The sequence below is a fragment of the Rhinoderma darwinii genome, chromosome 2, assembly GCF_050947455.1.
Source record: "Rhinoderma darwinii isolate aRhiDar2 chromosome 2, aRhiDar2.hap1, whole genome shotgun sequence".
In the NCBI taxonomy this organism is placed as follows: Eukaryota; Metazoa; Chordata; class Amphibia; order Anura; family Rhinodermatidae; genus Rhinoderma; species Rhinoderma darwinii.
The window spans coordinates 27,620,520-27,764,594 of NC_134688.1; the positions used below are offsets into that span (position 1 = coordinate 27,620,520).

The 144,075-nt window shown below is 43.9% G+C and overlaps 3 protein-coding genes across 9 annotated transcripts; 1 reads left to right on the forward strand and 2 right to left on the reverse strand.

Annotated features, from left to right (window-relative positions):
• Positions 1–39,252: 39,252 nt before the first annotated feature.
• On the reverse strand, positions 39,253–60,578 carry FAM76B (family with sequence similarity 76 member B). Of its 3 annotated transcripts, none has more exons than XM_075851505.1 (10): positions 60,048–60,578; positions 57,420–57,484; positions 56,376–56,430; positions 55,022–55,177; positions 54,707–54,891; positions 51,681–51,728; positions 50,219–50,296; positions 48,442–48,520; positions 42,543–42,644; positions 39,253–40,197 (listed from the first exon to the last, which is right to left on the reverse strand). In XM_075851505.1, the coding sequence occupies exons 1-10, from the start codon at positions 60,129–60,131 to the stop codon at positions 40,108–40,110; spliced, it is 942 nt and encodes a 313-aa protein (XP_075707620.1). In that variant the 5' UTR covers positions 60,132–60,578; the 3' UTR covers positions 39,253–40,107. The 3 variants fall into 3 exon arrangements, with proteins under 3 accessions (XP_075707620.1, XP_075707618.1, XP_075707619.1); XM_075851503.1 differs by having other exon boundaries at positions 48,442–48,592; XM_075851504.1 differs by having other exon boundaries at positions 48,442–48,577; positions 60,048–60,577.
• CEP57 (centrosomal protein 57) lies at positions 59,920–79,071 on the forward strand. 3 transcript variants are annotated; one of them, XM_075851502.1, is made up of 11 exons: positions 59,920–61,072; positions 61,400–61,439; positions 63,490–63,669; positions 64,403–64,524; positions 67,177–67,293; positions 69,145–69,222; positions 70,859–70,957; positions 72,571–72,651; positions 73,274–73,500; positions 73,614–73,758; positions 78,014–79,071. In XM_075851502.1, the coding sequence occupies exons 1-11, from the start codon at positions 61,043–61,045 to the stop codon at positions 78,221–78,223; spliced, it is 1,329 nt and encodes a 442-aa protein (XP_075707617.1). In that variant the 5' UTR covers positions 59,920–61,042; the 3' UTR covers positions 78,224–79,071. The 3 variants fall into 3 exon arrangements, with proteins under 3 accessions (XP_075707617.1, XP_075707615.1, XP_075707616.1); XM_075851500.1 differs by having other exon boundaries at positions 59,921–61,072; positions 61,400–61,562; XM_075851501.1 differs by lacking the exons at positions 59,920–61,072; positions 61,400–61,439 and adding exons at positions 61,473–61,562; positions 63,252–63,395.
• Positions 79,072–83,800: 4,729 nt separating this feature from the next.
• MTMR2 (myotubularin related protein 2) lies at positions 83,801–115,041 on the reverse strand. Of its 3 annotated transcripts, none has more exons than XM_075851507.1 (15): positions 114,969–115,034; positions 112,419–112,634; positions 104,248–104,313; positions 103,192–103,286; positions 101,941–102,051; positions 101,755–101,856; positions 100,505–100,588; positions 100,196–100,345; positions 97,768–97,956; positions 96,168–96,353; positions 93,922–94,128; positions 93,447–93,539; positions 91,970–92,083; positions 91,338–91,514; positions 83,801–88,699 (listed from the first exon to the last, which is right to left on the reverse strand). In XM_075851507.1, exons 3-15 carry the CDS (start codon positions 104,303–104,305, stop codon positions 88,550–88,552), a joined length of 1,716 nt encoding a protein of 571 aa, XP_075707622.1. In that variant the 5' UTR covers positions 104,306–104,313; positions 112,419–112,634; positions 114,969–115,034; the 3' UTR covers positions 83,801–88,549. The 3 variants fall into 3 exon arrangements, with proteins under 3 accessions (XP_075707622.1, XP_075707621.1, XP_075707623.1); XM_075851506.1 differs by having other exon boundaries at positions 112,419–112,539; positions 114,969–115,018; XM_075851508.1 differs by lacking the exon at positions 112,419–112,634 and having other exon boundaries at positions 114,969–115,041.
• Between the last annotated feature and the right edge of the window lie 29,034 nt (positions 115,042–144,075).

Genomic DNA, 144,075 nt, shown 5'->3' on the forward strand with positions numbered 1-144,075 from the left:
TGAAAACATTGGTGAAGAGCCATAGAGATTACTCTAATCCATTTCCTACAATAAACAAGCACTTTAGTAACTATTCATCCATCTATTTGTTAATGTCCAAAATTCTGCGCTGATTAATTTCCTAATATATATTTATAGCAATTGAAACGTGTTTTTGTGATACAGTGCTCCAAAATTTCCTACATAGAAGCAGAGTTGAATTATTTAATTCTGGTTGCCAGCAGCCACCACTAGAGGGAGCTTAGGAGTTTACTGCATGCTATTTTATTATTGAGTTCAATGTATAAACAGTATGCAGTAAGCTCCCTCTAGTGGTGACTGCAGGTATTCAGAATTTTTTTATTTCACTTACTATTTCCAAGGGATTTGGAGCTAAAAAAATAAATAAGATATTATTATAAAGTTGTTGAAAAATTCTTCAGTGTAAACATTTTTTCAGGTGGAAAATTGCTTCTGATTTCCAATACAGACCTTCGCAGTAAATTATCACTTTGTTTTTGATTGAACATAGTGACAAATTGACAGCCGGTCAAAAAGATAATTCAAAAGTGACAAAGCCGGTCCTAGGCGAAACGCGCGTCGAGGTGCTCTGTCCCTGTGCCACATCTCATCACGTCTTGCTGTTCTACCATGTCTTTAGGTATGCTCTGAACTTCTATGATTAGATTTTGCCGCTACGGCTGTCATTGTGTCCATTTACCTTATTCATTATTGCTTTATACACATAATGCAGCTTTTATAGTGGTCTTTTTGTTTTGGCATTTCCTATTTGCACATACAATTTATACTGTGTATGTGGTATTATCATATACAGGACGCTATATTTTGAGATGGGTTAGGTCTGTTAACCCTTTGGTATATCCAATGATATACCTTTTTGCTGCTGTTCTCCATGTGACTATATGTATTCTTTACATTTAATGTGATACTGTGTATTGTTTATTAATAAAGATTTATATTCTTTTACAATACGTGGCTGTTATTTGTGCTACATTATCTTTTGGGGTGTTCTGTCCCCTTGCTTTTGTGCTTTTAGGTTGTTTCTACCAGTTTTTGGGGATCCCCTGTTTCTTTCCCTTTTGAGGCTGCTTTGTAGGTTTACTACAAAAGTGACAATATGGCTGCACTTCCTTTTGCAAAAATAGCCTTCACGAAAAAAAACTATGAAAACTGTCAATGTATATAAAACATAAAAAACAACTTTAAAGTTGACATAAAGTCAATTTTTTTTTTCAGAAATCAATAATATATGCAAAGATAATAAACATTCTAATATATATTGTTAAGGAAAAATGCCTCGTTCCCGCTGTATCCGTCTATTGCTATGTCTGTTCACACTGAGTTTTTTGCAGGCAGAAAAAATCTGCCTCAGAATTCCTTCAGGAATTTAGAGGCAGATTTTGACCTTCCTGCAGTTTCTTGGCGCGCCATAGAGCACCGCGTGCGAAAAACGCTTTCTCTGCGTTTTCAGAGACAGAAACGCAGGAAGGTGCATGACGCTTGTTTTTCCAGCGAGTGTTTTCTCCACTCTCGGGAATCAATGGGAGGCGATTTCAGCCGCTTTTTGGCGTTGCTTCCGACGCGGTTTCTGAATAAAAAACAGCGCAAAAAAAACTCTGTGTGAACTAGCCCTAACTGTTCAGAAAGTATGTGGGGAGGGGGGCCTGCAGACATATGTACTGTACACATTGAGACTGACTTCTGCTGAACAGACCATTTCTAGTATTAGGCTATGTTCACATGCGTATATGTTGCAGATTTTCCATCCAGATTTGTGGGTGGAAAATCGTCATCTCATTCACACATTGCTGAAAAATGACGCAAAGAACATGTGCATAGATTCACCTGCGGTGCAGATTATAAATCCACAACATGTCAATTTATGCTGTGAATTCGCTGCACATTTGTTGCAGAATTTCCATATTGAGTTCAATGCGGAAGTTAAATTCTGTAAAAATGAAATTTTTGCTTAATTTGTTACGATTATTCTGCAAATTCGCAGCAAATTCCACAGGTAAAAACACAAAATATATAAAGCCTATACTGGCCTCTCGCGCTTCCACAGCCTCGCGCCCCTGCTTTTCCGGATGCTCTGTGTAGCTTCACATGTGAGTACTGCAGCCAATCACAGGCATCTACCTGGACACAGAGCAGCTAGAAGAGCAGGGAGGAGTTGCCATGGCAATGCCCGGAGAGGTAAGTATAGGCTTCTTTTTTTTTTGGCGGACGTTTTCCGCAGCGAAAAATCTGGCCGAATATATGCACCAATTTAAAGCAACATTTGGTACGAAGATTTGTTTGCGAGCGGTTTGCGTTTGAAAGACGGTCTATTGCTAGAGTTTCGCTATGGTCATTACTGCGATCGTTGCTCGTTCGTCCATGCAGCAATTACACACAATGATTAGTGAGCACGTAGGTGGAGTGCCAAGGACTGATCTGCTAATGACTAGAAGATTTCTAATAAGACGAGGGGATGTGGCAGCGACAAACGATAATCTGTCACCAAGGTAGATGCGGCCGATCCACGGAAACCCAACGATTTATTGTTCGTCGTTTGATCGCTGCACGCTATTACACATGGTGATTAGCTCTTACATTTAAACGATTATATGAATATTTGTACGATAAATGTGCCATCCAATAGGGCCTCAATATGGTCAAATATTCTTTCTGCTGATGCGGTGGGCAAGCCCAAAGTGTGTTCCAATGCAAGTGACCATAAATAGGGGTGTCTATGCCCTATACACTTACATCTAGGGCTGGGCAATTAAACTAAAAATATTCAAATTCTAAATTCAGCGCAATTAGTCGACGTCATCTGGCGAATTTTGGTTTTATCAGTTATTTTTTTCTTCCGGTTTAAACTGTATCTACATCTTCCAGACGCAGACACAGTTGAATCCAATTGTAGAGCAGGGAGCCGTAAGGTCCCTGCTCTATCATTCACTATGTATCGCTGGATGCCAGGCAGTGACATCATCGCGCCTCTCTGCGCCGTGCCGCACAGACCTGAGGAGCAGAGGGATCTCCTCCACTCGTCACTGGAAGGGGGTGAGAATGTATATTATTATCAGGCACTATTGAGGCAGTGTGGGGGCAGCTATGGGGGCATTATACTGTGTGGGGGCATCTATGGGGGCATTATACTGTGTGGGGAGCACTATGGGGCAATATAATCTGTGGGGGCAGTGTCAGGGGGTATATTATATATAGTAGTATACAGCAGGCTCAGGGGATAAATATTAACCCCTTCCCGCCACAGCCCTTTTTCAGATTTTCATTTTCGTTTTTTCCTCCCCACCTTCCAAAAGCCATAACGTCTTTATTTTTCCGTCTATATAGTACTATGAGGGCTTGATTTTTGCGGGACGAGTTGTAGCTTTTCGTAGCACCCTTTACTTTGCCATATAATGTACTAGGAAACGGGAAAAAATTATTTGTGGGGTAGAAAACGAAAAAAACAGCGATTCCTCCATTGTTTTTTTGCGTGTCTTTTTTACGGAATTCACTGTGCAATTAAAACAACATGTTAACTTTATTCTGTGGGTCAATACGATTACAGCGATACCAAAGATATATAGTTTTTTCTATATTTTACTACTTTTACAAGTAAAAACCTAAGTGTAAAAAAGAAAATTTATTTTGTGTCGCCAAATTCTGAGAGCCGTAACTTTTTAATTTTTCCGTCGATCAAGCGGTATGAGGGATTATTTTTTGCGGGATAAGCTGTAGTTTTTAATAATACCATTTTGGGGTACATGCCACGTTTTGATCACTTTTTATTTCATTTTTTGTAGGAGACGAGGTGACCAAAAAATAGAGATTCTGATTGGACCAGGTTCACTCCTTGAGCCCGTTTCATACTTCCCCATACCCGACTTTGGCGTATGGATACGTCAAATGTCGGGAAGGGGTTAATTCAATGGCGTAGCATGCAAATAATCTAAATAATCATTCAATAATCGTAATCGAGGTTACATGTTCAAGTATTTGTGATTTCGGTCATAATTGCCCAGCCTTACATCAGTGGTTTACAACCTCTTCCAGCCCCATAATTTCAAAAAAGTTGCAGTCATGATATGCTGCGATTTGTAGTTCCCCAATAGCTGGTAAAAAGGAATAGAAAGGAAAACATAAACAGCTAAATACATAAGTGTTTGCACTCTATGTCCCTGTTGTATATGTTTATTAATGCAAAACTGTTGTTTTGGGCTTTTTCAAAAAATTGCTTCAGAACGGAGTATTTTTTGTGGACTTTTTTGCTATGTGACAAACATTTTGCAAATGTTACTCAATTTATAATTTATAAGGACATCTTATGCGTCTGTATTGATACGTGTTCACTGCTGTATAATCGTCCAGTAAAATCTTTATCAGCACATTTTGGCCGTAACAACGAGCACCGATCAACGAGACAGCTCATTCATTGACGCTCGTTTGCTCCTTGCTCAAGGAGCTAGTATGGTGATGAAGGTTCATTATTACGATCGCTCGTCCCCATATATTTCTATCATGCCGGCAGCGCGTCTCCCTGTTTACACACAGAGATGTACTGACGACAACAATAATATTTTATGCTGCAGAAATGATACGATCAGCCGATGAATAAGCGTTTGCTCGTTCATCAGCTGATCGTTGTCCCGTTTACACAGGACAATAATCGGGAATAAGCGTTCTGTGAACGCTCGTATAACCGATAATTGGCCCGTGTAAAAGGGCCCTTAAATTGAGGAGGAAAGCAAGATTACTACCTCTGTTGCTGCCCAACTCAGAACATGATTCAGCTAAAAGTCTTGAAATATCTACGTAGACAGGAGATTAAAAATCACATGAGGAAGCTTAAATCAGAAAGATTTATAATGTTAACATGATGACGACGACGACAATGTGAACTGGGAGAAAAAATCTAGATAACGGACAACCAAATTTAGCATTTTTTTTTATTTTTTTTTAACATAATTAAAGGGGAACGACAGTAGAAAAAAAAACCTCTGTATTAAATTTCTTGATGTGCTATATTTACTTGGCAGTGCCTAAATTTTTTTTAAAGTGTACCTTACTTTATATGTGTCTTTTCCGAATAAACTGTCATATGTGTGTACATGAGGAATAACACTATTTCTGGCAATTGTATGACTTGGCTCTATTTCTAATACTCAGTTGTCTCTGAGCTACTGGGTGAAGCCTAACGGCTATCATGTCTTCTATATCCTGCACTCATAAGAAGAGACTCCTGCTCTCCTATCTCTAGCTATCACATATATAGAAGCTGCAGCAGCATGGAGATTATACAGCAGTAATGAGCTGTGTAGCTGTGAATCCTGCAGTATGGTGACAGAAATCTTACCAGCAGCTGCAGCATTTCTGTGTGTTTCTGTGTCTCTCACTCTGCTTCCGCTCCCCCTCCCCTCTCCAAAGCCTTCTATTGACAGGCTGCGGACGGACTTTGCTTGACAACAGGGGGTGGACAGCAGATTATAGGAAGGGAGACAGCCAGTGGCAGTAACTTCAAACAGAATTTGCATGGACAAAACAACAAATTTTGATCAGTAAGTAAATTACAAAGTTAATATATATCAGGTATACTATTAGATTAGCATAAGTTGTTTGAAAAGTGTCCATTTAAGCGGTCAACTAGAAACAGTTGCATCCTGTAGCAGGTGACGACCCTGGATCTCTTCACTTCTGTAGTGCCCAGAGTAGTCACCCTCTGCACAATCCTCAATTCCTCCCCCAGGATTTATGGAAAATGGCAGTAGGTCGCCAGAGCTCAACAGGGCAATAGATATCTTCTTTTTTCGATCGATTGTGGTGTAAGTATATGATTTTCAGCTCGGCTGACAATGAGGATATTCATAGCAGGCAAAGTGCACCCAATATATGAAATTAAATAAATAAAGTGTCTTAAATATAATGTACATGAAATATATCGTATAATAAATATTTTATGTGAAATGTCAGTATCCTAGACGTAGAGTGCCCAGATAAACACAACGCAGCACCCAGATAATCAGTGATTGAAAGCGGGGAAGCACCATGTTCCTTCAATGTTTACCAAGGGTCAGCGCTATACGTTTGGTTAAGGGTATGTTCACACGGCCTATTTCCGTTTTTTTGCAGAACCCCTACAAAAATCTGCCCATTGATTTCAATGGGAAAACGCCGTTCTGTTCCGATGGGCCGTTTTTTTACGCGGCCGTTTTGAAAAATGGCGGTGTAAAAAAACAGCTGCGAAAAAGAAGTGCAGGTCACTTCTTGGGATGTTTTTGGAGACGTTTTTCATCAAAAAAACGTCGCGAAAATCGCATGTGACTTAAAAAACTTCTGAAAATCAGGAGCTGTTTTCCCTTGAAAACAGCTCCGTATTTTCAGACGTTTTTGAATTTGCGTGTGAACATAGCCTAAGATGTTGTGAACTGCAGTCCAGGCAGGGGACATTGTGCTCGCTGGTGTCTGTAGCTTCTGCATTCAGCTGAACAGCAGGGGTTCCGGGAGTCGAACCTCCACCGATCAGATATTGCTGGCCTGTCCTGAGGATAGGCCATCAATATTACAGTCCTGGAAAAGGAAGGGGATTAATACCCTGGTGTGCATTGAAGGAGAGGGGGAGTTAATATAAATTACTCTGGTGGCTTAGGCTAATGACATCACTACGTCAGCACAGTGACATCATTGTAAGTGCACCAAGCAGCCAATCAGAGTAAGAGAACTGTCACAGCAGCACCCCTGTTACATTTGAATACAGTCTGCTGCCAGTGGCCCTCAATGGCAGCTATTAGGCCGGGTTCCCAGGTAGCGTAAACGCTGCAGAATTTCTGCAGCATTTACAGTAGCAACAAAGTGGATGAGATTTAGAAAATCTTATGCCCATGCTGCAGAAAAAAACCGCAACGTGAATGTTAATAAATTGACCTGCGGTGCGGAATTTATTTCCGCTGCATTAAAATTTTTGCTGCGTTTTTGTTGATTTTCTGTTGCAGGTTTTTTCCCATTTAATTCAATAGGGATGTAAAACCCACAACAGAAAGCCAAGTGTTGCAACTTTTGCAGCGATTATGCCACAAAAATCGCAACTCCGGAAAAAATGGGAAAAAAAAATGATCATACTTACCTAAAACGCCCTCCTTCTTCCTGCAGCCCGGCCTCCTGGGATGATGTTTCATCCCATGTAACCGCTGCAGCCAATCACATGGCCTGCAATGTCATCCCAGGAGGCCGGACTACGTGCAGAGAAGAGGGATGAGGTAAGTATTGATTTTTGTTTTTTTTCAAGTGGTGCTTTCCACAACGGAAATTCCGTCTGAAAAACCGCACCATGGTGCGATTTTTCGGACGGAAGGTGCTGTGGATTCCAGGTCGGATACGATGCAGTTTTTATGCAGCGTATTTGACCCGTGGGAACCCGGCCTAAAAGAACTGTCACAGCAGCACCAACGCTACATATTAACGCTGTCTGCCGCCAGTGGCCCTCAATGGAAGCTATTACTGTTTTTAGGGTGGTTTGAATCTTAGTTTTTCACCTCTCCTAAACAAATATATTAGCGGAGAGGTGTGTACACTTACACAATTAATTTTCGATCACATTTTGATTGGTTGCTGTGGAAACACAGGAAACATGCAACGATGAGTTATTTTTATTTTAGGTTTGATATCACAAAAATGTGCATTTTCAAACAGGGTGTGTAAACTTTTTCCATTTTTCCATACTGGTTTGTATAGTGTAAATACCTTACATTTATGTTATGTTAGCAGCATCTAGTGGTTAAAGCTAAAATTGCAATGTGTACATTATTGATATACACTTTTCAGCCGTAACATTAAAACCACCGACAGGTGAAGAGAATAACATTGATTATCTGGTTAGAATGGCGCCTGACGAAGCTGCAAGCCGGCGAAACGGGCGTCAAGGTATTATGTGACATGGCCTCTCATCATGTCCAAAGGTAATTCCTTGTTCCGATGTCCTCTTCTGGCTATTTGTCACTCTTCCCTATATATCAGATAGGTTTCTATTAATAGCCAATACTCCTATATTCATTTTTTTTTATCCCTTAGGCCCCATGCACACCTCCGTGCCCGTAATCACGAGGCACGATGGCCACATTTTCGTGCCGTGCTCCCATACAAAATATGGGAGCACGGCCTGTAAATAACGAAAAGTAGGACACGCTCCATAATTCCTGGCACGGTTGTACGGCACGGACACCTATCCGTAGCGGTACAGAAAGGTGTCCGTGGCCAATAGAACTTGGCGGGTCCGTATATATTGTTCTGTGGTTATTCCTGCTCTCCTTTTGGTGTTATTGTATAGGTTATGTGAATTTCACGCTTTGACTTATGGGTATAATATAGGTTATGTATGATAGAAATATATCAGAACATGCAGAGCATCGCAGCTTGCTGCCTTTGGGGCTGCGTAGCCGCAGACCGGTTTGAGTGTCCAAGTTGACCCCCGTCCACCACTGAAAGCACGTGCACATCAGAACTGGACCAAGGAGAAATGGAAGAAGGCGGCCTGGTCTTAATACCCAAGTTTTCTTTTACATAATGTGGACGGTCGGGCGCGTGTACGCAGCTTAGTTGGGGAAGAGATGGCACCAGGATGAGCTATGGGAAGAAGAGAAGAAGCCAGAGGCAGTGAGATGCTCTGGACAATGTTCTGCTGGGAAACCTTGGGTCCTGGCATTCATGTGGATGTTACTTTGAAACCTACCACCTACCTAAACATTGTTGCAGACCATGTGCACCCCTTCATGGGACTGGTATTCCCTAATGGCAACGGCCTTTCAATGTGCTCAGCCACCATGCAAAAATTGTTCAGGAATGGTTTGAAGAGCATGACAAAGAGTTTAAGGTGTTGACTCGTCTCCAAATTCCCCAGATCTCAATGCGATCGAGCGTCTGTGGGACGTGCTGGGGAAAAAAAAAGAGAAATGGATCCATGGAGGCCGCATCTCAACTTACAGGATCTGCTATTAACGTCTTGGTGCCAAATACCACAGGACACCTTCAGAGGTCTTGTTCAATCCATGTCAGAGCTGTTTTGGCGGCTTTGTTTTAATGTTATGACTGAATGGTGTCTACACATACTCATTAGATTTCGGATGCACCGCCATCTGTGGAAGAAAGTTGGTCTGCTCGAGAAAATGATTTCTTGATCAGGAACCTCAGGCTTCCATCCAGGGCTCTTGGCATTTAGTGAAGAGACTCATGCTGCTGCTGCCTGTATTCTGTGTATGATGCAGCAAACCGTGGCTCATATTCTGCTGATGGTCCTGCAGGGCATCGGTGGTGAATTTAATTTCCCTGCCAAGGTCCTGCTCTATTCGGAGATGGGAACAGTGGTGTAGAGTCTGGGCAGACAACGGTTTGGTCGGCTACTGCCATGGAGCTAGTAGTTTACAAGGGAAAATTAAACCCAGGGTGGCTGATGCTTACCTTAACATCCAACAATTTGATTTGAGAACTTTTTTTTTAATTTTTTAAAGGTCCCACAACACCAAAGTTTCAGCCTGCTAGAAGAAACAGATTTGGGGCTGAGACTCGGAAGAGCTCCTGGACCTATAGCAACAAAACAGCCACAAAGCATCAATGATCCACCACCATATGTGACATTGGGTATCAGGTGATTTTCTTCAGACGGTCCATACATGACGATGGTGTGCATGACCGACATATTATATATTTCACTCATCTGAGCACATGACACGATGCCATTTGTATTTCCATTGACATGTTGCACCGTTCAGGAGCTGCAATTTGTGGATTGATAGTAGAAGAGGCTTTGTTCGTGGAACTCTTCCAAAAAGGTTGGTCTTGTGGAGGTGAAAAGTGACAGCAGATTGTAAAATATGAAATTCCCACGAATTAAGTAATTTTAAGTTCTGACCCTTATCTTTGAATTGGTCTGTGCATCTCTTCCCACCCCATCTATCTATCTATCTATCTATCTATCTATCTATCTATCTATCTATCTATCTATCTATCTATCTATCTATCTATCTATTTATCTATCTATCGTCTGTGACTTATGAGCTTGCACATCTATTGAACATATGTCGCAACCATCTACAAGCACTTTATCTACTCCACCAAATATGTCTGCCTATATGGAGGACGACGTTAACCGGATTTTACATTGCCTGGAGGGAGATGCCACCTTCCTCAGTACACCATCTATCGCGGATTTGAAAAGAAGGTACGAACTAGAATCCAAATATACGGGGCCGGACTGGCCATCGGGCAGTTCTGGCAAATGCCAGATGGGCCGCTGAACAGTGGGCCACCTGCTGGCCGTCCAAACAATCAGTGTCGGGTCAGGCAGCAGGGTACAGCATTTGTAAGGAGGCGACCTGCACAGCAGCTAAGAACTTCCGTCTGACTGTAATAGCAGCCGTGGTCTGTGCTGCTATTACTAAATCTCCCTGTGCTGCTTTAAAATCTCCCCCTCCAGCCCCCTTCCCTGCTCTTCACACAACCTCTCCTCCTCCTCCTGCTGCTGCTTTTACCAGTCGGGATGTGAGGGAGGGGGAGGGGAGACTGTCTGCGCGCTCTGTGTCGGGCTGTGAGCAGGACAAGTGCTGGAGAGAAGACCATCATCCCATCAACCTGCTGAACTCCCTCTACAAATATCCTACATAAAAGTAAGTGCATGTGTGTTTATAATGTGTACTTTATATGTGTATAATGTGTGCATGTAATGTGCATATTTGTGTGTCTGTGATGTGTGTGTGTGTGTGTGTGTGTGTGTTGTAGCGTCGGGTTCACACACCTCCCGACGCCCGCAGCCATGGATCTGTGAGCGCTGGTCCCCATCTCCTTCCTAGGAGACGCCAGCGCTCACTTTCGCTCCAGTCCGCTGTGTCCCGTAGTGTGCACACTCGTGCCCGCTCTTAAAGGGCCAGCGCGCGCACATGAAAATCATCATCATCATCATCAACCCTCATGATTTCCTGGTCTATAAGAAGGCCCCAGCCCTTCTGATCTTTGGAAGAAGAGAAGATAGGATCCAGCGAAGTATAATAGATAAAAGGAAATCAATGTTTCCACTTTATTGAAATGAACAATCAAATGTTAAAATACGGGAGGGAGAACGCAGTATAAAGTGGCCTCAGATGGCAAAATAAAGAAGCCTACGCGTTTCGAACACAGTCAGTGTTCTTATTCATGGCTGATGTTAGTGTGCAAATGCGACTCTTAGTAAATATACCAGAAAACTAAATGGAGGGCGATACTGACCATAAATTACGCCCATAACCCTAAGTAATGCAGGTGGGAAGGTAACCCCCGCTGCACCAGCAGAAACTGGAAATTGCAGAAAAACGTTATAGGTATAAAAGATAAGCTAGAAGGGGAAGATCTCTGGCTATCAACCACAGCAGTATACAATGGAATGTAGAGAAACATAGGAATAGAATATTTTAGTTAATTGAGGTGATACCATTCCATAATACAGTATAGAAACTAGAGGTAGCTCGCAAAGCATCACTGGTAAATAACAATAAAAAATTACAAAAACAAAAGAAGTGCTGGTAATAATGTGACAAGATAAATGTAACAAGTGTGAATATGTCACTGTAAAGAAAAGGAAATTTTTTTATGATACAGAGTAACAGTATCTAATAGTAACAAACATGAAGAATAAGGAGGCAAAAGAAGAATTTCTTGTCTGTAATATAAAAACAATAAGATAAATATATATAGAATAGTAAAGGGAATAAGCTTTTGGCGGTTCAAATAATGACAATAAGTGCGTTATTTTGCAACTAAGTAATACAAATATGGGAAACCACAACAAAGCAGCAGCAAGTATGAATAGGACCTAACAAACAAATCCGATTTAACCTCTTAACGCCGAAGGACGGATATATCCGTCCTCAGCAGCTGCTAGTTCGCGCAGGAGGACGGATATATCCGTCCTGTGATGGCGCGGGTACTGTCACTGTACCCACGCGATCAGCGGCAGGAGCACGGCTGTTATACACAGCCTGGCTCCTGCTGCAACTGCCGGAATCGAAGCGCGCTCCGATTCCGGCAGTTTAACCCATTAAATGCCGCTGTCAATAGTGACAGCGGCATCTAATGTGTTTGACAGAGGGAGGGAGCTCCCTCTGTCACCCCATCGGCGCCCCCGCAAACAAATCGCGGGTCGCCGTCGGGTTTCCATGACAGCCGGGGGTCTAACAAAGACCCCCAGGTCTGTCTTCCGCAACTGCCTGTTAGACGATGCCGTAGGCATGACCTAACAGATTGCCTGTCAGTTTTACACTGACAGGCAATAATGCTTCGGTATACTAAGCATACCAAAGCATTATATATGCGATCGGCACATCGCATAGTGAAGTCCCCTGGTGGGACTAAAAAAAAATATGTCAATCAGTTAAATAAAGTTTGTGAAAAAAAATAAAAATAAATTACAGTGAAAATCAAATAAAACTACTTTTTTTTGCCCAAAAAGTGGTTTTATTTAGTAAAAGTGTCAAAACAAATCACACATACACATATATGGTATCCCCGCGATCGTAACAACTTGACCAATAAAATGAACACATTAATTAAACCGCCGGATGAACGGCGTCCAAAAAAAATGTAAAAAACAAAAGCAAAATTCTCTCTTTTCTCCCATTCCCCCCATAAAAAATTAAATAAAAATTAATCTATAAGTCCTATGTACCCCAAAATAGTACTAATGAAAACTACACATTTTCCCGCAAAAATCAAGCCACATACGGCCACATCGATGGAAAAATAAAAACGTTACGGCTCTTGGAACGCGGCGATGCAAAAACAAGTCATTTTTTTCTAAAAGGGTTTTTATTGTGCAAACGTAGGAAAACATATAAAACCTTTACATATTTGGTATCCCCGTAATCGTGCCGACCCATAGAATAAAGTGAACTTGTTATTTACGCTGCATAGTAAACGGCGTAAATTTATAACGTGGAAATCAATGCTGGAATAGCTGCTTATTTTCAATACTCTCCTAAAATAAAGTTAATAAAAGTTAATCAATATATTATAAGCATCTAAAAATGGTACAATTACAAAATACAACTCGTCCCGCAAAAAACAAGCCCTTATACGGCTATGTCGACGGAATAAAAAAAAAGTTATGACTCTTGGAATGCGACCGTGAAAAAACAAAAAATAATCCTTGGTCATTAACGTGCAAAATGGCCCGGTCATTAAGGGGTTAATGTCAGCGGAGAGGTGTTTAGAAACAACTCGTCCTTGGCAATACTGGCATGCATGGAAACCCGTGCAATGCTGATAATGTGGCGATGTAAGGGACAAGCGCGATGTATAATCATTTTAGCTTAAAGGAACAGTGTCACCAAAAAAATATTTTTTATATCAGTTTGATGTTAGTGTTTTATTAAAAACGTTTGTATTAATTTGTGTGTTTTTTATTTTTACACTTTTTCTTCCCTATGGGGGCTGCCATTTTTTTTTCCATTTCTGTATGTGTCGATTAACGACACATACAGACATGGAATACGGCAGCCACAGTCCCATAGGGAATGCGAACGGGGCCCATTCCATCCACTATGGTGTACGCCGTCTGTGTGGGAACGGCGCATGCGCCGCTCCCACACAGTCCAATTTGAAATGCGCGCCATCCAGCGCCATTTTCCTGTGGACCGGAAGTCGCGGCCGGACAGTAAGATTACTACTTCCGGTCGCGGCTTCCGGACTTGTGCACATGGAGCAGCGGCAGCAGACGGAGCGGACGGACCGGAGGGAGCGGCGGCGGCAGGAGCAGGTAAGTGATTTCTGTGTATGTACGTGTTTTAGTGTGTGATTACTACTGTATGTTAACCTACTACACTGTGTGTTAGCTCAAAAAATGGCGACACACAGTGTAGGAGGTTTGACCGTTCAATCCCCTCGTTTCTCCCGGCACTAGCCAGGAAAAAGGAGGGGGGGATTCTGAGAGCTCACTAGAGCGAGGGATTTTTTCCCAATTTTGCAGCATAAAGCAATGTGGTTGCTTTACCACATGCAATGCTGCAATTTTGGGAATTGCTCCATCTAGTGACCAGTGCTGGGAAATATTATAAATTGGAATCCAATTGAATCCAATTTATAATATTTCCTGACTCGTGAAAAAAATAAAAAAAATTAGAACAATGTTTAATCACCTACACACTAATTGTTTAACTAAAAAAATAAATAAATTTTTTACTAACAACACATTCCCTTTAAATTGCTACAGAAATGTGTAGCATGTAATGTGAGTGTAGATGAACGCGCACATATATAATACATAAGCACGAGCAACTTTTTTTTTAAACTCGTTTTATTGAAGAATTGAAGTACAAATGCAATCATACTACTCACATATTACAGAAAAAAAAGGCAGATAAAGTGTGAGACAGTACACATCAATGTTTCAAATAAAAGGGAAATGCATACATGTAATCAAACAAGTATCCCATACATAATATCAACCAACCGTGTAGCATCAATTGTGTGTCAATGACCGACGGAGGTCATTATACCGGTGTGGGGTATATTGAGTCACCGCAGAGGTACACCACGCTTCCCAAATTTTATGGAATTTATCAGGGCATCCCCTTTTCTTGTACAGTATCCTTTCAAACGAGATAATAGAATTCACGAGTGATTTCCATTTAGACGCTGTAGGAGGACGTGAGTCTATCCAGCATAAAGCTATAGTTTTCCTTGCCATAAACAGTATCTCTCTGTGGAATATAAGTAATATCAAGTAATGGGGCCAGTGTTCAACCTGTACAATTCCAAACAAACAGATTTGTGGACTAACCGGAACCGGTATATGCACGATTCCAGTAGTTACCCCTACTAGGTCAACCCAAAAAGAGGAAATAAATGGACACGCCCAGATCATGTGCCAAAAGTCTGACCTCGGATGCCGGCACCTGTGGCATTCCGTACTCGGGTATCTACCCATTTTGTGTAATCTAACTGGAGTAAGGTAACTTTGATGTACTATGGATAATTGTATCATCCTATTATTAGCAGCTGGAGACACAAATAGCTCCTCCCAATCCCCCTCCGTAAGGTCTGGAATCTGTGTAGTCCATTTGTCTTTTACCTGCAGGGGTGTACTAGCTAATTTGGCCAATATGAGAGACGTGTATATGGCTGATATCAAGCCTCTGGGACCCTGGGATTTAAAAATGCCTATCAGCGGAAATTGTGAGAATGTCGTGTCAGGGGAAGGATATTGGGCTTTTAGAGCATGGCGTAATTGTAGGTATCTATAAAAGGCACTCCTAGGTATCGCAAAGTCAGCCTGCATTTGTGTAAAATGATTTAAGAGTGTTGTCCTCGTACATATCCATAATAGTACACACCCCGTGTTGAATCCAGAATGTGGGATCCAAAGCATCTGAGATATGTGAGAGTAGTGGGTTGAACCATAATGGCATATCAGCTGGTACATCGGAGTACCCATAAATACTTTTCGCTGCCAGCCACACCTGGGACGCCACCCTATGAATGGGCAACACGTTTTTAATTGCCGACAGGGGCCCCTCTAATACTGGCCATAGAGTGTTCGATTGCATATGAAACGCCAAATGATGTTCCCTATTTGGCAATGACATGTTGTCGACCCATACCTTCAAATATCTTAATTGTCCCGCCAAATAATAAAGAAATATGTCTGGCAAAGCTGCACCTCCCAAGGCTTTCGGGCGCTGAAGAGTAGTTAGACTGAGCTTAGAGCGGTTGGAACCCAAAATAAATGCTGGGAATAAGACTTGGATCTGCTTGAAAAAGGTTTCAAACACCGGTGTCGCTGCGTGTTCAAGTACATAAAGACATTTGGGGAGAATGACCATTTTAATTAAATTTATTCTGCCAGTCACTGCCAGGGGGAGAGTGCCCCAGATCCTAAATTTAGCCTTGACATATTCTAGTAGCGGTAATATATTAGCGTTATAATCGTTCCTATGGTCCCGATTGATAATGATACCTAGGTATTTAAATGAGACCACCCGCAAGCCATGTATGGCGTCCGACCATCCGGCCCCCTGTAAGGGCATAAAAAAGGACTTAGTCCAATTAATATGGAGTCCAGAGAACCCTCCAAAGATCTCCAGAGTAGTGATCGCTAGAGGTAAGGTCTCATTTGGCTGGGACATAAATAGAACCATGTCGTCTGCGTATAGGCCAATTCTATCCTCCCTACCCCCAAAACAAATTCCTCTGTAGTCAGGGTGTTGTCGTATACAGATAGCTAATTGTTCAATTGCAAGGGCAAAGAGCAGCGGGGATAGGGGACAGCCCTGTCTAGTACCTCTCTGCAAACGGAAATATGGGGATAATTCACCATTCACCAGAATTTGTGCCCTCGGCGCCTTATAGAAAATCGAAATCCACCTAAGGAACAGTGGACTGAACTCAAACCTTGTCAAAGTCTCAACCAGATATATCCATCCATTCTATGGAGTCAAAGGCTTTCGCGGCGTCCAATGACGCCATAGCCCAATCAGCCTTCAGGGCTCCCCCAATCTGGGTGAGGACCCACACCCTCCGAGTATTATTTGAAGTGGACTTCCCAGGCATAAATCCGGACTAGTCATCATGAATTACCTGGGAAATAACTTTATTGAGCCGAATTGACAAAATTTTAGTAAGTATTTTATAGTCATTATTTAACAACGATATCGGGCGGTAGGAGCTACATTCCAGTGGGTCTTTGTCGGGTTTTAGCAGGACAATAATAGTGGCATCATACATGCTATCTGGTAACCGACCCGCCCGAAGGGCATAGGAAAACATTGTGCAAAGTGAGGGGATGAGGTGGTCTAAGTATTTGTGATATACAGTGAAGGAAATAAGTATTTGATCCCTTGCTGATTTTGTAAGTTTGCCCACTGTCAAAGTCATGAACAGTCTAGAATTTTTAGGCTAGGTTAATTTTACCAGTGAGAGATAGATTATATAAAAAGAAAACAGAAAATCACATTGTCAAAATTATATATATTTATTTGCATTGTGCACAGAGAAATAAGTATTTGATCCCCTACCAACCATTAAGAGTTCAGCCTCCTCCAGACCACTTACACGCTCCAAATCAACTTGGTGCCTGCATTATAGACAGCTCTTACATGGTCACCTGTATAAAAGACTCCTGTCCACAGACTCAATGAATCAGTCTGACTCTAACCTCTACAACATGGGCAAGACCAAAGAGCTTTCTAAGGATGTCAGGGACAAGATCATAGACCTGCACAAGGCTGGAATGGGCTACAAAACCATAAGTAAGACGCTGGGTGAGAAGGAGACAACTGTTGGTGCAATAGTAAGAAAATGGAAGACATACAAAATGACCCAAAGAACACCGTCCCCACTGTCAAGCATGGAGGTGGAAACATTATGTTTTGTGGGTGTTTCTCTGCTAAGGGCACAGGACTACTTCACCGCATCAATGGGAGAATGGATGGAGCCATGTACCGTCAAATCCTGAGTGACAACCTCCTTCCCTCCACCAGGACATTAAAAATGGCTCGTGGCTGGGTCTTCCAGCACGACAATTACCCGAAACATACAGCCAAGGCAACAAAGGAGTGGCTCAAAAAGAAGCACATTAAGGTCATGGAGTGGCCTAGCCAGTCTCCAGACCTTAATCCCATCGAAAACTTATGGAGGGAGCTGAAGATCTGAGATGCCAAGCGACAGCCTCGAAATCTTAATGATTTACAGATGATCTGCAAAGAGGAGTGGGCCAAAATTCCATCTAACGTGTGCAAACCTCATCATCAACTACTAAAAATGTCTGACTGCTGGGCTTGCCAACAAGGGTTTTGCCACCAAGTATTAAGTCTTGTTTGCCAAAGGGATCAAATACTTATTTCTCTGTGCACAATGCAAATAAATATATATAATTTTGACAATGTTATTTATTTTTATTTTTTTTTAGATAATCTATCTCTCACTGGTAAAATTAACCTAGCCTAAAAATTCTAGACTGTTCATGTCTTTGACAGTGGGCAAACTTACAAAATCAGCAAGGGATCAAATACTTATTTCCTCCACTGTACCTCTATAGGGATCCCATCAGGACCCGATGCCTTCCCCTTTGACATTGCTTTCAAGGCTTCCCTTATCTCATCTTCCGTCACCTCAGCTTCCAAGCCTTCTACACTCAATGTTGGGAACAGGAGACCGTCCATATAGGACAAAAGCTCCGACATGTCATAATTTGCTTGAGAGGAATATAGCTCCCTGTAGAACTGCACAAATGTCGCCGCTATTCCCTTTGAGTCCGTCAAACAATCACCAGATTTATTGTGGATTTTGAGAATAGCCAGACTTTTAGAGTTCTGATGAATTAAATGGGCCAGAAGTTTACTGGACTGGTTGCCCAGCTCAAAATATGATTGCTTTGCAAAAAATATCTTTCTATTTTCCTTTTCTTGTAGCATCAATAAATATTTCCTCCCCATTTGATACCAGAGATCTTTATTCGTGTTGGTGGGGTCAGCAATGTATTTACCCTCCAGGACCGTGCATTGCGTCTCCAACTCTGACTCAACTCTGGAAGAATCCTTTTTTAAATAGGAGATAGTGGGCCGAAGACACCCTCTAAGATAGGCCTTCAGAGTATCCCATGCAATGCCAGACTTATCAAACGTGCTATTTGCCAAGTTAAATACCTCCAGTTGGTCAGGAACCCTATCCCGAGGGCCGATCAGGGTCAGCCAAAAGGGGTGTATTTTCCAGCTCTAAGGTAAGGAAGGGCCAGGGAGCTGAAAGCTGATCACCACGGGGGAGTGGTCAGACTCCACTCTAGATTTGCAAGAGACAGATTCCACCAAAGGCACAATGAGTGAGTTACCCACCATATAATCTATGCGGGATAGAGTTTATGCCTAGAGAGTGACAGGAATACACTTTAGTTGTCTGGTATTTATAGCGGTAAAGATCCGTCCACCCCAGCTCATCCAGCAATAAGCCCAGTACAGATATCGCAGGTGGTACGCTGTCCCGTTCCGAAGAGGCACTAAACCTATCCAGGCTGCAGTCTACCACCATATTAAAATCTCCCATGCCCAACACTTTAGCTGTCGGATATGTTGCAGCAAAGGTGGCCGCCATCTGTAAAACCTGTAGAGATGCTGGTGGGGGAATGTACATACCCAATAAAACATAAGGAACATTTTCAATGAGAGCATACACAAATACATATCTGCCCTCACTATCAGTTTTAGTATGAATTGCTTCCCATCTCACAGACTTGTGAACCAAAATGGACACACCCCTCGAGTACGATGTGTGATATGAGTGGCTAGACCACTGGACCCAGGGCCTAAGAGCAGTTTTCCTTTTAGCAGGTGTTAAATGAGTCTGCTGGAGGCACAATATATGAGGATTGACTTTACGAATGTATCCGTACAATACTACTCTCTTCCGCGGGTTGCCCATACCCCTCACATTCCACGACATGACAGTTAAAGAAGACATTTATTCAATATACCTGCCACCATAATGCCTTAAAAATATCAACAATCCCGCCTGTCTCAGAAGCGTCTGAGAAGTATACAATGCTACCCATATGCGTTTACATTTGTACAATAGTGGAATATTAACTGCCCTCCTCCAAGGCACATTCCAACAGAGATCCATGAATAACATATTATAAATAATATAACAATACCGGCAATGCATGGAGATGCATGTTACATTGCCGGAGCATGCCCAAAAACGTGGCATTCAAGTATACGGGTGTAATACCCGCGCTAAACAACAACTTGTCAAGCTTTCGCCAACGAAGGGACATACGGCAGCCCCCTCAGGTATAGCGCCCCACAGATCAAAAATCATGGAGATTCGTACTGTCCAGGAAGTAGGTCTATCCGAACTCTGTCGGGCTCAGTCCAAATCACCATCAGGAAGTACCATATCCAATATCCTATGAGCCGTCACGGAAGGTCGGTGATCCAGAATAGTCCAACATCGTCAGTCAGCCAAATAGGAGACGCCGTTTGCATTGTCAGGCGCATTTAATTCCGTCGAGGTGAGCGCCTACTTCTCACCCAATCATCAGCATCCTGTGGGGAGTTCAAAAAACTGATCTTTCTCCATCCACAATTCGCAACCTTGCCTGGTAGGACATGGAGTAGGGAAGACCCAGGTCTCGTAGGCGCCTCGTCACTGAAAGAAATGTCGCACGTCTCTTCTGCAGGTCAGCCGAAAAATCAGGGAATATCGAGACTTTTGCCCCATTGTAGGTAATCTCCGGAAGCCGGCGTGCGAGACGCAAAAGTCGTTGCAATTTAGCATGCGGGCCAGCAGTGGTCTGGGAGTTGCCCCAGGTGGCGGCAGTCTCCCCGGCACTCTATGAGCTCTTTCAACCGCCAAGGCCTGTGAAAATGGCGCATCTGGGAGCAGATCCTTAATCCATTTCAGAACAAAGTCACCAGGGTACTGATCTTCGACCCTTTCCGGCAGACCGATTATACACAGGTTATTACGGCGGAGCCTGTTCTCCAGATCATCGGACTTCTATCTCCAAAATTCAGCCGCCGATTCCAAATCAGCAATGGCGCCCAGCAAGGACGCTGTCCTATCCTCCATCCCGGATACTCTGTCCTCCACGTGAGTCAAGCGCTCCCTCATAGCTTGCATGTCCTGTCGCATAAGGCCAATATCTATCTTTACTTCCTCTAGCTTACCAGTAAGCGAGGTCTTGCAGACTGCAATAGCTGTCAGCAGCTGAGATGTCATCTCAGACAGTGTGGGCTCTGGAGTTTACTCTGCTGCTGTTACCAGGCTGCCTGAGGGGTCCCCTCCTTTATTACGCTGTGGCAGAGGAGTGCGGCCGCCATCTTGCCCCTCACCGCGTGCAAAGCTTTGCAGCTTCTCCGCGGCCGACTGACCTCTGGTGGGGCTCATCCTAGCTCCGGTAGTCACCCTCGACCGTCTGGATCTTCTGGACGGTATGTTGGCCAGCTGTAGGATGTCTGCAGGATAATGTTAGCGCGGGTTTACTGCGGAGCTCCTACTCCCGCTGCACGCTAAGCCACGCCCCAAGTGCGAGCAACTTTAAGCCCGAACTATGATAGAAATGTATTGTTTATACAGGTATTGTATGAAATATCAAATTAGAGTTACAATAAGAGAAAGGCTAGCAGAAACAAGAAAAAATATAAAAAAATACATATATGAAAAAACTAGCATGTTGAAAATGCCTTCATAGAGGAGGTGAAACGTTGTGGTTCCATGTTGGATGAATAAATTCACTTTATTTGAGTGCTGCTTCACGTTCTCTTTTTTGGATATCTAACACATAAGGAGAGGTCACTCCTTTATTTTTGAAGCTTTGCACCAGCCTAGTCAGGCATTTGTTCACAGTGCTGCTCCAATGCTCTGCTTTTTTCTATATATATATGTGGAGAGCGCTATAGCTGTTGTATGTATTTCACTCATAGTTTAAATACTGCAGATTTTACCATTGGATTTCGTTGTGGTAAGGGCTCGTCCACACGCTCCTGAATTGCTGCGTTTTTTCTGCCCGGAAATTTGGCTGGAAAAAAACGCAGCAGAATACAGTAGCAGCAGAGTGGATGACATTTAACAAATCTCATCCACACGCTGCGTAAAATTTTCAAGCCGAAATTGACCTGCGGTGCGTAATTTACAGACCGCAGCATGTCAATTCCTACTATGGAAAGTGTCCAGAATTGCTGCGTTTTTCATAGGAGACGTCTCCATCTCATAACATTGAGAAAAACACAGCAATTTACGCACCATTTTCTGTCGCAAACACCGCAGGAAATGGTGTGTTTTTGCCACAGCGGAAAGCCTTTGACTTTCAAACGGAATTGCTGCAGAAATTTTCTGCAGCAATTCCGTTGTGTGTGTATAAGCCCTAAATCCGCAGCATAAGGGCTTCTCCACACGTATTGGAATTGCTGCAGAAAATGGAGCGGATTTTGCTGCGTTCCTCAATGTTGGGGGATGGTGACATCTCCTGTGAAAAACGCAGCGATTCAGTCCATTTTCCGCAGCAGGAAGCGACATGTAGTGAAGTGACACCGCAGGTAAACTTCTTGTCAGAAATTTTACGCAGCATGTGGATAGGATTTGATAAGTATCACCCACTTTGCTGCTACTGTATTCACTTCGCAATTCCGGATGGAAAATACGCAGCAATTCCGTTACGTGTGGACAAACCCTAATACAGTAGCAGCAGAGTGGGTGAGATTTGAATAAATTTCACCCACACGATGAACGGAAAAAAGGCTCAGAAATTGACCTGCGGTCTGTTTTTTTAATCCGCAGCATGTCAATTGTATGTGCCTAAACGCTGCTTATTTGTTTCAAGTTTTCCCCATTTCATTCAATGGGAGGTAAAACCTGCAACAAATAGCAGATGTTGTGTTTTTTTGCGGCGGAAATGCAGCGATTCCGATGCAAAAAATCGCAACTCAGGAAAAATGTAAATCTTCTACTTACCCAGATTTCAGTTTTTTTTGTCCGGGCCGGCCTCCTGGACAAATCTTTTTACTTTTTGAGATACAGCTGCTCAGTATCCTGTATACAGATTAGCTGTATCTTACGCTGAATCCCGAACACGTCAGGTGCGTGAGACTGACGGGTTCAGTGTCAGCGTGTCCTGTGTGTCTCTGACACGCAGGATCCACCTATAATAGATCACATCTAAGTTACTTAAATGTGGTAGATTACAGGTGGGTACAGTCGACTACTCTATTGATTCCGCCCAAAAAAACGGAAACCTTGCGAAACGGAGACAAACGGAAACCATTAGCAATGGAAGCCTTACCATTTAAATCAATGGTAATGGTAACGGAAAGCTATGGTTTCTGTTTGGTTTCCGTTCGTGGGTTCTCCTGACGGAAAGGTCTGGCGGAACCCATGCACGGAACCCAGACGCAGGTGAGAATGAAGCCTAACTATTACTGTATGATCTGTACAGATGATGGAGGGTACTATTTTTTGGGGTATAAGCAACTCCCAGTATATCATTACCGTTGTTCAGGTCATACTGGAAGCTGCTAACCTGACTTTGCAAATGATCTCTGTACTGAAATGTATTTGTACTGAGCTTGGATTTTGTGCTGTATATATGTACTGAGGTTGGTTCTGGTGCTGTATATATGTACTGAGGTTTGTTCTGGTGCTGTATATACGTAATGAGCTTTGTTCTGGTGTTGTATATATGTACTGAGCTTGGTTCTGGAGCTGTATATATTTACTTAGCTTGGTTTTGGTGCTGTATAGATGTACTGAGCTTTGTTATGGTGTTGTATATATGTACTGAGCTTGGTTCTGGAGCTATATATATGTACTGAGCTTTGTTCTGGTACTGTATACATATACTAAGCTTTGTTCTGGTGCTGTATATATGTACTGAGCTTGGTTCTGATGTTGTATATATGTACTGAGCTTGGTTCTGGTGTTGTATATATGTACTGAGCTTGGTTCTGGTGTAGAGCAGATAGCATTGTTGCAATTCATTGTATGTTTAATCAGAACCTGTTTTGTTGTTTTAACCCCTTGAACCGCCACAATGCAGCAATACATGACCTGACAATATTTCCAAACATTCCCCTGTATGTTTGTTTGATGCAAATATCCACAAATATATGCTAATTACTATATAAAGGGTCATGGGTCGGTGACGCTATCCTGTAGAGTCACACAGTCCTAACTGCAAGTCCACTTTTCCATGCTTGGTTGACATCTCCCTGGCTGTTCTACAACATTACCAGTCTCCTCAAACTTTCTTGGATGCACCATTGCCTTGTACTCCATGAAAACGCACCGTTCAGGGAGTTGTACTCTGCCCGGCTTCATCACTGCACCGCGCATGCCAGAGGAGTACAAGGCAAAGGAGAAGGCTGGTAGTAATGTAGAACAGTCAGGGGGATGCCAATCAAGATCTGGGGGGCGCCATTTAAATTTTTGCCTCAGGCAGCAGAAAAGCTCGCATTTACCCTATGCAGTGGCGCCACTGAAACCAGCTGCCGCTACCCCCTCATGCACTAATTGTATCTGCCTTACAATGACGCTAATTGGCAGGGCAGAAAGACTTGCCCCGCCAATCAGCGCCTTTCAACCGCTTCTGTTGTTGAAAGGCGCTGATTGACGGGGCAAGTCATTCTGCCCTGCCAATCAGCGCCGTCGTTCAGCCCAAGCAGACCTGCTCAGAAGAGAGCAGGCCTGCATTGACATAGGATGACGTGGGAACGGGATCGAGGTGAGTATATAAAGTTGTTGTTTTTGGTCTTTTTTTTCCACCTAAAAGTGTGAGCAGCATTATCTACGGAAGGCAGCTATATGTGGTGCACTATATACAGGCGAGCTATATGTGGGCCACAATCTACAGGAGAAGCTAAATGTGAGGCACTATCTACATGGGGGGCCATGTTTGGGACACCATTACAGGGGGGGGGCTATATGTTGGGCACTATATACAAAAAAAATCTTCTAGAATAACGAGCATGTACATTATTCTCGTGGAAAAGCAGCAAAAGCCGGGTATATAAAAAGACCCAAGCAAACAGGATTGCAAAATCAACAAGAGCATCGAGATCAAAAGGCAAGACTGGTTTCTTTTTTAGAGACATTAGATGGCATGGTGGATGCCGAAGAAAACCCACAAGACGTGGTATTTAAACTAGGGCTGAGGAGGGAGGTCAATGTAGAAAAAAAAGGGGTAGCCAGGTTAGAGAGGGGTCAGACTATATTGGTGGGGGGAGAAACAGAATGTGGGGAGAGGACTAGACAACAAGATAAGGAGATCCTTTCGTTACAAAACATCAGTGTAAATAAAAAGCCCCGATTAATGTCAAATCACATTTCTGATAATAAAAGTGAAAAACTGACAGGCAAGTTAAAGTGTATGTTCACAAATGCCAGAAGTCTAGCAAGCAAAATGGGGGAGCTGGAGGCCTTGATACTGGAAGAAAATATAGATATAATTGGTGTTGCTGAAACATGGCTGGACTCTTCACATGACTGGGCTGTAAATCTACAGGGTTTTACACTTTTTCGGAAAGACAGGACAAATAGGAAAGGTGGTGGTGTATGTCTGTATGTGAGAAGTGATATGAAGGCGAGTGTGAAAGAGACAATAGTGGGTGAATACTGTGAGGAGGTTGAAACCTTGTGGGTGGAACTAGAAAGGGAGGTAAACACTGAAAAAATTACTTTTGGTGTAATCTATAGACCCCCCAATATAACTGAGGAGATGGAAGGTCAAATATATAAACAGATGGAGCGGGCTGCACAGGCGGGTACTGTAGTGATAATGGGAGATTTTAATTTCCGGGAAATTAATTAGTGTCATGGTTCTGCTTCAACTGCAAAGGGGAGACAGTTCCTCAACCTGTTGCAGGAAAATTTTATGGGCCAGTTTGTGGAAGACCCGACTAGAGGTGAAGCTCTGTTGGATCTGGTCATTTCTAATAATGCAGATCTTGTTGGGAATGTCAATGTTCGTGAAAACCTCGGTAACAGTGATCATAATATAGTTACATTTTACCTATACTGTAAAAAACAAACGCAGGCTGGGAGGGCAAAAACATTTAATTTTAAGAAAGCCAATTTCCCCAGGATGAGGGCTGCAATTCAGGATATAGACTGGGAAGAACTAATGTCAAATAATGGAACAAATGATAAATGGGAGATTTTCAAATCTACTTTGAGTTATTATAGTGCAAAATGTATTCCTATAGGTAACAAGTATAAACGACTCAAATTAAACCCCACATGGCTTACACCTTCTGTGAAAGGGGCAATACATGACAAAAAAAGGGCATTTAAAAAATACTAATCTGAGGGTACAGCTGTAGCCTTTGTAAAATATAAAGAGCTTAATAAAATCTGTAAAAATGTAATAAAATTAGCAAAAATACAAAATGAAAGGCAGGTGGCCAAGGATAGTAAAACAAATCCCAAAAAATTCTTCAAGTATATAAATGCTAAAAAGCCAAGGTCTGAACATGTAGGACCCCTAGATAATGGTAATGGGGAGTTGATCACAGGGGATCAAGAGAAGGCAGAGTTACTAAATGGGTTCTTTAGCTCTGTATATACAACTGAAGAAAGAGCAGCTGATGTAGCCGCTGCCAGTGCTGTTAATATATCAGTTGATATACTGAATTGGATGAATGTAGAGATGGTCCAAGCTAAATTAAATAAAATAAATGTGCACAAGGCCTCGGGACCAGATGGGTTACACCCTAGAATTCTTAAAGAGCTTAGTTCAGTTATTTCTGTCCCCCTTTTCATAATATTCAGAGAATCTCTAGTGACTGGTATAGTGCCAAGGGACTGGCGCAGGCCAAATGTGGTGCCTATTTTCAAAAAGGGCTCTAGGTCTTCCCCAGGTAATTATAGACCAGTAAGCTTAACATCCATTGTGGGTAAAATGTTTGAGGGGCTATTGAGGGACTATATACAGGATTATGTGACAATAAATAGCATTATAAGTGACAGCCAGCACGGTTTTACTAAGGACAGAAGTTGTCAAACTAACCTAATCTGTTTTTATGAAGAGGTAAACAGAAGTCTAGACAGAGGGGCCGCTGTGGATTTAGTGTTTTTGGACTTTGCAAAGGCATTTGACACTGTCCCTCATAGACGCCTAATGGGTAAATTAAGGACTATAGGTTTAGAAAGTATAGTTTGTAATTGGATTGAGAATTGGCTCAAGGACCGTATCCAGAGAGTTGTGGTCAATGATTCCTACTCTGAATGGTCCCCAGTTATAAGTGGTGTACCCCAGGGTTCAGTGCTGGGACCACTATTATTCAACTTATTTATTAATGATATAGAGGATGGGATTAATAGCACTATTTCTATTTTTGCAGATGACACCAAGCTATGTAATATAGTTCAGACTATGGAAGATGTTCATGAATTACAGGCAGATTTAAACAAACTAAGTGTTTGGGCGTCCACTTGGCAGATGAAGTTTAATGTAGATAAATGTAAAGTTATGCACCTGGGTACCAACAACCTGCATGCATCATATGTCCTAGGGGGAGCTACACTGGCGGATTCACTTGTTGAGAAGGATCTGGGTGTACTTGTAAATCATAAACTCAATAACAGCATGCAGTGTCAATCAGCTGCTTCAAAGGCCAGCAGGATATTGTCGTGTAATAAAAGAGGCATGGACTCGCGGGACAGGGATGTAATCTTACCACTTTACAAAGCATTAGTGAGGCCTCATCTAGAATATGCAGTTCAGTTCTGGGCTCCAGTTCATAGAAAGGATGCCCTGGAGTTGGAAAAAATACAAAGAAGAGCAACGAAGCTAATTAGGGGCATGGAGAATTTAAGTTATGAGGAAAGATTGAAAGAATTAAACCTATTTAGCCTTGAGAAAAGACGACTAAGGGGGGACATGATTAACTTATATAAATATATTAATGGCACATACAAAAAATATGGTGAAATCCTGTTCCTTGTAAAACCCCCTCAAAAAACAAGGGGGCACTCCCTCCGTCTGGAGAAAAAAAGGTTCAAGCTGCAGAGGCGACAAGGCTTCTTTACAGTGAGAACTGTGAATCTATGGAATAGCCTACCGCAGGAGCTGGTCACAGCAGGGACAGTAGATGCTGCAAAAAAGGGTTAGATAATTTCCTAGAACAAAAAAATATAAGATCCTATGTGTAGAAATTTTTCCTTCCCTTTTCCCTTCCCTTGGTTGAACTTGATGGACATGTGTCTTTTTTCAGCCGTACTAACTATGTAACTATGTGGTGGAAGGAGACCTGGCCGACGACATAAAATCCAAGAGCATGGGAACCAAACACAACGTCAACAAAATCCAGAATCTGAGGAGCAGACAGAACATAGTGGTAAATATCTCCTCTAAACCACTCACCATATCACAAATGACTCTGTTAAATAAGGGACTTTCATTCTGCCCAAGTACGAGAACCAATTGCTTCGATATAGAAACAGATCTGTATAGCTTTTTTCGGTCCATTAAACTTAAAACGTGGTTTTCAGGTCAGGAGTTCCACAGTGGGCATAGCCATACCAGTGAAGGTGCCTGTACTGACTTGACACTTAAACATTTCGGTTTGTATAACAAGAGTAATTTTTTACCTCCCACTAATCTCCCCGCCATTGAAACATTTATGACAATTGTGAAACGTGAGATACCGTATTTTTTGTACCATAAGACACACCCAGGTTTTAGACAACAGAAAATAGGAAATTTTTTTATATTTTACTACTTTTACAAAGAAAAAACAATTTGTTAAAAATAATTTGTTCTGTTTCACCACATTCTGAGAGCCATAACTTTTTTATATTTTTTCATTGATTGAGCGGTGTGAGGGCTTATATTTCGCGGGACGAGCTGTTGTTGTCAATGGCACCATTTTTTGGTACATACGATTTTTTTTTTTTTTTTAGCGCTATGGTGAACAAAAAAAACAACGATTCTGGGGCTTAACATTTATTCTTTTACGCCATTCATCGTGCGAGTCAAATAATGCTAATGTAATAGATCAGACTTTTACAGACGCAGCGATACCAATTTTTTTATTTTTACATTGTGCTTGGGGAAAAATGGGAAAAGGTTTTTGTTTTTGTTTTTTAACTTTTAATATTTTTTTACACTCCTGAAAATGTATGTAACTTTTTTTATTTTTTACACATTTTATTAGTTCCCCGAGGGGACTTGAACCAGCAATCGTTAGATCACTGGTACAATACACTGCAATACATGGATGAGTTACGGAAACAGCGTAACTCGCTGAGCTACGCTGTTTCTGTAACTCCCATAGTAGTGAATGGCAGTTACAGATGCAGGGTAGCATGCGAGTTACGCTGTTTCCGTAACTACTGTTCAGTTCTATGGGAGTTCCAGAAACAGGGTAGCTCAGTGGGTTACGCTATTTCCGTAACTCGACCATGTACGCTGTTTTCTTAGCTACCGAGTTCCGGGAACAGTGTAGCTCGCGGTGCTACGCTGTTTCCGTAACTCCCATTCACTTCTATGGGAGTTACGGAAACAGCATAGCTCAGAGAGCACTCGGCTGTTTCCGTAACTCCCGACCACCTAACCAGGAAGTGGCCGGGAGACAGCGGAGTCGTGTAAGATAGAAGGGGGTTTAGGGGGCCCTGTTCTAGAGATAGATTCGGGTCCCAGAGGTGGGACCCGAATCTATCTGACATTTATGAAATATCCTGTGGATATGTCATAAACGTTTCTCATGGAAAAACCCCAATAAATGCTGCGGTCGCTATTATAGCGACATTTAACTTTGTGACGGCCAGGAACAGCGTGATCGTTGTTCCTGACCGTTAGAGCAGCGTTTCAGCTGTAAAAAACAGCTGACACCTGCAGTGTATGGAGTGGGCTCAATGCGTGAGCCCGGTCCAAACATCACCCGCCCCCCCCCCCTCCGCTCCATGATGTGCCAGCAGATCATGGGTTGGGAAGGGGTTAAGAAGGGAAGCGGTCAGGGGGCCCGGCGCAGCCGGGTCCCTTGACTGCCGACTATAAGATGCAAGGACTTTTTAGCAAGATTTATTCTTGCTAAAAACTGCCTCATAGTCTGAAAAATACGGTAAATGATTTAAAAGAGAGTTATGATTTCAGCAGGTTTAAACATCCTAACATGAAATAGGATGAGGTTTGGGCACTGACGGATTTGATCCATGACCATATTATCAAACCTGCCGACAAGGGGGGTGCGGTCGTCATCCTGGACAGGAGTATGTATGTGTCTGAAATACGTCACCAGTTGGGAGATACAATTGTATATAGAAAGATACCACATGACCCCAAATTTGAGATTGCACAAAAAATTTAATTTATTTTGGATGAGGCTAAGGCCACAAACTTAATAGATAATGAGTTATATAGGTATTTGACGGTTGAACATCCTGTTACCCCGGTCATATATATTCTCCCCAAGGTGCACAACCCCCCTGGACGTCCAATTGTATCAGGGTGTGACTCTATTTTGAGAATATTCTACAGACAGTTGTGAATTTATAATGAACCTGTTGCAGATCGTACTTTCATGTAACTACTTCTTATTTGAGGATGACTTCTTTTTACAGATGTGGGGCACCGCAATGGGTGCAAATGCTGCACCCACTTACACCAACATTTTTATGGGTATGTTGGAAGAAGAGTGCGTCTATATATCTCACCACTTCAGATAGGTTCAGAAGTAGTGGGGATACATAGATGACATATTCCTGATTTGGCGGGGAGATCTGGTGGAATTGAGGGCTTTTCATGATTTTCTGAATGACATGGATCCAGATATATCTTTTACAGTAGTTCACACCAGGGAGAAAATACATTTTTTAGATGTGGAGATTAGTTTATTTTACCATACACTTTCTACTAATCTGTTTGTAAAACCAACAGGCAAGAATAACTTGTTGAGTGGTCATCCGCGCTCGGTGGTTAAGTCCCTTCCCTACAGTAAGTTCATTAAGGTTAAAATAATTGACAGTGAGGAGTTGTTGTATGATAAACTAGATATTCTTGCACATAAATTTAGGGATAGGGTAGACCCTGCCACATTAATTCAAGATCATCGTAAAGTTGAGGATGTCAAACGTGTGGACCTTCTTCAGGGTACACAAAAGGGTAAAAAGAAAGAAAAAAAAAATAGGATCCCCTTTGTGTCCACCTATAGTGTTCTAAGTCAGCCTATTGCCTCTATCATCCGCAAGCATTGGCCGATATTTGGGGGATATTTGCATAATGTATCAGAGTTTATAAGTTCCACCCCTGTATTCATACCAACGACCATGTAATTTGGGCGACATATTGGTTAGATCGGATCTAGGTACCAATAAAAAGGTTACACAGACACTTCCGGCACCTACCAAAAAGGGATGGTTCCCACGTATAAACTGCACTCATGATCAAGGGTAATACATTCTTACATGCCATTACCAATGAGATTTATAGGATTAACCATTATTTGAGGTGTTACAGACTTTGCGATATATTTATTAGTGCCCGTGTAATATGTTATACATAGGTGAAACTACACTTGACTTAAAGAGGCTCTGTCACCAGATTTTGCAACCCCTATCTGCTATTGCAGCAGATCGGCGCTGCAATGTAGATTACAGTAACGTTTTTATTTTTAAAGTTATGACCATTTTTGTATTTATGCAAATGAGGCTTGCAAAAGTACAACTGGGCGTTTTGAAAAGTAAAAGTACAACTGGGCGTGTATTGTGTGTGTACATCGGGCGTGTTTACTACTTTTACTAGCTGGGCGCTCTGAAGAGAAGTATCATCCACTTCTCTTCACAACGCCCAGCTTCTGGCAGTGCAGACACAGCCGTGTTCTCGAGAGATCACGCTGTGTCGTCACTCACAGGTCCTGCATCGTGTCAGACGAGCGAGGACACATCGGCACCAGAGGCTACAGATGATTCTGCAGCAGCATCGGCGTTTGCAGGTAAATCGATGTAGCTACTTACCTGCAAATGCTGATGCTGCTGCAGAATCAACTGTAGCCTCTGGTGCCGACACGATGCAGGACCTGTGAGTGACGTCACAGCGTGATCTCTCGAGAACACGCTGTGTCTGCACTGCCAGAAGCTGGGCGTTCTGAAGAGAAGTGGATGATACTTCTCATCAGAGCGCCCAGCTAGTAAAAGTAGTAAACACGCCCCGATGTACGCACATAATACACGCCCACTTGGACTTTTACTTTAAACATGCCCAGTTGGACTTTTGCAAGCCTCATTTGCATAAATACAAAAATGGTCATAACTTGGCCAAAAATGCTCGTTTTTTAAAAATAAAAACGTTACTGTAATCTACATTGCAGTGCCGATCTGCTGCAATAGCAGATAGGGGTTGCAAAATCTGGTGACAGAGCCTCTTTAAGAAATAGGATTACATTACTATACAATTCGTTTCAAACGCTTGGACTAACCGGTTTCCAAGCATTTTTCTGAGGTGTCATTGATGCTGTCGCCGCCCCCCCCCCCTCCCCCTGAGGCGAGGTGGGGAACAGAATTTGCTTACTTAAAAAGAATTAGAATGGATTTCTTTGGTGAAATACTTTAACCCCTTCCTGACATCCTCTGTATATATACGGTGCTGTTGGGCAGGGCTTCCCGCAAAGCGCTGTACCATTACGTTGCACCCTGATGTAACAGCCAGGACCGGGTCCGACCGATTAGCCGAAGCTGTGGCCAGGGACTTCTCCTGGAACGGTCCCTTTCAGGAAGGTGTGTGGGGGGGGGGGGGGGGGGTGCCATCTATGGGGGTGGCTATGTACAAGGGGGCAGTGTGTGGCAGAAAATTTACAAATGAAGTTCATCCGTTTTTAAAACAGACAGGGGGAAAAAAAATCTGCTGCAAAACGGGTCAAAATTGCCGTTACAAACGGACCAAAACGGCTGTTTTTATTTGCCGACACTTGGACCCGGTCATGTGAATAGAGCCTTACATAGGACTGCAGGTAACATCTACATTAGGCCTTATTCACACGAACATGTAGTACGCGCGTGGAAATCACGCACGTTGCACGGACTTATGTCAATGGGGCCGTTCTGACAGGTCGTGAGTTTCACGCAGCATATGTCCGCTGCGTAAAACTCACGACATGTGCCATACTTGCCCGTGTTTCGGACACGGCCCGCACCCATTGAAGTCAAAGAGTGCGTGCAAATCGCGCACGGAAGCACTTCCAGGTGACGCGCGTGATTCACGCTACAGTTGGTAAAGAAGTGAAGGGAACTGTAAAAGCCCCTCATTCTTTACTATGTCGTAACATAAAAACAGTGTCATAATGATGCCGGCTGCACGAAAATCACGCAGCTACGCACCATATACAGATGCCACACTGAACTTTTGCGCGCAAAAAACACGGCATTTTTTTGCGAGCGCAAAACTGACACGTTCGTGTGAATAAGGCCTTATCTGTACTCCGAGTCATCACTGTGTTATCTGTGGGGTTACATAGGACTGCAGGTAATATCCACTACATTATCCTGGGTGAATAATCTATTATTCAAACGCTTCCGCATTTTTCTTAGGTTTCAAATTTTGGTAATTTGGTTTTAAAAAGCACTTATTTTTTTTTACAAATACTTATTCCTTTTGCTAGCAAACCCGTGTAACGGGTTTTCTATTTTAGTATGATATTTAAACCCGGCGATGCAAATTGTCTTCACTGCTTGAGGAAGGCCCATGCTGGGCCTGAAACGTTGCACTTGCACTTTGGCATATGGGTGAATAAAAAAAAAAAAAAAAAATAATTCTTTTAAATTTGAGATGTGGAGTGCTGCCTATTGTTTTGGATGCCTATCTTTTTAGAGCCTGCCTAATTTTTGTATCCGGTTTTAACGGTCAACTTAAAAAAAATAATAATATGTCAAGCTTTTCCAGGCATATACGCCAAAAAACATGAAGTGAATGGGGACTAGTAGCTGCAAAAAAAAACAAAGTAACATTTTTTTAAGGAGGATTTGGATAATTTGATTTGAATTTTCTTGCCCCTTTTGAGGTAGTGACAATAAGTCTGGTGTGAACTATAGAACGATAAAATAAAAAAATAAAAATAAAATATTGTACCAATATTTTTATTGTGAAATTTTTGATTTAGAAAAAAAAAAAATATATGTACAAAACGGCAACAGTAAGATGTGCAAGTAAGTACAGTATTCAGATAATCTATACAGATGAAGTACGCCGACTCAAGCCGAGACTGCATCTTTGGGACAGATATACATGATGCAAATTAAAATGATGCGTATTCACAAGCATCTAATGCGCACACAGGAAAATATAAAAGCAGCTCTCACTGGGTAATAGCACGAAACATTTGAAAATATTCTGAACGAGCACAATATAGTACATCTTATCAAATCCACATGAAATAAACTTCCATTCATTTCGCACAAACCTAAGATCAAGAATAGAAATCAAATATATATTTTTTTTATACAAATTTAATTTGACAATACAATTTAAAAGTAAAAAAGAGATCAAGATATAGGAACATTTAAAGTGGACTTAATACTGTGAAGCCCCTAAAAAAAAAAAAATAAAAAAAAAAAATATATCGAAGTAAAAGGTAGGTTAGCAGTTCATAACCTATTGACTGGAGGAGGAAGAGAAGAAATACTCAAACACCCCCCCCCCCCAAAAAAAAATAAAATAAATAAAACCTTTATAATGTATTCAATTATTTATTTATTTTTTATCTTTTTTTTTAAATATGCTAAATATAATTCAGACAAATCCAGTTATATCATTAAGTTTAATAAAGACAAATGGCGATTTCATTACAATGTAGGGTTCTAAATATACAGATTCCAGCCGGACTAGAATAAAAAAATAAGTTACATGAAAGCCCTTCCCCCATAGCAGTCGAATATTTGTAACATATTGAGGAGTGTTATAGCCATACAAATCTGTATAAAGACAAACCCCAAGGACAAACACGGTCTAAAATTCAAAGTCCACTATGGAGCCGCTTCTACATCACATTTGGGACATGGATAACCTTGATCTGTCATGAACGGGCAGGGGTTATAAAGGGGGTACAGCTGGAACGCAACGTGCCATTCAGAGGGAGAGACACTCTTGGTAGCATCTCTTTACTCTGGTCAATAGAGGGGAGTACCGAGCAGGTGAACCGCCACTATTATATCCATATGGCTAAAGCAGATCACCGCTTTAAAAAAAGGTAGATGCCTCAAAAAACAATCCCTTAAAAAGGAACACTTTAGAAAATGTATTATTTTTGCCAAGTGTTGGTCCTGAGGGGGCGGAGCATGACAGATTCTCTTTGAATCCCTGTCATGCCCCACCCCCTCAGGCCCTGCACTAGACACAACACATTTTTGCCCAAAGTGTTTCTGAATTTGATCTCCCTGCCACACATCTGCTATATAACCAAAATTCTTAAACGGGAGTTATACATATAAAGACTGATCAGAATAAGAGATTAGGATACAGTTTGCTTTTTATTTTCCTTCCTCGAAAACAGCGCCACTCTTGTCCCTGGGCTGTGTCAGATATTGCAGTTTTGCTCCATTCATTTGAACCTGCAATACTAGACACTGCCTATCGAGCGGCACCGTTTGTATATATTAACTTTTTTTGGGCCGTTCTGGGAATACCAATGTAAGCAATTCTGGGTCATGTCACTAGCGAGGTTTATAGGTAGTTCTGAAGCACCAAGTGGATCTGAAAATTTTCTAAATTGGCTTCATACCAACACTAAGTAGGCTTTGTATATGTAAGGCCAACCGTCTGATACGCTCGGGTGAGCACTGTGCCGCTTCATTTCTGATCGGCCTTCCTCGGAGCGGTGTATGGAGTTATAGCTTTTCTATTGAGCAGGTACACCGCTCCGAGGAAAGCCCAATCAGAAACAAAGCAGCATGGCGCACACCAGAGTGCCTCGGCCACTTCGTTTTAGTGATCAGAGGGGGGTCTCAGTACTTGGACCCCAACCGATCAAAACTTCTGACCTATCACTATGACATGTCAACAGTTTTTTAGAAGTTACCCTTTAATGCACTGCTCACTACCACGCAATATAAATAAAAAACACAATAGATGTGCAGTTCTGAAGAAAAACTGTGCCCTTCTAAAAGGTGAAATGCCGGGGGTATCCTTTGCGGATTCTGCACCAAAAATCTGGTGATTTGTAGGGTGGTTTAGGGCTATGTTCACACGGGGTATTTTGCCGAGTTTTTTGACGCGGAAACCGCGTCGCAAAACTCGGCAAAAACGGCCCGAGAACGCCTCCCATTGATTTCAATGGGAGGAGTCGGCGTCTTTTTCCCCGCGAGCAGTAAAACTGCCTCGCGAGAAAAAGAAGCGACATGCCCTATCTTCGGGCGCTTCCGCCTCTGACCTCCCATTGACTTCAATGGGGGGCAGAGAAAGCGTATTTCGCGCTGTTTTATGCCCGCGGCACTCAATGGCCGCGGGCGTAAAACGGCGCGAAAATCGGCGCGCAGGGAGAGGAATATCTGCCTCAAACTTCCAAACGGAATTTTGAGGCAGATATTCCTCCTGCAAAATACCCCGTGTGAACATAGCCTAAAAGTGTAATATTTATGCTGTGTGAACCTGGCCTAATAATGACTCTGTTATACGCATGCAGTACGCCTGGAAACCAGCAGAGCTGGCCAAAGACACAACAATATGGTGATCCGACCGATGATCAGCACTCACACCGAGACCCGGTACATCCATGGTGGCAATTGGTTTGTTTTCATAAAATGGAAATGTGACGGACAACATCTTCACAGTCACAAACCGAAGCCTTTAGTTCTCCCTTAATGGAGGCTCAAGTGTTTCTAGGGCATATTACAGCCGTAATGATTATAAATGAGAACACTCCATCGTACTCAAACAGCTCCTTGGGGGGGGGCTGTAAAATAACTTGTCCCATTAAACCCCCCCCCCCTCAGTGAACCTTTACACACTTGTAAAGACCCGACTAAAACAGGAAAGGTCCGTTTCTCAGAAGAAATGAAAGACTGAGGTCCTCTCATTGATACTTCAGGATCTTTTACCGTGGAGCCTTGGCCTTACTTTCCACAACTTTAGGCCCCATGCACACGACCATGTCCGTACAGCTGTCCATTATAAAGTATGGGAGCACGGTCCCTAAAATAAATAGGACACGTCCTATTTTTTACGGACGGTTTCTACAGCACGGACACCTTCCCGTAAATATACAGAACGGTGTCAGTCGGCCGTAGAAATGAATGGGTCCGTAATTACGGACGAAACCTACTGTCACGTGCATGGGGCCTCAGGGCTTCAATAGAGGGGAAAAAAGTTTCCAGCGACTTTTTAAAGATTCCTTACAACTTTTCACCATAGGGGAACATTAAAATTGCCAATGAGCAGTAATGCAGGGAATCACAAGAGACGCCAATGCACAGAACTTCTGTATAAATAATACACTGATCGCAGCTTGTGCCTATGGCCCGCTCTATCCTCCTCCGTCTTTACAGTCTTCCCATCTACAGTACTTGCAACTAATTGGATAGAAAAGAGGGCGGGGGGGGGGGGGCAGGGGGTCCAGTAATAATATGGCCGCTTCATGCACCAAGCTGAATATGAGCATTATAGTAAGTTACCTGAACATTAACACACCACAAGTTGTCATGCTGCAATTTAATTTCTTTTTTTTTTTAACATAATAGTCTTGCATTGTTCCAAAAACAACATGATAGAAAACAAGAATAAAATAAAATAATGCCACGATCATTTCATCCCAAACAAAAGCCACACGTGCAAATACAAACCCCTAAGAGGTCTCCATTACAGATCGGCCAAATAACTCAGTAATCCTGAACAGTGGGAAATAGCACTTCATGACTAGGTCTATTATCAGGAGTCTGGGAAAGATGGGTAACAACCCCCGTAAGAGCCATAAAGGCCACCAGATTGATTGTAGCCCAGATTTCTCAGACTCGGATATTGCCATGATATTAAAAGTTGACACACAAAATGGGCTATTATTCACAGCCTATTTTTATTTTCTTAGGCCCCATACACATGACTGTAGTTTGCATCCCATTCATTTCTATTGGCCATGGACACCTTCCCTCATAGGTGTCCGGGCCGTAGGAATGATCAGCAAAACATAGACCATGTCCTATTCTTGTCCACAAATCTGGCACGGACTCGCCCATAGGAGTCTATGGGAGCTTCGGCAATTGCGGACGGCTACAGATGTGTATCCGTAGCAGTCTGATCTATACTGGCAGACTGTAAAAACCCCCTACAGTTGTGTGCGTGAGGCCTCAGGGTCTAATGCTCTGTAAGGCTGGTGTCACATGGCCGCAGTTTAGCATCTGCATCACTAACAACCACCAGACGCCCCGCAGTTACACTGAACTAAACTTTGATCATTAGAGGGTCCTATAGTGTTTTAAGCTTGGTTGAGGGGGGTCTGTTAAAATGCCTCCGTATTACAGCAGTGCGTGGCCGGCCTTAAGAGTCAAGAGGGGGGGGGGGGGGGGGAAGACTAGGAACACACTAGATGGGTTACCCAGTTCAGGCTACAGGGAGGTCAGTCCATTAGCTAGGCCTGATCACATTCACTTATGAGAAGGCCTACAACGTCTGTACGGGGCAATGCTTTCCCTGGCCTTTTGGCACAAGAGAGGTTAAAATAACACCTGATAGATATTATTTCTACTTAAAAGTTTTCTGTACAAAACCGAACAGTAATTCATTACAGACAAAGATGTACATGACTCCCCCAACTCTGATAAATTAAAAGGTACACCAAAGGCACTTGCAAGTAAAAATCCACAATAGATCTCACAAAAGCACACACTTTACTCCCTGGTGGGCGACGTACAAGAGAAAGGACAAGAAAATGATGGATCTCAGTCACCAACTCGGCATTTTCCTCAATGTGAACGTCCAGACTTGATCATTTTGTTTTATAAAATAATTATTAGGTTCAATATTCTGCGCAAATTTCCTAATGTATCTTTATAGCAGTTGAAACTCTATGTTGCTGATACAAAGCTCCAAATCTACTGCTGAAGCCCCTGCACACGACCGTAGTTTTTACCCATAATTACAGATAATCCACAGACCCATTCACTTCTAGAGTTCATGGACATCTTTCCGTATATTTACGGGTGTGTATCTGGGCCGTAGATCTGATCTGCAAAATATAGAACATGTCCTATTCCTGTCTGCAAATGCATGACAGACTCCTATAGACTTCTGTGGGTGCGTGCAAAATTGCAGACGGCTACGGATGTCCATCCATAACAGCGGAAGCGTTGCTATGCAACAGCGGGGTGTGGGGGGGGTTCCCCAAGAAAATGGTGCCTGAGAATTCATGTGACCTTTTCAAGGGGTTGGGACATGTTGGTGACATTAGGTGTAGCCTCCCGTTATTTTGCAGATCCGTAGATACAAATTCACAATGGACTGTATTCACAGATAGTGTGCCAGATAGGCGGATGACCTGAGGACCATAGTCCCGTATTTGCGGACAGTAAAAAACAAAACAAAAAAAAAAAAAAAAACACTACGGTCAAGTGCATGAGGACCCAGCAAATTTTAATCAATAAAAAAAATAAAAAGATTTCTTGCAGCTGCCACAAAGGGGGCCTTGGTGCATACGGTTTCGTTATTGGGCTCAATGCATAGAGAGTATGAAGTGCCTAAGCTCCCCCTAGTGGTGACTGCTGGCATCTAGAATTTTAATCATTAAACTCTAAGCTGGGAATACGGAGCTCTGTATCAGAACTTTAAGAATTAATCAACACAGAATGTTAAAAGGTAGACATTTAATAAATACAAGTCCTTGAATGACCCTCTTCAGTCAAGTGTTTTTTAACAATTTATTCCATAGACGGCCTGTTTCTGGGAAAGCTGGGTGACAACCATAATTGAAGCTCTCGCAGGACTGGTTGTTCGTCTTTCCCGATGTAATGCAGTAATAAATTATCTGCCGCCATATCGCTAGCCAACTAGGCGGATAGTCAAGTGTCTGATAAACCTGGCCCTAGCCCGGTGGAAGCTGGAAATGTCGACATTAGTAGTTGCCCTCCAGCTTATCCTGAAACAGATACAACTTGATAAAAAGGACAGATCAATGACATTAAAATGGTGATTTTTTTTTTTCTTCATTTAAGTGGAAACGCATTTTATACACAAAACTGGTACGGCAAAAATGTTCATCTTGCCAACAGTAGGGAGGTCTGAGCACCAGCAATAATCCTGCCATAATACTGTGAGACAAAACAAAAAAATCTGATTCACAAAACACAAATACGGAGGTTCTGTATTTGTCAGAGCAGACGTAAAGCGCCCACCACAAATGTAGTAGAAGAGCGGCCGCTGATACAGAGTTTCTCTTACGTTTTATTGCCGTATGCAGTTATTGTGGTGATGTGTGTTATCGTCCTTGCAGAAACGAGCAGGAGTCTTCAAGCCAGTTGAAGTTTTGTTTTTTTTTGTGTCTTTTAAAAGTGATTAATAAGTCCGGTCAATAACTATAAAACAGATTAAAAGAATTCCCTTGTTACTGGATCATTTTTAAGGGCTTCACAGAATATATATATAGATCACAGAGAAAAAAAATAAAATTAAAAATAAAAACGCTGTCCACCAAGCTACACGGATTTTCAAGGAGAGGTCAGGATGCTGCCACTTTTGTCGAATTTTTTACCCTTCGATAAAGCTGCGACCTGCTTCAGTAATTCTCTGTTTTTGCCCTAAACAGATGAAACAAGAAATAAAACCAAGTTAAAACACAGAGAGAAAGACGGCCGAGTCTGGTTTATTAAGTGTATAACAGTCCATTGTTCTTGCAGCATGGCTGTCTATACACCGGCAAAGACCCTTGCCAGTCCTCAGGCCTTGTAGGAGCAGATGGCACATACGGGTCCAGAACGGTGAGCAAAGAAAACCAGTTTGTGAATTCCTCTGTCTTGTGAAATTCCCCATTATATGGTTAACAGGAGTTTTACTGCAACTTCTAGACCTTCAAAGAACAAAAAGAACGCCACCTTCAGCCTCAGCTTCCATACCACGAACCTCTGATTATTCCCTGAAATCTCAGCAGCTCCATTCTATAGATAGGTCTGATCCATAAGCACTTGTCTCAAGCGCCTAATAGGGTCAATATGTCCCATATACAGGTGCACACAGATTATATGGCCTAGTGGTAAAATTGGCTGCTGGTATTTTAAATCAGTAAAATGTAAGTGTCTGTGGGCAGCTTTACCCCCTTACGGACTAAGCCATTTTTTTATTTTTCATTTTCGTTTTTCACGACCTGCATTCCAAGAGCCATAGCGTTTTTATTTTTCCGTCAATAGAGCGGTGTGAAGAATTATTTTTTTGCGGGAGGAGTTGTAGTTTCTATTGGCACTATTTAAAGTACCATATAATGTACTGGGAAACAAAGAAAATTCTTTGTGGGCTGAAATTGGAAAAAGATGGATTCCTCCATTGTACCGCACGGTTAAAACGTCAACTTAAATTTGTTATCGCTGTAATCGTATTGAGCCACAGAATACAGTTATATATATATTTTACAAAAGGGAAAAACTATGTTTAAAAAAAAAAAAAAAATCGTATTGTTTTACCACATTCGAGAGCCGTAACTTTTTATTTTTTCATAGGTTGAGCGGTGCGAGAGCTTGTTTTTTGCGGGACGAGCTGTATTTTTTTTATTGGTACCATTTTCTAGGACATACAACTTTTTGATCACTTTTTAGTAGAACATTTTTCAGAGCTTAGGTGACCAAAAAAAGATTTTTCACGTCTTCATTTCTTTACGGCGTTCACCGTTCTAGTTAGGTATATTGTAATAGTTCGGAGTTTTGCGGACGCAATGATACCATACGGTGGCTCAGTGGTTAGCACTGTTGCCTTGCAGCGCTGGGGTCCTGGGTTCAAATCCAACCAAGGACATCTGCATGGAGTTTGTATGCTCTCCCTGTGTTTGTGTGGGTTTCCTCCGGGTACTTCGGTTTTCTCCCATACCTCGAAAACATACCAATAGGGAATTTAGATTGTGAGCCCCAATGGATACCGTAAAAGAGGACCTCTGTACACCGCTGCGTAATATGTTGGTGCTATATGAGTAACTGAAATAAATGCCAATGTTTTTCATTTTAATTTTTCACGTTACTTTAGAGGGAAAAAAAAAGGAAAATGTTTTCTCACTACTAAACTTTTTTTTAAGGAGACCTGAACCAGCGATCATTGGACCGCTGGTACAATACACTGCAATACTAATGTATTGCAGTATACTGTCATTTTTACAGGCTTCTGTTAGCAGACGCAGTGTGAAGGCAGTCCTGCGGGCCATCATTGGCTGCCATGACAACCATCGGCACCCTGCGATCTAATCACGAGGGGTGGCCCCAATGAGATGTCAGAGGGGGCTGCCCCCCCTTTTCAATGCCTCAGATGCTGCAGTTGCAATAGACCGCAGCATTTGAGGGGTTAAATAACCAGAAAAAGCGCGGTGGCTGTTCCTGGCCATTAGTCCCAAGTGTCAGCTGTAATACACAGCTGACACCCGCTGAGTATGGAGCACGCTCAGCCCATGAGCGCCCTCCATACGTCCCTTTATCGCTTATCAATGCATCAAGGGGTTAAGTGCAACCATTCAGGACAACCCATGTCTATATGTGTTAGAGAATGGATGTTAGATTGGTGCCTCCCTCACATGTTAACCATTTATTAGCCAGAGTGGAAAGCCACCAGCGAGATGCTCACGCTCTGGAAAGTTTTGTGCGACCAAACATTATATGGTTCCGATTTCAATAGGTGCTGCAGAATACGTTTGTCCTGCAGAAATGTGTAGGTGGCAACAGCCTGATAAAGCGTCATCAACTGTCTACCTTTGGAAAGGGGATTATCCTCATTGGACCAGCTGTAAGTTGGTATACGACCGGAGGATCAGAGCTTCATAGAAGCGGAACACAATCAGCTTCTATTCACATACTCGTCCGTTACAGAAAATCACCACTAAATTATTGTAATCCAACATAGAATTGCAGGTAATATGTTTGTTCTATAAGTAAAACAATGGGACTGATCGTACCTGAAGTTGCTCCACTGAGTCTTTGTGACCCTTTTCCATGCCATTCATCTTTGTCCTCAAATTATTCTCTTGGTACTGGAAGTCTGCTTTCAGTTCTGTAAGCTGAGGAAAGAAAAATTTAAAATGTTCACACACTACTAAAAAAAATCTTGCCGAGTCTACTCAAGACATCTGTGCATCATTGAACAGGGATGTGTCTTTATAATGTGGTGTTCTGGATAATACTACAATGTCAACACAGTGGATGACATGAATAAATACATTGGTGTAGCCCAGATAGACCAAATTATAGGAAAAAAAAATTGCGGTGGTGGAGGGTTTAGAAGCTGGGTTGGAAAAGCAGTGATGACGGATTGACTCTTGAGAAGGACGACTGCTTCACTTTCCAGACCTTTCTATGGAAATGAACGCCACATTTCAGGAGTTGAAATAGGTGGTTGTTTGTAATGGTGGAACACATGACCCCCTAACTGGAAAACATGAGCGTTGGTGCAAAGTTGGTTTCCTGCTAATGGGAAGTACGATATTACACAAACAATTCAACGATATTCCTCAAACTAAAAGAAATGATGTAATATAAGGTGCGGTTTCACAAGTGAAAAGTTTTGCTTCCACATAAGGATAATGAGAATGTCCATCAAGAGCCGACAAAATAAATTCCATAGAATCTGATCAGTTCCCATTGTATTTATCCATAAAAGCCTTTGACTCCATAAGGAAGGCCATACATTTTTGATTACTTTCAGATGACCGCTATTCCTCCATACACAGTTGGATCGGTCGGACATGCATGTGATCCCAAGGAGAAAGCCGCAGCCAGACTTCTCTGGCAGCGGCTTATCTAAAACAAAAAAATGGGGAATGCTGAAATTCAACATACCCAACCCTTCTCTCCCCTGACATCGGGTATCAGGTGAAAGTCGGGACACCGTCACACACAGATGCTCGGTTGGTTGCATCTATAACAGCGGGCTTGGCAGACATCTAATGTGTGTGGCCAGCATAAAGGGGTTGTCCGAGATTGAATGACTGTTAATGCTTGTAAGTTATAAATGTAAATACACTTGTAATATACTTACATTTTCCAAAGTGGCCCCGTTTCCAGATACTGCCGTGGGGAACTTGACGGTGACGTCATTCTCGGCTCTGCCGCTTTGTTGATCTTGAATTATTTTCCGGGTCTACAACACGTTACTTGTGACGTGGTGTATATCGGCTTGTTCTGTTGTAATGCGCATGCGCGCCCCCTGCTGTTATCTCGAGAACAGCAGGGACCGGGAAAACAGCAGTGACAGCACATGCGCGTTATGGGCTGTGAAACAGAACAAGCCGATATACACCACGTCACAAGCGACGTGTCGTATACCCGGAAAAGAATTAAAGAACAACAAAGCGGCCAGAGCAGAGAGTGACGTCACCCGTCAAGTTCCCCACGACAGGATCTGGAAACGGGGCCACTTTGGAAAATGTAAGTATATTACAAGTGTATTTACATTTATAAATTACAAGCATTAACCCCTTCAAGACACAGCCTGTTTTGGCCTTCAGGACACAGCCAATTTTTTCAAATCTGACATGTTTCACTTTATGTGGTAATAACTCCGAAATGCTTTTACCTATCCAAGCGATTCTGAGATTGTTTTCTCGTGACACATTGGACTTTATGTTACTGGCAAAATTTGCTCGATCCATGAAGTATTTAATTGTGAAAAACACCAAAATTTAGCGAAAAATTTGCATTTTTCTAAATTTATATGTATCAGCTTGTAAGACCGATAGTAATACCACACAAAATTGTTGCTAATTAACATCACCCACATGTCTACTTTAGATTGGCATCGTTTTTTGAACAGCCTTTTATTTTTCTAGGATGTTACAAGGCTTTGAACTTTAGCAGCAATTTCTCACATTTTCAAGAAAATTTCAAAAGGCTATTTTTACAGGGACCAGTTCAGTTGTGAAGTGGATTTTAGGGCCTTATATATTAGAAACCCCCAAAAAGTCACCCCATTTTAAAAACTTCACCCCTCAAAGTATTCAAAACAGCATTTAGAAAGTTTAACCCTTTAGAGGTTTCACAGGAATTAAGGCAAAGTAGATGTGAAATGTTCAAATTTCTTTTTTTTTTTTTGCAGAAATTCATTTCATCTATTTTTTTTGTAACACAGAAAGTTTTACCGGAGAAACGCAACTCAATATCTATTGCCCAGATACTGCAGTTTTTAGAAATATCCGACATGTGGCCCTAGTGCACTTATTGACTGAAGCACCGGCCTCAGAAGCAAAGGAACACCTAGAGGATTTTGGGGCCTCCTTTTTATTAGAAAATATTTTAGGCTCCATGTCAGGTTTGAAAGGCTCTTGCGGCACCAAAACAGTGGAAATCCCCCAAAAGTGACCCCATTTTGGAAACTATACCCCTTGAGGAAATCTAGGGGTATAGTTAGCATTTTGACGCCGCAGGTTTTTTGCAGAAATTATTGGAAGTAGGCCGTGAAAATGAAAATCTACATTCTTTCAAAGAAAATGTAGGTTTAGCTAATTTTTTCTAATTTCCACAAGGACTAAAAAGAGAAAATGCACCACTACTTTTGTAAAGCAATTTGTCCCGAGTAAAACAATACCCCGCGTTTGGTCATAAACGGCTGTTTGGACACACAGCGGAGCTTAGAAGGGAAAGAGCGCCATTTGGCTTTTGGAGCCCAAATTTAGCAGGAATAGTTTGCGGAGACCACGTCGCATTTGCAAAGCCCCTAAGGGACCAAAACAGTGAAAACACCAAAAAAGTGACTCCATTTAGGAAACTACACCCCTTGAAGAATCCATCTAGGGGTGTAGTGAGCATTTTGAACCCACAGGGGTTTCATAGATTTTATTAGAATTGGGCAGTGAAGATAAAAAAAATCCTTTTATTCCAATAAGACGTAGCTTTAGGTCAACATTTTTCATTTTCTCAACAAATAAAGGAATAAAAGCACCCCAACCTTTGTAAAGCAACTTCTCTGGAGTACGGCAATACCCCATTTGTGGTCATAAACTGCTGTGTGGGCACACGGCAGGGCTCAGAAGAGAAGGAGTGCCGTTTGGCTTTTGGAGCACAGATTTTGCTGGATTGGTTTCTTGACACCATGTCACATTTGTAAAGCTCCTAAGGTACCAGTACAGTGGAAACTCCCCAAAAGTGACTTGATTCACAAAACTACACCCCTTGAGGAATTCATCTAGGGGTGTAGTGAGCATTTTGACCCCACAGGTGTTTCATAGATTTTATTAGAATTGGGCAGTGAAAATAAAAAAAAAATCTTTTCTTCAATAAGACGTAGTTTTAGCTGAAAATGTTTCATATTCTCAACAAATAAATGAAAAAGAGCACCCAACACTTGTAAAGCAACTTCTCCTGTGTACGGCAATACCACATATGTGGTCATAAACTGCTGTTTGGGCACACTGTAGGGTTCAGAAAGGAGGTAGCGCCATTTGGCTTTTGGAGCGTGGATTTTGCTTGTAGTAGTTTTGTTTGGAGTCTTACTGGTGTTTCCGTTTATAATGTGGGGTACATGTAAGGCGGGCGGAGTATATAAGCGGCATAGTCAGGTGGTATAGTGGGGTAAAAAAAAACAATAAAATAATCCATAGATGTGTGCTACGCTGTGACACAATCCTTTCTGCACAGGCCGGTGTCGCACTAATACATGGTCTTTACTTATCCCCCTTTTGGCCCACACTCTGCACCTTTGAAGTTTGGGGAATTTTGCTGAGAAGTGTTGTCCTGGTATAATACGGGCACCCTCGCTTCCAGCAGATATGTTTGGGCCCTCCCCTTCCTGGTTCCCTCATTTTAGGGGCCTTGATAATTCGCCACTTGAAACAGAAGAAACGTTCCCCTCGGGCCGGCACAACTGCATATTTTTATTTCCTGGCTTATTGGTGCCTTGACTAATTTTATTTTTTCATAGACGTAGTGGTATGAGGGCTGTTTTTTTTTTGTGTGACGAGCTGTAGTTTTTATTGGTACCATTATAGGGTAAATGCGACTTTTTGATCACTTGTTATCCTTTTTTTTTATTTTGGGAGGCAAGGTGACCAAAAAACAGAAATTCTGGCATATTTTTTAAATTCTTTTTATACAGCGTTCACCATGCGTTATAAACTACATGTTACCTTTATTCTGCGGGTCAGTCCGATTCCGGTGATACCAAATTTATAGAACTTTTTATGTTTTACAACTTTTTGCACAATAAAATAACTTTTGTAAATAGAATGGATTTTTTCTGTCGCCAAGTTGTGAGAGCCATAACGGTTTTACATTTTTCGTCGACGGAGCTGTATGAGGGCTTGTTTTTAGCGAGACGAGTTAGATAGTTTTTATAGGTACCATTTTTAGGTACATGCGACTTTTTGATCACTTTTTATTTCAATTTTTGGAAGACAAAGTGACCAAAAAATAGCAATTATGTCAGTATTTTTTAGTTTTTTTTTTACGGCGTTCACTGTGCGGAATAAATAACATAATATTTTTATAGTTAAGGTCGCAGCGATACCAAATATGTATGGTTTTATTATTTTTTTTCAATAATAAATGACTTGATAAGGGAAAAAGGGCGATTGTGTTTTGTGTTATTATTTTAAACTTTTATTGTATTTTTAACAACTTTTATTTTTACTTTTTTTACACTTTTCTTTAGTACCTCTAGGGGACTTGAAGGTCCAACTGTTTGTTTGATGTTCTAATACACTGCACTACCTATGTAGTGCAATGTATTGGAACGGTCAGTTGTTCACTGACAGCAAGCCGATCAGGCTCCGCCTCCGGGCGGGGCCTAATCGGCTAACGTAATGGCAGATAGGAAGCCATTGTTAGGCATCCTGTTGCCATAGTAGCAGTTGCCAGCCTTGCCATCGCATGGCAAGGCTGCCGATTGCATACAAACCACTTTGATGCAGCGATTGCATTGAATCGCTGCATTGAAGGGGTTAATGCCAGGAATCGGAGCTAGCTCCAGTTCCTGCCGATAGATCGGGGTGTCCGCTGTAACATACAGCGGACACCCACTGCTGATGACGCCGGCTCAGCTTCTGAGCCGGCGCCATCTTGCCGATGGTACCGGAAGCCTCCTGGGCCCCGCCGACGACGGGGCATAGGATTCCGTTACTGGCGGACCGGGAGGTAAGTATTAGCCCTCCGATCACCTTTGCAGCCACCGGCAACCCAGCGATCACGTTGCTGGGGTGCCGATGGCTATAAACTCCTCACATGCTGCGATCTCTATTGAACGCAGCATGTGAGGCGTTAATCAGTCGGATCGGAGGCTAGCTCCGGTACTGGCCGATACCTCAGGGTGCCAGCTGTAACATACAGCTGTCACCCGGCAGTGATGTCGCTGGCTCAGCTCCTGAGCCAGCTTCATCTCCATCACGTACAGTTACGTGGAGATGCGGGAAAAGGCCATCTCCCATCACGTAACTGTAGGTAAAATGGCGGGAAGGGGTTAACACAAAGTCATTAAATCTCAGACAACCCCTTTAAGGAACATTAGTGGGACGACTAAGGCACCATGATACACAGTATGTAAATATATGACATTTGTGCAGAGGTGTCGGATATGGAGGTGTGGGGCAATACCACTTTTACAGTAAAACCCTCATGTCTTTACATGCAGTCTTGCTGCGGTGTAGCTATGGTTCGGCTGAATGTACCCCAAATTCTTTGGCTGCACCGATTGTTAAGCAGCTTGAATTTGCCATAAAACTTCTGCTTAGCAGTATTTGTCTTGGATTGTGCGGGTAGCGAGGTGCGGGTAGCGAGGTGCGGGTAGCGAGGTGCGGGTGCACTTGGTCTCCCTGTCAGTTGTTCTTTAACTATATGACGGCTGGACCTCTTGAGCGGCAGGTCACTTACCTTCTTATCTTTTTCCAGGATTGTCTGATCTCTCTGCTGCAACATCCGTTTCAGCGACATTACTTCCTCTTTCAATTGACTGATAAGAACAAAGTTGTCTGTACCACCACTGTCCGTTGACTGATTGATTGAACTACTAAAATAATACATGCTGGAATTTGAATATTTATTGTAATATCAACCAAAGATGATTTTTGTAAAATGAGCAGATTTTACAAGCGGTGGAAAAAAAATATATATCTCACAGTACATATATAAAAAGTTTTAGGCCTCATGCACACGAACGTGCTTTTGCGGCCGCAATTCCCCTGAAAATCCACGGGAGAATTGCGGCCCCATTCATTCCTATGGGGATATGCACACGACTGGTTTCCACGGTCCTTGCATGGCCCCTGAGCCCGGTCCGCAGAAAGAACGGGCAAGCCTTATTATATCTGGGCTCATTGAAAATAATGGCCGCGGCCATGTGACCAGCCGGACGGGCTAGCGGCTGACACACCGTGGCTGGCCGACGTGAAAATCACGGCAATGCACTTGGCTACGGTCGTGTGCATGAGGCCTTACAAATAGTAATTACTAGTCTAGCTGGTAGTGGATGCACCTGTATCCATTAAAGGTTTATTCCCATCTCCCAATTTTGTTCCGCTGATATAACAGATGATCCAAGTTAAACCTAGTGTATGCCTGTACAAATACACCTACCCCATTTCTTCATTATCTACTGCTGCTTCTCTGCTCCCCGGCACATATACATTTGTGGGCGGTACAAAGTCCATCCGTGCCAATGGGAAAGCAGAGCTAGCTGCGCGCATGCTCCTGATGTCGTCATACAGTATTAGCAGAATTGGGAGCTTCAAACATTTTCCCTGTTCCTGCAGTGTCCTGCTCTATCTCCTAAGCAAAGCACTGTAGGGTCCGTACTGTAGTCTGCTCATAAATCAGCAGTATGAGACAGAGTCTGCTCGGTCTCCTAGGCTCCTGTCTGCAGTATAGGACACAGCACTAATACAGTGCTGGGTTCCTTACAGCAGATTGGTTCCCAAGAAACAGAGCGTCCTGCTGATTTATGTACAGAGAGCAGAGCGTTTGCGCTGCGGTTTAACATATCTAACAAATAACACTGACAGTTCTGATAAAGGTTCTGCTATACTCGGCCCTACAGTGATTTGCAAAGCACAGCTGTTTTGCATAGCTGTAGGAATACTGCATAGGTGGAGGAGCCGTCCTATTTAGCATCATGCACTATGAGCTGGCCGGGCCGGGAGATAATGCGCATGCTCCAACAATTCACACTCCTAAAACCTTGGCTTGGATAATAGAAATGAACACAGCTGCAAGTGCAGCCACTAAAGCAGGACCACAGAGGTGGCCATAACCAATACAAATAAAGAACAGCCAGTTGGTAGGAATATATGGAGAACAGGGCAAAATATAAAGGGAATTACAAATATTCATATCTTGGCATCAGAGGGTAAATAGGATACTTGAAATGACTATTACCCCTGTAAACAGCAAAGATCAGCGACAGAAAGATTCCCCATGCAAATGACAGCACACAAGTGCGCTCAGTTCTTATTGGCCGATGACTGCTCATAAGGGGGCTCTTTCAACCTGCCTAAATACTAAGAAGTGCAAATTGCCCCCTTGGAAGACTAGGAGGTTTACTGGGTGGGGGTACACCCATCGGGCTATGAATATAGATGCAAAAACTGAAAACTATACAATGAAAGTACAAGAGGAATCATGAAACAAAAAAAGCCTAACTTAATACACATACCTGTCTCCATTAGATGGCTTGGATTCCAATTTGGGCTTTTTCTTTGGAGTTTCATTCTGAATTGCTGTAGATTTATGACTGCAATAAGAAGAGCACATATAACCAACCGACCTACATGAGGTATATCAGACATTTACAGACAAAGCAGATCTGTCATCATACTATGCTACTCTGTTGAAGGGCACAGGACACTCAGTATTAGCCAAAATGGCACAAATCTTTATTTTAAATATGGCTAATAGCAGCTAGAGAAGAATACAGCTGACACAAAGCTGTTCATAAGGAGAGTGCTTCACCCCCCCCCCCCCCCCATCAGCAGTACTAGCAGTAACTGTTGGCAGCCTGTTCGTCACAACTGAGGGGGGCGGGAGGAGGCGCTAGGAGTCCCCTGTAATCCAACTAGGAGTTTAGGGTCATTTTTTTATGCTTTTTTCTTATTTTTTTGTGTCGTTTGACCAAATAGTGCAGTAAACCCAGGCAGCATAGAATGAGGACAGGAACGCGGTCAACAGGACAAAACTTCTCAAATTAAGCGGAAAAAGTGCTGATCGCTCTGACCTGGCTAATGAAACCCCTGGTCAGCAGATCATATGGTCGGAGGGGCAGTCGCAAATATTGCAGCAAGGGAAATGTAGTATCGTATGGCTCCCATTAAAATGAATGAACCAACATGTAAGGCCCACACATGTTTATGCCTTCTGTCGTAGGTTTACATCTGGAGGACTCCCGACATATACCTCCAGCAGTAGGCTGCAATGTATCCCACTGTATAGGCACACAGTGGGATTCCTCCCCCCCCCCCCCCCAAAGCGGGCAGAGCGCTACACAGTATACTTTTTTTGTGGGATCCCTCAGGATGGAATAGTCTTTTACAATATACCCTCCTTAAAAAAAAAAAACTCTTTTGGTCTCAGTCGGGCTAATGGAACCCTCCAGACGATAAATGTAGGGGACAAGTGTGATGTGAAGGGGCCTTAATACTTGGTGATTTGGACAGGAGTTGTCGTCCAATGGAAACAACCCCTAAAAGCAGAAAGGGTTCTGGAGAACATAAAAAAATAGAACTACACAGCAACAAAGCGGAAGTAAGGGTATGTGCACACACACTAATTACGTCCGTAATTGACGGACGTATTTCGGCCGCAAGTCCCGGACCGAACACAGTGCAGGGAGCCGGGCTCCTAGCATCATACTTATGTACGATGCTAGGAGTCCCTGCCTCTCCGTGGAACTACTGTCCTGTACTGAAAACATGATTACAGTACGGGACAGTTGTCCTGCAGCGAGGCAGGGACTCCTAGCATCGTACATAACTATGATGCTAGGAGCCCGGCTCCCTGCACTGTGTTCGGTCCACTACTTGCGGCCGAAATACGTCCATCAATTACGGACGTAATTAGTGTGTGTGCACATACCCTAATGCATCTCAAGTGGAGGGTCAGTATTGTAACAAGGCACGTACCTTTGCTTCCAGATTCCCTGGTCTCCTTCGGGGCTTAAACTACTTATTCTAAAAAGGAAACAAAATACAGATTTTGAAAGTGAAAAATAAAACAAAAAATTATGCAGATAGTTTTATATAAATGTTGTTAATAAACTTAAAATCGGTCAACAACCAAGAAATACAGTACTGAAAGTCCGGAATACAGTGGTCCAGAGGAAAAAGCGGCAGTGATAGCAAGACACGTTACTAGTGTGGTTTAGAAAATAAAGTTGTACTGGGAGTTGTAAATACTTTATGGGCAACAAAGCCACTTTCACCGAGGTAGCAATGATTTCAACACAGATTTTCAACATTTTACAGGAATGGTTGCCAACCCGTGGCTCTATAACTGTTGCAAAGCTACAGCCCCCGGTATGCCCTTCAGGTGTTGTTAGGGTATGCAGAGTTGTAGGAGCCACAGGCAGGAGACCACGGATCTACTGCAATGTTTGACCCCAGAAAGTTTAATAAAGGAAGTGTTCACTATCAACTTTAACTCCAAAAACCCATCAGCAGACTACTACATTCTGCAGTCTGCCAATGGACCATGGGCCGCAGTAAAGCAGCCTGCGGTCTAGAAGCAGAAATCTTCTAAACCGCTGCAGATTATCAGGTCAGTCCTACAACCAAGTTAATCATATAATATAGAAGGGTTGCATGATGCATCGAAATTTCGATACCGCACACCCTCAAACGGTTCAATACCATTAATTCATGTATTTCGATACTAAGCTGTGCAGTCGCACAGCTAAGTATAGTAACACATGAATGTTAGAGCGGGGCTGCAGCTGTGTAATACAGGCGTTGGCCCGCTCCTGAATCCTAACAAGTGTGCGCACGCGGTCAGCATGATATGCAACAAGAGCTGCACTATTGACTGCCGGCACTGAAGACAGAACATGGCAGGCGCACTACAAAACACCCCCATGTTCTCCATCTTCAGTGCCTGCGCCGCCGCTTATTAGTGCAGCACTGGCCACACCACCTCATGGCGATCGCACGCTACTATTGTCAGGAGCAGGGAAATGGCTGTATTGGGGTATGTTCACAGGGTTTATTTTTAGCCGTTTTTTGGCCCCAAAAAACAGCTGAAAGTACAGGGGCTGAACGCCTCCAAACATCTGCCCATTGGATTCAATGGGGGGGGGGGGGGGGGAACAAAAAAACAAAAAAACAAAAAAAAAGAAAAAATAAAACTTTAGTTCTTGGTAAAAACAGCACGTAAAAAAAAACAAAAACACCACGTAAAGAAGTGCATGTCACTTCTGGAGTCGTTTTTCATTGTCTCAATAGAAAAACAGCTCCAAAAACGGCCATAAAAAAAACGGGTGAAAATCAGAGGCCGTTTTCCCTTGAAAACAGCTCCGTATATTACAGACATTTTTTGTTTACCGTGTGAACATAGCCTTACACAGCCGCAGCCCCGCTCTAATGGCGGAGATCAGAGAACCCTCATCTCTGCCGCTATCCCCTTGAATGCTGCGATCAAAGCTGAATCGCAGCATTCAAGAGGAAAATAAGAAAGGGGGGTAGGGATGCCCTTTGGATCGCAACGTACCATATACGGGCAGACAGCCCAGGGTCCATTAAAGAGAACCTTTCACCTCCCCAAACATGTACAGAGTGCAGAATGTAATAGTAAAGGCTTCACAAACCCTGTCTCACGTAAAATTATTTTTCTAACTCCCTCCGTTATTTACATATCGGTGCCGTTATATTTGGCGCCCGATATGTAAATAAGCCCCTGACCAGTCAATGGAGCGTTTCAAACTAACTAAAAGGCAAGGGGGTGTGATGTCTTCGCTCTGACACTGTCCAATCAGCTGTGGACAGTGTCAGGGCGGCTTTCACTGTGGTCCCTCCCATGAGAACACACACAGACTTGGTGTTTGTGCTGCAGATAGCGCGCCCTCACGCATGCACACACGGCCATTCACTCGCACATCGACGTCACCACTCACACCGCCACGGAACGAGAAGATCTACTTACATCCATCGATGTGCGCGCGAACGGCCGTGCGCGCCCGCGCTATCTGCAGCACAACCACCAAGTCTGTGTGTGTTCTCGTGGGAGGGACCACAGTGAAAGCCGCCCTGACACTGTCCGCAGCTGATTGGACAGTGTCAGAGCAAAGACATCACGCCGCCTTGCCTTTTAGTTCGTTCAAAACGCTCCATTGACTGTTCAGGGGCTTATTTACATATCGGGCGCCAAATAGAACAGTACCGATATGTAAATAACGGAGGGAGTTAGAAAAATAATTTTACGTGAGACAGGTTTGTGAAGCCTTTACTATAACATTCTGCACTCAGCTGCACATGATTGGGGAGGTGAAAGGTTCTCTGCCCATATTTCCTGTTAGGGCACACTGAGGTATGCCCTAACAACTGCCTGTGTACTATCAGTATATAGATATATGCCAGTACATTAAAGTTTAAAAAAAAAAAAAAAAAAAAAAAAAAGGAATCTAAAAAACAACAAACATTAAAATAAGTAGATACATAAAATATACACATTTGCTATAGTCGAGACCGTAATAACAAATTCATAGCGTCATTTAGGAGGTTATAAAATAAAAACGTCTTTCTTTCTTTCACTCAACGTGACGCACGAGGTATTATGAATTTAGCACCTCCATGTGCCTCACATTATTAGTAATTAATCCCATCATGTACCTCACACATTAACCCAATGTGGTCTATTATGACTGAGGAACATGATGGGGTTAATTACTATTAATGTGAGGCACATGGAGGTTCAAAAGTCATCACACCTCGTGCCTCATGTCAGAAAACGGAAGAACCTTTTTGTTTTATTATTCTTGGCAAATAATCGTTTTGGTATCGAGAATCGCAGTACTACCTACAGTATCCGCATCGAAGCCCAAATTCTGGTATCGTGACAACCCTATAATATAGAGAAACCTCTCCGAAAGAATACCTCTTTGAGAAGACCACCCCTGAAGAAAGATCTATAACCCATTGTGAAGAGAAGCGACACTTACTTGTGGTGGCTGCCGCCATGCCGGTGGTGGTGATTGTGTTTAGAATGATGCTGGTCTTTCTCAGTAAGAGAGGAAGATGAAGAATTAGAGTGGGTGGAGCCCAAACTTTTCCGCTGCTCCTTAGTCTTTTGGAGAACCCTCTTGTAGGAGAGAGTGCAGAGCCAACACAGCAGCTTCCCATCAACCTGCACATAGAAGCAAAATAAGTGGACTGATCAGAACTGGAGCCATTTACAGTCAAGCCCCCGAAATCAGAGGTCTGAGAACCCCCATGGCATTGTACACGCTATGTAGATCATACAATGTAGATCATACCTTTCTTCTGCCTTCTTCCTTTCGGTCAAAAGCGCACTGCTGTTTGCATTGTTCGCAGGTTTGCGGAGGTCCGTATTTTTTCTCTGAGTTGGTGCAACGTTGACACTTTGTGCCAATGAATGCGGCTATAATGTTACAGTACTGACAAGGCTTGGGCTGCAGAGAACAAATGGGGAAAAACGTTTGTTTCTAGTTCAGTTGTAGGATTATAACACGGTTATAAAAATGAGGAAAGAGGAGAGTTATGAATAACAAACACTCTACAGCCACTAGTTTCAACCCGATACATGCAGCGCCAGCCCAATACGCCAACTACATGGTACGGACTGTATTCCTAAAATTCTGCACCTAAAAAGGGTTTTCTGGGATTTTACATTACTGTCCATAGCCCACCAGTATGAGACTAGTGGGGCCCCATCCATAACAAAACAATGGGGCTTCAGCAAAGAATAGACCACCAAAGTTAAAACCTTTATGTGAACAATGTGTGTCCCATAGTCCACGGGATATCCCATAAATGTCCTAGATGGGAATAAGGCTATGTTCACACGCAAAAGCAAAATGAGTCTGAAATTACGGAGTTGTTTTCGCCTGAAAACAGCTCCTGATTTTGAGAAGTTTTTGTATTTTACGGACATTACTGGAGCGGTTTTTCAATGGAGTCAATGAAAAACGGCTCCAAAAACGTCTCAAGAAGTGACATGCACGTCTTTGACGCTGGCGTCTTTTGACGTGCCGTCTTTGGACAGCGACGCATAAAATTACACCTCGTGGGAACAGAACATCGTAAAACTCATTGAAAGCAATGGGCAGATGTTTGTAGGCGTAATGGAGCCGTTTTTTTCAGGCGTAATTCGAGGCGTAAAACGCCCGAATTACGTCTGAAACCAGCAAGTCACACAGGGCCCGTACAGGTTGGTATTACAGAGGTATAAGCACCCTGTGTGCCGCTGTATAGCTCCTCTGAGGAAACGTCTTCTCCCCTAGAAGCAAAGAATAGTTATGAGGGTTTTTGCAGGCATTAATGCAGGGGTTTTTTTATATAAAAAAAATTATTATTTTTATAGAAGTTTTAAATACATTTCCCAAAACACTTTCACGAGGTGCCTTCTAGAAACGCATTTAACCATTCTTTAGCATGGTTGTGGCTAAAATGTGACATCCTATATGTGGTCCACTTTGTGGTCTCCTGAACTCCTTGCCGGGTAGGCGTACCTAGCCAGGTAAGGAGCTCGACTGGAATCAAATCCATGTATATAAAAAAGACTATCTGCTGTATTCCATTTTTTCTATATGCATTATGTATACACGCATGGATATCCTAGTAAATGTACTATTAAAACATGCAACTTACCGTTCCAAACTGCTTAACATTTTGTGCACATTTCTTGCATATAGTGTTGGTTTTACTAGAGACAAAAAAAAAAAAAAAGACATACAGAATCAAACAGCAGGAACGTAAGTGAGCGAGGAGCCAAATGTTAGAGAAGTCATAGTTTGTACTATACCAGCAATGTACAACCGAGTGTTCCTCATCAGCATTACAGGTCTTTCAGATAAATGATGAATATAAAGAGTCCTAAATGAGTCTCTACAAATTGGGTCAGTGGATCAAAGTGAAAATCAACCCACAGGTGTGTAAACAGGTTTGCATGTAAGTGGCAGCTTCCCGGTGTGCCATTTACAGCAGCTACTCCTGTCGTATATATGGCTGGATGGACATTCTTCAGGAGACAAATTTACACAATAGGTGTCTAGCGAATAAAAAAAAAAAAAATTAGGTCGACTGACCGATATGGTTGTTGCAGTATAATGCATAGGTCAGCAGAAAATTGGACAGTTTCATTAAAGGGTAACTAAACTTTTAACATGTCAGAAGTTTTGATCGGTGGGGGTCCGATCAATAAGACCCCCACCGATCACTAAAAATTAAGCGGCAAAGGCCGAGCTGCTTTCATTCTGATCGGCTTTGCTCAGAAAGCGGAGCAAGCAGTTTATGGACTAAAGACTTTCTATTGAGCCCTGTACACCTCTCCGAGGAAAGCCGATCAGAAACTAAGCGGCACAGCGCGCCCCCCCCCACCCCGGGTGCTTCTGCCGCTTTGTTTTAGCGATCGTTGTCGTAAACTGTACACAGCTGTTGGATGGGCAAGGAGGCTACAGAAAACCAGACATTGTCAGACCTCTCCTGCAAGTGACTCTAATGACAGTACAGTATATCAAGCTGTTGCTAAAACCGTTCAATAAAAAAATATTTTATAGTTTCCCTATGAAATGGGGGTCCCTATGCGGGTGTTTATCCAGCGGCTTTTCCTAAAAATGGTTCCGGCTTGTAAAAGGAGAAATTCAACTAATGTAGGAAATTGCAAATAAAACTAGACCAACAACACATCCTCACCTCTCCTGCTGAAACTCGGATCTGCAGTATGTGCACTTGACAATAGGATGAGCAATCCGACACTCCTAAAGGAAAAATAAAATAGTGTGTTTATTTACATCAGGCAAACCATACAGTAACATTTTCTATATTTAATCAGAGAGGAGATGCTGAGGATTTATTTATTCCAGCCTGATAAATAAAGATTGCAATGGTAAAGAGCCCCTCTTCTCTGTATACAGGGCATTAACCCTGAGCAAATCCTTCTCTCCAGCAGATAAATGAAGTGGCCACCTGAGATCCAGCTTGATATGAGGTAATACAAGTGGAGGTCCGGTCATGATGGTAGATGTGTTTAGTCAAGTGCCTAAGTTTTATTGCAATAGTGGACTAGAAGCGTTGACATATGGCGAATACACTGCGTACATTTTCTGTCCGAATTTACATGCAGAAAATACGCAGCGTATTACAGTAGCAGCAAAGCGGATGAGATTTTAACAAGATTTCTGATTGGGAACGGACCTGCCGTGTGGATTTTCAAATCAGCATCATGTCAATTTGGGTCATGGATGTTACTCCTTTTAATGATAGGGGAGGAAGCCGCATCAAAATCCACACGCAGAGTCGCACCCAGATGCTTAAAGAGGCTCTGTCACCAGATTTTGCAACCCCTATCTTCTATTGCAGCAGATCGGCGCTGCAATGTAGATTACAGTAACGTTTTTATTTTTAAAAAACGAGCATTTTTGGCCAAGTTATGACCATTTTTGTATTTATGCAAATGAGGCTTGCAAAAGTCCAACTGGGCGTGTTGAAAAGTAAAAGTCCAACTGGGCGTGTATTATGTGCGTACATCGGGGCGTTTTTACTACTTTTACTAGCTGGGCGTTCTGATGAGAAGTATCATCCACTTCTCTTCAGAACGCCCAGCTTCTGCCAGATCACGCTGTGACGTCACTCACAGGTCCTGCATCGTGTCAGACGAGCGAGGACACATCGGCACCAGAGGCTACAGATGATTCTGCAGCAGCATCGGCGTTTGCAGGTAAATCGATGTAGCTACTTACCTGCAAACGCTGATGCTGCTGCAGAATCATCTGTAGCCTCAGGTGCCGATGTGTCCTCGCTCGTCTGACACGATGCAGGACCTGTGAGTGACGACACAGTGTGATCTCTCGAGAACACGCTGTGTCTGCACTGCCAGAAGCTGGGCGTTGTGAAGAGAAGTGGATGATACTTCTCGTCAGAACGCCCAGCTAGTAAAAGTAGTAAAAACGCCCCGATGTACGCACATAATACACGCCCAGTTGTACTTTTACTTTAAACACGCCCACTTGGACTTTTGCAAGCCTCATTTGCATAAATACAAAAATGGTCATAACTTGGCCAAAAATGCTCGTTTTTTAAAAATAAAAACGTTACTGTAATCTACATTGCAGCGCCGATCTGCTGCAATAGCAGATAGGGGCTGCAAAATCTGGTGACAGAGCCTCTTTAAGTCCGGTGTGGACGTAGCCTTTACACTGGCCAAGTGTTGGGGGAAACTAGCGTTCATAGGAAACTGGTTCCCGAAACTGGCTCCTTCATCTGCTGATCGTATCGTTTTAAGCATGTCAAACACGATCGTTGTCGGCAGCACATCTTGGTGTGTAAACAGGGAGACGCGCGGCTGTCACGATAACGTATGGGGATGAGCGATCGGAGTAGCGACCGCTCGTCCCCATCCGCAGCTCCTTGTGGCAGGAGCTAACGAGCGGCGATCAATGAGCTCTCATTGATCAGCGCTCATTGCAACGGCCAAACTTGGCCGGTGTAAGAGTAACTTCTGGCCACTTGCACACAATGTGTATTTGATGCGCGGATTTCCCTGCGCCAAACACACAGCATAGTGCAGTACCAGCAAAATAAACTCATCTACACGGTGCAGAATTTTACAGCACGTTAGTTGACCACCGGTGCGGATTTATATTGCGTTTCTACATCAGAATTTTATCTGACAACTTTATAAAAAGAAAAAAAAAAAAACACGCAACAAAATTTAAAAACGGCACTCAACAAAAAAACCCGATATTATGTGCGGATTTTACCTGCATTTATCTACTGTTTTAAATTGGATTTTCCGCATTAAATTCCACAACGTGTGCGTGTAGCCTAATGTGTAATTTAACGCGGGAAATCTGCATCAAAAGAGCAGATAAAAATCCACACAAAATAGTAACTTTTTTTTTTACAGTTTTCAATTAATAAACGGTGGATTTTAAAAACCGCACCGCAAATCCGTTTACACACGGAAAAATTGTGCAACGTGTAAATGAGAGGATTTGGAATCTCCTTTTCTTTGCTCGTGCTGTGTTATGCAGCGAATATACCACAGGAAAATCAAAGCGGTTCTGCAGCAGCTGAGGTGTATAAGTAACATCATACCCTGGACTATAAACGAGAAGAACATGAGATGTCACATCAGAGATCAGTATAAACGTACGCAGCCCTCCTGCGTGACTATAGTGTACAGTATGGGGGAGGGGAGATTATATATTGCATGGGTGATGCGGATCCCGGGGCTCGGGGTTTAGGCCGCCGTCCTCTAGTGACCTGCAGGCAGGACATCGGACACCCAGGGCTGGAGCCCCCGGACTAGGCCTCACGTACCTTGCAGAGCTGCTGACCCTGGGAGAGCTCCTCGAACGGGTACCGCTGGTTACACTTGGTGCAGGCGTACAGGGCCGAGGCCATCCTCCGGCCGGCAGTCGCTGGGAAATGGAGTCCGGGCGCGGAGACTGGTGAGCGGTTGGGAGTCGCACAGGCAGGGGAGACCGCGTCGTCCGTCGAGTTGCTTTTCTCTCGCGGCCTCAGGATTTTTGTGTCCGGCGCCCGCCCGTCTAACAATTTCCTTCTCTCTTCTCCACACTCTGTCGCTCTCCCTCGCGTTACACAATCCGCCCACAGGATGAGACAGGAGGCCGCACTGAACACGACGACTCGGCCGCGTCCGTTTTTCTACTCACTTCGGCTTTATTGCTCCGGTTTTGTTTCCTCCCCGTTTGTGAAAGCAATAAAAATTAAAAAATAAACAAAAGAAAAAAAAAAACCCCAAGAAAGCCGTAACCGGATACTGACAAATCTGCATCGCCACAAAGGAAGGGCCGGGGAAGCCAATCGCATCACTCCTCTCAGAAGCGGGAAACACCCGTTTGAATTTACCAGCCAATCAGAACGAAGGATACATGTTTTCTTAACCAATCAGGAAATGGAAGATAAAAAGCATCCTGAAACGCTATTGGCTGGTTAAGTATAACCAATGAAAATAGCAATAGGCGTACTTTAAATTTCCCAATAACTTCATAAGAAAAACATGTTATTTATTAATGATAAATAACTTAAAAACTGTAATAATTGTAATAACGACAACCGCGTAAAAACGAGCCTCACGATACTGGGATATCGGTTGCCATGGTGCCGATGTGAGGCACCGCCTCCTTTGCCATTCAATGTTCTGATTAGCTGGATGATTTGTCAATCATTCTATTTACCGTGACGTAGTCAGAACTCTACCTCCACCTAGTGGTCACCGGTGTGTAACGTGGCTCGTCTATGATGGGTGACCCGGATTAATACAACCAGCTGCATCTATTCCCGGAAGAGAGATGGCGACTGGTGTTTACCAGGCGAGGACGGTGAGATGTGCTTGAAGGGGAACTACAGGTCTCAGCAGGACTGAGTTGTGCCTTGTATTTGGGGGATATACAATTTGCTGTAGTTGACTTCTCTTTATGGCTTCAGGCTGCATGTCCTATTTGTACACATTGCTAAAAGCTGGGCAGAGCCGACACTACTCCACTTACCTAGAGTCCTGAATGGCTAACCTGCCCATGTATATATAGGAGCACTGCTGCCTGTCTGGGCATGTGCCATTCAGGGCTCTAGGAAAGCTGGGTGGCTATAAAGGCGGCCGTATCTAGTCTTTTCTACTTTATCCTGACGTCCGTGTTGCTTTGTTTCAGGCGTATAGTCCGTCATCCGGAACGTCTAAAGGACTCGTCGGTAAGGATGCGCAATCTTCTACGTCTTACACCTCCTTCCCCAGAGGTAACCTGACCGTAACCTCCGACCGCCAGCGTTCTCCCAGCAGACCGGCGCTGGCGTATCCAGAGAGCAACAGCCGAGGTAATAATACGGCCGACGTGATAGATTGACCCCAATCAGATTGATGTCCAATACGATTGGGTTACACTATCCCCCGTCACACATATTGGGGGGAGATTTATCAAAACCGGTGCAAAGAAAAAGTAGAAGATTCGCCAAGTGGCTGTATCATAAATTTGGCGCATCTTCTAGGCATGTTAGACACTTTTCTCTACCTCGTGGTTGGCTCAAGACTCCTTTTCTAGACACTTTTTCAAAACTTTCTAGGGAGGAGCAAAAAGTGTCTAAAACATATAATAAATCTGGAACAAGGCGTGTATGGCAGTTTTTTGTTTTTTTTTGCGCAAATTGAGCCAGGATTCTGATGAATTTCGCTTGAATGGGACTGAGCTGCAGTACTGGGCATAGCCACTATCAAATGTGCGGCGCTGTGTCTGGTAAACAATAAGGCTATGTTCACACGGAGTATTTTGGGGGAGGAATATCTGCCTCAAAATTCCGTTTGGAACTTTGAGGCAGATTTTCCTCTCCCTGCACGCTGATTTTCGCGGCCATTGAGCGCCGCGGGCATAAAACAGCGCGAAATACGCTTTCTCTGCCTCCCATTGAAGTCAAAGGGAGGTCAGAGGCGGAAGCGCCCGAAGATAGGGCATGTCGCTTCTTTTTCACGCGAGGCAGTTTTACTGCTCGCAGGAAAAAGACGCCGACGCCTCCCATTGAAATCAATGGGAGGCGTTCTCGGGCCGTTTTTGCTGAGTTTTGCGACGCGGTTTCCGCGTCAAAAAACTCGGCAGAATACCCCGTGTGAACATAGCCTAAAGAGGACGCGGTGCAGGACCATCTCTCAGCTAATCTGTGGAGATGCCAGAAGTGGGACCCCCACGTATCTGCTATTTCTGGCCTATTCTGAGAATGGGTCACCAATATCAAAGTCCCGGAAAAACTCTTTAATATTGTATGCGATTTATATATCTCTTACCAAAATCTCTGCTTGCTGTCTGGGAATAAAAACATACAGACCTAATATTTCCTAAAAATATTTTTTTTTGTTTTACCCTGTCTTCTGCACTGACTTTTTATTTTATTTTTATTTGGTACCCCCATTCTTGGCATGGGTTGGGGTCCCAGTAGTCAGACCCACATGACTGGTCTTTCATGGTGTATCTAGAGGATAATTGGAGAACTTCTTCTTGCTAGTGATATGTTCTCTCTCTTTTGGGAGCTGATGAACCCTATAGACACGACATGGGCGGACGCTCCACCTGTAGCCGTATAAATAATTTCACACCTTGGTTACCGATAGCGCTACGTTAAATATTCATCACCTTCCTCCTCATAACACTTGCTGTGAAAATGATACCACCAGTCTGACTAGCATCTTAAAGGAACACTACACCTAAAGTTAGTTCCTTTCTTTAGATTGTTTTCTTCTCCAATCACACACAAAGCCAAAACAAAAATTCTGCTGCTTCTTTTTGGACTGTATGCGGTTAATTGGCGCCATACAAATGTGATTGAACAGCTTCGCTCTAACTGTGTGACTGTCATGTTAAGCTCCCACAATGCACTGCTCTCTGGTAACAGGAAATCGGATGTTTGACTTTTGCTTTCTGTCTGAACGGAGGATAAAACATCTTTTCAGTAAAGCAAAGTATCTACCAAAATATTCAAAAATTTTTGTGATACTGAGTTGGTGTTTTTTCTTGCAAGCTGCCTGATGTTAAAGGGGAACCCCTCAACTCTGCTGTTCAATGAGGAGCCTGGAGGACTTGGGGCTTGTTAATCCGGACACAAAAGAGTTTGGATGTCTGACTAACAACCAGAAAAGTGACCACGGTGGTTCTGCCCGCTCTTGTATGGATCCAGCATGATCACCAGCTGTTTGTGGGTCCCTAGTGCTGGAGTTTTTCTTTAACAACATTTTCCTCTCTGTCCCTTTTAAATGCAGCTATAATCTCGGCTTTAAAAAACCTCCAGGAGAAGATCCGGCAGCTTGAACTAGAGAGGATCAACGCTCAGGATAATATCCGACTCCTGTCCAAGGAATCAATAGATTACAAGCATCAGCTGGAAAAACAGACGCAGTCCGCGGATCATGTCAGAGATGATGTCTCCAGGCAGAACAGAGGTAGGAAGTCATGGTGTAGTGGATGATTATATGGAAACTTACCGCGGCGTCCAGGATAAGAAGAACGTGTCTGCTTTCCTCCAAAAACAGCGCCACACCTGTCCATGGGTTGTGTTTGGTATTGCAGCTCAGCTCCTTTGAAGTGAATTCAGCAATACTGCAAACAGCCAGCGGACAGGTGTGGCGCTGTTTTTATAATTCTTGGAAACCACTTTAAGAAAGTGTGTGGCTCCAGCCAATTAATTTTTAAAGGCATATTCCCCTCACAGACATTTATGGCATATCCATAGAATACGCCATAAATACGCTGTCTCTTTCTCTCTATTCTATTTTCTCTCTCTCTCTCTTTCTCTCTTTCCTTCCTATCTGTGTGGTTATACCTGGATTGTCCCCCTCCTTTACCTCATGACCCTGTCAATCCGTGTGAGTGCCCTCCCATTGTGACACCCCTTCTGCTTCCTATTGGATGGAGTAAGATGTACACAGAGGGATAGAGAAGAACCCTGACCCCAAGGAATGTTGGGAGTTGTAGTCCTGTGGTGATTGAGGAGGGAGGTCCGGGCAGGACACTACATGGCTATTTCCTATTCCAATGTCTGCAAAAATCTGTGGCGTTCACAGCTGGAAACAATAATGTATTCTATTCCCTATAACTCGCACCTCTCGTTTTGTTTTTATATTATTCTGGTGCGCTGTCGGCTTTGACCTCCTCGACATGTGGTGTTTTGCTCAGATCTCTCCAGACAGTTGTCAGCGGCAGAATCTCGGTGCGGTCTTTTGGAAAAACAGCTGGAATACATGAGGAAAATGGTACAAAATGCAGAAACCGAGAGGAATTCAGTTCTAGCAAAACAGGTACCTGGATGGTGTCATCATGTGATACGTGGTCTGTAGGCGTCTGACGCCATTGTAGTTTGTTAAAAAAGATATATATAAATTAACAATCTGCAGTCAAGTAAAAACTGGGTACGAGGCGACTGATGTGTCCATACACGGTACAAATGAAGGAGGTCTTAAATTAAAGAGGCTGTCACCACATTATAAGTGCCCTGTCTCCTATATAAGGAGATCGGCGCTGTAATGTAGGTGACAGTAATGCTTTTTATTTAGAAAAACGATCTATTTTAAACCACTTTATGAGCGATTTTCAGCTTTATGCCAATGAGTTTCTTAATACCCAAGTGGGCGTACTTTTACTTTCGACCAAGTGGGCGTTGTACAGAGGAGTGACCAATCGGCATCATGTACTCCTCTCCATTCATTTACACTGCACTAGTGATATAGTTATATCGCTATGTGCAGTCACATAAACACACTATAACGTTACTGCAGTGTCCTGATAATGAATATACATCACTACCAGCCTGGACGTCATGTCTATTCACAATCCTGACACTTCTGAATCTTTTCTGTGAGATTCCAGCAAGGCAAACGTAATCTCGTTTGAAATGACAGGTTACATCGTAATGTCGCGAGATTACGCTTGCCTTGCTGTAAATCTCACAGAAAAGATTCAGAAGTGTCAGGATTGTGAATAGACATGACGTCCAGGCTGGTAGTGATGTATATTAATTATCAGGACACTAGTAACGTTATAGTGTGTTTATGTGGCTGCACATCGTGTTCTAGTAAGAACACGATGCTGCTGTGTAAATGAATGGAGAGAAGTGCATGACGCTGATTGGTCACTAATTGGTCAGCGTCATACACTCCTCTGTACAACGCCCACTTGGTCTAAAGTAAAAACACGCCCACTTGGGCATTAAGAAAGCTCATTAGCATAAATCTAAAAACGCTAATAAAGTGGTGAAAATAGATTGTTTTTCGAAATAAAAAGCATTACTGTCACCTACATTACAGCGTCCATCTCCTTATGTAGGAGACAGGGTACTTATAATGTGGTGACAGAGCCTCTTTAAATATTGGGGAGTAAAAAACACCACAAAAACATGTCATTGAAACCCACCTCCCAGTTCTTCATGCACCGGGTCAGGGGGCTGCACAGTTTAGAGGTTAATAGCAGGGTCCCTGTGCTCTCCAGAGTGCGGCGTCCCCTGGGCTCTCCACTTATGACAGAGCTCAGAGCGGTAGGACGGGGTTTAGGGGGCCCCGTTCTAGAGATAGATTCGGGTCCCAGAGGTGGGACCTGCATCTATCTGACATTTGACATATCCTGTGGATATGTCATAAATGTCCCTGATGGGAAAACCCCTTTAAAGCAGACGAGCAGCGTGGTAACTTCATAATCATTGTATGTAAAATCAAATGTATTGAAATGATGCCGATTGATTTATTTTAAAGAGGCTCTGTCACCAGATTTTGCAACCCCTATCTGCTATTGCAGCAGATCGGCGCTGCAATGTAGATTACAGTAACGTTTTTATTTTTAAAAAACGAGCATTTTTGGCCAAGTTATGACCAATTTTGTATTTATGCAAATGAGGCTTGCAAAAGTCCAAGTGGGCGTGTATTATGTGCGTACATCGGGGCGTGTATTATGTGCGTACATCGGGGCGTGTATTATGTGCGTACATCGGGGCGTGTTTACTACTTTTACTAGCTGGGCGTTGTGTATAGAAGTGTCATCCACTTCTCTTCTGAACGCCCAGCTTCTGGCAGTGCAGACACAGCGTGTTCTCCAGAGATCACGCTGTGATGTCACTCACAGGTCCTGCATCGTGTCAGACGAGCGAGGACACATCGACACCAGAGGCTACAGATGATTCTGCAGCAGCATCGGCGTTTGCAGGTAAGTCCATGTAGCTACTTACCTGCTGATGCTGCTGCAGAATCAACTGAAGCCTCTGGTGCCGATGTGGCCGACACGATGCAGGACCTGTGAGTGACGTCACAGATCTGCACTACCAGAAGCTGGGCGTTCTGAAGAGAAGTGGATGATACTTCTATGCACAACGCCCAGCTAGTAAAAGAAGTAAAAACGCCCCGATGTACGCACATAATACACGCCCAGTTGTACTTTTACTGTAAACACGCCCACTTGGACTTTTGCAAGCCTCATTTGCATAAATACAAAAATGGTCATAACTTGGCCAAAAATGCTCGTTTTTAAAAAATAAAAACGTTACTGTAATCTACATTGCAGCGCCGATCTGCTGCAATAGCAGATAGGGGCTGCAAAATCTGGTGACAGAGCCTCTTTAAGCCCCCATGGTTGGCTCAGGACTGCTCTACTCTAAGGCACGTCCCCTTTTTGAAAACTTTCTAGGGAGGAGCAAAAATTGTCTAATACACAGTCTGGCGCAAGGCATATATGCTGGGGTTTTTTTGGGCGCAAATTGACCCAGAATTCTATCACATTTATTATACTGGAAACCTTTTTACATTTTCATTATATAATGGAGAACCCCTTTGTAAAGCTTCTACTGCAGTTCTTGTAATAAATTACTTTCTTCTCAGCCACCGCACCTGAGCCCTGGCTGCTCCGCTATATTTTATGTGTAAAGTGCAGAATAACTGAACATTTCTTTTTTGTATTTATTTTGTTAGTTGTCACTTGAAGGAGACAAAGCTCTTGAAAATTCCAACCTACAAGCCAAGCTAGAAAAGTTAGACAAGCTAGAACAGGAATACCTGAAGCTGACTGCAATGCAAGTGCTGGCACAGGTCAGTAACAATAGAAAAAAAAATTAAGTAAAAAAAAATCAGTCTATTTAAGGAGTCAACAATGCAGACACAGTATATAGTAGCTAATAGATATGGGGTTGTTGCTGGGGGATGGGAGAAAACGCCCATAAACCAATGGTGAAAGCAGAATTGAAGGCCTCAATGCTGAAAGCGTTACATCGTCGTCCTGTGCAAGAAAACCTTGCAACCTTCCTACACTCTGATGAAGCATTTCCTCCTGTTCCTGGTGTTTGCTGAGCAGTGGTTGGAACGTGTTAAGCTGCTGCTTTGTAACTCATGCCCCGAATAGTGGGGGGGGGGGGGGCTATATCCAGTAATGGAAGAGATCTGGAGGTGTCATTTAGTAAAAGTCCTGGCAGGATCTATAGATACACAACACCATCCCTTCTCCCACTCCAGGGATGGAGAAAGATGTTTTGTAGTGGGGATTTTGCAGGGCAAATCTTCTTTAAAAGAACTCCTGAACATACAAAATGCCAAAAAAATGCTTCCTTCCTTTAATCTCCTTTCCTTCGATCCTATTTTTGACTCCTGTTGCAATTAATACTGAGAAATCTATAAAGAATTCTTCTATATGTGTTACAGGAGATAAGCCATTTCTCACCCCTGCTTCCTGTCCTGTGTTTTGCTGTAAAACAACTGGCTGCAGCAGGAGCACTCTGCCCTGTCTGCAGTAGGACACACACTTTCTTTGCTGAGCTCCGCCCCCTCTGCAGTAGGACACCTTGTCCCTTTGCTGTCTCTGCCCCCTCTGCAGGAGGACACGTGCTGTTTTTACTAAGATTTGGCCCTTTGTAGTAGGACACATGCTCCCTTTGTGAAAGGTTATGTAAACCTTTGCAGGCAATCATTTTTTTTTAATAAAAAGGTTAGTCGGTGTGTTTGGTGCAACTTTACAAATACTTTTTATTAAAAATTATTATTTTTACTTTTTTTTTTTTACAGTTGCTCTGTATTCTCTATACAGACCAGCTGTGTCATTCACTAAATCCTGCTCCGCGGACCTGACGGGTTCAGCGACAGCGGGTCCTGCGTGTCTCTCACACGCAGGATCCACCTGTAAACTATCATATCGAAGTTCAAAAGCCTCCTTTGCTAAGCTCCACTGCCTCCTGCGTTCAGTCGAAAATGGAACAGATCAGCAGGAAATTAACCCCTGTGTTCCCTGCAGGATTTCTGTAAGATTGTTTATTCAACGACCAATCGGAAGATCCTGTAGACTGACAAATACTGTGGGCAAGATTATCTTCTGTTTTACTTTTAGTATTCACTTCTAGGTTCTGTATTCCTTCTAAAGTGAATGTCCATCCTAAACAACGGTTTTCTTTTTTTAATCTAAACAGGTTTAAAAATCTGTGCTATTTAATGTCATAATATATTCTTATCGATGTCACAGAACTAAATGATTTTTTTTTTCCATCTGCAGCCACCACTAGGGGGAGCTTACTGTATAATGTTATACATTTAACTAAAAAATGAAAACTGTATGCAGTTAGCTCCCCCTAGTGGTGACTTCAGGTAGCCAAGGGATTTAGAGTTCCGTATCAGAAAACTGAGCTCCAACCGCTGTAAATAATTGTGCAGAATTTTGGGCCTAAAAATGACCTGAACCTTCACTTTAAAGCTGAAGAAAGATGCAATTAAACCGAGTATTAAGGATGAATACAAGGTAAAAATGGATTTAACGTTTATCTTGAGACATCTTAAGTGAGTCACTTGGCCAACTTTTCCCATCTAATACCTTCAGCTTTGTCAGAGGAATCTTGATTTTCATTTATGTCACCAAGTAATTGTCACACGTTATTGAAATCTTCTTTATTTTTCCTTTAGAATAAAATCCGTGATATAGAGCAAAAGCTCAGAGAAGAGGAGCATCAGAGGAAGCTTGTCCAGGAGAAGGCAGCTCAGGTAAGGAGGGTATTCACTTTATAGGTTTGGGGTCTATGATCTGTTAGGGAATATGTACCAGTGTTACTTGGTATCCAGTGGGTGAAGGTGGCCATACACATGGGGAATCTGAGGGCCGAGCACTCGTTCATGGAAATCAGTACAAAATGCACGGCGCCACATAGTGCGGGTCAATCGGGTTAGGCAAGCTAAAGGTCGTAAAATACCATGCTCACCTAGATATTGCGTAGGAACAATAGTCACGAAGATAATCCCCAAGTGCTGCTGCCAAGATCCAAACCGGTCAACCGTACGGTCACCGCTTAACGAGATAATTGAAGAAAAATGGAAAAGGAAGGATCTTATAAGGCGCTGCTACGTGGCTGATAGAAAGTACGGGAAATAACAAGCGGAATAATTTGAAATCGATCTATTTAATATAAACAATGGTGGCTACGCGTTTCAACGCTGTACCAGCGTCTTCCTCAGGCCAAACACTAATTCATATGACTGATATTTCTTCCAACCATACTATAAACGTGCACGCTTAGTTTGGACTGCGTAGGTATATATGAATATAAATGTGGAGAGGGGGAACCAAGGATCGGGCATGTTGAAATCCAGAGTCAGGAGGCCTCTGTACACATTACACTGTCGGCCAACCCCCCTAAAACTGGTGGGTTTGGATGATTTTTGTCTAATGTGTAGGGACCGTTTTATTCTCCAGCCTCATCACGTGGCAAAACACAAAAATGGCGATCATGCCTATCTTGTAATTGGCTAAAACGCATCACGTGACCAGTATTGACATTTCCTCTCTGCCGTGGATTCTTTCAAACTTAATTTACATTGGCAGCAGAAGAGAGGGGCACAGGTCTCCCCGATACAGCAATGTGTGAAAGCGGTAACTCCCCTCCCCCCCTGTAGCATTATTTAGATACGTACAGTTCACTGATTATTTTATAGGATAAAACGTGGCGACCATTTCTCTTTAAACCCCAAGGCCAGATCCACTAGACATACGGCACAGTTTGGCCTTGTTTACACAGTGCAGATTTTGCAGGTATTTTCTAGGCCAAAACCAGGAACAAAACCTGAACAGAAGAAATCTATAAAGAAAGACCTTATAGGTCTCCTGTCCTGGACCCAATTCCGGGTTTGGCCTAAATGCATGCAAAATCTGAACAAGGCCGCTGAGTTCTCTTGTGACGTGCAACAAATTTGTGTTTTTGTTTTTTTTTTGTTTTTTTTTTTTATCACTTGTCAATTTTGAATAGTGGCGAGAAAACTGGGTGATGTCTCCAAAGAGACGTAGTTTAGGTCACGCTTGAATGAGAATGTCTCAGATTTCTGGTGAACGTCTATCACTGGCGTAGATTTGATATTCAGCCTGCTAAAGATGTCAAAATGCGCCAAATTTAGTGAGCGGCATCGCGTTTTGTATGAATTTGGTGCAACTAACTTTAACTACCCCCTACCACTTTTGGCGTAAAATACGCCAGTGTTGGTAAATGTGGGCCATTACGTTAGGTTTGGGTATTAAACGGTAATACTGTATACTTGGAGCAGGAACACAGAACAGCCAGAGATCTGAAATGTTGTAACGTTTGGTTCGTCCTCTGCTGGTACTAATCTGGTCACTGCTTGTGTCTCGCAGCTGCAGACGGGTCTAGAGACAAATAGGATTCTGCTCAAGTCTTTAACGCCTCCTACGAAGCAGGTGAAGATAAAAAGACGAGCGTCGCACGAGGACCAAGTAATAACGGAAGCTCTTCTATTCTCCTGGGGTGCAGTGTAAAGAATCAAGGGTAGCACAAGGGAGAATACAAAGCTGTGTGTGCAGCTGAACTTTGTCGTCAGGTCTCACCAAAGGGGATGTTCCACCCCTCCATTCAGTAGCCCCCAATAATGAGCTGATTGCTGGGGGTCAGGCTGCTGATCTTCCCCCTCCTGATGGGACAACCCCTTTATAGGAAATGAGTCCCCAGGAAATTTTAGACGAGGACACCCAACAAATGCAAACCGCTTTACAGATTGTACATATAATTACATGACTTTGTAAATACATGACTTATTTTGTACTGATCCTGATTTACAGCCTTTATAAGGCTATGTTCACAAAGAGTTTTTTGACGCGGAAACCGCGCCACAAAACTTGTCAAAAACGGCCCGAAAATGCCTCCCATTGATTTCAATGGGAGACGGAGGTGTCTATTTCCCGCGAACGGTAAAGCCGTCTCGCAGGAAAAAGAAGGGACATGCCCTATCTTCGGGCATTTACGCCTCTGACCTCCCATTGACCTCAATGGGAGGCAGAGAAAGCGTATTTTGCAGTGTTTTATGCCCGCGGCGCTCAACGGCCGCGGGCGAAAAACGCAGCGAAGATCGGTGTGCAGGGAGCGGAAAATCTGCCTCAAACTTCCAAACGGAAATTTGAGGCAGAAATTCAGCCTGCAAAAATCTCTGTGTGAACACAGCCTTATTATAGTCCAGAGCTGCATTTATAATTCTGCTAATTGCCATTGGAAAATGTCAACAGGCAGGGGAATGTTGTTCCACATATGATATTGAGCATATGTGGTGGTGGAGGGACTCTGTGCGAGCCCTCTGACATTCTGCAGCTTTTTACTACTCCTCTGACTCCTTTGGGCAGGAGAGTGGAGCAGCTAATCATGAAATTATAAGGCGTCGATTTCTGCTATAATTTCCAACAGTTTCTGGCGTAAATTATACTAAGGGTATGTGCACACACACTAATTACGTCCGTAATTGACGGACGTATTTCGGCCGCAAGTCCCGGACCGAACACAGTGCAGGGAGCCGGGCTCCTAGCATCATAGTTATGTACGACGCTAGGAGTCCCTGCCTCGCTGTAGGACAACTGTCCCGTACTGTAATCATGTTTTCAGTACGGGACAGCAGTTCCACGGAGAGGCAGGGACTCCTAGCGTCGTACATCAGTATGATGCTAGGAGCCCGGCTCCCTGCACTGAGTTCGGTCCACTACTTGCGGCCGAAATACGTCTGTCAATTACGGACGTAATTAGTGTGTGTGCACATACCCTAAGTGTGTCAAACTGCGGTCGTGCTCCCCTCCACTAAACCCTCCCTGCTTTTTTGAAAAGGAGAGGAGAAAACATACTCGCTAGATTTTGCACATAATTCGACTTTACTGGCCTAGTTTAATCAATTCCCCCCTTTGTGTCTGATATGGAAATTGGTACTGCTTACAAACTGCCCCTTTTTTTTATTTTATTTTTTTATTCCCCCCCCCCCCATGCTATTAAAGTCCAATAATCCAGAATATTTGATTATCTGGAACCTATCAGATCCTGTTAGTTTTGCAATTATCCTATGTATTTATTTCAGGGGGTTAATCACCAGAGCTGCAGCCACACACAACCTCACTACCGGTTAAGCCTCGGAGATGTGCCTTTTGTTGCTGGGAAGGTGAGCAATATGGAAATCCAGTTCGTGTAGCCCTGCTCTAGTAATTCTCATGTTGACGACTACTTAAAGGGTAACTCAAATTTAAAAAAAACTTTTGACATGTAATAGTAACAGAAGTTTTTATCGGTGGGGGTCCGAGCACTGAGACCCCCACCGATCGCTAAAACAAAGCAGCAGAAGCGCTCGGGTGAGTGCTCTGTCGCATCCTTTCTGATCGGCTTTCCTTACAGCGGTGTACGGGCTCAGTAGAAAGTCCAGGAGACCATACACTACTTGCTCTGCTTGCCAAGGAAAGCCGTTCAGAAGCTAAGCGGCACAGCGCTTCTGCCGCTGCGTTTTAGCGACTGGTGGGGAGTCTCCGTGCTTGGACCCCCACTGATCAAAACTTCTGACAAGTCACGATCACATGTCAAAAGTTAAGTTACCCAAAACCACTCAGACCAAGGCTTATTAGATATTCAAGGTGGTCTTTGTTGTAGTAGCTTTTCAACTTATTGTTGCCCACCAGTGGTGAAATATGGGAATTGCAGTTGGGCTGTCCCTACTGACTTCCAGGAAAGTTTGTAAAAGTATGTGAATCACTTTCTTTTTTATTTCTTTTTATTTTTTTTCTGTATTTCAGTCCACGGCTCCCAGTCACTCTGTCCGGGCCAACGTCCAACACGTCCTTCATCTCATGAAGCAACACAATAAAGTCTTCTGCAACGATCGGGTTGTGAGCGATCACCCTATGGAAGAAAAAGAGAGCGGTGTCCGGTGGAAAGATACATTTACGTTGTCCTCTTCATCCTATCGGGAGCTTTCTGAGGTTCTGCTCACACTGGAAGATGAATTTGGGCAGATGAGTTTGTGAGTATTGACGCCAGTTATGTGTACAGATGATCTCCTTATGGCAGCAGGGGTGTATTGTTAACATGGGATGGCGCTGCCAATGCATTGTGATCCTCGCTTTATTCTACTAGTGATCACCAGGAATTGGTGAAGCAGATGGATGAAGCACATTCTGACCGTCTTAAAGAAGACCTAGAAGAAGAACTGGAGGCTTTAGTGCGGAGAATGGAGGCAAAGGCGGATCAAATAACTAAAGTACGCAAACACCAAGCAATGGTGAGTCACCGGCTCAGCGCAATAAAATCCAGACACGGTAAACTTCATCCTTTGGAGCAACGTAAAGAAGTTTTACAGGATATTTTATACTGATGGACTGTTCTTAGTATAGGAAATGTAATATTAACCCCTTCCCGCCGCAGCCCTTTTTCAGATTTAAATTTTCGTTTTTTCCTCCCCACTTTCCAGAAGCCATAACGTCTTTATTTTTCTGTCAATATAGTCCTATGAGGGCTTGATTTTTGCGGGGCGAGTTGTAGTTTTTTGTAGCGCCATTTATTGTGCTATATAATGTACTAGGAAACGGGAAAAAATTATTTGTGGGGTAGAAAATGAAAAAAACAGCGATTCCTCCATGGTTTTTTGCGCGCCGTTTTTATGGAATTCACTGTGCAATTAAAACAACATGTTAACTTTATTCCGTGGGTCAATACGATTACAGCGATACCAAATATATATAGTTTTTTCTATATTTTACTACTTTTACAAGTAAAAACCGAAGTGTAAAAAAGAAAATGTATTTTGTGTCGCCAAATTCTGAGAGCCGTAACTTTTTATTTTTCCGTCGATCAACTGGTACGAGGGCTTATTTTTTTGCGGGATAAGCTGTAGTTTTAATGATACCATTTTGGGGTACATGCCACGTTTTGATCACTTTTTATTTCATTTTTTGTGGGAGATCAGGTGACCAAAAAATAGAGATTCTGGCGTTTACAATTTAATTTTTTTTACGGCGTTCACCGTCAACATTAAATAATGATATATTGTAATAGTTCAGACTTTTACGGACGCGGCGATGCCAATTATGTTTATTTTATGTTTTACTATGCTCTAGGGGGAAAATGGGAAATGTTTTTTGTTTTTTTTAACGTAATTTTTTTTTTTTACACAAAAAAAAACTAACTAATTTTTACTTTTTTTTATCAGTCCCCCTAGGGGACTTCAACCAGCGATCGTTAGATCGCTTGTACGATATACTGCAATACTAATGTATTGCAGTATATCGTGATTCTGACAGGCAACTATTAAGCCCTGCCTGAGGCAAGTTTTAATAGGTGCACAAAGATGGTTGACCTGGGGGCCTTCATTAGGCCCCCATGGCAGCTACAGCCACCATCTCCCCCCCCCCCCCCCCTCGCGATTGCGTTGCGGGGGGCGTGATGAGCTGTTAGAGGGGGCTGCCCCCCTCTTTCTAACGATTTAAATGCTGCGGTCGCTATTGACCGCAGCATTTAACTAGTTAAACGAGCGGGATCACGGTCGAGCGCATGCCGCTAGTTACTCTGCATCATATGGAGCGGGTTCACTCCGTGAGCCCGCTCCATACTTCCGCCTACCCGACTTTGGCGTATGGATACGTCAAATGTCGGGAAGGGGTTAAATCGGTGGGGGTTCGACACCCGGCACCCCGGCCAATGAGCTGACTGAAGCTGCTGTGGCGTTGATCGCTGCAGGCTTTTCCTAGTTTACAGGCACAGCGCCGTGCACTTCCGTAGCAGCTTTGCCTGGCGTTGCAGTTCCGGTCCCAATCAAGTGAATGGGACTGAGCTGCAGCCGCTACGGAAGTGTACGGCGCTGTGCCTGGTAAACACTAAATATGCCGCGGTGATGAAACACTGCGGCTTCCTCAGTCAGCTGACCGACGCAGGTATCGGGAGTCAGACTTCCACCGATCTTATATTGATCACCTATCCTGCACGTCTGATACGCCTGAAATTACGGAGCTGTTTTCAGGAGAAAACTGCTCCTGAATTTCAGGCGTAAAGGCATGTGCAGGCATTTTTCGCGGCGTCCATTACAGACGAAATTGGAGCTGTTTTTCTATGGAGTCAATGGAAAACGGCTCCCAAAAAGTGACAGGCACTTCTTTGACGCGGGCGTCTTTTGACAGCGGCGCGTAAAAAAAAAAATGACCGTCGGCACAGAACATCGTAAAGCCCATTCAAATGAATGGGCAGATGTTTGCCGGCGCTTTGTAGCCGTATATTCGGACGTAATTCGAGGTTAAAGAGGCTCTGTCACCAGATTTTGCAACCCCTATCTGCTATTGCAGCAGATCGGCGCTGCAATGTAGATAAGAGTAATGTGTTGTGTTTTTTTTTTTAAAAATGAGCATTTTTGGCCAAGTTATGACCATTTTTATATTTATGCAAATGAGGCTTTCTAAAGTACAACTGGGCGTGTTTAAAGTAAAAGTATAACTGGGCGTGTATTATGTGCGTACATCGGGGCGTTTTTACTTGTTTTACTAGCTGGGCGTTGTGAATAGAAGTGTATGATGCTGACGAATCAGCATCATCCACTTCTCATCGTTACCACCCAGCTTCTGGCAGTGCAGACACACAGCGTGTTCTCAAGAGATCACGCTGTGACGTCACTTCCTGCCCCAGGTCCTGCATCGTGTCGGACGAGCGAGGACACATCGGCACCAGAGGCTACAGATGATTCTGCAGCAGCATCAGCGTTTGCAGGTAAGTAGCTACATCGACTTACCAGCAAACGCTAATGCTGCTGCAGAATCAACTGTAGCCTCTGGTGCCGATGTGGCCGACACGATGCAGGACCTGGGGCAGGAAGTGAGTGACGTCACAGCATGATCTCTGGAGAACATGCTGTGTGTCTGCACTGCCAGAAGCTGGGCGTTCTGAAGAGAAGTGGATGATACTTCTCATGAGAACGCCAAGCTAGTAAAAGTAGTAAAAACGCCCCGATGTACGCACATAATACACGCCCAGTTGGACTTTTGCAAGCCTCATTTACATAAATATAAAAATGGTCATAACTTGGCCAAAAATGCTCGTTTTTTGAAAATAAAAACGTTACTGTAATCTACATTGCAGCGCCGATCTGCTGCAATAGCAGATAGGGGTTGCAAAATCTGGTGACAGAGCCTCTTTAAGGTGTTTCTTCCATATGCTAAATAGGAGTGTGAACAACGTCTCCCCCCTGCAGCGCAATGTGTAAAGGAGAGACGTCGTCCGGACGCCATAATGTGTAAAAACTGGTTGATGAGGATGTGGCACTATTATGGCCCTCTTACACGGGGCAATTATCGGGCAAACAAGCGTTCCCGATCATTACCCTGTGTAATCGGGGCAGTGATCCGCAGATGAAGGAGCAAAGAGCAAACGCTTGTTCATCGGCTGATCGTGTCGTTTCTGCAGCACAAAATCTTCTCGTTGTCAGCAGCTCATCTCCTTGTGTAAACATTAAGACGCGCTGCTGACACGATAGAAATGTAGGGGGACGAGTGATCGGAGTAACAAGTGCTCGTCCCCAGACATTGGTCCTTGTGGAAGAAGCAAAGGAGCGCCGATCAACGAGCCACGATCAACGAGCTGCCTCATTGATCGGCGCTTGTTTACACGGCCCGTGTAAGAGGGACCATCCTCTACCTTTGCATATTGTATAACGGGAGGGCCCAATGTGATCATCAAAGTACAGCTTCCAAAATCCTTGGCAAACGGCTCATTATACCGGGAGTAGTGTCAAATAAAGAGCCGTCCAGTTGAAACATGTACAGCCCAAGTGCCAGGGAGCCGCAGCTTGTAAGCAGTTCTCCTCTCTGGCTGCGGGGGTCTCCCGTCTATGGTACCCATGTGCCCTAATAGGACATATTGACAGGGATTTAATGATGCATCAACCCCTTTAAGAACCCAGAGAATAAGAGGTGGCCCCATATAAATGTATTCTTATAAAGGCCCCCCTTATATGCAGGGTTATAACTGGGGCGGCCTGCACTGGCAGCAGAATACAGGAGTTGTTTCACTTTTGGCCGTTGCGGTCTCGGTCATCACAACCGTTCTCTCTCCTCATTAGTCCCTAAATACAGGCTGCCATAAACAGCACCTACGTTCTGCTGGTGGTGCCCGGAGAACCGAAACCGGGAATTTGAATGTCCTCTCCAATTGCTTGTAAAGGTGGACACCGCTGATCTCTGGTGTTGAAGATCTTACAAAGAATATTTTATTGAAAGGCGAGATTTATCTGCACTCGCTCTCATTATTAGAGCCACTTTACAGAATGAAAACCACAACCTGATTGGTTAGCTTCAACGACTCCTCCGCTTTTGCGCCTGATTTATTAAATCTCCTCCTGTCTCATGGGGGCAGCACTTTAAATTCTATGTATGACTGACCGCTTCATCCGTTCATAATTACCTCTAATAATCTATGTAAAATCAAACATGGCCGTCCGACTAGTCGTAGTTTTTATGGTTTTTTTTTTTTTTTGGTTTTTTTTCTTCACCGCACAGCTTGGAAAATTATTGAAGGAATCCAGGCTGAAAAAGAAAGCTGCTTGTGAATCTTCCAAAACCGTTCAGAGCAGAAAAGACCAACACACCACTAAACGTGACCCGAACAGATCGAGTCCCGGTGAGAAGAGCAGGAAGAGTCTTCAGTTACTCCGCGAGATGCAGACGCTGCAGGGCTCCCTGCAGAGGGACGACATACACTGGGAATAAAGTGTGGCCCTTACTGGGAACGTCTCAGGGAAAGTCACTACGCAGCGGCTTTATTCTACTGCCTCCACCATCTCTCTAACCAATGCTGCCGGATGTGTTTTATAGGAAAAGGAGGCAGCGGAATAAAACTATCTTCCTGATGTCCTGCAGGTGGCGCTCATTCCGACATGTGAATGTATTTTATTATTGAGCTGGTGAGATTCTTAATTTTAGCATCTTCAGTAGAGACTGGAGCATTGTGCTGCGTACAACCTAGAAAAGCAGATGATTGGTCTAGACCTGTGGCTGTCAGGGCATGCTGGGAGTTGTTTCACAACAGCGGAAAAGCACTGGTCTAGATCTGTCGTGTGGATCGGGAAACCTGATCTTTTGGGCGCTAGGCTAATGTGATAGGGAAGGACTGTCTGAGATAAGACACTGAAGCTTCTCGCTGTCTCGGGACATTGTTGACTTTTTATTGAGATGATGTTGCTGTCATTTTTGCTTCTGCTCTCCTCCACATGAAATTTCTTATCTTAAAGGGAACCACTCACCCCACCTTCAAGTGTGTGAATGACTGGCCAGGACATGTTTCATACTCCCTTAAAGGGTTTGGCTTCAAGGGAGTCCTGAGCTGAGGAAATGGTGGCCGGTGAGAAGGCCGAGACCCCACAGGGGACATGTTCCTGGACAAATTTGAAACTTCTTGTTTCAATGGAGTCTTCGTTTGGGGGGCGCTAATGCGGATTTATCAGACTTCATAGCCTGTCAGCGGATTAGAGAGAGAACATGTTACTAAGGGAGTTGCCTGATGTACTTCTTAGTATATGCTTCACTCTCTGATCCGTCTCTTGCCCCAGGTGACAACATTGGGGGGTCCTAGTTGGGGGGGGGGGGTCGCACTTCGTTGTATAACATTATTAGGGAATCTTGTAGATGCTCTAAGTTCACGGGGGCCAAATGAGCGATTACCCCATTGTGATGCAGGGGACTGAATACAATTACAATCCTGTCAAGAAATAGATTTGCAATTTAGTAATATTTATATAAGGGGTTATCCAGACGAACGTGGGAAAACTCCGACGTGAAAAACTAGTCTGCGTAGCCCCCAGGCGGGTCCTGTTTTGAGTCTATGGAGGGATCAGTGAAAACGGAACAAAATAGGAGATATTCTATTTTTCAATTAACCCTTCACACGGTCCGTTGAAGCAGCCGCGTGAACGGCCCCATTGAAATACATGCGTCCGTGTGACGGCCGTTGTTTTAACGACCATCACGCGAACGTATTCTATGTCCGTCTGAATAAGGTCTAAGGAACATCTAATGTCCTACAACGTGATTTGTAAAGATTCTGAAAATGTACAAAAACCTTCTTCCCCCTTTTCATGTTTACCGCACAGAATGCAATTTTTTATGCTGGTAATTTAAATGAAATGTGGCCTCGAAATATTTGGGGATTTTTTTTTCTGGGGGAAAAATTATTTTTAGCATCATTTTCACCTTTTCATGGCAACTTCTTAAACTTGTTTTCTGGAGCTTTCGACCTACAGTCCGATCACCATAAAAGGCCTCCAGCTATTAAATCCATTCAGCCGTTTCCTAGATATATCTGCCAACATCATCGCAGCTCCAACAGGAGCGGTCACACAGCTTTCCAGTAGTCCAGAATGGTAAGTCCTACCTGTTATACAGTGATGTGGAAGGAGGAGGTGTCAAAGCTTAGTGTCCATTGCAAAATGTTTCACTCATCTTTCCCAGGTTTCTGAATGTCAAGTCCTACATATTTCTATATAATGGTGTTGGGAGACGAGGGTGGTGTAACCAAATAGGTCTAGTTTGGAGTCTGGGCAAGCTGGATGTTGATGTTTTAGGCTTCGTTCACATCTGCGTTGTGGCATCCGTTTTAGCAGAGCCGTTGAAATAAGAAAAAAAATGGACAGAATGACTGATGCCAGGCTGAATGCAATGGAAGGTAAAATGTGGTGGTGTTTTTTACAGATCCGTTTACCGGATCCGTCAAAAGAACTGACTCTTTTCTTTCCATTTGCGTCAGTTTGTCATCCGTTATATTCCCATGTTTTTAACGGATCCGTTCTTGTGGTCATCTGATGGATATGCTGGAACAGAAGCCACTGGATTCACACGAGCATGTTCAGTCCGTAAAGGACAGAACGTATTTCGGCCGCAAGTCCCGGACCGAACACACTGCAGGGAGCCGGGCTCCTAGCATCATAGTTATGTACGATGCTAGGAGTCCCTGCCTCTCAGTGGAACTACTGTCCTGTACTGAAATCATTATTACAGTACGGGACAGTTGTCCTGCAGCGAGGCAGGGACTCCTAGCATCGTACATAACTATGATGCTAGGAGCCCGGCTCCCTGCACTGAGTTCGGTCCGGGACTTGCGGCCGAAATACGTTCCGTCCATTACGGACGTAATGTGCTTGTGTGAACCCAGCCTTAGATGCGCCCACGCTTGTCTCTCCCGGCTTCCCCAGAAATGGATGTTCTGAATAGAAGAGGACGAGGGAACGACTTCTATTTGCTGTTTTTGGTTTTTTTTTTTAAGTACAAAATGTTTTTTAATTATAAAAGTCTGACATTTTTCTGTAATATATTTTATGTATATATAACATATCTACCATGTGGACTTCATCAGGGATGACTTTTTTCTTTACATGTATATCAGCCTGTGGAAGAAATGCAATGTAGATATATAATGTGTATATATGGGATGTCTTATTATTGTCGGCTGTGGTGCTTTTATTCTTTACATGACGTGTTCACCATGAGGGTCCTTCCTTTATGGCAGCTGTTGACTATGGTAAGGAACTCTCGCGGTGGTTACAGGTTCCTGGGAGAAAGCAGGTCGCAGACTGGCAGGTGTTATCCGGCACTGGAGACACTTCGTACTTTTGTGGGTGCTTACTAACTTAATATGGCATATGCTGCCGGGGAGACTGTTTATAGAGGTCCTACAACAATAAGACAATCGTAGGGTCTCTTTCTGCTGAGACCCCCAGTGATCAACTGTGAATGGGACAGCAAGTGTTTAATTTCCCTGCAGCACCACCACAGGTGAAATAAAGTATTACACAGCTCACATTGAAATCAATGGGCTGACTGTAATGCATGGACATCTTGGGTCCTCCAGAGCGAAAGATGCATCTTTTAGTAAGAGATGGGGCACCTGAACCCCCCTCTTAAATCAATTCTGTAAAAGCTTATATGATGGGCTTTCCAAATCCTTAACAGCACATGGCTTTCCTACAGATAACGGTGCAGCATGGACCCTGCAGTTCCTACAGGGGGTGCCACACTCTGGAAATAGTCTGCAATTACTAAACAATGAAGAATTGTGTAATAAAGTTTATTAAATCATTTGAGGTCTTAATAAGTAATCCATTCTAATTAGTGTTTAAAATTAAATTTTTAAAGAGATTTTATGGAAATAAAGTATAATTATTGTATAATGAAAAGTTCTGCTACTTACTAATATCCTTTGGGCTTCAATGTCAAACCATTTATAACACCTCTGCTTGCTGTCAGTGAAAATGAACCTTCATGTTTACATCCAGAAACCTGTACAGATCTGAAATCTGCTTCAAATGTATCCATTTTAAGGGTATGTTCACACAATGAGTCAAAACCATCTGAAAATATGGAGCTGTTTTCAAGGGAAAACATCTCCTAGTTTTCAGACTTTTTTTGTGCCGCTCGCGATTTTTGCGGCGTTTTTTACAGACGTTTTTTGGAGCTTTTTTCAATAGTCTATGAAAAACGTCCCAAGAAGTGTCCTGCAGCCGTTTTGTACGCATTTATTTTTTTTTTTACGCCGTTTTTCCCATTGAAATCAATGGGCAGATGTGTGGAGGAGTTCTGCTTCCGATTTTTCTGGCATTGACTACCCGAAAATAGGCCGTGTGAACATACCCTAAGTGTTACACAGAGATAAAAGGGGTTGACTAAGATAAGAAAGAAGGGACAGTTTTTGTTTTGTTTTTGACACTCTTGTTCAGGGGCTGTCTCTGGAATTGCAGCATCAGCCAGTGAACAAGAGTTACTTTTTTTTTTTTTGGGAAGAAATCTGACCCTTTTGAATACAAAAAAAAAAACCTTTAAGCCCTAGCTAAATAAAACTGAAAAACCTCTTTAGATTCTGCATTGGTCTGAGACGTTCTCCGGTGCTTTCTGCTATCATAAAACATTCACGTGATGGATCCTACTTTCATGTGTCCATATAATGCACTTTTTTTTTATGATCAATCCCATTATATGTAATGTGTGTCCCGGCTTGCACTATATAAATACACCTATTCATGGCTAAATTGGACGTTTTGTTAACTCTTTATTACCAGTGTGTGTGTGCGCGCGGTAGAAGTGGAATGTGCGACCGTCTGTGCCCTGACGTGTACTATTCAGATCTATTCTATAACTTATCTCCCCTTCATCATCCAGGTGTGTATATGGATGGGCAGGTAGCAGCGAGGGCGTCATCCCCATAGAACTAGAGATATGTGAGACTCTTGATTATGGGGTTCTGGATGTTTATGGACTTGCCAGTTACACTATAGCAGCTGTACTCAACTATTTTTAGTGAAGGTCCATTTACCTCGGTCTGCTGTCAGGTGAAGGTCCGAGCTCAACACCAACAGTAGGACCATATTCATATGGGTCGGACCTGCCATAGGCCATTCCGATCTGTGGAAGAAATCCGAGGCTTATCTGCCACAGTGCCCCTTATGGAGAATGCCACACAGACGTCGTCGTCCCCGTCCCCCCTGTAGACAGTACCACGCATAGTGCCCTTTGTAGATAGTTGCCACACAGTCTCCCCTGTAGATGTTGCCTCTTGTAGATAGTGCCACACAATACCCCTTGTAGATAGTGCCCCCCAAATGAAATAACTTGTACCCACCAAGCTCCATTTCAACGACGAACAGAGCTGCACAGTCTCCTTAGCGTTGTTAGATATGGAGCTTAGGAGACGCCGAGATGGGACTCTTTCGTAGGCCGGCGAGATGCAGTGACGTCATCGCGCCAGTCTGCGCAAGGATCCTGTCCCAGCGTCGTATAGGCTGCAGGCCAATCTAAGGATATAGCTGATAGTTTTCAATTGTATCTGTGTCCTGAGGACTCCATTGGTCCAGACAACTGAAGGCCACGGTTTGGACCGCAGCTCGCCAGTTGAGTACCCCTGCACTACAGCACTTTACATGTCTGAGATTAGCTTTCCAAAACCAGACACCCTATTAGGGCATTTTGATTCGGGACCTACATCAATTAGCTGGAGCAGACAGCGGTTACAAAGAGTGATCCAGCAAGTCCAGGCATTACATTGGCAGCCTATTGATTTCCATGAGAACTGTGTAATGCTTTAGTTCCCCTGTGGAGGAGCTGCAGGGAAATTAAACGCTTGCTGTCAGGATTCCCCACTGATTACAGCTGATCACTGGGGGTCTAAGGAGAGGAGCACTCTGTGCTTCGCTTATTTTCAGAGGACTCTTCTAATACAAAGAGTGTCAAAAGTAGACAACCTCCTTCAATTAAACCCCTAGTTGTGGAATGACCAGAAGAAACATGACACCAATTGCAGTCAAACAGTCATTTATTAAGGCTTTAGCGTCCCAAAAATGTACATTTTATAAAGTAAAGCACATAGGTAAAAGTCAAGTAATGTAATAACCGCATAAAATGTTATAGTAAAATCAGTGCAAAGTCCAGAAATTAACTATTTGCATAGTGTTACCTAAAAACATTTATAGGGACAGACCTATTTAAAAGAAGGCAGGAAGGGGAGATCTTAAGGAATTTTATCGACCATATTACAAAAACTCGGGAAAAAAAAAAATCTGGAAAAGGGCAACAAAAAATCTGTGTGTAGAGCCACCCTAAAACGAAACGCGCCTGTGATTTTCTTCCAATCAACCGTGAACTTCACCATCAAAGTGTGATCCAGGCATCAGGTAGTGCCCAGAAGTGCTGGACTGACCGCGCCATAAAAATAAAGAAGAGCATTACACAGACACACAAAATCTGATTGGACTGTGTGTAATGTTTCACTTCTGCAGCAAATGAACACTAGTTGGCTGGTAACCTCAGTGATTGCAGGGGTCCCAGGACACCCCCTACAATCAGCTCATCATGAAGGGGCCTTTCGTATGAGAATGGGTTGTCGTCGTCCCCCATAAGGGTACTCGGCCAGGTTACTACACCTTTCCACTTATGGTTTGTTTGTTTTTTTGCACAAAAAGCACAGCTGGGAGAAATGCCGGATTTGTAGGATCTAAACAGGACTGGATCCCAACAGAACATTTTTATTCAATCGGATCTGCTTCTGGAACCCAAAAATTGACAACTATCCTCAAAGGCAGAAAATACGGCCACGTGAATACCGCCTTTTACTGCGGCTCTGATTTAAATGGGCCTGTCCCTTTTAATGCTTTATTAGTAATGCGGCTCTATATCCTTATTATTAGCGGTTTCGTACCTTCCCAATGTAAACGCTCACAGTTCTAAGGCACTTTTGAGTGATCCAGTTAATACCAGTGACGGGTAATTTCACACATCGCATAGACACTGCCGAATTTCCGTCAGGATTTCTTTGCGCGGAAATACAGCAGCGTTTGTAGTAGCAGCAAAGTGGATGAGACTTTAACAAATCTCCACAAGCCGCAGAAAAGCCGTGTGGAAATTGACTTGCTGTATGGCTTTTCCAGCCGCAGCATGTCTATCTAGGTCACAAAAACGCTGGGAAATTTGTGCGCAGAAAATCCTGCCGGAAATTCTGCAGTGTTTATGCTAAGTGTGAACTTACCCTTACTGTGCTATATGTAGTCACACGGTCCTGTATATAGGTTTCTTTTTCCTCCATTGCCAGCAGGGCCTTTCTAGTGCCAGCGACATTATATCCATTAACAATCATCATGTCATTTACAAACATGGCGGAATTCCAATAGTCCGATACCCAATACCATAGAAATACAACTTGCCTCGCACTGTTTCAAGCGCATAAGAAAAAGTGCCGGACTATCAGAATCCTTCATTTTTTTTTCCAGCCGGCATACATTATCTGACATCCTTTATCTTGATGCCCTACAAAAAAAAAAAATCCATTGAAAGGGCACGGTGCTAATCCGTAGTTTAATAGAATCTGTCACCTCTCCCGACATGTCTATTTTAGTAAATACTTTGATTTCCCATGAAATAACAATTCTGCAAGATATTTTCTTAGGGCTCTTGTGTTGTGGCGTTCCTCTGTTATTCCTCCTGGAAATGTATGAATAAATTGGCAACTGGGTGTTACCATTCCACTTGTCATAGGGGCATGTCCCTATACAGTCTGGCACTGATTGGTGACACCCAGTCTATTCATACATTTTTAGGAGGAATAACAGAGGACCGTAGAAGAAAAGATGTTCCACAATTGTTATTTAATTGGGAATACAATTATTTTCTAAACCGGACATGTCAGGAGAGGTGACGGACCCCTTTAAGGGTCAGTTTATACTTTTGGCACTGATTTTGACACGGAAACTGCGTTGGGATCAGCGCTTAAAAATGGCGCAAATCACCCCCCTTGATTTCAATGGGAGGCAAAGGTGGGGTTTTTTTCCAGGCGGTTTTCCTGAAGGAATTTTTTTCTGCCTACAAAAAACTCTGTGTGAACTACCCTGAAGAGCTGACAGTTTAGTGAAGTGAATTTAAAGGGTTATATACGATTAGGAGAAAAGGGCCTGCTATTATTACGGAAACCACGCCACTCTTGTCTAAGGGCTGTGTCTGGTATTGCATTCACTAAAATAGTGCAGAGCTGCAATACCAGACACAGCCAATAGACAGGAGTGGCGCTGTTTTTGGATTAATAGCAGATCGTTTCTTTTTTTTTCTAATCTCATACATCCCCCTTTAAGGACATAATCCTGGTTCTGTGGAAGAAACCTACTGAATCTGAAAAAAAAAAATGGTTCCCTTGCATGTCTATTTAAGTTACGCTAAAACTGAAGTTTAGTATAAAGTAACGCAGCGATACGAACGCTATCATCTCCATTACTGTATTACTTCTAGATGTAGTAGTCATGACAATAAATAATTTAAGGCAGCAGCAGTCACTTACTATACAGGTCTATGGGCTGCGGCTCTTGTGGATCGGAGGTTGCCTGCCGCAGACATTAGATCTAACCGTGACTGTATTATAATAAATAAGTCGTACATAAAACACGTTCTTTGGTTATTATGATGCTAGTGTAGTAATTACAACGCTAATCAAGTATCACAGATAAGGCACAGCGGCTGCTTTCTTAGTTGTGTATACACTATTATGTTTAGTGCCTGGGGGGGGGGGTGCATGACACAGTTATTAAAGGGAGAGTCCACCTCGGACCCTGCTCTAGGCAGTGTATCAGATTTGCATGGAGTGCTCCTTTAAGGCTTCTCATAACCTGGTGTAGCTAGAAGAAAGATGGCTGATTGCTGGTGATCTGGTCATATTTTTTTAGAATGAAGAGAAATGCACTGGAATACAGGCAGGGGGCGCCATAATGGTCAGGTAAATCTGGAAGTCTACTGTAAATGTGCAGTATGTGCGTCCTTTGCAGACTACATCACAGCTATTCATTATTCACCAACTACAGTTCTCATCATGCTCAATCATAATAATTGAATGTCGGTGGGGTATGCTACGCGTTTTGAAGTGGTGACATCATTGCAGTCAGTTATTACATCACCTTACATGTATGAGATATCTACATAAGGCTATGTTCACACGTTTAGTTTTTTTTAAAGAAAATTTGTGACAGGAATCTGCAGCTGAGGTTTCTGCCGTGGATTGGCCAGTGGATCCAAATGTGGGTTAGGTCCACTGTAATTCAATGGAGCGAATCCGCAGCTTTCCAGCGCAAAACCGCGGCAACAATAAACATGGTGCAGATTTTAAAATCCGCAGCCCGTTCATCATTCCACACAGATATTTTCCGTAGCATGGAAATGCGATATAAAATACCACAGTCACATGCGGGTGGAATAGGAGTGGATACTGTCAAGATGTAGGTGCAGAATCCACACTCCTATCTTGAAACAAAGCTGAACGTGTGAACATGGCCATAAATCGGTTGTATGAGATAAAAAAAAATCCCTAACTGCTTTCTTCCAAAAATAGCGCCACTCTTGTCAATGTCTGGTAGTTCAGCTCAGCAGCTTTTAACTAGAGGCATACACTATTTCCTTTAATAGATAACAGATCCATCAACATCTGCATGTTGATGGTTTCCAGGTAAACTGAGAATTTTTTCTTCCTACACTAAATAAAGCACAAAAAAAAAAACAATTTCTAAAGAAAATATGCGCTAGCATTTACATTTAAAAGGGTATCTCCAATGAAATCCTGCCAAAAATGTTAAAGTAGCGGTGAGAGATGCAGCCGGCAGAGCAGATGCAACACAAACTTTTCCAGCATCATAAATTCCTCCCGCCTCACTTTTAGGCCCCCTGAACACGCTGCAGAATTTTTCGGCAATTGAAAATCAGTTCCATTCATCTGAATGTGGCTGTCTCCGCAGCAAGCACAAAATCTGCAGTGTGTGCATGGGGCCTTACACCTCTGTTGCGAGACATGGCCAGCAACGTTATTGGAGTTACCCATGACTACAGAGCCAATGTTAATAGAAGGTGGAGTCTCACTTTATGGTCACGTTTCATAGTTCAAATCTACATAAAATATTATGTAACTGCAATTAATTTGCTTTTTTTTTTTTTTTTTTTTAAATCTTGTACTGATTCTGAATGACATCATGCATTTATATCCAGAGCTGCATTCACAATTCTGCTGGCTGCCCTTGAAACAGACCGAGTTTATCTCCACTTCACAGCTAGACAAGTGACATAATAGCTGAGCTCTAATTGTGCAATCGTCACATGAGCTACTGCAATGCACTGCCCCCCAGATAAGTAACCAGCAAAAGTCTGGATGCAGCTCTGGATGTAACTGGAGTAGAAGACATAACGTATATAACAATTTAAATGATATCTATAGATACACACATACACACACACACACACACACACACACACACACACACACACACACAAAGAACATTTAAGATAATATCAGTACAAGGTAAGCAGAGCAAGGAGTTGAGCTGCAATACCAGACATAGCCCATAAATAAGAGTGGCGCTGTTTCAGGAACCTTTCTTTCCCATCTCATACAATTCCATTAACAATACTGCTATAAATGTAACCAAGCCAATGTATCATCTCAGCTTTTTGCGACTCTCTTATCAAAACTGCCAGATTTTTCTTCCAACCTTGAGTAAGACTTTAGAGATTCTTTACGTTACAGCATTAATGTTAAACAACAGTCTGAGTGACGGACGCCACGGACCCTCCTCTCTCAGAGGACAGAGAACGGTTGCTCATCTCTTGCTGAAGCTCTTCCAGTTTCTTCTGGAGTTCTACACGTTTGGCAAGTAAATCCTTGCAGCGGCTACTAATAGCGTCCTGGAGGAAGGGGATGAAATCAACGCACAGGGTTAAATACCCCCAAAATACTTTCAAGTGAAGATGATGAATCTGTGCATAATGCTGTGTCAGCTCAGTCAGGACCCTCCTATATATACTTTTGTCTTAACGAGAACCCATCATGAAGTTATGACAATGTATTTCATTAGGAAAATCAAGACGTAAAAAAACCAAAAAAAAACTTAATGTTTAGCTATAAAATGTAAAAAAAAAAAGGAAAGAAAAAAATGTTTTTTTACATTGCGCGCTGAATATGTAAATGACTAGAGTCACCGCAGGAGATGGGTCCGAACTTCCCATCATGCCCAGTGGTGCTCCCATAATCCCAGGCGGCCGTGTACATTGAACAGCCGCGAAATCTCGATAATTATGAATAGTGATAGGTATTCTTTAAAAAAAACACTAAACATAGAAAATACACAAAAAAATAAAATGCAATCCCAGCAATCTCCATCCTAAAGGGAAACTCCGACCAAAACTAAAGTTTGTCATGTCATTATGGATTTCCATGTGTCGGTCTCTTACCTGTTCTCTTGTTTGCTGCTTCTATCTTGAATCAGGCGTCGGTGACACGCTTTAGCTACTTGTGTCAATGGGGTGAAGCCTGTGTCACTCATACAGGCACCAGAACTTCCTGTATGGTGATATTGCATGGACTAACTACATGGGCCCTCCACAGGGAAGGATATAAACTCCTATCACAGGTATTGCTGATAATAAGACAGGATCTTGTCACACAGTTAGGCTGGGTTCACACGACCATGTTACGTCCGTAATGTACGGAACGTATTTCGGCCGGAAGACCCGGACCGAACACAGTGCAGGGAGCCGGGCTCCTAGCATCATAGTGATGTACGACGCTAGGAGTCCCTGCCTCTGCGTGGAACTACTGTCCCGTACTGTAATCAGGATTACAGTACGGGACAGTTGTCCTGCAGCGAGGCAGGGACTCCTAGCATCGTACATCACTATGATGCTAGGAGCCCGGCTCCCTGCACTGTGTTCGGTCCGGGTCTTCCGGCCGAAATACGTTCCGTCCATTACGGACGTAACATGGTCGTGTGAACCCAGCCTTATAATAGAGATGATCACAGCTCAGCTCTATACTTAAAATCTTTCATCTTATTTAGGGGACTATGGAGGGAAGATTAATCACACTTCCCTCCCTAGCAGGCAGAGATGGTACTGGCTCTAGCTGATCATGTGATGATGTGCTGAGGCATCATGGGATAGATAGCATAGCACATTTCTAGGTTTAGAATTACTTTAATATGTAACTCCTGCCAAATACATCATTCCTCCTGTTCTGGTCCATTCCTAGCTTGATCGTTCCCTCAATACATTCAAATAACTTTTGGGGTTTTCCGGGACCCAATCAAAAAAAAATATACGCTGGTATACATGTTTTTATAGTAAGGGACGACATCCCATGAAGTGTAAAACTAAACCAACTCACTATCTGAAGATCGCTATATCTGCCCGTCTGCTTTATGTCTGTCTGAGCTCTGCGTAGACTTCCGCGTGCTGATCAGGTATTTTATAAAAAGTAAATTTTTTTGTAGGTGAACGACAAATATTCCACCAATTCTCAAAAGGGACCACTGGAATATTGGTGTGTGTATGTCACAGCGGTCACAATACGGAACTATTTAATTCTATCATGAGGTCAGTCCTGGAGATTCTGAGTGATGGAAACCTCTGAAGGTGATTGAGTGCTGCGCTGTGCATTACAGCTCGTTTAGTCTGAAAGTTAAGCCATGTTCACACAGGGCAGATACACTGCGTAAAAGTACACAGTGTGTCCGCCCCGGAACCCGCAGGCAATTACGGCCGAGAAATAGGACCAAATTGAGGTGCAGTTTTTAGGGCAGAATGTCCGCTGTGGACAAAAGCAGTTAAAAAAAAAAAAAGCTTATACTTACCCCAGTCTCCGTAGTCCTGGCGACGCATCCCTCTTTTGTCCGTGCATTGGCTGCAGCAGTCAGATGGGATGAAATGTCATCCCAGGAGGCCGGCCTGGACGGAGAATAGAAGGACGCGTCACCACGACTACGGAGACTCGGGTAAGTATAAGCTTTTTTTTTTTATGGGATTCTTGCGGCAGAATCACAGTTTTTCCGCCGCAAAAATCACAACATTTGCTATTTGTTGTGGGTTTTACCTCCCCATTGAATTCAATGGAGAAAACCCGCAACACTAAAACAGCTATTCCGAAGCATAAATTGACATGCTGCGGATTAACAAACCGCAACACTGGTCAATTTCTGAAAAAATTTTTGCCTGATTTTTTTATGCAGCGTGTGGATGAGATTTGTTCAAATCTCATCCCCTCTGTTGCTACTGTATTACGCTGCAATGAAATCCGTGTGGACATACCCTTAGTGTGTGATGATAAGTCAGAAGATTTAGGTGGTGTTTCCCTTTAAATTAATGAAAACTAGTGATGGTGTTGTGATGTGACAGTGATGAGGAATATGTTGGTGCTATATAAGCAACGGCATATACAGTAAATAAATAAAAAAACGAGAGTATAATAAAAGATAGCGTTATCCATTGGAGCCAATCAGATTAACCAAGTGATTTTTCTAATATACTACTCATCAAAAAAAATGTATACCTGTGGCTTGGTTCTTGGGTTCCACCTTATGTAATATCCGATCCACAACTGCAGATGTCTAGTGCTGGTCACAGGAAACAGGACGTGGTCGGAATAATCCACGAAGAAAGGATTGGCGAAGTCTTCAAGTTGGCTGTTCATATAGGACCACAGAGAAACGGTCTCTTGTGGCAACGACTAAATAAACACAAAGAGAAATAAATGTCAAATTGGTGAACAAAGCCAGTAAAAAATGACTGCAGATTGAATGTGCAAATTATATCCTAGGGAGGCAGGAGCGGTTCATGGTTGACATACACTCGGGCGCCGCTTATCTCAAAGCTTAAGTGGTTTTCTAAAGATATTCATTGATGACCTGACCATTAAATATATACTTGGTGGGGGTCTGGAGCCCACACTGATGCCTAGAACAAAGGGAAATGGGCCTGTATTGTAATTGTAAAGCATTGCTAGGTCAGGATTGGCGCCGCTGCACTTTATTGAGGACTAGCTACACTATATGTGCTGCCCAATGATTCGGACTCCTGACTAGTAATTGAACTGATGTGGGAAAGTTAGTGCTTCTCTATCATGAGTGTGCAAACTTCCATAAGGACTGGTCGAGTGCTGGTACCGCTACAAGATGATCTCACCTCTTCAACCCTCTGTTGCTCGCTGTCACAGAGAAATGTTCCAAACAAGCAGCTGTAAAGGTGATCCAGAATAGTCAAGAGGAAATTCTCATTAAACTCAAATGCATGAGGGAACTGAGGAGGAAAGAAAGACAAAAGTTACAGCATCATATAAAGAGAGTGTAGGATAAACTGTGAAAATCATAAAGTGATATTACTCTAGCAACATTGAATACATCATACAGCAGTAAGGAGCAGCGTAGCAGAGAATTCAGGACTGGGGTAAGATAAAACACCAGGAAACTGCAGCATGTCTGTGAGTGTCTCTCACTCTGCTCCCCCTCCTCTCTTCACAGAGTTGTATGGGCAGCATGTCTGTGTCTCCCCTCTCTGCTCCCTCTTCCTGTTCCCCCTCCCCGTAGACTTCTATGGCAGCATGTCTGCATCACTCTCTCTGCTCCTGCTCTCCCTTCCCTCTCTATAAACTTCTATGGTCAGCGTGTCTGTCTTTCTATGCCTGCTTCCTCCTTCTGCTCCCCTCCCCTCTCCATAGACTTCTATGGGCAGTGTAGCTGTGTCTTTCTCTCCCTGCTCCCTAATTCTGCTCCCTCTCCCCTCTCCATAAACTTCTATGGGCAGTGTATCTGTGTGTGTCTCTCTCTCTCCCTGACCCCTCCTTCCCATAGACTTTTATGGGTTGCGCCTGTGTCTCCTCTCTCACTCTGCTCCCCCCTCTTCATAGACTTTTATTTGCAGGCAGTGAGGAGACCCCCCCACTATCTGCAGTCCATCTCCTCTGCTCTGTAACTAGATATTGATTTTGCTTGACAACAGATGGTAGACAGCAGATTACAGGAAAGGAAACACCTAGCAGTAACTTCACACACAATTTGCATGAATAAAACAACTAAATCTTAACAGTAAGTAAATTACAAAATTGATCTATATCTGGTATATTACAAGATCAGTATAAGTTGGTGTCCATTTAAGCGTTACACATTAGAAAACGTAACAATATAATGTGTTTGGAGGCAGCCGGACTGTCCTCTTGCATCTTCTTTCGAGGAGGAAACTAAGATCGAGCACAGAGACTACCTGTACTCGTGGAATTTGCTGCGGATCTGCAGCGAAATCCGCAACAATAGGATTTTCTTGTGGATTTCTTCTTCCCTATTAAAATCCATGGGAAATGTACGCAACAAATCTGTGCACTTTCCGCAGCCAAAAGGGACATGCTGTAAATTTACAAAATATGCACCGCAGGTCAATTGTTGATTGGAAAATTTACGCAACACGCAGATGAGATTTGTTAATCCACTCTGCTGCTACTTTTCCAGAAGCAAAAATCTGCAGAAAATCTGCTACATGTGAATTTAGCCTGAAGCAATAAACGTGCATCCTCAGCCGATCCCGGTCGGCACGAATTTGAAGGAGTCATTAAAAAATATCTGAGAGCGAGTGTTTTATTCATGGTCACCTTATGGACTGTACTTCTTACCTGTCTTGTCATTTGCCAAACACAGTCAATAAACTGCAGGAACACTGGGGATCTGTCGGCGTCGGGGTGGTTCTTGTTTCCATGTCCGACCCTCTAACAAACAAACAGTTATTAATATACAATCATTTTCTATTTTATAAATGGAAAATAATAACATGGACAGACAGCGGATATCAATGCATACAATATTTAATACACAATTCACACAGCGATATGGATCTGGAAAAAGAGGGTGGGGGATGGGCAAAAATAAATTTGACGCTAGAAATAGGTGCGTGGGTGAGAGGTGGGTTCTCTAAACTCCCTGGACACAAACTAGTGACAAGGCCTGGGTGTCAGGCAGATACAGCACAGCGTATGTCTTATATTACCACACTAAAGCATAGAATTTGAGTGATGTATTATATGAATTGATCAAATATTACATATCATCGCCTCATTACTTATCACATGACAATCCATATTTATAACTTACCAGGAAGAATTTATGCCCGAAGCTCAACCATTCCTTCTCCACCAGAACTTCGAACCCTCGGATGGTGCGATAATAGCCATCGAGCATGAGCATAGCCAACGAGGTGAGCTGAGCAGTGCGGTCCCAGCCATCGCTGCAGTGAACAACTACTGACGTCTTCCCCGACTCCACTCTGTCCGCGATTCTCAGAGCGCTAGAAAGGATGCACTAGAAGATAAACCAAAGCAAGTTGGAAATGTGATCTCGGACAGTGGTAATTGACGGTCCTGACATCTAAAGAACATCAGTCATTTATTAAAGGGTAACTAAACTATTTGACATCTCATAGTGACATGTCAGAAGTTTTGATCGGTGGGGATCCGAGCACCGAGACGCCACCGATCGCTAAAACGAAGCGGCAGAAGCGCTCAGGTGAGCGTTGTGCCACTTAGTTTCTAATCCGTTTTCCCAGAAAGACAAGCGAACAGTGTACGGGCTCAATAGAAAGTCTACGAGTCCGTACACTACTCGCTCGGCTTGCCAAGGAAAGTCGATCAGAAACCAATAGCACAGCGCTCAGCCGTGCGCTTCTGTCGCTTGGTTTTAGCAATCGGTGGGGGTATCAGTGCTCGCACTCCACCAATCAAATGACATGTCGAAAAGTTTTTATAAGTTTAGTTACCCTTTAATGAAATATGACCAGCCATGCAGAGGTCTGGTGATTGAAACCCCCAAATCTTTCCTCCATGCAGTATTCAAATGTGAAGAATTTTATGGCAGTCTTCACTTGAGCTTTTTTGCAAATAGGTGCAGCAAGCAGGATGGGGAAGGGGTTAAACGGAGACAGTCTAGGGTACTAAAGTGCACCAATAATGTCGTTTTAATTTATCTAAATAGGTCCAGTATTAAATGTGGCTGAGCTGCAGTTCCATGCAGAGCCGCTGGCCAGGAGCGCCGCTGTGCAGGGAAAAACTTTAAAAGTTTAAAAGCTCTAAATCTGCGCTGTGGTCCCTTCATTTTCAGGATTTTGGGAGGTATTTTCAAGATTTGGAAATAGAAAAAATTTCTTTTTTTCGTCATGAATATAGGAAAAAATTATTTTTTGCCATTGTTTTTATTTGATTATTTTTTATCCCGTTCACGTTTCATGCGAAATAATCTGTTGAATTAATTCTTCAGGTTATTCCAGTCGTCCAGATACCTAATATGTGAAGGTTTTTTTATTTCATTCTTTTTAGCGCTATGGTGACCGAAGGACAACGATTCTGGGGTTTTAAATTTTTTATTTTTTTACGCCGTTCACTGGGTGACTCAAATAATGCTATATTGTAATAGTTTCAGACTTTTACGGACGCAGCGACACCAATTTTTTTTATTATTTTTACATAGTGCTTGGGGAAAAATGGGAAAAGGTTGTTTTTTTAACTTTTAAAAAAAAATGTCACTCCTGAAAATATATCTAACTTTGTTTTTTTTTTTTTTACACATTTTATTAGTTCCCCTAGGGGACTTGAACCAGCGATCATTAGATCGCTGGTACAATGCACTGTAATACATGGATGAGTTACAGAAACAGCGTAACCCGCTGAGCTACGCTGTTTCTGTAACTCCCATAGTAGTGAATGGCAGTTACAGAAGCAGCGTTGCATGCTACGCTGTTTGCGTAACTCGGCCATGTAACCAGGAAGTGGCCGGAAGACAGCGGAGCCGGGTACGATAGAACGGGGTTTAGGGAGCCCCGTTCTAGCGATAGATGCGGATCCCAGAGGTGGGATCCGCATCTATCTGACATTTATGACATATCCTGTGCCGGCACATCACGGGTCGGGAAGGGGTTAAGTAAGGAGCGGTCAGGGGGCCCGGCGCTGCTGGGTCCCTTGACTGCCGACTAGAAGACGCAGGGACTTTTTAGCAAGATTTATTCTTGCTAAAAACTGCGTCTTATAGTCTGAAAAATACGGTAACTTTTTAACAACTTTATTTTATACTTATAAACTGTATTATTATACTCCTGTATGGTAATACATTACACAGTGTGCCCTAACAGCAGGCTGACAGAACTGGGGTCCTTTCTAGGACCCCAGGGCTGACTGCAGAAGGTTCCCACAGTCTTCGATCATGTCACCAGGTTTCCAGTGACGCGATCGAAGAGTGGAGTCCCCCAGGAATCAGCGTAATCTTTGGGGTACCTATCCCAATGTGTTCAATTCACCTGCAGCGCCACCACAGGGGAAATGATGCATTGTTCATTGTCATATAACACTAACCTTAATATGTTCTAACCAGTGAGTGGACTCCAGGTTCGACAGCCAGTGGGATTCCTGAATGATGGGATACGAGATCTCCTTCAACTTTCTCAGAGACTCCCTCATGACGTGAATATTGTGGATTTCTAGGAAGACCAGCTCTGCGTTCTGATAGGCGTCCTCACTCTCAAATCCTCCACCTTTTGACTGCAGAACAGATCATTTTTGTGTACAGGTCATTCTAAACTCAAAATGTTTAATACAAAAAAAAAAACACTTTGTGCTTTCCTAGAAAGAAAAAAAACTAAATTACAGTCAATGGATAAAAAAAAAGTAGTCGTTTTCTGTTATCAATGATGACAAATCTAAAAAGTTTGTCCAGTCTTATAAAGAACATTTATTGTATAATGTGTGATGAAAAGTTCAGTAACTTTCTAATATACTTCTACATTGTCAAGACCTCTGCTTACTGTCGGTAAATTGAAAGTTTCTAGTTTACATCCGGAGGCTCAGTACAGACCTTAGGGCTTATTCACATGAATGGGTGTCAAATCAGCCGTGAAAATATGCCGTTTTCCGATTTCTATCCGTGCAGGACCCGATTTTACACATCCCTATTGTCTATTGAGCGATCCGTGAACACAGGCAAAAATTAGACATGTCCTATTTTTTCAAGGGCCGTTGACATGGTCCGTTAAAAAAACAGCCATGTGTATAGCTCCATAGAAGTACACTGAATTTAATGCAGCCGTGTAACGGCCGTTAAAAAAAGTGGTCGTCACATGGCCGATTATCCCGCTAGTGTGAATAAGGCCTAATACTTCTCACAGTTGGCAGTTTGCTACAATTATATCCAGCATAGGCAATCCTCTGAGCTGTTCACAGCTACGTTGAAGGCTCAGTTAGGGGCCTCTGCCACAGATCCGGCCAATAATACTGGAAACAATAGCGCAGCATGCATTGTAACAGACCGAGTGTAGGCAGATTTCCAGCGTATACCTCCCACGGAGGGTAACGACGTATCCCTCTGTATAGGAACAGAGTTAAATATGTCTCCCGAAACCCCCAGGGCAGTTCGCTGCTTGAAGCTCTGTGCCCGGGGGAAGCTCTTAACGTCACTGTCCATATATGGACGGCAATGTCGGGAGCTACAATGTCGGAATCCCTGGCCAGAGCATCAAAAGCGCTCTGGCCCGGGACTCCGCTCCTGGGAAGCCTTTGACATCACTGTGCATATATGGACAGTGATGTTAGGAGCTTTAAGATGCCGGAATCCCCGGCCAGAGAGTCGGCAATGCTTTGGCCAGGGATTCCCCTTCTGGAGGGCCCCCTGATGTCACTGTACATTTTGTTTGCAGGATCCCTCACAGGATGGAATAGCGTAGTCTACTACATTATTATGTCCTCCAAAAAAAAAAAGTATACCGATGTACACCAGTCCGACAGAGGCCGAAAGGACGCTCTTTTGTTCTCTGTGAGGGTAATAGAGCCCTATGGATACATTTAACGTGTACATCGGGAGGTCCTCTTTAAAGACTACAACTTCCTGGTGTAATCGACACAAAGCAATCAAGAATAATCCTTGGAAATGCCGGATTAGCAGAATATTTTTAAGACATACCTTACTTGCTATAGCGTTAGCGCTAGGTCTTGCATCGAATATAAATATTTTGTGAGATTGTGCGTTGGCATCCATGATGGACTGCAGATACTTCTCATCCTCCTTACACCTTTTCCCATTGACTCCTGGCATGGGCTGGCTGCACCGTATAATAGTAGCCTGAGTCTCCGGATGAATCCAAGACAACACCTAATAGAGAAGAATCCCCGTTACAAAGGCTCAGCTAGAAATATCACCCTACACGTAGTACAATGACACCCGGCTTTAAAGAACTCTCACAAACATAAGGTTGGTAAAGTTTGATATTTTTAAAGGGGCACTCCGGGCAAAATGGATACACTTTGGTTTATGCTTAGTGTAGGCCCTGAGGGGCGGGGCATGACACAGGGATTCAAAGAACATTGAAGACACAATCCCTGTATCATGCCCCACCCCGCCAGACCCTGTACTAGCCAAAAGTTTCAATAGCCAACCATGGAATAAATGGCCATGTCGAGACTGCCCTAAGACAACACCTCTGGGCTAGGGTTACATTGAGACTTCATCGCTACTACAATAACATTGCTCAAAAATCACTGTCCATGGGCATGTCGCTTAAAAATCACAACAGTCAAGTGAATTTCTAGCAATTTCTTGTTTTACCTGAGCGATTTTAAAAAGTAACAATTCATGTATTGTCTATAGAATAATATGAAAGTCTCCGAGTATTGGCCAAAAGTACAGTTGGACTGGACGGCTGGTTGAAATTTCATGTCTATGGCTGAATTTAGGATTGGCAGAGGTTTCCTCTACAAACAGAACAATAGGGCCCTGTATTGTCTGTAAGTAGACCATCCTTTACTCCCGGAAGACTGGCATTGAGCTCCAGTACAATGTAAGGCCCCACGTCCGTATTTTTCCGTGCTGTAGAAATTATAGAACATGTTTTTGTCCGTAATTAAATCACGGACTTCCCATAGAAGTCTATGGGCGCTTCTGTAATTATGGGCGGCTACGGATGTGCACCTGTAGCCGTCCGTAATTACGGAAGCATTGCTAAGCGACGCCAGGTTTTCAGATGTTGCATATCATTTGTGGTTTTCTAATTCTCTTCGCAGATCCGTAAATATGGATGCATTCATGCAGAAGTTACCATGGTTGGGTTTTGAACTCAGGACTCCACTATTTATAGACAGCAGCGCTACCTATGACACTACCACCTCATTCGTATTCTTAGACCCATGCACTATTTCACACATTGACTGTAGTCTGTAGTTTAGGGACCATTACAATGGGTGCAGACCACTTTAAATAGAGTAGAAGACAAGGACGGTGTAGATCCAGCGGAGCTGTGAATAAAAAGGAACTTGTTCCAAGTTTAATGGACGATATTCTAAAATTGATTCAGGAGCAATCCGGACGATGTCCTGAGGTGCTTAGGAGAAGTGTATGGGATTTTTGAAGGAGCCTACGCGTTTCAAACGCTTCCTGCGTTCTTAATCATGGCTGTATTCTGAGAATACAGCCATGATTAAGAACGCAGGAAGCGTTTGAAACGCGTAGGCTCCTTCAAAAATCCCATACACTTCTCCTAAGCACCTCAGGACATCGTCCGGATTGCTCCTGAATCAATTTTAGAATATCGTCCATTAAACTTGGAACAAGTTCCTTTTTATTCACAGCTCCGCTGGATCTACACCGTCCTTGTCTTCTACCCAATATATCGCGCGCCGACGCGAGGATCCGTGCGGAATCGAAGTGCAAAATCTTCAATCAAAAGGTGAGCTGGAGGTTTCGTCTCCCCCTCTTGTTTTTTACACTTTAAATAGAGATTATGGTTTTCTTAAAGGGGTTTTCTTTTGTGTGCAGTTGGTTTAACTCCAATAACATTAGTCATTTACTAATGCACTGTCTGTAGCTGAAATGTCTCTGTAAAACAGTCTTTGTCTTCTTCTGTTTATCTCCTGTACAATGAACACACAGTTATCTCCCCTCTCTTAACCTCCCTGTAGTATGGGACCTGATACATCACATGCCTGTTATCTCCACTACTCTCTGGCTCTCCCCCTCTCTGGAGGGATCATGTTTCACATGCAGGAAAGCAGATTATGCAGAGAGTAGCAGCAGAACAACAGAGCTGTGTCTCAGTAACATACAAAGAGTAATTACAGCAGTACCTTATACCTTGTAATAGAGGGGCATTCAGGCAGCTATAAATATAGGCAATGTCTGTGAGACCAGACAGGAAACATGGGAACTATAGTCCTTTATAATCCTGCCCACAACAAGCCCTGGCAGCATCAAAACAGAGGTGCTATACAGAGCTGGGCAACATGGTGAGAATTCATAGACATATAGCTACTGTTCTGTGTTTTTTATATGCACGGAAAATCCATTTAAACTTTGTATTATCCACCCCCCCCCCCCAGTTTTGTACTTCTCTACACACAGGGAATCGATCTTTTGCTCTGAATGCAGCCACCCTCCGTAACTCATCGTCAGACATAGTCACTGGAATGACCAGAGTTGCCGGATAGCTGTCACATAACTCATAGCGATCATTCAGTCTTGTAATTCTCCAACTTTCATTAGGCAGACCCTGCAATAAAATGTACAAATAATAACGATTATACACGTAACATATAAACATATACATCTGCAGAAATAAATGGAAATGAAGTTCTAAAAGTCTATCCTGAGTTATACAGAGTATATATATATATATATAGGTAAAGAGAAAAATGACCGCACTACTCACCTGCCTTTTGTATTCTGTGATGGGGTCATAAACTTTCCAGCCATTTTCAGAGAATGTTTCTTTATACTCAAAGGCAAAGAGGGGCTGGAAAAAAAAAAAACAACGAAGTTACAGATTCTAATGTAAAGAGCTCCTTAAAGAGTACCTAACTTTTCAGGTGACCTTTCAGAATTAGCTGTCATATGTGTGTACATGGTGAATAATACTATTTCTGGCTAATATATGACTTGTATTGTGCATTATTGAGCAGTTTTCCCCTCTGCAGGCTCTAATTCTCAGTTCTCTCTGAGCTAGTGGGCGGAGCCTAACTGCTATCATGTCTTCTATACACTGCACACATAGAAGAGAATCCTGCTCTCCTATCTCTATCTACCACATATATATAAGCTGCTGCAGCATGGAGGGGACTATACTGCAGTAATGAGCAATGTAGCTGAGAATCCAGCACTGGGGTGAGATATAACACTTACTAGAAGGGATCGAGGTGTTTTGTTTTTTACCTAGGAGGGAGGGGTTGTTCTTGAGTGCGTCGAAGAGACCAACTTTTCAAGTGTTAACAAAAATAACAGGGATAAACCTTTGTATTTTTGAATAATTATTGCACATTACAAAGTTTCATAAAATATAGTGTTCTTGCAACATGTGACGTGCTGTTTAACAGTTTTGACATTCAAAACCTTTGTTAGGTTGGCAGGATTTTTTAATTCACTATGTATGAATTCCTTTTTGTACCTAAATATTATGCTGACAATCCCTTTTCGTTAAAAGAGTTGTCCAACTGCAAGCTGATCACAGGGGGTCCTGCTGCTGGCAGCTCGCAGCTGTAATCTGTGGTAAAATCTGGCAGCAGTTCAATTTCCCTGCAGCGCCGCCAGGGGAGAAATGAAGCATTACACTGTGCCCATTGAAATCAATGAGCTGTATGTGTAATGCACAGACATGTTGGTTCCTCCAGAGCAAGAGATGCTCTTTGTAGCCGCACCGGTCAATAGATGAGATCCTAAACAGGGGACCATCTCTATTAGCTCCAGATACCGTAATAAGATATTTTTTAACCCCTTTAACTGGTTCTTCAATAAAGTGACCAGGACCCGGTATTTAGACCGCACTGATCTTATTTGTCTTCACAGCATACGGATTCAGAATTGTACTTGAGGATGAGAGTATCTCTCTATTGGCTTCTATATCATTTGTCAGTCCCTAACTTGGGACAAATACCGAAAAAGTTAAAATGCTAGAGGCCGTCCTACCAATTCATGATTTAAAGGGAAAGCATATCCCATGAGGCTTTCAAACACAGTTTTTCGAATGCGTCCATCTTGCTTGTAGGCAAATCTCATGTTTCTTATGTCCTAAAAAAGCACAGAAAAAAATCAAAGTTGGAAAAATAATTTTACTAACGACATAAGAATGTATTGGGTAGTTAAGGGTTTTACCTTGCAGACAATTTCCACCCCGTGAGAATTGTCTCCACGGCCAGCAGATACGCCAATCTTTTCAATCCGACTGACTATTCCAAGAGGAGCGTCCAGTATCAAGCGATGATCCTAATGGGAAGATAACCTTTAAAATGACCTCTACTGCCCGTTACCAGACATCAACCAGATAATGGTTATTTATTGTATAATGAAAAGATAGAATTTTCCAATATACTTGGTGTTTAAAGTCCAAGATCTCTGCTTGCTGCCATGCAGTAGGAACAGATTTTTACCACCGCAGATCTTGAACCAAATCTGCATGTGTTACATGATTTTGACGCAGATTTTGGTGCAGATTTTACCCTCTGCATTAGGATAAGTTCACTCATCGTGTTTGGTTGCAGATTTTGGTGCAGATTTTTGAGAGGAAACAAGAAGTGGTTTCAAAAGGAATGGGAAATAAAACGGAATAACTTATACTTCTCCTTCCTCCTGGATCCATTTCTGGTTTTGGTTCAAAAATCTGCAGCGTGTCTTCAGTTTTTCACAGATTTTTTTATAAACCCAAAAACCCATCCACATATAATGTGCTGTAAATTGATGCAGATTTTCAGTGCAGAAAATGAAAATGTGCAGTAATTCCGCAGCATCTGTATTTACAATCATTGTGAATAAAATCTGATAAAAATCTGTCCTGGTCATGTGATGGACTCACAGTTGCACAGCTCGTTACAGTTACATTATGGTTATCAGAGCCGTTTCCATAAAGTGTGTTTGGCTGAGTAGTTAAATTCAGCCTCCTATGAAAATTATTAAAAAGACGTTACTACAAATAGAATGATAGTCATGGTAATGGCTGTCGCTATTCTAACACGTCCCAGCATGGGACAAAGGGGGAAGCGGAAGTCTGAAACCGCCTCCAGGGACCGTGCTGATGCCTTATACTAACCACAGTCTCCTCTATGAAGTGGGCGGGGAGAGGATGGTGGCATCAATCTCCAGTGACTGCCCGCTCACGTATGGCTGGAAAGAAGAGGGGAGCTAGGACATGAAGACCTGGTGCTTTACCGTACAGACTGGAGTTCGGCTTACAAGTTATTATATATAGAGATACTGGCGGAGATTTATCAGAACTGGCGCAGAGGAAGATCGAGTAGCTGTCAATAGTAACCAATCAGATTCCAAACTGGTTTCTCTGGGCAACTTCTCCACTTTTCTCCCCACTGACTGAAATAACCCATAGAAACAAGAATGTAATGTAAGACTTACCCGTTCCAAACTTTTAAAATACAGTCTGTAGTTTGTAACTGTGAAGCTACCGCGAATAGCCCCCGTGAATGGGCAGATGTAAGATATATCCTTAGCTGTAGGAAAAAATGGAAGATAAGTCGTGAAAAATCAAAACATAAATGAAAACATAGAAATATTTACTGGATAATAAATAATCTACTGGACTAAAGACCTCTTATGTCTGTGCTGTATAAAATATATTGTTAAAGGGGTTGTCCACTACCGGATAACTGATGAGCTATCCACCAGATTGGTCATCAGTATACGATCGGTGGGGGTGCGACACCCGGACCCAGCACCGGTCAGCTGCTATGGCTGCCTCCGTTCACCGGACGTCCATGCCAGAAGCAGATGGCTCCGGTCATGGAATAGCAGCCGAGTTGCTTGTATTCCCCATGATAAAACAATTCTGGAGCATCTTTTCTCAGAACTCTGCGTTGTGCCATTCCTCTGTTATCCCTCCTAGAAATTTAGAAATTAATTGATAACTGGGCATTACCAGTTGGGGGTGTGTCCCTACACAGACCGACACTGTCCAATCAGTGATGAAAGAGTGAGACAGTGTAGGAACACGACCCTTTGACAAGGAAAATGGTGACACCCAGTTGACAATTTATTCATAAATTTCTCGGAGGAATAATGGAGGGATGGCACAACACAGTTCTAAGAAAAGGTGTTCCAGAACTGCTACTTTTTATGGGGAATACAATTATTTACTAAATCGACATGTCAGGAGAGGTGACAGGTCCTCTTTAACTATTATAGTTAACACATGAGTTATATGTGCAGTCATGTTCAATATAAAGGTTCATACACACAGTGAATACAGACCTTGTACGACTGCACAGCGAGCCCTTATGGGTCTGTATTATGCACCAGTGGGCATACAGAGGTACCGTATGGGACCATAGCAGAATATGGGTGCCGTATTAATGATGTGTATAACACGGATCCATAATACAGTTGTGTGCATAAGGTGAAGGTCAGTGAAATGGTTTTTATTTTTTTTACATGTATATTTATTATATGCCTTACCCATATCTTTAACCACCTCTCCCGGGAGCAGCAAAAGATCCTCCATCCCAGCAAGCATGTTGAACGCTAAAAAGATATAAAAGAACATGTTTAACTTGTAGCTGTTAGGCTGCATTCATACACAGTGTTTAGTCACGTTTTCGGTGGTGTTTTTTTGCCCACAAGTGCTGCGGCAAGATGTTACTCTAAAGGGTTATTCCCATCACACAAAGTGATATCATATCATTAGGATATGCCAAGACCGGCATCTACCACTACCTTTTGGGGGCCCACTAGGCCGCTGGGTTCTTTATACTGCCGTCATGGCTCCCCCAGGAGCAGAATCCCGGGCCAAAGCGTTGCCAACCCTCTGGCCGAAGATTCTGCACCTAGAGGAAGCCCCTGACATTCATATATGGACAGTGACGTCAGGGGCTCCGCCTGGACCGGAATCCCCTGCCAGAGCGTTGCCGATGCTCTTGCCAGGGATTCCGCTCCTAGAGGGAGCCCCTGTCTAGGAGCGGAATCCGGCAGTGGATTCCGGTCCAGGAGGAGCCGCTGACGTCACTGTCCATATATGGGCAGGTACGTCAGGTGCTTCCTCTAGGAGTGTAATCTCCAGCCGGAGCGTTGGCAACGCTATGGCCCGGGATTCCGCTCCTGGAGAGTGACGTCAGGGGCTCCTCCAGGAGAGGGAGCCCGAATGGCGCTATCTACTGGGAGGGGGGGGTGTAGCGCTACCTACAGGGGGGTGGCACTATCTACAGGGGTGTGTGTGTTGCACTATCTACAAGAGGGCGTGTGTGGCACTATCTACAAGAGGGAGTATGTGTGGCACTATCTACAAGAGGGTGTGTGTGTGGCACTATCTACAAGAGGGTGTGTGTGTGGCACTATCTACAAGAGGGTGTGTGTGTGGCAATATCTACAAGAGGGTGTGTGTGTGTGTGTGTGTGTGTGTGTGTATGTGGCACTATCTACAAGAGGGTGTGTGTGTGGCACTATCTACAAGAGGGTGTGTGTGTGTGGCACTATCTACAAGAGGGTGTGTGTGTGGCACTATCTACAAGAGGGTGTGTGTGTGGCACTATCTACAAGAGGGTGTGTGTGTGGCACTATCTACAAGAGGGTGTGTTTGTGACACTATCTACAGGGGGTGTGGCACTATCTACAGGGGGGTATCCATGGCACTAGCTACAGAGGGCTGTGTGTGGCACTATCCACAGAGGCAATCGAAGAAAGGAACTGCAGCACTCAAGATAATCCAATGAAGTGTATTTGATTTATTCACCAAGCATAAAAACACTTGTTGAATCACATATACTTCATTGTATTATCTTGAGTGCTGCAGTTCCTTTCTTCGATTGCATATTGATTGTCTCCCTCGGACCTGGGATTCTTTACTGCGTGCACCACCCATGTTTGGGGAGTTGTCTTTTCCCACCAAAAAATTTCTTATGGCTGTGCTGCGGTTTTCTTGAATATCTACTATCCACAGAGGGCACTGTGGAACTATCTACAGTGCCACTATCTGTGGCACTGTGGCATTATCTATAGGGGCAAAAACTGGGGGCCTAACTTTTATATGGGAACATAAAGGGGGCCTAACTTCTATACGGGGACACAAGCTGGGGGCCTAACTTCTATATGGGGGCACAAACTGGAGGCTTAACTTCTATATGGGGGCACAAACTGAAGGCTTAACTTCTATATGGGGGCACAAACTGGAGGCTTAACTTCTATATGGGGGCATAAACAGGGCCTAACTTCTATATGGGGGCACAAACTGCCGTTTTCTTCAGTTTTACTGCTGCCTTGAGTTTCCCCGCAAAGGGGCCCACTAAATCTGTGTCGCCCATTTCCCGAGTCTATGGAGGCCACAGAAATGATTGTGTTCCCTAAGCAAGATAAGGACCCTCTCTTGATGAATTCGTACCGGCCTATTTCACTGTTGAATACTGACGTAAAGCTGTTGGCCAAGGTTCCGGTTGACAGACTGATGAAGGTAATGAATAGTATAATTCACCCAGACCAGACCGGGTTTATTCCGGGCAGGGTTATGGTAAAGAATGTCCGCCAAGTCTTTGCTCATTTACAATACGGGAAAGTGTACGCTAAGAAGGGCGCTATCCTCCCAATCGATGCCATGAAAGCTTACGATACAGTCGAATGGCATTTTAGTTTTGTTATCGGGGAAAAATTCATAAATTGGATTAAATTACTGTATAGGCAACCACAGGCCAGAGCAGGCATGTTAAAAACGGCTGTAAAATACGGAGCTGCTTTCAAGGGAAAACAGCCTCTGATTTTCAACAGTTTTTCAAGCATCAAACGTTTTTTGATGCGCTTTTTTGCAGCCGTTTTTGGTGCTGTTTTTCTATTGACACAATGAAAGACGCCTCCAAAAAGGGCTCAAGAAGTGACATGCACTTCTTTAAATGGGGCGGGTTTTTTTTTTACACGCCGGTTTTTCAAACGGCTGCATAAATAAACGCCCCGTCGGAGCGGAACGCAATTTTTCCCATTGAAATCAATGGGCAGATGATTGGAGGCGTTCAGCTCCCGTTTTTTCGGGGAGTTTATGGCCCAAAAAACATCTGAAAATAAGCTGTGTGAACATACACTTAGAAAGGGGAGCGGCGGGGTTGTCCTCTATCCCCTCCCTTATTTACTTTAGTAATTGAGGTTTTGGCAATGAAGATAAGAACCTCTGACAATATAGTGGATTTTCAAATAGGTAATAAGGTCGATAAAATCTCGTTATACGCAGACGATGTTCTTCTGGTTATAGGGGATTTATCTTTGGTCGACCATGTAATTGGGTTATACCAAGAGCTTGGCGAGCGGGCTGACCTTCAAATCAATTGTCAAAAATCTAGTTTGTTGAATATCACGGCTGAGGTTAACCCCGATCAGATTTCCTCCTTGAACTCTGTTGAAGTTTTTGAATATTTAGGCGTAAAAATTTCCAGGGACTCCGCTGACTACATTACACTGAATATAATTCCTCTGTTTGCATTTTTGAGAGGTAAAGTTAAAGTCTGGAATAAGTTACCATTGACTAGAGCTGCAAAAATTGCACTGATCAAAATGTTTTTTTTACCTAAAATATAAAAAAAATTCTCCAGCTGTCCGATTTGGTTACTGGGGAAAAAAAATTAAAACTCTAGAAGCTATCTCTAATGACCTAATTTGGAACGGGAAAAATAATCGCATTAAATACTCTGTTTCTTACCCTACCAGCAACCAAAGCGGGCTTTGCCCTTTATGATTGGGGCGGGGTGGGGGAGTACTTTTTAGCTTCTCAGTTCCAACAGTTCCGGGACTGGGAGGGCCTGGGGGCTAATAGATTTTTGTTGAAAACACTAGGGGACAAATGTTCTAATGTATTCAAAGCTCTAGAAGCCGGGTTTCTGAATTCCCCTGATTTGGGACTTGGGCCTATTTATGGTAATGAGCCGCGGCTCTGGGATGCTGTCAAACTCATTGAAAAAATGAATACCTTTATTGAGGTCACTCCTCTATGGGACAATAAGAATATTGGGGAGTTTGACGGCCTCCCCGACTCTTTGTTTTGGAAAAAGCATCACATCACAAGGATATCACATTTATTTAATAATGTACAACTAAAAACTTTTACGGAACTGCAGAGACTGCACAAGGTCCCCGATTACAGTCTGTTTAGATATTTTCAAATAAAACACACCTTTTTGGCCTTTTGTGCTCACTATATAAAAAAATATTTTTAGGGGATGAAGGAAACCATATTAAATCACAAACAAAATGGGATAAGGATCTTGGGATTAGGATCGATTGGGGGTTAGTTTATAAACATATCGGAGAAGCATCATTGAATCACGAACACCGATTTATTTGTTTTATGATCAATCATAGACTTTATTATAAACAAAGCTCTTAAAGGTTATGGGGTTAAGGAATAACGATAATTTTCAGAAATGTGGTATACATCCAGCGGATCCCATCCACTTGTTGTGGCGTTGTCCCAAGCTACATAGACACTGGACTGGAGTAGCAACATCTATTTCAAAATTTATTCGGAAAGAGGTTCCAATCGAACCGATGTTATTTATTTTTGGCATCTTCGGTCTTTTGAAAGACTGTGGTTGTAGTAAATTAATTAGAAAGATTTTGTTTCTGGCAAGATTGGTTCTCATTTATAAATGGATCTCAACAGATTTATCACGGGAAGTAGAATGGCACCATAAGGTGAATAGAGTGATGCTTCTAGAAAGTTCATATTACTTGACACTAAGTAAAGAGGAAGGGGAAAACTTTTTTCTATAAGATCTGGAACAGATGGATAATGGAAATATCCCCCGAACAGAAAAAGACCTTAGGGCTGGTTTAAAATGTGTTAGTAGTTGTTTAAGGAGTAATGTGTGTTTTTTTTCTCTCTCTCCCCTCCCCACGCGATATTTTCCAGGGTTTTAGGGGGTGACTGTTGATTTTCCAGCACTGACTTTTGGGATAGTGTCTGTACCGCATAATATTTTGTTTAATATAATGTTAACTTGAAACATTTTCTTCGTTTTTTTGTTATGTAGTATGGAATATTTTGTTGTGTAAATCAACAGCAATAAAAATATTATTTTAAATAATATTATAAAAAAAAGTATGTGTCGCCCACATAAACCTGGAGCCGGCCGTCAGATAGGCCGTCACCTTGTGATTGGTGGGAGTCCAACTGCTGGGACCCCACCGATCCTGACAATAAAGGGGCTGGTTTAGCGCTCCGTCCCCTTCCTAGTTTTTTCCTACAGAGCAGCGCTCTAGCTATGGCATTTGTTGTTTTTTTTAGAGTTTTCTTTTTAGGACTTTAAAAAAACTAAACAAAATAAGAAACTAAATAAAAAAAACGGCACTAGAAAAGCTGAATACTGCTCTATTGTTTCCTGTTATCAGCCGTTTCAGGCTGACTGTAGTGCTCGTCAATGGGAATTGGCTTTATTTACATTAAAACCCCCATTGTGTAATAAAGTTTTGCCTGTTCAAATAATTAACAAATAAATACAATAATAAAATTGGAGCGAGAGTGCGCAGAAATAAAAGCGTATCATCACTACGTGTAGAGATTCCAAAACATGACTTGGAAAAGATGATTATTCTTATTTTTTTCCCCCCATAGACCACCCTAGAATCCCATAACTAGGCAGAATTACTATTCTGGAGTTTAGAAACTGTAATGCCATAAAGGCTGTCACCCAGCTTTCCCAGGAGCAGAAAGAACTTAAAGGGAATGTGTCGCTAGAAAAAATAATTATTTTTTTTTAGTTAAACAATTAGTGTATAAGTGATTAAACATTGTTCTAATTTTTTCACGAGTCAGGAAATATTATAAATTAGATTCTAATTTATAATATTTCCCAGCGCTGGTCACTAGAGGGAGCAATTCCCAAAATTGCAGCATTGCATGTGGTAAAGCAACCACATTGCTTTATGCTGCAAAATTTGAGAAAACTCACTCGCTCTAGTGAGCTCTCAGAATCCCCCCTCCTTTATCCTGGCTAGTGCCGGGAGAAACGAGGGGATTGAACGGTCAAACCTCCTACACTGTGTGTCGCCATTTTTTGAGCTAACACACAGTGTAGTAGGTTTACATACACTAGTAAACACACAGTAAACCACGTACATACACAGACCTAACTTACCTGCTCCTGCCGCCGCCGCTCCCTCCGGTCCGTCCGCTCCGTCTGCTACCTCCGCTCCAAGTGCACAAGTCCGGAAGCCGCGACCGGAAGTAGTAATCTTACTGTCCGGCCGCGGCTTCCGGTCCACAGGAAAATGGCGCCGGACGTCGCACAGTTCTATTTGGACTGTGTGGGAGCGGCGCATGCGCCGTTCCCACACAGACGGCGTACAGCATAGTGGATGGAACGGGCCCTGTTCGCATTCACTATGGGGCTGTATGTGCCGTGATCCATGTCTGTATGTGTCGTTAATCGACACATACAGAGATGAAAAAAAAAATGGCAGCCCCCATAGACAAGAAAAAGTGAAAAAATAAAAAAAAGTAAAACACAAAACACAAATAAATAAAAAAATGTTTAATAAAGCACTAAAAGCAAATTGGTCTAAAAAATTTTTTTTTCGGGACAATGGTCCTTTAACAAACAGCTGTATAGAACTGTTAACAGCTTGAAGGGGCTTTAACATCTTGGACGTGTTTGGCATGACAGGGGTCCCCCAACCCCATCCCGCTGTGCTGCGCTGTTTCTGTAACTCCCATTCTCTTCTTCTATGGGAGTTATGAAAAAACAGCGAAGAGCAGCAAGCGTGGACGTTTCAGTAATCCAGGACACCCGCACCATCCGGATGCAGTGGCCACCCAATCTAGGGATAGGTGCAGGTCCCAGAGCTGGGACCAGTGTGTATCAGACATTTATGGCATGTGCTTTAAATATGCCATAAATGTCTAAAATGGGAATACCCCTTTTAGGGTGAAGTTACACTGGCATTTTTGACACGATTTTGCCTAGGTACCTGCGGTTTTTTGCTACGCAGAAAAACGCAAACACAAAACCTGCTCGTGTAAATACACCCGAACACAAGAGAATGACTTAAAGGGTTTATTCCCACCTAAAACGTTCATGGCACATACCACGGGATGTGCTATAAATGTATGACTAATGCGCATCCTGCAGCTCTGGGACCCGTCTATCTCCAGTACAGGGGTCACCTTACACCCAACCTGACTGGTGAATCAGCTGCCGCATCCAGTTGGAGAATGAATGAATGGATGGATGGATGGATGAATGGATGGATGGATGGATGAATGGATGGATGGATGGATGAATGGATGAATGAATGAATGGATGGATGGATGAATGAATGAATGGATGGATGAATGAATGAATGGATGAATGGATGGATGGATGGATGAATGGATGAATGAATGAATGAATGGATGGATGAATGAATGGATGAATGAATGAATGGATGGATGAATGGATGGATGGATGGATGGATGGATGAATGGATGGATGGATGGATGAATGGATGAATGAATGGATGGATGGATGGATGAATGAATGAATGAATGGATGGATGAATGAATGGATGGATGGATGAATGGATGAATGGATGGATGGATGAATGAATGGATGGATGGATGAATGAATGAATGAATGAATGGATGGATGGATGAATGAATGGATGAATGAATGGATGGATGGATGAATGGATGAATGAATGAATGAATGAATGGATGGATGGATGAATGAATGAATGGATGGATGAATGAATGGATGAATGAATGGATGGATGAATGGATGGATGGATGGAGCGGTGGCCATGAATTGTGCACGGCTCTTTCCATTCACTTCTATGGTAGTTACGGAGACAGCGAGCATGTACGCGGCCACCTCTCCATTCATTCTCCACCTGGATTGGGCAGCCACTGCGTTAGGGAGAACAGGGGTTGGTTGACCACTGTTCTGGAGATAGGAGCGGGTACCAGAGCTGGGGTCCGCATCTATCACACATTTATGTCGTATCCCGTGGATATGTCATAAATGTCTAAAGTGAGAATTAACCCTTTAGGGATTTATAAAGCAAAATTCCTTTAAGGGGTAACTAAACTATCAAAAAACTTCTGAAATATCATAGTGACATGGCAGAAGTTTTGATCGGTGGGGGTCCGAACACAGAGACCCCCCATGATCGCTAGAACTAAGCGTCAGAAGCGCTGCGGCTTTTCTCAGAAAGCTGAGCAATTGGTTTACGGGGCCCATAGACTTTCTATTGATCAGGAGCGGCTCAGCGTTTCTGCTGCTTCGTTCTAGCGATCGGTGGGGATCTCAGTGCTCGGACCCCCCACCGATCAAAACTTCTGAAATTTCACTATGACATGTCAGAAGTTTTTTGAAAGTTTAGTTACACTTTAATCCGAAACTTGTTTCAGCATAGAACTAAAATATAGTTTGAAAATTCATAAGACCAGAAGCAGAGGACCGAGAAGAGATAGATAAGGAAGGAGCTCTGCTTGCAAAACAAAGTTCCAGTATCTTTTCTAATTCTACAAGGAGGTTTTAGATTTCCTTTTGTACGCCCATTTGATAATCCAGAGTGTGTAATAATCTAACACCAGGTGTTATCGATGCCGGATTAAAGGACTATAGGGGCAAATGCTCAATATAAAGAAGTCCAAATCATGAAGATGCCGTCATACTCACCGTTGTAGGTAATACGTTACTGTGCAGAAAACTTGTATCTACAGAGGGGGGGCAGTCACATGGTCCGGGCCGAGGACATCGTCATCATCATCATCATCGCGGTGCTGGAGTCGCGGCGGTCCTGTTGATATTACAATTGGTTTATACCTCCAGCGACTTCTTATTATGTTTCCTTCCCGGCACAAGCTGAAGGTTTGTTGTCCCCGAAAGATGTTTCTAAATGAGACAGCAGCGTTCATACTTGTAAGGTGTATTTAGGCAGGGTGTGAACGGCTCTCCAAACTAACCCAACCCTGTGTTTCCCCAGGTCATAAAGAGAAGCTCACAAATTACAGCAAAACTGGAAAGTACCATTGGCACCAATGAGCGATGAATAGCAGAGGCCTCCAAAGTGTGAAACTACAACTCCCAGCATGCCCCGACAGCCGCAGGATTAGCAGTTGTCCACGGCCATATTTTTTTCCCTCCCGTAAATACTGGACGTAAATACGGGTCCTCTGTCACACTTTTTTAACCCATATTTAACCCGTATTTACGGACCCGTAAAAAAGAGGGGCTGGAAATGAGGTCACAATCATGTCCAAACCCCTTAAGAGGGTCACATGATCGCTCAGACGCCATTTTCTCTGCTTCTCTTTATTAAAAAATTTAAATTCAAGGGAAAAAAGCTCCTGATTTTCAGACGTTTTTTAATTAACTAGCGTTTTTCGCGGCCGTTTTTCTATAGAGTCAATGAAAAACGGCTCCAAAAACGGGTCGAGAAGTGACATGCACTTCTGTTTCGCGGGCGTTTTTTAACGTTAACGTTTTCCAAAACGGCCGCGTAAAAAAGCGCCCCGTCGGAACAGAACGCCGTTTTTCCCATTGAAATCAATGGGCAGATGTTTGGAGGCAGCCTGTTTTCAATTTTCCAGCCGTTTTTTCACCCATTTACGGCCCGAAAAACGGCCGAAAATATGTAGTGTGAACATACCCTTATATTAATGGCCTAGCCTGTCCATCAAATTTATCTCTCCGGATAACAATGCCCTTATATATAAGACACACCCCTCAAAAAGGCCACTCCCATTTCTGCAGCGACCCACTGATTACATATATATATAAGCCTCATTTATCAAAACGGTCTAACAGGAAAATTGGCCTTGTTGCTCCTGATTTTCAGCCGTTTTTTTAGCAACTCGCGTTTTTTGCTGCGTTTTTTTATGGCCGTTTTTGGAGCTGTTTTTCTATAGAGGCAATGAAAAACAGCTCCAAAAACGGCCCATTCTGCGTCTGATTTTTCGGCCGTATTTCGACCGTTTACGGCCCGAAATATGGCCGAAAACAAGCCGTGTGAACATTCCCTTAGTTGTCAACGTATTCAAACATTTCCAGGAGGAATAACAGAGAGACACCACAACACAGAAAAGATGTTACAAAACTCAAAATGTATATTTTTTGGGGAAGAATATAAGTAATTACTAAAACAGACGCGTCAGGAGAGATGACAGGTCCCCTAGATGAAGGCCGAATGAGTGCATTTAGCTCTTTCCAGATCACCCGCTGCCATTAATGGAGAATGAGCACGTGCACAATAAGTTCTCCGCCAAAACTGGGCACCGCTTTTCTCATGTAGTCGACATGTCATAAACGTCTATGGGCGGTCCACATTCAACATCCACTGTCCAGTCGATAAATCGTATCCCCCTGTCAGCTGTTAGGGCCTGCCCGAAAAACACAACGGAATTGTTGCAGAAAATTTCTGCAGCAATTCCGTTAAAAGTCAGAAACTTTCCGCTGCGGCAAAAACGCACCATTTCCTGCGGTTTTAACGGCAGTAAATTGCTGCGTTTTTCACAATGTTAGAGGATGGAGACATCTCTGAAAAACGCAGCAATTCCGGACACTTTGTGTAGCAGGCATGGACATGCGGTCCGAAAAATACGCACCGCAGGACAATTTCTGCTCTGAATTTTTACGCAGCGTGTGGATGAGATTTGTTAAATGTCACCCACTATGCTGCTACTGTATTCTGCTGCGTTTTTTTTTCCAGCGTGTGGACGGACGAGCCCTTTATATTCAATCTCTGGATGTAAAAAAAATAAATATATATATATATATTCCTATTCACTGACAACATGCAGAGATCTTGAAAATAATCTTTTGATAATACAATGATGTAGCTTTATTAACCCAAAAATATGCAAAACCCTTTTAAACACTTCCTCCTTCAAGTTCCTCCTTGATGTGCGCTCAGAAATTATATATATATATAGTAGGGAGCACTGAAGTCACCCCCACTCCCCCACACATTACTCATATGCTTTATTTACAACTACATGGACCCGCAAAGGCTGCTGGGACATGTAGTCCCATCGCTGTACACGCTCCCGAGAGAGGTCTGCAACCGGGGCTCTCCACAGCTATGGTGAAACTACAACTCCCAACCTGCTCTGACTGTCGAGCTGCAGTTTCGCCACAGGTTGCAGACTACAGATCTAACAGCGGAGTATACAGCGCCGCCTCCCACACACACGGAGAGACCCTCCCCGGCTCCTGTCCCCTCCTCACCCGCACTGACAAGTAGCAGGATTCGGCCGGCGACTCTTCACCACTTCCGGCCAAAATCCTCGCGAGATTTCAGCATAGCGACGAGATTCTGCGCTGTAGGGAGGGAATCCTGTCAGTAGAGGGCGCTCCACACTTCCGGCCTATGTGCTAGAAAGGAGGGCACATAATAATAATAATATCCTGAAATAATAGTAAATATAATAAACCGCAGCCGGTGCTTTTTCAAGCTTCTGATTGCAAATGACCGTCTGCATTTACGCCAATGCTCAACAAAATAATTGACAACAATTTTGTGGGAGATTTATCAATATTCTTGTAGGACACCAAATTTGTTAAAATACCACAAATAGCATGTTATATTTGGCACACGTGGTACACATTTTTATATCCGCCCCCTCATGGACGCCGTACACATGCTTTTGGGAAGGGACATAAAAGAGATTATGAAAAGCGCTGCATAATCCCCCCTATGCCACGCCCCTTTATATAGTATACGCCCCAACGTACGCCATTTAAATCTCAAAGTGCATATTACCCCCCCCCCCCCGCCTTCATCACACCCCAAAATTAATAGACCCCCCAGATGAGACCCCTAAATAAATACTGACCTCAAACCAATAAATACAGACCCCTGAAATAAATACTGACCTCAGACCAGACCCCAAAATAAATACAGACCCCAAAATAAACAGACCCCTAAAATAAATACTGACCTCAGAACAGACACCCTAAATACAGACCACAGACTAGACCCCCAAATATATAGACAACCTAAATAAATACAGACCACAGACCCCCTAAATTATTACAGACCTCAAACCAGAACCCCTAAATAAATACAAACCCCAGACAAGACCCTATAAAGAAATACAGACCCCCTAAATAAATACAGACCTCAGGCCCCCGAAAATACAGACCACAGACAAGACCCCTCAAATAAATACAGCCCTCTTAAATAAATACAGACCAGACCCCCTAAATAAATGAATAATCGCATAAATACTTACAGACTACAGACCCCTTAATAAATAGAGGCCACAGACCAGACCGTTTAAATAAATACAGACCCCCGACATTCTAAATAAATACAGACCACAAACCAGACCCCCTAAATAAATACAGATCACAGACCAGACCCCATAAAGAAATACAGACTTCAGACGCCCTTAATAAATACAGACCAGATCCCCCCAAATAAATACAGACCCCAGACCAGACGTGCAGATGCTCACCTTTCTCCGTTCCTGTAGTCCTCCTGGGCAAGACTGCAGGTACATCGGACGTGGGGCACCCAGGAGATATTCCTGCTTATCCAGGAGGTCTCATCCTTTTTCGGGTAGTGTTGGTATATTCCAGTATCTTGTCATAAAATGGCGTCTTTAAAGAGGCTGTCTCATAAACATAGCCCCTGTCCATATGCATTATTGGGGGGGATTTATAAGAGGGGCTACCGCTCTGGGGGGGCCAGGCCCGTCCATGCATTACATACTCGGCCTTTCATTTGAATGTCTGCCTTGTAATACTACATTTACTCTGTAGTGGCCGCTGCAGGGAATATCAGTGGGCAGGAGCAGATTCCACCGATTAGCTGGACGCCGCACCATCCAGGGCCGATACTAGCTTATTTGCTGCCTGAGGCGAAAATTGAAATGGCACCCCCAAAATTTTGATTGACATCCTCCAGGCTGTTCTACATCACTAGCAGCCTCCTCATACTCTTGCGGATGCCCCGTTGCCTTGTACTCCCCTGGCAAGCGCGGTGCAGCAATGAAGCCGGGCAGAGTGCACCTCGCTGCACAGTGCGTGCCCAAGTAGTTCAAAGCAATGACGCATCCGAGAAAGTTGTATCAGCCAGGAGGGTGTCAATCAAACATAGAAAGGTGGGTTTGGAGGCAAGACTATGTGACTCATCAGGATAGCAGCACCGACCCATGACCCTTTAATGAGTAATTAGCATATTGTGCGCGCCGGTTTCAAAGTTGATTTTATAAATTTTGCTGCATCTGAAAAAACATACAGGGGAAATATTGTCAGGTCATGTATTACTGCATGGTGGCGGTTCAAGGGGTTAAAACTACCAGACAGGTTCCCATTAAATATATTTTGTTATTATAAATATATCCTATATAATTACAGCTCCAGAATCAAGCTCATACATACATACAGCACCAGAACCAAGCTCAATACATATATATGGCACGAGAGCCAATCTCAGTACATATATACAGCACCAGAACAAAGCTCAGTACATATATACAGCCCCAGAACAAATACAGCTCAATTTAGTGCAACCCCTGCCGTATAAGTTTGTACAGCGTAAAACTACAGCTCTCAGCATGGCCCGAACAATGGTAAGGATATGCTGGGCGATGCGGTTTCACAAAAAAAAATAATATCATAATCACACCACCCATCATCTCGCTGCAGATCATACAGTGACTATAGTACAGATTAGAGGCAGAATAAACATTTATTTTAAGTGACTCACCGGTGACAATCTCAGATTTTAGTTACTCTTTTTCTCTTTTCTTCTCCATCCGGTCCAGACCTCTAGAATGACTTCTCCCACCACAGCCCATTTCTGCAGTTTTCAGCTCAGATGTCTTGAGCTTCTCACTTTTAAAACATTTCTGCACCTATAAACGAAGAAAAAATTCTCAACGCCCCTAAATATAATAAAGCGCCATACACTGTGTCCCTGATTATAATAGTACAATACACTGTGTGCCACACTTTGTGCCCCCATTGCCCCCCTGTAGATAGTCACCCCCATAGAGCCTCTGTAGATAGTGCCCTACATAGAAGCCCCTGTAGATAGTGCCCCACATATGGACTCCAGTGCTGCAAAGCAATAGTGATAACCACTCAGCACCGTGCTGCCCTACATATAGCTCCCCTATAGATAGTGCTTCACACATAGCCCACCTCTGTAGCTAGTTCCTCACATATAGCTCCCCCTATATATAGTGTCCCACATATAGCTCCCCTGTATATAGTGCAGCACATATAGCTGACCCCTGTAGATAGTGCCCTTCATATAGCTCCCCCTAAAGATAGTTCTCCACATATAGCCCACCCCTGTAGATAAAGTCTCACATATAGCTCCCCCTGTATATAGTGTCCCACATATCACCCACCCCTGTAGATAGTGCCCTACATATAGCTCCCCCTGTAGATAGTGCTCCACATATAGACTCCCCCTGTAGATAGAACCCCCCCCCCTATACATAATACCACTCACAGTTTTATGAGATTTTTTTTTTTTACATACTCATATAATTCCATTCCTATGCTGTCCGGTGGCAATGCAGACCTGTTCTTTTCTGAGCAGGTCTGTTGGGTCTGAAAGACGCAAGCGGCGCAGTGACATCATCGTGCCGCTTGCTTTGTTGAAAGGCGCTGATTGGCAGGGCAGAATGACTTGCCCCATCAATCAGCGCCTTTCAACAACAGAAGCGTCACGATGACATCATCGCGCCGCTAGCGTGGATGAAAGGCGCTGATTGGAGGTGCAAGTAATTTGCCCTGCCAATCAGCGTCATTGTAAGGCCATACAGCGTTTATGTCCTATATACGCAGGTACAATTAGTGCAGGAGGGGGTAGCGGCGGCTGGTTGCAGTGGCGCCACCACCCCCTCAGAGAGGCAACAGGCCGCTGCCTGAGGCGAGAAGCTCATCTCACCTCATGGACGTTGCGGCCCTGGCACCATCTTAGTTTTAAAAAGGCGTTTTCTTGCTGTGACAACCCCTTTAATAAGTTTAATGCATTTTATAACTTCTTTTAGCCATGGCCCTTTTTGCTCTTTAAGGTGGTATTTTATCTTGTGTGATGTGTTGCCATCTTGCAAACAGTACTTCATGATGTAATGTGTGACAATCGCCATGGTGTCCTAGACTAAGATGTAAATTTATATGGAGTCTTTATTTTTGCCAACTTGTCCATGGAAATATCTGCTGCCGAGTATGTTTGTGGAATTTAGTAATGTAACACTTTATTAATAATAACATTGATAAAAGAACGTCCGGATACCTCACTGTAAAGGTAAAAGTTTTGCCAAAACCTATATTTCAAAAATTTCTGGAAGCCCCTCAAAGACTTGGAGTAATGTAAAGCCTGTATATAAACATCATTAATAAGAATGCTTCTGCTTCCAAGTTTTTCAGAAGAGTTGTGTATACTGCCGGAGAGAAGTGTATTGGAAAAAATATATCCTTCCTACAGCCATACAAATTAGACAGAGCAGCTGTTCGCTGCGGATCCAACTTCTGAAAACCCCAGTAATCAGAAGATATCGCCGCAGGATGTTGCGGCAAGCCAAAAGATAAGGTGCCATCCATGTAATGCTTGGTTGGACCGGGTCTGCCAGAGCGGGACGGGCTGATACTTAGGGGTTCTCTGCTCTAGCTCATAGAGGAATATCCCAAGCGTCGGAACTCTCTCTTTTACCATACCTCCCAACCGTCCCGATCCAGCGAGAAAGTCCCGGATTCTGGATGGTGTCACGCTGTCCCGGGCGGCTGGTGGGATGAGAGCCTTCTGTTCCCTGCTCCACCATTCACTATGTAACGCCAGCCGTGAGCAGCTTGGTGCAGACAGGTGCAATGCAATGGCGTCATCACGACTGTCTGTGCTGGGCCACACACAGCACAGCTCGGAGGAGCAGAGGCATCTCCAATGGTCCTGGGCACGGGGATAGGTGAGTATTGTATTATTTATTTAAGCACTATGGGAGCATTATACTGTGTTGGGGGCACAATGGGCCATTATACTGTCTATTGGAGGCACTATAGGGGCATTATACTTTGTGGGAGGCAGTTATGGGGGCATTATACGGTGCGGGTAAAAATGGGTGTGTATGGGCAGGGATTGGGCGGAATTAGAGGCGTGGCATCAGTTGCCCCTTTTTACAATAATTGAAAGTTGGGAGGTATGTCTATGAAGTCTGCAAGCTCTATTAGGGCATATGGACAGAGGTTATTTATGAGACAACCACTTTAACAGGACATTGAGAGACATCATACAACAGGGGCAGAGCTAGAAGGGGCTGGTGAAAAATATTTACAAACAGGGCTAAGGCAGCAAATTGAATCTTTGCCCCAGGTAAAAGTATGAGAAACAATGTAAGGAACAATGTACATCCTTGAAAGACATGTGGCTACAAATCAGTAAGACATGGGGAGGTAGCAAGTTAGATTCCCAGGACCACGTGCTGCTGGAGCATTGAGACAGGTTGCCCATATCGAATTTGTGGCAGGCTGGAAAGATAAGAGAAAATCAGAAAAAGGAAAAAATGTAGACAGAACAGAATGGAGACCGGACATACAGAAAAAAAAAGAGAAGAAAAGGTGCGGAGTGGTGTTTGGAAGAATGAAGGAGTGAAGGGTAAGAAAAGGAAAAGGTGCAATCCTATCGATCAGTATTAGTCCCTCAAAGGACAGGAAGAAATCTTTAACAGATCAATAAAAAAAAAAATCTGGAGACTTCCGAAAAGACATCCGGCAATACAACGGTAGGTATCGGCTTAGGCTAACCATACACTAGAGATTTTCATTGGTCGAATTAGGTCGAGTTGAGACCATTTTCTGCTGACAGGTCGGCAGCTTTTTCAGTGGGGTGCAGTTGTTGTAAAGTGCTTCATGCTAAATGACAGGTCTGCATCCCATCAATAGAAAACCAGACCAGGCCACAGATCAAGGCAGAGATCGATCAGTGATTTGTTAATTTATGGAGTTGTAGTCCAAAACAACAACCTTCACAGACCATCCGTGAATGACAAGTCATTCAGAAATGCCTGTCTCAAATCAATAATGTATGGCCAGCTTTAGTCTGCAGAAGCGAACCCATGAAAAGGTACATTACTTGGATCCATTCCAGCATGAAGGGGGCATATGGGGAGCACCAGTGGTCATCAGACAGTTTGAGCTTCACTAAAGAAATATTTGAAGAAGGTGTTCTTAATTGAGTCCCCAGAAGAACAAGGCTACTTGTGGAGTGTTGGGAATATGGATGCTGTTTATGGTAGTGTAAAGCTGAAGTACATAATCCCATAAAGGTTTCATCCGATGACAACCACACCACACATGGAGCCACTTTCTGTGCAACTTCTCAAAGTAAGATCCAAAACAGTCAAGGTATGAATGCCGTTTTTACCACTTTGCAAAAATGTTATAGTTTGGTAACCAATATCTCAAATTTTCAATCCTAATAAATGGTGGATCCATAGGATTCAATTCGGAAAGAAGGAGTTGATATATTATTGAGAGGACTTTAGTGGAAGGTTGTGTTATTAGGGTCTCAACAGGGTAAATAAGCAGTAGGGGTGGAGATAGCTGGGGATTCTCTAGAGTGGACAGATCATAGGTAGTCTGGCTGTCTTAAGCTGGCCATACACCTTTTTAGCTAATTCTTCCGACTTTTACATACACATACATGTTTGTTCGAGTATGAATGTGTACTCAATGCGAAGAGGGGAATAAGCCGATGCCAGACTACTCTGATGACAGTTGCTGTCAGGGGACACCCCCATATATATTAGATAGTTGGCCGGTCCCGCTTTAATCGACGTTCATCGTAATGTGATTGGGCACCTTTACTCTTAGAAGGTCATGCGATCATAGTAGCAGGTATGTGAAGGCGGTTGTGAATAAGCCAAAATAAACCACATAGTTGTGGCACTGGACAGATACTGCGGTAATGTGGGGTACAGCCAGGCAAGATCAAGGTTGGACATGCCATAGTTGGCAACACAAGAGAGAAAATCAGGTACAAATTGATACGTAGAAGCAAATTCAGGTGGTTCGGGTAGGTAAGTTCAGGAATCACATATATATGGATCCGTATATGGACAGTGACATCGGGGGTTTCCCCAGGGCCGGAAATCCTAAGCCGCGTGCTACCGGATGCTCTACCGGTGGACTCCGTTTAACGTATAACTCGGATGGATGGCATCCTTCACACCTAGTCTCCCATGTTACAAAAAATGTGTACCACACTGTATACTTTTTTTTACGGGAGCCATCAGGATGGAATAGCGTTATTTGATCCTTTAAAAAAAACAAAAACGTATACTAACACTCTTTTGGCCTCCGTCGTGCTAATGGAGCCTATGGACACGTTTAGCGTGTACATCGGGAGTTTTTGAGCTGGAGTGAGGCCTTATTTTAAAGCTGCACAAATAAAGCCTTTAGATTCCAATGCTTTTATTTTTTTTCTTGTATTGTCTCCAACATTGACATTATTGCATCAAATCATTTGTCAATGTGCGCAATCATTTCACAATTGAAATCTTGTAGCTTATTAAGGACTGTACGAGAATTCTCATGCCTTTCCTCCACTTCTTGGATTCCAGACTCAAGGTGGGGCGTATGATCTCGTTTGGATCGTGTCCTTGGTCCTGAAGGAAATGCAGGTTACTGACTTCATGTTACAAAGTTTACATCATTAAGCCATGTGGCCGACTGCACATAGACCCAGAGGGGAGGTGGGCCCTCACAAATACAATATTGTTTTAATAATTCGATTGTAGCGTTGCCCTGAGATATGCACTAGATTGAAGCACGGCCCGGTCCATTGTACAGTCCCGTTGTGATGGCGGTATGGCTTATCATTTTGTTAATCATGATCAATGGTGTGAAGGGCTTTGTATTTGCCGAAATCTGCTCATTTGAGGTCAGAACTGGAATGTGGTGATTATTTGTAGCATTGTGATTGTTGTGTTTTAGTCACATCATAAGAGCATGGTAATATTTGTGCACTGTATGAGTGTCAGTGGCATGAATTGTGTGAGTGGCATGTTTGCAATATACATGTGCTATTTCGGTTGCTCTCTCCACTGTGTGTCTAAATAAACATTCGATGAATGTTGGCTGAACCCAACTATTTCAGCAGGACCGGCTGACCATCTATTGTGTATGGCGGTTTGTCAACTCTGCCCTGGCGGCAGCTGTCGGTTAAGGTAAGGATCGGGCTGTTGGATTTCAAAATGCCCGATCCTTTTGTTTGTTAGGACATAAGCTACTGCCAGAGTACTCCGGCAGCGGCTAACTCCCTTCTTCCTATTGAAAACACATGCACGTTTGGTCGTATATGGGGGTGGGAGGAATAGCTGACGGTCGATCGAGCGTTTGGCGACAGCTCTCCAGTGTATGGCCAGCTTAATGTGTGTGCGATGTGGTTGTGCCATGTGTCTCGTGTATAATCAATGTGCTGCCAACATCTGATTCATGTACACGTGTAGTTGTTCTATTATGTGTCATTTTATGTAGGCCGCCCATACATAATGCTTCTTCTAATGCCAGCTAAGGTTCGGGGCTGCCAGACATTTAAATCTGAATAGCGCTATTGTATTTGTCCTTAAGGTGTTTCTTAAAGCAATCCTTCGGCAAACATATAGTAAACATACCTGTTGCTCTCATTTTGAAAGATGCTGATGTCGTTCGTCTGTTCTGGTGCCCCCTTTAAATGTATGTAAAATGACTGCCACAGCCTCACACCACCCTATGTACAGTGAGCTTTGGTAGTCTAAGACACGACCCCTGCCCTCGGATGGTCTAGCAGCACTATGTCAATCCCGTCTGTGTCTCTGCATGCAGATCCCATTACAAGGGTTCCCACTGAAGAAGCAGCGGAAGAGCCGAATATAAAAATGTTCTCGATGTCCCCAGCTCTGTCTTCCTCTGCTGCGGGCTGGGTCTTCTGATGTCTCCTCTGTGCTGCCATTCTGTCTCTTGTTAGGCTTCGTTCACATCTGCGTTGGAGGCAACATTAGGGGTCTCCATCGTAGATCCATCAGGGATTACTGGAGACAATAGCACAGCATGCTGCAATATTGTGTCCGGTAAAATCACATACACCCCGGCGGAAAGCCGACGGAGCCCATTGAAGCCAATGGCTTTCGTTGGCTGCCGGAGGTGTTCGTTGTGCAATGGACCAGTTATTCTGTTATTCCCTTGTTCTGCTCCCCAATGGAATGTCACAACGCAGGTGAGAACATAGCCTTATGCAGCTCTTCCATTTTTTTCTGCAGCCTGAACCTCTGCAACGGGGCTACCACACAGCGCTGCTGGTCTATCTGAGGGCAGGAGGGGGGTATCTCAGACTACCAAAACACACTGTTCATAAAGCAGTCCGAGACCACGGCATCCTTTTTACATACATGGAAAGCAGCCGACTGGCGGTAGCATCAACAGGAGGGCACCAGGTACGTATCCTATACATCTGCTATGTATAGTGACATTTTACTGTAAAGTGAACGGATCCCCTGGTTAACACCATAAACCACCTGGGAGGCAAGATACACTGCCATGATGGCAAAGGCCTTTGGACAAAAAAATAATGCAGTGAAGAACAGTAAAACAGTGACCTAACTTGCAGGGTGAAGAATGCCAACCTTGTGTTCAGGCACACAATGCCACCTCCTAGGCTGTGGGAAGGTAATAGTCATGCCAGGGTTCGGAACAATAGTCATTAAATAGAGCAGAGTTATTTAAATGAATGCAGTGTAGGAAAGATATGCCCATTCTCAGACAGGTAATGCTAGTCCTGTTTAGTCCTCTTACAATAGATTTGGGTGACAATTCTCAGCCACAATGTCCGATAGGCTTCCAATGCACATCCCACCTCCTACTGCATCTGCCGGGATCAAAGATAAGGTCTGTTCGACAGGAAATAATCCCTTACACCACATGGACATGAACGACCCCGGCATCTTTCTGTTTATATTACAAAAGGGGCCTTCTACTGTCACCTCAGTGCACATATGGACAGCTGAATGGTTGCAATGCCTGCTGGGGTGCGTTGCTTTGCCCCCAAATTTTACATTCATAGTCTAAATGTTAGTCCCTGGCAGATGCTGCTAGGCAGAAAGGTCTTTCAATATTGGATTTGTGCACTTTTAAGAGGACCTGTCGCCTCTCCTAACATGTCTAGTTAATAACAAGTCTGGAACATATTTTCTCACAATTTTGTGTTGTACTGTTCAACAGTTATTCCTCCTGGAAATGTATAATTTTACAACTGGGTGTTACCAGTTGGGGGTGTGTCCTTACACGGCCGGACACGGATGGCACAGATTGGACAATGTCAGATTGTGTAGTCACACACCCCCCACCTGGTAGCTTCCAGTTGTCAATTTATTCCTAAATTTCTAGGAGGAATGACAGAGGAACGGCAGAGTTCTAAAAAAAGATGTTCCAGAATTGTTATATTGTGGGGAATACAAGTATTTACTAAATAGACATTTTGGGAAAGGTGAGAAATCATCTGTAATATTCAAGTGTTCACGAAAAATTGCTCACTGTGATTCGGAAAACTATCTTCTAAGTCTGTTGCAAGTAGAATTATGGACAATTAGGAAGATAATTTGTTGTACTATAATAATTAGGGTTGTTTTTAGAATGAGAACACCATCCTTTAGGTTAAGGCTACACAGTTACTTTGGTCGCAATACAGGTCGCACAGTCAAGGATCGCGGTGTCGCACTGCCTGCATCGCAGGTAATGAAAGTGAATGTGGTCGCTTTGCGGCCTGCAAGTTGTCACGACCAAGACACGACAGTCGCAAGAAGTCCAGTAGGTTTGGATTCCTTGCCACTGTGTCACAGTAGCCCTAAAAGTTTTTACCAAGTACTTTAAATTTCCAAAAACTTTTCAGAAATGAAGATGTTTTTTTCCGTGAATTCAATAATGATCACCTATCCGTAGGATTGCTCACCAATATCAGATCAGAGGAAGAATCAACTCTTTGACACCCTCGCCAATCAGCTAAATTAATGGTCCATGGTGCAACCGCAAGCGCGGTGACCTCCTTACACTTTTACATGCACTTTTTACTTCCAAAATTACAGAGTTGTGTCTGGTAAACAGTGAAGAGGCCGCAGAGTGCAACTGGCGCAACTATAGGGGTCGCATTTGTAACCTGCCCCCTTAGTCCAGAAGGCCCGTTCACGGGGAGGGCTTTATTTTGTTCAGGACCTATAGAATTGTACGGATCCATACCTCCATGCGCCTCCAATTTTACTCAATGGAGTATTCTAGCTGCATTCTCCCTTAGAAGCGATGTATGGTCCCCTGTACGATCTGTAGAACAGGGTCCACGTACACAGCGCTGCTTTATACCTGAGCCCTTGCTAAGAGACACAGAGTCCACATTTTTTTAAATAAATTATTTTATTTTCATTTTTGTAACACAAGGTATACACAACAAAATTGGGGTAAGCCAGTGCAATACAGTCAACAGGCCACAGGTCAACTACCTATATTACATAAGTACATAGGATCACAAGAACAATTGTACATCGCACAGTTCAGGAATGAAAGATTCTCCGATATGCACCCTGGACCCGCAGCCGTGCATAATATTCCGTGGGCGAACAGAAAAACAGTAAAAGAAGGGAAGAAAAGCAGAGACATTAAGGGAAGTGAGGGAAGGATAGAAACTAACCTGACACACTAGGTCTAGGAGATAAGTCAAGAGGCCATGATGGCCTTATATTCCGCAGTGGTTTGAAATATGATCCATTCACGCCATGTTCTGATGAAGGAAGCATGGGACCCTTTCATTGATGCCGTGAGGTCCCCCATTCTCATAACCTCCTGAATCTTACCGAACCACATGCCCACCGACGGGGGACAGGTTTGTCTCAAAAATGCAGGGACACACGTCCTAGCCGCGTTCACCAGATGGCAAACCACCGAGCGTCTATACGTAGACAGGGGCACCTCACACAGATGGAGCAGGAAAAGGGCCGGTGATCGTGGGAGGGGAAAATCTGTAAATTTCGAGGAAATGCGCCACACCTCTAACCAGAAATCTGTCAGGAGAGGACAATCCCAAAAAACATGCATGATTGTACCTACATGGTCCCCACATCTCCAGCATAATGGCGAGGCCGCCGGGATCATTGCGTGCAATCTGGAAGGCACCCTATACCAACGAGACAGAATCTTGAACCCAGCCTCCTGGAACCTACTGGCCATAGAAGACTTATGCGTCATGGTGAACAGGCGATCCTTTTGTTCAGGTGTTAAAGTCAAACCCTAGTCTCTTTCCCAACTAAGCAAGTAAGGTGGTGTCGGTAGATTGGAGGGTGAGATCAAGAGAGTATAAAGTCTGGACAACGAATGCCGAATCGTACCCATGCCTGTACATAGGAGTTCAAACGGGGAACTTCCCCTGTGAGTGTGCCGCTGGATGTGCTAATGACATCAGAAAATGTCGCAACTGGGTAACCTGCCACGCCGTGAAAGAGAATGGGTCCGACAAAGACTGTAGCTGGGCGCTATTCATCCACATCTCATCCTGCAGAAAGTGTATGGCCTGTCGCTTACCCACCCTCAACCAATGCTGGAAAGGGCCACAATCCAGTCCCGGCGGAAAGGCTGGATTGCCCAAGATCGGGAACAGCGGAGAGGGGGACGGCGAAATCTCTGCCCGAGGAAAAATTTGTGCCGCAACTGCCAAGGTGGGTCCAATTGTCGGGTGCGTCCTTGCTACCAGGGGAACATGTCTACCCAACCAAGGTAGGGCCTGTATAGGGACAGTCATGAAGGCCTGTTCCATGGACACCCATTCTTTAATCCCGCTATGTCGGAACCAATCCAAAATTTGTGTCAAGTGAGAGACTTGATGATATGAGACAAAGTCCGGGAGACCAATGCCCCCCTCACACTTTACACGAAAAAGCATGGATCGGGCAATACACTCAGGTTTCCCTGCCCAGATAAATTTGTGCAGAAGAGACAGCAGGGATTGAAAGAACGGGCGTGGGATATGTATCGTTAGGGCCTGAAAAAGATATAGAATCCGTGGTAAAATATTCATTTTAAATATCGCGCACCTACCAAACCAGGTAAAGGTGCCCGACGTCCAAGAATCCAGGTCAGCCTTTACCTGTTGAAGTGAGGGAAAGTTCACCGCATAAAGGCGAGACAGATCACTAGGAAGGTGGACCCCCAGGTATTTAAGTGAGTCCCTAGCCCACTTAAAGGAGAAGGACACAGACAGGTCAGCAACCAGAGTCTGCGGCAACGAGATGTTGAGGGCCTCTGACTTCTGATAGTTGATCTTGAAGTTGGATAAGCTCGAGTATCTACTCAACTCCGCCATCAGGTTGGGCAAGGAAATCCTCGGGGCCGTGAGGAAGAAGAGCAAGTCATCCGCGTAGGCGGCGACCTTATGAGGCCTGCCTCCCATGTCGACACCCGTAATGTCCGGGTTGGAGCGGATATGGCACAAAAAGGGCTCCAAGCATAAAATTAAGATCAATGGGGACAAGGGACAGCCTAGCCTCGTACCATTAGTAATTGTAAATGAAGATGAAAAGTGCCCGTTGACCTTAACCTGAGCTGATGGGGAGGAGTAGAGACCTGTGATCCATGACATCATATGAGTCCCCATGCCTACATGCCTCAAAGTAGCTAAAATCCCAGCTGACCCTATCGAAGGCCTTCTCTGCGTCCGTCGACAAAAAGCAAGTGGGAAGGGACGAAACTTCCGCCTGGTACATCAAATTAATCGCCCGTGTAGTGTTATCTCGCGCTTCCCGCAAGGGCATAAAACCTACCTGGTCGGTATGTATCACGTTATGTAGGAGGTGGGTCATCCTATGTGCCAGAATCTTCGCAAATAGTTTCAGATCTACATCCAGTAGGGAAATAGGACTATAATTCTGACATAGGGATGGATCTTTCCCCTCCTTGGGTATGACCGTGATGTGGGCTCTCAAAGTGTCTCTAGGGATGGAGCCCCCCTTAGTGATTGAATTGAAGGCCCGGAGGAAGTGGGGCAAAAGCAAGTCTGAGTAGGTCTTATAGTATGGTAGGGACAAGCCATCCGGGCCCGGTGCCTTCCCCGTGGGTGAGTCCTCCAATGCCCACGACAATTCCTCTGGAGAAATGGGAGCCTCCAAGGCCGCTATAGCCTCTGGTGGGATACATTTCATCCCCGAGGACCGAAGATATTGCTCAATCTTCTCCAGATGACTACTGCCCTCCAGAGAAGAGTGCGCCCTCGGGAGGTTGTAGAGAGAGTGGTAGTAGGCACGGAAGGCCTCCGAGATGTCGTGCGGGAGCTGCAGACGTTTATTATGTGAGCCTAGGACATGAGGGAGATAGGTGCGTGAGCAGGTTTTCCGAAGAGCTCGGGCCAATGTCCTACTGGGCTTGTTACTATATTCATAAAAGTGCCATCTACACTTAACTATTGAGGCCCTTGCCTTTGCAAGACAAAGTAAGCGTACTTGCTCCCTCAACTGCCTTAACTCTGCCCCTATCACCCTATCCTGAGACACCTTATGAGACTGCTCCAGTCTATGTATTTGGGCCAGTAGGTTCGAGAGGTGGGCCGTCCGTTCTCTCTTAAGTTTGGCCCCAATTCGTATAAAGGAACCACGCACCACACATTTGTGCGGCTCCCAAATACAAAGAGTCCATCTCCGGCGTGTTATTTGTGTCGAAGTACTCCACCAGTTCCTTGCGAACATCCGAGACTACCGTCGGATCCTGTAGGAGCGATTCGTTCAGTCGCCACTGCCAGGAGCGAGGGTGGGCCGTCGGGCGAGCTAAAGTGAGGGTAATAAGGGCATGGTCCGATAGCGTTATGTCATCGATTGAGGACGATGTGAGGCTAGAGAGGTGTGCGTGACACAAGAAAAAGTAATCTAATCTGGAGTAGGAGTTGTGAGGTGCCGAATAAAACGTGTAGTCTTTGGTTGAGGGATGCAGGACCCGCCACGCGTCTACCAGCTGGTGCTCATGCAGCAATCGTCGTATACGACGGTGAGCTGCCCTGGGTAGAGAGGAGTGCCCTCGCGAGGTGTCTAATACGGGATCCAATGTGACATTTAAATCCCCCCCCCAGTATTAACGTGCCTTCCAGGAAGCCATCCAGTGCCCCTAAAACTCTATCCAAGAAGGCCACTTGACCAGTGTTAGAGAGATAGTATGAGGCCAGTGTGTACAATGTGTTATCCAACTTACCCTTCACGAAAAGGTACCGGCCCGCTCCATCCGTGCAGGTCTCCACATGTTCCCAATGGAGAGAACGTGAGATCAGGATGGAGACCCCCTTGGACTTGGAGTCAGGGGATACACTATGATATCCATCAGGATAGTTCTAGTCCGTGAGCTTCGGTATGCAGTCCGCCCAAAAGTGGGTTTCCTGCAGAAAGGCCACGTGTGCTTTTCTTTTCCACAGAAGTCGGAGAATGGAGGACCTCTTTTCAGGAATATTCAGACCCTGGGTATTCAGGGAGACAACCGTAATGTCAGACATGATAGCGGACTTAGGAATGGACAGAGGGGAAGGGGGAGAGAGAAAATTAATGAGAAGAAGAAAAAGAAAAAGGAAAGCTCCTGTACGGGAGCAACAGTACAGAAGGTGCTATGTCGCCCACAGAAGACCTCTGAGCACGACACAGCTACACGGAACCCTAGCAGGGAGCGAGGAAAGACAGCAATGTAAAGACATCGTTTCAGTAAGTCAGTAGTCAACTAGATATCTCAAATAAATTGCATCCCAGCCCCGGACTCACCAAATCAGCTATTACCGGAGCCCACCATCCCTTCCTTGATGAAACAGGTGAAACAATTAAAACATCCCCAACCAGAAAAGACCACCACTCCCCACAGGCCCACAGCAATACAAATGGCATAAGAGCAACACCAACAATGACTCTGTCTTCGCTGCCCTCCAAGAGCCCTGTGGAAGAAAAAGGTGGAGTGAGTGACAAATAAGTGTCCACATAAGAACGCCAAAGATCAGTCAGTCCCTCTGCGGAGAACGCCGTCCTGGAGGGCGAGAGTCAACGGGCCCGCTTCCACGGTCTCGGTGCAGGGATCGACGTTCTGGAGGTTGAGGTTCAGTCGGCTCAGCTCCTGGGCGAGACGGGAGATGAGAAACCGAGTCTGGGTACGGTCCTCCTCTGAGAGCAAACGGTGCCGGGGGTTCAGTCCGGTAACCGCACCGATGGGATCTCTAGGAACCGGAAGGCCTCCTCTAGGTCATCTAGAGAACGGACAGCAAATGACATTCCCCGTCTGCGAAGGATGATGTGGAAGGGGTGTCCCCACCTGTAGGTTGCTCCTGCCGCCTTTGTCACTTCCAATAATGGGCGGACAGTCCTGCGCATGGAGAGTGTAAGCCTTGAGACGTCTGGCAGGACTGTAATCTCGGTAACGTTGAAAGGAACCGCCCCCTTTTCCCAAGCTCTCCGGGCAATCTCCTCTTTCTGTTTGTAGAAATGCACTCTACAGATTACATCTCTGGGTCGGTTACCTTCTCTGTTCCGGGGGCCCGCCAGTCTGTGAACTCTGTCCATTTCTATGGGCATATCCCGCAGGCGATCCAGGAGTTTGTTGAAAATGTGTGTCACAGCATCATAAAGTCCATCAGGGGGTACAGACTCCGGCAAACCCCGTAGTTTTAAGTTGTTACGCCTCCCCCTATTCTCGACATCATCCAAATGCAGCGAGAGGTCTCGTAGTTGCGTAGCCTGAGTAGCCAAGGACTGAGAGAGGACCGAGATCTCCAGGGAGGATATGGAATGCTGGCGCTCCAGGGTTTCCACCCTCGTGGCCAGAGCACGCACGTCTTGTGTGACCGCGCCAATGGCCCTGTCATGTTTCTCCTCCAACCGGTTGAGGCGGAGATCCAAGTCGGTTTTGGTGGGGAGTACTTTGACCATCTCCCAAAGTTCCGCCAGGGTCCGTTCCATGGAGAGCGGGAGGCCTGGGGACGGGCCAGTGTGATATTCCCCCAGGTGTACCGGTGGGGTGAGGGTGGGGGTCCCCCTGAAAATGTCCGGCATTCCCTGACTCTGCTGGCTATCCTGCGTCGTCGTCTGCCGCTCTGGGCAGGAAGTAAAAATGGCGCCTCATGCACCCTGCTTAGTGGTGCCATGGTAGTCACCCCATGTCCGGGTGTTGTCTGGGGCTGGATAAGGGGAACAGCCTCACCTGGGGACGGTACTGGAAATTCTGACCCACACTGACCTCTCTCCACATGTGCCATCTCCCCTCCAGTGGTGCGGGAGCAGCTGCCGGTCGGCATCCGATCTGCAGAGGAAGAAGGCGGAGTGTGCCCATGAGGCGGCGGGGTCTGGGTGCGGCCTGCAGGAGGAGAAGAAGAGGACCGCTGAGGAACGCCGTCCAGCGTGGACCGGAGGAACCGGCCGATTGACGAGGTGCCCGAGGTGTCTGGAAGGTTCCTGCGATGTTTCCCCCTGGTCATCCTGAGTCGGGGACTGGTGAGTGAGCCCTGTCGGGCGATTTTCAGCTGGATGAGTCCGGAGCTGCAGAGACACACGTCCTCACACTGCCATGCCTAAGCCACGCCCCCCCGAGTCCACATTCTTGTATGTGAATGATACTGTTACCCAATTAGTGGGTTTTATATTTGAAATTATAGTATATTTAGTTTCCCCCTAAAACATGTTAACACCTTTCCACCTGCCCCACGTAAATTAATGGTCTAATGGCATGACCCCTGTCTCTGATGGCACTGCGCTCTCTTGAATGCAGTGCCAACGGTGGGATTGGGCTGAAACAAGGAACTGAAGTAATCAGTTCCCTGTCACAAACAACTCCTGAACCCCGGAACACTGCTTCTGCATTTAGGCGGTTGATAGCTAACCCGACGACGTCATTAATGCAATCCCCATCTTCTCTGGATGTCTCTGTGTACAGACCACTGGTCAGTGATCTAATGGGCCGTTATTATCATTGTTATCAGTGATCTGTATATAGGGACAGCAGGGAACACACAGATCATGTTCCCTGCTAAGGCCCTGTTCACATCTGAGTTGGAGCCCCGTCGCAGATTCCGTCATTTTTGCTGGACAAAATAGCGCAGCATACAGCGCTATTTTGTCTGGCAAAATCATGGAAACCTGACAGAACCCATTAAAGTTTCCATTTTTTTCCATTATTCTGTTCCTCTGATGAAACAGAATAACAGAAATTGTAGCTCAGATGTGAACAGAGCCTAATCTGTGCCCCCATAGTAAAAAATTATTCGTTAATGAATAAATATAGTAAAATATAGAAAAATAAACAAGTTGAGGAAAAAAAAAGTAAAAAAAAAAAAAATAATCCCCTAAAATAGTGTACATATCTGCAAACCCACATGCACCAATTTTAGACATTCTGCATGAGACGATGCGTTTTGCATGTACGTCAGGTGCTCAGGCAATACTTCAAACTTAAAATAATTACCCCCGGCCCTATCTGCTTTTGTGCCTTTACTAAAAAATGTCGGTACTTGGATGATTCTGCCCCATGTACAGAGGCTTTGTCTAAGGACTAATGCACACGACTGTAGTGGTTGTGCAAGCCGCAAAACCACTCATCCATTGCGGTTCATTTCTCGGCTAAAGACTTTTTGTTGTGCATCCGTGTGATTCATGGATCCGCAACAAAAAAAAATAATTTCACCAGTTTGTGAAGTTGCAAATCCATCCCGTAAAATGACTTGTCCTAATTTTCTGCAGGCCGGATCCGCGAACCCAGCACAAATCCACGTTCATGGGGCCATAGAACTGAATGGGTCTGCAATTTATCCGCAAAAATGCAGATATATTGCAGACACAAAAGAACGGTCATGTGCATGTAGCCTTAGGGTATGTTCACATGGCTTATTTTCGGCCGTTTTTCGGGCTGTAAACCGCCAAAAAACGGCCGAAAAATCAGAAGCAGAACGCCTCCAAACATCTGCCCATTGATTTCACTGGGAAAAACGCCGTTCTGTTCCGTCGGGGCGGTTTTTTACATTACACGTAAAAAAACGCCCGCGAAAAGGAATTGCACATCACTTCTTGAGCTGTTTTTGGAGCCGTTTTTCATTGACTCTATAGAAAAATAGCTCCAAAACGGACGTGAAAAACTCGAGTTGCTTAAAAAACGCACCCACGGTCAATTTATGAAAGTTTTTCTCTGTTTTTTTTATGCAGTGTTCATGCTACATGTAAACATACCCTAAAACAGGGGTCTCAAAATCGGCCAGGTAAATGGGCCGCACATAGAAAAAATGTGAAGTTGAAGGGCCACATATACTTTCAAATTTGATACAATAAAAATTACTGTTAGTTATTTGAACTACTATAACAATACTACATTACTATAATAACAATACTACATTACTATAATATTACTGCAAGGTTTAAACTTACCCCACTTTACTCCACATGCTTATTTTAACAATCTAGTTTTCCAGTGTAAGTGTCGTTAAATGCAGTCTGGCTGCTCAGTTGGCAGCGCTTGGCAGACACAAGAATGTCAAGATTGGGCAGCCCCTTTTTAGATAACGCCACAGTGCCCTCTGTAGGTATTGCCACAGTGCCCTCTGTAGATCGTGCCACAGTGCCCTCTGTAGATAATGCCACAGTGCCCTCTGCAGATAATGCCACACCCCCATAGTTAATGCCACAGTGCCCTCTGTAGATAATGCCACAGTGCCCTCTGCAGATAGTGCCACACCCCCCATAGTTAATGCCACATTGCCCACTGTAGATAATGCCACAGTGTCCTCTATAGATATTGCCACAGTGCACTCTGTAGATAGTGCCACACCCCCTTGATAATGCCACAGTGACCTCTGTAGATATTGGGGGGGCCCCACGGCATTTTTTAAAATAAATAATTGGATAGAATGATGTGGGGTTCCCCCATTTTTATAACCAGCCAGATACAACACAACAGCAGCAGCAGCAGTGTCACGAAGCGGGGTGTGGACCCACTGGCCGTACCGCGTAGCGGGATGGCAGCTGGCCAAACAGGTAAGGTACAGAGTTCAATAGTTCAGTGAGGATACCTGAGGCAACGTAGACAGTAGCGAGGCAGTCAGGTCCAGGACCAGGCGGCGGGAAGACGTCAGGTGAGGCGTAGCAAAACAAGCGTAGACTGCAGCACAGCACGGCAACAGCTTAGCAAGGCACTAGAGGAGGATAGCACGGAAACAGGATACGGGATACAGGAATAAGGTACACTGGGAAACTGGAAAACACTGGGAGACCATTAGCATGACAAACTATGGGTAACAAACAACGCTCTGGCAAAGAGCAAGAGGACAGAGCCCTTTTTATAGCCCAGGGCATCCTGGGCTAAATTGCAGACTTCCTGCAAAATTTGCGCACTGGCCCTTTAAGACCTGCACACGCGCCTTCCGGAGACAGTATCGATGTCCGTAAGTGAGTGCCGGCGCCTCACTGGAGGACGACGCTGCACACAGGTAAGATGTCCATGGCCACGGCCATCGAGGTTTAAGTCAGAACGACGGGCCATAGCCATAGACGTTACAGTATCCCCCCTCTTACGCCCCCTCGTTTTGGGACCAGAGCGGGAGAGAAACTTCCTCACGAGGACAGGAGCATCGATGTTCTCCTCTGGCTCCCAAGACCTCTCTTCTGGGCCGAACCCCCTCTAATCCACCAAATAAAATGTCCTTCCTCCCACCTTCTTGGTGGCCAGAATCTCCTTTACTTCGAAAGTCCCAGATGAGCCGCCAGGAACCACTGCAGAACTAGGAGTCCCGGAGTAGCGGTTCAGGACCACGGGTTTCAGCAAGGAGACATGGAAGGAGTTAGGAATCTTGAGGGTAGGGGGAAGCCTCAGCTTGTAGGATACCGGGTTGATCTGTAGCAGGATTTCGAAGGGTCTGAGGGGGCAAATTTGCACGACGGCACCCTCAGCCGAATATACCCAGAAGACAACCAGACTTTAGTCCCTGGAAGGAACTGCGGAGGAGCCCGTCTTCTTGTATCTGTCTTTCTCTTCATACAGTCCACCGCCAACAGGATAGAAGATCGGGTCTGTTGCCAAATCTGTAGAAAATCCCTGAAGGTCGAGTCGGCTGCAGGAACCTGGGACATAATAAAGACAGGAAGAGGTATACGAGGATGCTGACCGTAGACGATGAAGAATGGACGGGAAGTGGTCGACTCACTGGTGTAGTTATTATAAGAGAACTCTGCCCACGGGAGCAACTGCACCCAATCATCATGCCGTCTGGAAACAAAGTGACGTAGATAGTTCTCCATAATCTGGTTAACTTTCTCGACTTGCCCATTGGACTGGGGATGATAGGCCGAAGAGAAGTCCAATTTTACACCGAGACCGCAGAGTGCTCTCCAAAACTTTGAGGTGAACTGGACCCCTCGGTCCGAGACAATATGAAGGGGCAAGCCGTGCAGACGGAAGATGTGTTGGATGAAGAGGTCCGCCAATCGCGTAGCAGACTGCGGGCCGGTCAAGGGGATGAAATGAGCCATCTTGGAAAATCGATCCACCACCTCCCAGATCACACTGCAACTCGCAAAAGAAGGAAGATCCGTGACAAAGTCCATAGCGACATGTTGCCAGGGGGCAATGGGCACAGGCAGTGGTTGGAGCAGGACAGCAGGTCTGGAGTGAGCAACTTTATTTGCTGCGCATATCGTGCATGAGGAGACAAAGTCCATAACGTCTTTGGGTAGCGTGGGCCACTAGAACTGACGGGTGATTAGATCTTGGGTCTTACGAGCACCTGCGTGACCTGCCAGCTTAGAACTGTGACCCCAGCGAAGAATTCTTCCTCTGTCTGCCAGACACACAAAAGTCCTTCCCGGAGGAATGTCTCTAACTTGCAGGGGATTCACAGAGAAGATGCAGGATGGATCAATAATATTCTGTGGGGATTCCATAGTGTCCTCAGTTTCAAAAGATCTAGACAAGGCGTCGGCCCTCACATTCTTGTCGGCGGGTCGGTAGCGGAGTTCGAACCGGAACCGAGAAAAGAACAACGACCACCTGGCCTGACGAGGATTCAACCGCTGGGCCATCTGTAGGTAGGTCAAATTCCTGTGATCCGTGAAGATCAGGATAGGATGAACCGCGCCCTCCAGTAGATATCTCCACTCTTGCAGAGCCAGCTTGATGGCCAGTAACTCCCGATCTCCAATCAAGTAGTTGCGCTCTGCGGAAGAAAACAGCTTGGAATAGTAGCCACATACCACAGCCTTGCCTTTCAATCTTCCCTGGAACAACAGTGCACCAGCACCAACCGAGGAAGCATCCACCTCTAACGAAAACTGTAGGGATACATCAGGGTGGTGCAGAATGGAGGCAGACGTGAAGGCTTTTTTAAGGATTCAAATATGGCTTCAGCCTCCGGAGTCCACATTTTGGCATTCATACCCTTCTTAGTGAGGGTGGAGATAGGAGCAGTCAAAGATGAGAAGTTGGGAATGAACAGCCGGTAGAAGTTGGCGAATCCTAGGAAACGTTGTATGGCCCTTAAGCCTTGGGGGCGTGGCCACTCAAGGACAGCCTTTACCTTCTGGGGGTCCATCTTGAGGCCCTGATCGGAGATGATATAGCCCAGGAAGGATAGAGAATTCTTCTCAAACACACACTTCTCCAGCTTGGCATAAAGGCGATTCTCTCTTAGACGGAGCAACACCTGGCGGACATGACTTTGATGAGTTACTGGATCTGGGGAAAAAAATCAAAATGTCATCGAGATACACCACAACACAAATATAAAGGAGATCACAAAAATGTCATTCATAAATTCTTGAAATACTGCGGGGGCGTTACACAGGCCGAAGGGCATAACTAAGCATTCGTAGTGCCCATCACGAGTATTAAAGGCAGTGTTCCACTCGTCACCTCGATGAATCTGGATCAGATTGTAGGCCCCCCGCAGGTCCAGTTTAGAAAAATTTTTAGCCCCCCGCTCCGGACGGGGATGAGGATTTACGAATGAAACCCCTCTCCAGGTTCTCCTTAATGTAGGCCGACATGGACTGGATCTCTGGCAAGGAGAGAGGATACACTCTACCACGAGGAGGAGACGATTAAGGAACCAGGTTGATCGGACAATCATATGCCCGTTGTGGCGGCAAGGTCTCAGCCTCCTTTTTATTGAAGACATCGGAGAACATGGAGAAACAAGAAGGCAACCCTGTCAATGGCTGAAGAGGAGCAGGCTGTGGCGACTGGATATGGCTCAGACAGCGGTCAAGACACTTCGGGCCCCACTGGAGAACCTCTCCAGAGTTTCAATCCAGGACGGGAGGCGTTCAGACGGAGCCAAGGCAAACCCAGTAGCACGGGGTTGACGGTCTTGGACAGGACGAACAGGGAGATGAGCTCAGCATGAAGAGCTCCCACTTGGAGTCTCAGCGACTTGGTAACGGACACAACTGGGTCAGGCAATGGCAGTCCATCCACCGAGGCAACGATCAACGGCCTTTCAAGCAGGATAGTAGGCAACTGAAGAAGACCCACAAGGTCTTGGCAGATGAAGTTGGCTGCAGAGCCGGAGTCCAGGTAGACAGAGACTGGATGGGTCCTCTCACCAGCTATGATGGTTACGGGAATGAATAGTTTGGAAGAGAGTTCTCGATTCAATGTGTTGACGCCCAGTGTTGTCTCTCCAACCAAACCTAGGCGCTGGGGTTTTTTGGCCTCTGAGGGCACAGACGCACAACATGGCCAGCGAGGCCGCAATATAAGCAAAGTCCAGAGGTGCGCCTGCGCTGTTTCTCCTGGACCGATAATTTTAGTCGGTCTACTTGCATCGGGACCTCGGGCAAAGCAATAGCACCAGGCAAGAGGGGTTGCTGGAAGTTGGGCGCCAGTCTAGGGCTTCGTCGCTCCTGACGAACCTCGTGAGATCTCTCCCTCAGCCTTATGTCTACCCGAGTGGCAAGCAGAATCAAGTCGTCCAAGGCAGGAGGCAGGCCTCAAGCGGCCAGTTCGTTCTTGATCTTGGACGACAGGCCATGCCAAAAGGATTCGCCCACGGAGGTGTTCTCTTGGCAAAGGTTGAAGATGGCAGTGGCTGCCGACGAGACTCGCCCTGGCTCCTCGAAAACAGTCCGGAATATTCACACGAACCCCTGGAAATCTTGGGTCTCGGGTCCCTGACGTTCCCAGATAGGATTAGCCCATGCCAGGGCCTTGCCAGTTAGGAGGGATATGATGAATGCGATCTTGGCTCCGTCCGACGGAAATGCTCGGGAGTGCAGGGTAAAATGAATTTGGCATTGGTTCAGAAACCCCCGACATGCACTGGCGTCTCCATCGAACCGAGAGGGCAATGGCAGCGAGAACAGAGGATCCGGGCTGGAACTGCCAGGAGGAGTAACAGGAGGATCGGCTTGACAAACTTGCATAGAGGCAGGAAGAGAAGCAACTAGCGTCCCCAGCTGCTGCGCCATAGAGTCCACTGCCACAAGGAGTTGATCCTGCCTAGCTCGGAGATCCAGCTGGTCCGCCTGCATGGCTTGGGAGGGTGACATGCCTTTGAATTGACCAGCGGAGTCCATGGCCAGAGCGTACTGTCACGAAGCGGGGTGTGGACCCACTGGGCCGTACCGCGTAGCGGGATGGCAGCTGGCCAAACAGGTAAGGTACAGAGTTTAATAGTTCAGTGAGGATACTGGAGGCAACATAGACAGTAGCGAGGCAGACACGTCCAGGACCAGGCGGCGGGAAGACGTCAGATGAGGCGTAGCAAAACAAGCGTAGACTTCAGCACAGCACGGCAACAGCTCAGCACGGCACTAGAACAGGATAGCACGGAAACAGGATACGGGATACAGGAACAAGGTACACTGGGAAACTGGAAGACACTGGGAGACCATTAGCACGACAAACTATGGGTAACAAACAACGCTCTGGCAAAGAGCAAGAGGGCAGAGCCCTTTTTATAGTCCAGGGCACCCTGGCCTAAATTGCAGACTTCCTGAAAAATGCGTGCACTGGCCCTTTAAGACCGTGTGCGCGCCCTCCGGAGACAGTCTCGATGTCCGTGAGTGCCGGCGCCTCACTGGAGGACGACGCTGCACACATGTAAGATGTCCATGGCCACGGCCGTCGAGGTTTAAGTCAGAACGACGGGCCGTGGCCATAGACGTTACAAGCAGCAGCCTAGCATTACCAGGGTGGGAAGGGCCACTGTTTTTGGGCTTTCCCAGCCTAATAGTACCAGCCTGTGGCCGCCCCAGGGCCTGGCCATCACTACAGATGGTCAGGTACTGGATCGTACCCAGCTCTTCCCGGTATCCTGGTGGCAGTGGGTACCACGGTAATAATGGGGGTTCGTGTTAGCCTCTGCATCGGTTAACATTAAGCCCCGCCTCAATAATGGATGTTGTCAATCAGTCAGCGGCTATTAATAAGGTAGTAGCAATAAAGTTTAGAGAAATACAAAGACATAGGAAATATATTTTATTGAAATAAAAATCCCACACAACCCTTGTTATCCATTTTATTGAGAATCAAAAAACGCTGTCATAGAAGTAGTCCTCAAATCCAAAGTAGTCCAACAACCGAACTTGTAAAAAAAACACAAACACACAAAAATAATTAGTAACACATAAAAAAGCAAAACAATTATTATTCTTACCTTTCCTGGGTCCAGCGCTGGAGCCGCAATGTCAGCGAGCTGGGCCCTGTATCTAATCCTATCATGTGTGATACTGTCTGCTGGGCCACTGTATCTAATCTTATAATTTGTGATACTGTCTGCTGAGCCACTGTATCTAATTCTATAATGTGTGATACTGTCTGCTGAGCTACTGTATCTAATTCCATCATGTGTGATACTGTCTGCTGAGCCACTGTATCTAATCCTATCCATAGCTATAGGGTCGTTGTGCTATAGATATGCTGTCTCCTATATACACACATATATATACATGCACACACATTTTATTTGGGGGGGACACATATGTATTGGGGCTATTTCCCATGATGTTTCAATACCTTAGTGACGCCCCTGGCTGCTAGTGCTGCATCTAGTAGACCCATAGGTGTTTAACCGCTGGGTCTTTGACTGCAGGTAATGTGGGTAAAAACTAATATGGCCCCAGCTAGGGATTCAGCTATTTGTTGTATGCCCAGCAAGGGTAGGGGTTAATAAGTTTCTTACCTCTGGCTGCTGCTCTTAGCCCCCTCCATCCGGGGGGAGGAGTTATGGTCCTTCTCCTTTCTCCCTCCTGCATAGTGTATTTAAAGGGAATGTGTCGCTAGAATTTTTTTTTATTTTTTTTAGTTAAACAGTTAGTGTATAGGTGATTAAACATTGTTCTAATTTTTTTTAAATATTTTCACGAGTCAGGAAATATTATAAATTAGATTCTAATTTATAATATTTCCCAGCGCTGGTCACTAGATGGAGCAATTCCCAAAATTGCAGCATTGCATGTGGTAAAGCAACCACATTGCTTTATGCTGCAAAATTTGAGAAAACTCACTCGCTCTAGTGAGCTCTCAGAATCCCCCCTCCTTTATCCTGGCTAGTGCCGGGAGAAACTATGGGATTGAACGGTCAAACCTCCTACACTGTGTGTCGCGATTTTTTGCGCTAACACACAGTGCAGTAGGTTAACATACAGTAGTAAACACACAGTAAAACACGTACATACACAGACCTAACTTACCTGCTCCTGCCGCCGCCGCTCCCTCCGGTCCGTCCGCTCCGTCTGCTACCTCCGCTCCAAGTGCACAAGTCCGGAAGCCGCGACCGGAAGTAGTAATCTTACTGTCCGGCCGCGACTTCCGGTCCACAAGAAAATGGCGCCGGACGTCGCACAGGTCAATTTGGACTGTGTGGGAGTGGTGCATGCGCCGTTCCCACACAGACGGCGTACAGCATAGTGGATGGAACGGGCCCCGTTCGCATTCACTATGGGACTGTATGTGCCGTATTCCATGTCTGTATGTGTCGTTAATCGACACATACAGAGATGGAAAAAAAAATGGCAACCCCCATGGACAAGAAAAAGTGAAAAAATAAAAAAAAGTAAAACACAAACACACAAATAAATAATTTTTTTTTAAATAAAATACTAAAAGCAAATTTATCTAAAAATTTTTTTTTTTCGTGACACTGGTCCTTTAAGGAGCTGTCTTCCGGGTCTCTGCCTCTTTTGGCTGTTACACTGCAATCTCCCTCCCTCCCGCCCCTTGTGGAATTAATGTTCAGTGTTATATTAAAAAAAAAAAAAATAATAAAAAATTGTACCAGCACAGTCATTCGTAGGTGCAGGATAGCTGGTTTGCCTTGCGGTTAGCAATACTTCAAAGTTGCATTGGCAAATGCCACTGCCTTCAGAGCGGAGGTTTTTCTACAATTGTATTGTGTGGTATTTTGCACTTTTCTTGTGTTTATTAATTTATGTTCTGTTCATGGGTGAAATGTTCTTTTGTCGCAGCTGGCGGTTTGGTAAGCTGAATTACCTACATGCCCACCTATGTCGGTAGGCCGGCATACGGGTGTTTACCTTAAAATGTCAAATTATATTTGTTATATTTATAATAAAAGCTGTGGCCGACCCCGAGTCAACCCACGTTAAAGGAACGTTCATGTTGTCCTGTGTCAAGTTACTATTAGGATATCCCTAGCTATGTTATCTAAGGGTTATGGTATACATGCAGTCATTTGGTCACTTAGGAGACCCAGAGATGCAGCTGAAAGCTGCGGACCGTCGGCTATGAGAATTTGGGGGTGGGGGGGGGGGGGTGCCAAGAAGAACCTTTGCATCGGGGCCCATGAGCCTTTATCTACGGCCCTGCCTCAGGCCCACATTCTGCTTCAGGCCGGACTCTCTTACTGATACTGTGTTATGTCCTGCGCTTTGTACACAGACGTTCGGATCGCTGACAAGTGTTTAATGTAAGTGATTAGTTATGTGCGCTGGTGATAAAGCTCAGACGCTTTCCTGTGTGGAGACCATTGTGTAATAGTCACATGGAGCACACTGAAAAACAAACCCTCGTCTAGCCATGTTTCCATCATGAAGAGGAAGTGCTGATTAATGCAACACCACTGTGTTCTCCGGGTATAGATCTGTACACAACTATTTTATTACAAACTATTACCTTAGGCTGAGTTCACATGGCGCACTTTTGTTGTGATTTTAACATGCGTTTTTGTTTTGTTTTGGTAGATAAACTCCCATGTGTCTCATCGGGCGTTCATCAACCAAAACAAAAAGATGCATTCTAAAAAAGCAACAAAAAGGCACCACGTGATCCCCATTTTAGTCCATCAATAACCTTTATACATCAACCCCTTGCCGACGCATCCATTTTTTTATTTTTTTATCCCCATATTCTGAAAGCCATAACTTTTAAATTTTTCCGTTGATATAGCCATATTAAGGTTTGGATTTTTTTGCGGGACAAGTTGTATTTTTTAATGGACAATTTTGGGGTACACAATGTATTTTTTCAATCATTTGTTTTTGTGTTGCCGCATTCCGAGAGTCCTAATGTTTTTATTTTTTAGTTAATAGTTTTTTTTTGCAGGATGAGCTGCTGTTTTCATCAGTTGCATTTTGGGGTACATGAGACTTTTTTTGGGTGTAAATTATTTAAGAAGTTTTAGAATTTGATTAAACAACACACGTATCTACAGCGCGTAAAGCATGATGGTGGTTTGGCCCTACCCAACCCTTGGATATATTTTCTTGCCTCCCAATGTCAGCACTTTAAGGGGTGGGGGGAAATTATATCAAAGGGATCCAATGGATCGATTCTACAGGCACAGTTTGGACCATCTGTTTTATTCTCAGTTTTGGAGGCAGGTCACTCTATGTTGGCGGGCAGGAATACGCCCACATATACACTAATGCGTAAAGTATGGGATAAGGTCCGAGCTATTAGAGATATGGGGGTTTGCACAATTTTTACACCTTTATGGGGGAAAAAGGCACTTCCGGAATTCTTCTCTCTTGAAGGATTTGAGGGTTGGAAAGCAAGAGGCATCCTTTATGTCTCACAGTTGCTCCAGGAGGATGTATTTAAAACTTATCAACAGATCCAAGAGGAGTTTGAATTACCTCGAAATTCCCTCTATCAATACTTACAGATAAGACATGCTTTTGATTCCCAGAAGAAGGCGGTGGATTTGGCAATACACGCAGATGGGGTGTTGTCTGTTTTACATACCGGGAGTGTTACATCGGAGGTTATTTCACACATTTATCAGTTGTTGATCAGTAAATTTTTTGATAAATACCCCCTGATGGATTCTAAAAAATGGGAGAGAGATATGGGTCCCATCTCTGAAGAACAATGGATAGATATTATGAAAGCAGTTCCGAATATTTCTCTTAGTGAGGCT

What these genes read in the sequence shown, in the direction of transcription:
- FAM76B (XM_075851503.1), bottom strand. Translation starts at nt 60,131, where the DNA reads ATGGCCTCGGCCCTGTACGCCTGCACCAAGTGTAACCAGCGGTACCCG. An exon ending in CATGGCGGCAGCCACCACAA is followed by an intron (nt 51,729 to 54,706) that starts GTAAGTGTCGCT and finishes TTTCCTTTTTAG; the next exon opens with AATAAGTAGTTTAAGCCCCG. An exon ending in TCCTGGAAAAAGATAAGAAG is followed by an intron (nt 42,645 to 48,441) that starts GTAAGTGACCTG and finishes TTCTTTCCTCAG; the next exon opens with CTTACAGAACTGAAAGCAGA.
- CEP57 (XM_075851500.1), top strand. Translation starts at nt 61,043, where the DNA reads ATGGCGACTGGTGTTTACCAGGCGAGGACG. An exon ending in GTGTTTACCAGGCGAGGACG is followed by an intron (nt 61,073 to 61,399) that starts GTGAGATGTGCT and finishes GCTTTGTTTCAG; the next exon opens with GCGTATAGTCCGTCATCCGG. An exon ending in GAGCGTCGCACGAGGACCAA is followed by an intron (nt 70,958 to 72,570) that starts GTAATAACGGAA and finishes TATTTATTTCAG; the next exon opens with GGGGTTAATCACCAGAGCTG.
- MTMR2 (XM_075851508.1), bottom strand. Translation starts at nt 104,305, where the DNA reads ATGCTTGCTGGGATGGAGGATCTTTTGCTGCTCCCGGGAGAGGTGGTT. An exon ending in ATTTTAAAAGTTTGGAACGG is followed by an intron (nt 102,052 to 103,191) that starts GTAAGTCTTACA and finishes TCTTCCCATTAG; the next exon opens with GATCATCGCTTGATACTGGA. An exon ending in AGCAACAGAGGGTTGAAGAG is followed by an intron (nt 91,515 to 91,969) that starts GTGAGATCATCT and finishes GTGTTTATTTAG; the next exon opens with TCGTTGCCACAAGAGACCGT.